Source organism: Cydia amplana, chromosome 3 (genome assembly GCF_948474715.1).
Source record: "Cydia amplana chromosome 3, ilCydAmpl1.1, whole genome shotgun sequence".
Classification (NCBI taxonomy): Eukaryota; Metazoa; Arthropoda; class Insecta; order Lepidoptera; family Tortricidae; genus Cydia; species Cydia amplana.
Window position 1 is genome coordinate 12260662 of NC_086071.1, and position 138092 is coordinate 12398753.

Here is a 138092-nt window from a genome sequence, read left to right on the forward strand (position 1 = left end):
TTATAATAGCATTTAGAAAGTCTAATATAAGATCAAATGAACTTTGAGAATGTGGATATAAGACCAGACCTACTCTTAAGTTCAATGAGACTTAGTAAATGTTATTGTAAGACCGAGAGGCTCATAATAGTATTATGCCATGTTGATATTAGTCTTACATTCTTATAATAGCATTTAGAAAGTCTAATATAAGATCATATGAACTTAGAGAATGTGGATATAAGACCAGGTATTCTCAAGTTCACTGAGACTTAGTAAATGTTATTGTAAGAGCGAGAGGCTCATAATAGTATTATGCCATGTTGATATTAGTCTTACATTCTTATAATAGCATTTAGAAAGTCTAATATAAGATCAAATGAACTTAGAGAATGTGGATATAAAACCAGGTACTCTCAAGTTCAATGAGACTTAGTAAATGTTATTGTAAGAGCGACAGGCTTATAATGGTATTATAAAATGCTCTTATATACATATATAAGACTAGGTAATAAGACTAAACTTACTAAAGTGCGTATTAGCTTGTCTAAGACTAATATAAGAGCGATGATATGTTCAAAACAAAAATAAGAGCGCTATAAGCTCACTACTCTTATAAAGTGCGCAATCTGAGACTTTTTTGCTAGTTGGGTAGGTACAGCTCGTCTGATGGTTAGCAGTAGCACTCCGTGGATGCCTGCAACTCCCAGGTGTGTCACATGCGCGTCGCCGACCTTAACCAATGGATCGGACAACACTTTGTGTTCCATTTCTTCTTAGGTCTTCTGCAAGATCATCCTAAACAGTCAAAACCGCTCTTGCCTGGCTTACTACACCCACTATTTAAGTACATATATACATGTAAGTAGGTACCTACATTCTTCTGTTCGTACCTATAAATGAATAAGAGAAAGCATGCTGAAATGCTTTCACTTAGGACTTTTTTCTTAGGCACTGCCGCTTGGCACAATTGTTTCTTGGATCAAACTTGGTGCATTTAGCTGACAACTGCATTTAGCTGGCACGCCAGCTAGGTATAGACAATTTCAAACCAGTAATTACCTAGTAGGTAATTAACACTTTACGATGACGACATTACTTTGGGCCAGCCTGCATGTATACAGGTACCTACGTGATTGTAACCTATTCCGACAACCCAGTTGTTTGATAAAAGGTATACAAGCATTGTTTCGCCTGTATTATTGTTCTAAAGAAGCTTCAACTTGTCGAAGGGGAGGGAGCGCACCCCTCTGTGTGCACCTACTGCGCAGGTCCAAATAACCTCATTCAATCCACGCCTTGGGTCATCCACACGCATTTATGCATTGGACTATTCTCTTTATTACATACCCATTCTGTCCTAGCGCACAAATTTCCAAAATTTAGAATCAAACATTACAACTCCAGTGCCATACAAAAGTGTTTTAAACTTTAATAATGAGTAAGTTACATGTAGAGGTAACAGTAACATTGGCCTATTTTCGAAGAATATGTGAGCTCTGAACAAAAAGTGCATAGAGTGTGAATAAAATGGTAATTGACGCACAAGTACAGTCGCCGCCGAACGTGGATGTGCCTGACGAGAATGACCGCACAAACCACACGTGCAACAAAGTTAGGACTGTTAAGACATTAGACTTGCAGGTGACAAATATTTTAAACCTGGATAATACAGCAAGATTCCAACATTAGACAGTGTTGTATAACTGTGTTGTTTTTTTTAGGGAATTCTTTGGCAATGCGGCCTAAGAGAGATCTGCTTGGCTGCTCTGTGGCTTCCACTTGGTGCTTTAATATTTTGTTATGTGACAGCGTCTATATTCCAAGCAGATGATATTCATGAAACTCACTGTAGGGTAAGTTATACAATAATTACTAGCCCACTTAAGAAATTAGTAACAACTAAAGCTGGGAAATAATTTGGATAAGTCATAAAAGTCATTTGAATAACGTTATGTTTACATATTTTACACATTTATCAACGCTACGGATGATCAGAATAAGTGCTTAGCATGCAGCAGAACTACTTAGGTCTATGCAGCTTATAGAGACAAACCAAAGAAAGTCTGCAGCGCTAGATTAAAAGTAGTTTTTAAAAATCAGTATGCGACAACACCACAGAAAATGGATTAAATAGTCTTGATACTTGTGAAATTTCTACCATATTTACCGTCTATGAAAAAATTAAGCTGTATGCACAGCTTAATTTTTATGGTAAAATAAATTTCATTCCGACAATAGATGTCACTATTAATATGTAGACATATACTAATATTGATAAATAATATTGGGAGAATGTGACATTTGGCTTCATCAAAATTAATAAGCTTTTGTAATATCCGCGACGGCGGTAAATAGGTACAGAGGGCCTACCGCGAACACCGAAGTTCTCAATATGCGAGCATCTTTCTCTTTTACTCCCATTAAGGCGTAATTAGATTGACAGAGAAATTGCCCGCAATTTGCGAACTAAAGTTTTCGGAAAAACGAAATAAACCATTAAAACAATAAACATATATTAAAAATTCATTTTAGCTTTAACTAGTAGGTACCCATGCCGTGGGCCGTGAGCATAAGCATGGAGGTTGTGGGTTCGAGCTCAAAACCCGGCTAGTACCAATGAGTTTCTCGAAATGTTAGAGGAAGTTCATAAGTATGCCTATACCTATTAGGTGTGTTCAATTTGCTGTGAAACCTTAGTCTAAACCAATATTATATTATCTAAGTAGGTACATATGGTGAAGTATTAAGATGTTTAATTCCACTTACCCGTCATCAACTCCAAATTTTGTAAACATTGTCGTTTTTCAGCTTGAATCGCCTCGTGCTGACTTTTTACAAGTGTAAAATTATTCGTCATGCGGAAAAGTAACTCCCGCACGCCGGTTTTGTAAGGTTTCACTATGTTTATTCCGTTCATCACAAAACACAATGAATATTTAAACGATTTTGACAAACACATACCATAGTGCATGACGTTTACTGACTGCTTAAAAAACATTGCCATATGTAGTTTTTTAATTCGATGTCAAATTATTGCGCTGCAGACTTTCTTTGGTTTGTCTCTACCCGTTTTCCAAATGTATTATAGATAAACCAAAGAAAGTCTGCAGCGCTAGATTAAAAGTAGTTTTTAAAAATCAGTATGCGACAACACCACAGAAAATGGATTAAATAGTCTTGATACTTGTGAAATTTCTACCATATTTACCGTCTATGAAAAAATTAAGCTGTATGCACAGCTTAATTTTTATGGTAAAATAAATTTCATTCCAACAATAGATGTCACTATTAATATGTAGACATATACTAATATTGATAAATAATATTGGGAGAATGTGACATTTGGCTTCATCAAAATTAATAAGCTTTTGTAATATCCGCGACGGCGGTAAATAGGCACAGAGGGCCTACCGCGAACACCGAAGTTCTCAATATGCGAGCATCTTTCTCTTTTACTCCCATTAAGGCGTAATTAGATTGACAGAGAAATTGCCCGCAATTTGCGAACTGAAGTTTTCGGAAAAACGAAATAAACCATTAAAACAATAAACATATATTAAAAATTAATTTTAGCTTTAACTAGTAGGTACCCATGCCGTGAGCATAAGAATGGAGGTTGTGGGTTCGAGCTCAAAACCCGGCTAGTACCAATGAGTTTCTCGAAATGTTAGAGGAAATTCATAAGTATGCCTATACCTATTAGGTGTGTTCAATTTGCTGTGAAACCTTAGTCTAAACCAATATTATATTATCTAAGTAGGTACATATGGTGAAGTATTAAGATGTTTCATTCCACTTACCAGTCATCAACTCCAAATTTTGTAAACATTGTCGTTTTTCAGCTTGAATCGCCTCGTGCTGACTTTTTACAAGTGTAAAATTATTCGTCATGCGGAAAAGTAACTCCCGCACGCCGGTTTTGTAAGGTTTCACCATGTTTATTCCGTTCATCACAAAACACAATGAATATTTAAACGATTTTGACAAACAGATACCATAGTGCATGACGTTTACTGACTGCTTAAAAAACATTGCCATATGTAGTTTTTTAATTCGATGTCAAATTATTGCGCTGCAGACTTTCTTTGGTTTGTCTCTATAACCTGACACTTGCACATGTTACGTTATTATAAGTAACGTAAATAAATCAATTTTTATCACTTTTGGAGGATTATATAAGAAAATTCAAATAAACAAGCAACAACAGTTGCACTCCGGGAGTGCCGATAGAAGTGAAAACTCACCTCACTATGTTACCGACGCCCGGTAACACGATACATACGTTTAGCGGAGGTATTCTATTTATTTACATATTATATATTATTATCATTCTCAAATAAGATCACACTATTTCATTGACATGTTTATTTACATACTGCCATGACAACGTCAAATTGAATGAGTTGAGTTTTTTCTTTATTGATTTAAATGCCATTTAAATTATGAGTGGCTACCTTACGGGGCTTACGGTCACGTGATCGCCTTACGCCCCTTACGGTCACGTGATCGCCTTACGCTGTCTCGAGTTTATCATTTTTTCCCCACCTCAAAAAGTCCCCAGCGCCGCTATAGATGTTTTCACTTCAAAAACTATGTCGTGTTCTATTTTCTGATTTCTAGAATCTAATTTATCTTTTTTTATAAATTTCCAGGTTTACAACATAGTACCCTCAATAAGTGCCATTACCGGCATCAGCCCCCAGCGGTACGTGTGGAGGATATGTATAGCCTTCCACCTCGGGCCGAGGCTGCTCATCGGCTCCCTCTACTATAACTACCATAAGCAGCGGAACGCGCATATTATTGAAGATAAGGTGAGCACAAGCACTAACTGCTGTACTTACAGTCGTCCGAAATATTATAATTCCACTGTTTCATTCATCGGATGTGTATTCCACTCTTTAGCAATCCGGATTAAGACGAAGCAAATCGCTTCGTGCCTCTCAGAGCACTTTCAAATCAATTTTTACTAAACATCGGATAAGATGGTGTTGGAAATTTTGGATAAATTAATAAGTGTTAAACAACACACAATCAAAGTATACTGTAAATAGACGAAGTTACCTTTTGTTTTCAAGCCATCAAGCGCATGATAGTTTATGGTTGGGTGTCTAAATATACGTAGGTACCTACCATACCTATCTATAAAATGTTTTATAATCTTCCCATCTTGTGAAACGCTAGCTAAAATTTAGTACCTACCTACCAAGTTAGGAAACATATAAGATTAGGTACATTTTGTTTATGGGGATATAACATTTTGAGCTCATATAACCCGGCAACCTTCAAATCAAGGGTGAACAGGCACCTTCTGGGCAGGCTCGCTCCATCGTAGGCCACGTCTTCGCCTCGGCTAGTCTGTGGCCATGAGTAAGCCCATTTATAATATAAAAAAAAAACAACCAAACCAAACCAAATAGTAAAATAAATTGATGTCTACTTGTCTTATCCGATAACACTAAATTAGATATTGATGTGTTAAACCTATTTACCACAATCTTCTACGTACCTACTCTCTATATAACTTCACACAATACTGTTTGTTTTGAAGACTGGTAAATATAATTTAAGTGTATGGCTCATAATTTCAATTTTCTTTTTCTTTCTGCGGTTATTACGTATGTTAACATTATGTACTCATTAATGAACCTCCAGGTCTGTTTCTTAAGTATGTTAAGTACACTACATTGTACTAAAAATCTATTTGCATTATGTGACTGTTTGTGTTCTAAATACCTAAATAAAAAAACTAAAAAAGATGTCTTCGAATTAGTGCCGCGCCTAAACGTTTTACTGACAACTTCCACAGGTTAGATTACAAGCGACGCAATTAGGAGAAGCCTGCTACTGGCTCAACTTGGTAGAGCTGTGCGCCCTCACCGGAGTCACTTATGTTTCCAATAGGGAAAATTACTGTAAGTATATACGTAAGTACTTATTCTAAGATCGACCCGTGTCATAAATAGGCCAATTCTCGTCGGGGATCGCTCACGCTGATTGCTGTGCCATTAGACGAAATTAATTTTAATAAATTAATTTAATCCTCATGGAAGTCCTGGGTTCAAATCCCTTGTGAGTTTAACAGTTTAACACATACATTTATTCCCGAGTTATGGAAGTTTTCTATACTGTTTTCAAAACGCCGCGACGACGACTAATTATGTATGTCATTATTTCTTTCATAAAGTACTTACATACCTATCTACTTTACAATATATGTATATTCTTAATAAACCATTTTCATGCAAAATGAGGCCCGCTTAGGGCTTGCTATCCGGATATCCGGATAACCGTTTTATCCGGATATCCGTCCTTTTTACTTCCGCATTTAGATGAAGTTGATATCCGGATAAAACGAATAATTCGAATACTAAAAAGTTAACTATTTTAAAAACGTTGAAAGTTATAATGGTAATCACGTTGTCGGTTGATTTTATTTATTAAAAAGTAAAAGTAAGTATTCGAATTATCCGTTTTATCCCGATATCCGGATAGTAAAATAATAAATATTCGAAATATCCGGATACGAAAATGGGCGGATATTGCAAGCCGTCTCGACGGGCAATCATAGCATAGACCTAACGATAATGGGAAAAGTTAGCCAAAAAAGTCGGAATAAGGCTATAGAAGAAGTTCATTAAATAAACTGTGATTTACTAATAATAATACTTGTATAAATATCACACAGTTTATTTATCACTGACTTTGTGTTAGGGTGGTCCAAAAATATAGAGTTATGAATAATCCTTCTCCACAAGGCTCATTTTTAACCAAGACGCGGGTCTTCAGAATTTGCGACATCTTAGCAACACCATATATTAATATCTAGACGACTTCAGTGTTTTGAGTACAGGTATCTATATTATTATTATATATACATGGAAGACTAGGCTCCTTTGACCACCATACTCTAAGAGCGACGACTTATACAATGTTATTATATTCAGTTGTACACGAGAAGATATTCATAGTGTTCATGGTAGCCGCGCTCCTACACATGCTGTGCCGCGCGCGCGTCGGCAGCATAGCCAGCGACACCGTGGAGTCGCTACGGACCAACAAGCTTGTGTGGACACTGTTCTACGTGGCCATAGCTGCCACCGTGGGCCTGATCGTGTTCTTCCTGAGGCACCGACTTCTGTGCAGGCCTTTAGGTATGACGCTTCACTTAAACATAGGAGCATGAAACTAGGTCGCTCGTGTTGACTGCATCCTATGTAAACGGTGCATATTAACAAGTTTGTATGGATACTGTTCTACATGGCTACAGCCGCTAACGAGGGCGTTACACCAACGTGTTTTTCTGAGGCACCTCTCTGTTCTGTGCAGAGCTGTGTGTAAGTATGTCGCTTTACTTAAACACCGAAAATTTGAGGTGAGCGTCGGTAATATTTATAGCCAATGACACCGTAAAAAGTCAGATTGTCAGAGTGTCAGATCAATTATTTCGTATGTCCGAAGCTAATAAATACAGTCGCGCAAACCTGAACAAAATTTTTGAGATATTGTGGGATGAAGTTTCTCATTATACGTATAATTATTTTTATTTTTATTCATTAGTCATTTGTAAGCTAAACAGGTTCATCAAATTGAATACAAACTATTTACAGACTACCATAAAAAAACAATTATGACTGAGTAGGTATACAATACCTATTATAATATTCCTTTAGGGCACTTTCAAGTAGCAATTTAGGTTAAAGAATCGTTATTTATGGAATAGCAATTGTACAAGAAATCTATTTAAAACCAAATTATATTTTTTATCGTAAAAAAATAATAATATATAAACTTAAAAGGTAAAACGCCCTAGAGCAGAAAAGTATCACCTTATGCACACTTAAAGATCATCAATGACCCACAGAGCATGAGAAATGAAAATACGATTTTCCCAACCCAACGCTACCCAAAAAGCTAATAAAACTTTAACTGAATGTTTATTTCCAGCTTTCACGTATTTCTCAGTCTGCGAGTACATCCTTGCAACAGCCAACATGGCCTTCCACGCTTTAGTGGTGAGAGATTTGCCTCTTCACGAGGTTCACGTGGTTTGGCCCACCAACCGGAAAGCAGACTAACAGAACAGTGCACCGCAAATCCACGTTGGGTGCCAAATGCATAGCACCAGAACTCATCATGTGTGTTCAGTTGCTTGTACACCAAGTGTATACTCGTATTAATAGGTATGATAGCACTGTTGTTGTATGATGTCATGCTTGGCGGGGAAATGCTTACGTTTACATGACTGCGTATGGAAAATTTTAGTGTAATTTTTATTTATTTATGACTGAATACTTTTGTGATGCAATCAGCTTGTATTGCAGAGATATCTCTTCCAATATCTTTTTTTTTACTTACTATTTTTGTAGTAAGCCCCGTGTGTACGCAAGTACCTATATGTAGGTACCTACAATTCCTTTATAAGGTTTAAAAAAAAAGAGCTCTGCAGAGTACGCATGAGGTTATAAATTTGGCATTTTATGCGGTAAAACTTTGAAGCTAGCAACATTAACTAGGTACCCGTAATTTTTACCGTTTCGACATCATTGTAACTTCCGAGATGTTAAACATGTTATGTGTTTAAGTAAAAAAACCTTAGGTAAGCTACCTACATTTAGGAGCCAAATTACTAGTTATGAAGTAAACGATCTCATATTCACAAGAAGGACTACGGGCATACTCGTATTCTCTATTTAAAATACCTATACTTGGTCAACCAGATCTTGACAGTAGAAAAAGGCGGCAAATTTGAAAAATGTAGGTGCGAAGAGATATCGTCCCATAGAAAATTTGAATTTCGCGCCTTTTTTTACTGACAAGTTTTGGTTGACCAGCTATACTATCTACTTTACTGTTTTTTCACTAAGAACCTATCTTAGCCAAGTCTTTTAATATATATATGTGGCAGATAGGTAGGTAGGTACATTTAGGTGTATTTCGTCAGTCCTCATCTATGGCTTGCAGTGGCAGTTTTTGTTAAATAATTCAAGCACTAAAATATTGAATAACATTATGTATGTACACTTAAAACGAACCAAAGGTATTAATGACTTGCCATCTAAGATATTGTTTAAGGTTGAAAATTACAATGTAAATTAAAATTAGTACTTAAGTCGTTAGAATACTTAGAATGTAATTAATTTATTAAATTATGTGAGTTTGCAGCGAAAAAAAATGTAACTATATTTCGTTTTGTTACTGGGATTAAGTTGTTATTTATTTAGTAAGGATTATATGTTAAGAAAATGAGTGATATTAACAGCTAATGAAATTTCATTTACAAAAAGTTTACACGAAAGCTGAATTCAATTCTATTGTTGAATTCAGCTAAGTATATTGAGAAACGCATTTCGTATGGTGCCTGCAATACGGCCACTTGGGCACCAAAATTAAATTAAATCGACATCTTATGAAAAACTCACATACAAAGTAATAGTTATTGGTTTTACAAGGCGACAAAGTTGTCGTTCGACAAAACTGTGCTTCAACATATAAAATTATTTGTCGATTATACATAAAAAAAATAACAGAAGGAATCGAATAATTACATAGTCCCGGGGAAATTTATGTTCGACTTCATATAACTGTGATAAAAATTGCGGTTTATTCTAAGCGATTTCTAACTCCATAAAAATCCGTTTTCAGTAAGAAAAGATAATAAAAAAAACTATTTGCATTCGTTTTTTTTTTTATTTCATGGTCATAATTAGGATTGAAATATCCTTCACATTGGTATAAATAATATTGTAATTGCATGAGTAGAGCCGGAGCAGATAAAGACTTTCAATCCAGCACTCGTAGTTCTGAAAAGTTTTATAAACAAGATTATAGAAAAGCTTTCTATAACAAAATCTTCTCTTCATTAGCGCTATTCAACTGTATGCGCCAACCCAACGCCAACATGCTTGCCAAATTAACACACATACCTATTTAATATAACTAACTATTACGGCTCAGCGACCCAAAGAGGATCTTGGCCTCCGAAACGAGAGCACACCACTTTTCCCGATCCTGCGCCGTTTACCTGCCAATTATCGGCTTGAAGCTGACGCAGATCCGCTTCCACACTGTCTCCCCAGCGGTATCTGGGCCGACCTACCGGGCGGCCACCAGTCGGTCTTCCCAAGTACGCCCTCTTGGCAGCCCGGTCCTCTCCCATTCTCAATAGGTGACCGAACCAGCGAAGTCTGTGGGATTTCGTTTCGCCGATGATATTGGGTCCGGCCAACTCCTCGATTTCGGCATTCCTCCGTATCCTCCACGTGCCGTTGTCTCTCTTGATAGGTCCCAGGATCTTACGAAAGATTTTCCTTTCCGCTACCAGGAGCTGACTTTCCTCTTTTTGACCTATTTAATATAGCATCTAATTATTTTATTGGTATTTTATTTAAAAAATGTTATTGGACCAAAAAACGTCTCGACCTTACTTATTCAGATTGATACATATCCAAAATAAAAATAATTACGATTACTTACATCATAACTTGATTTTTAAGCTCTTCCAATGCTCTAAAATACATGTTTATACCTACGCATAGATATCATGGACTTATACAAATGGCGTACCTAAGTACTTAATGCCTCATGGCATTCTCTACCAGTCAACCATGGGGCCACAGATATTCATACTTATTAAAGACTAGCGAGGTGCCCCGGCTTCGCACGGGTTACACAAAACCTTAACAAGTTATACACCTAAGCCTTCCTCAAAGATCGCACTATTAATAGGTGAAAACCGCATGAAAATCCGTTTTAGAGTTTATCGCGAACATACATACATACAAACAGACAGACGCGGTGGGGACTTTGTTTTTATAAGGTGTAGTGATCTGCTTTGTTGTATCAAAAATTACAATACAATACTCTTTACTGCATACCTCACGCGTTCATGTTGTTTTCAATAAATGCACAGAATCAAATAAAGAAAACTGGAACTTATTATTTAGGGTGGGTTAAGATACGTAATTTGGTGCAGAGTGTAACTTTATTTTTAATCTTTAGAAATAAATAATTACTAACATATTACAATATTTTCAAACAAAGCTTGCACTTAATAAATAATTATTTGAAGTCAATGTGTTATTTATAAGCAAACTCAAAAATCTTCGTATACACCGGGTTGTAATTTTAATGATTGTAAGAGACAAAAACTTTTGTATTATAGGTTTAGTGTTGGTTATATGTACTAAAATTACAAAACCGCAATATAACATCAGCACATCAACTAGACTGTCACTACCTACTCGTACTATTATCGACTAGTAAAGTAAATATGGTTCCAATCATAAAATGTGTAGAAGATAGGATGAAACGAACGCTAATGATAAAGGACCTAAATAAGAGCTATCGATTTTACTCCCATGTACAGTAAGCTGCGGAAATATCTGACCTCCCCTGCATATAAACTTGTAACATGTAAACACTTTGAACCCGTACGAACGTATTTTTTGTAAGTTGGTTACATATTTCAAAAAGTATGAATAAAAGTCGAATATGCTCTTACAAAATAAACATGAAATAAATTTCACTGAAAACTGTGTATATGTTATATGTATAGTATGGAGCGATATTTCGGTGATTTTTCCGAAACCGTTAATTTCCCTGAGGTCTAAATCAGCTCTTAAGGTCCTCTATCATTGGTTAGTTGGTTGGCCTTCGTTTGGTCCATATTTCATTACTGAAAATAAAACCCTGCAAACATACCTAGTACGTACGCCATATATTATAGGCTTTAAGCGTATTTTTTTTAAACGATTATAAAATTGCCTTATCAGTACCTTATGTAATCAGTATAAATGAAGATAAATATTTATAACACACATAGATTAGGATAATTAAAATAACAATTCGTCTTGAGCGCAAATCCGTTTAATTTAATATTTTTATCAACGTTTAATCACAACTAGCGAAAAAAATTGGAAGAAATCAAAAATATTCAAGTACTTGCCTAGGTACCTACTTAAGATAGTTAGTTGCTTTTTAACTGATAATTAGGGGCAATGTCCAATAACACTTACTTAAAAGTTAAAATTATGTATTGACTCAAGTTAATTTTCTATGTAGTTAAAAATAAACATAACTTTGTTATTTTAACCAAAACTGTATTCAAAATAATCAAATTAAGGGCATACAATATCTGCACATAATAAATATACGAACATCAACTAGTTTTTTGTTATTATTCTGTCCCGTTAGCTAAAAAACAGCAAAATAATTTGTAATTTTTTTTGTAATGTTTTTCTAATATAATGCTTAGTCCTGGTTGGTCTTAATAGTATTACTATAGATGGCGTAATAGATACCTAGCAGCCTAGCAAGTCACCTAGTATCCATGATAGAAATGAATAAACTGCCACATAAATTATATATTCAGCAAATGTAATTTATGTAAGTCCAACCATGGCAACCAGTGACAAGAAAATGTTAATATTTTTACCGAGACCATTCTCAGTCAACTTAACGATCATTAGCAGTTCACAGTTGGCATACCGGTTAAAACCAATTAAGGTAGGTATATTGAAATACAACACCGCATAATGTTGACAAGATGCACTTGATTATAGTGTCATTTCGGAAGTTAGGTATATTTGGTAATTAAACAATTTTTATTATTATACCTAATTATTAAAAAGTTACAAAGAATGTTTACCGTTATATTGATTAACATTGTTATTATTAGATAAGTAGTGTCACGACTGAATACATAATTATTATTTAATAAGTATTGTATCGAAGTATAAGTAAATCATATTATAAGATTTCATTCATTAAATTATTATTAATCACGAGGATTTCATCTTTTATCTCAGTATACCTAATAAATGACTAACTACCTACTAATAACGTATCCCTCTTATTTATATTACATAATTGACGTTTTATTTCCATAATAGAACCTCAGAATAATTAGCCCAGAAAATATATGGGGCGAAATGGAGATGAGTCACGACGCGGAATATGTAGAAACTAGTTTAACATTTCTACAACTTACACCATTTGAGAGCTTATTTATTATACATAAGGCCATCTGTCTTTTCTAGTCATGCCTGTCGAAATGTTTAGTAACATTAGAAAAATCATCGAACTAAAGTGACAACATAAAACTAACAAAGGAGCTAATAACTAATTTGTTTTTAATACGAAAGTTGCTAATTTGACAAGACTATCAGCGCCACCTTGCGTTAGCATTCGTAAATAAACCTCTACCGCTAGATGGCATACGGTGGCTTGTTAAAGCGAAATGGAGAGACCCTCGCTCTCCGTCGTAACAAAGATGGCGGCGATCGGGAGCTAGAGCTAGGCAGCAGCAGGTATAAACTTCGTGTGTGTTAGTGTATACATGAACAAAATTTCACGTTTGGCCACTCTGGACACGCACACAGGCGCAGAGATCGGGTGTGCGCGGGGCAAGGGGAGTAACGTCCGTGAAGTTGTGTCAGCATATGCGCAAACGAGGTGCGCATTCGTCGCGTGCGTTGTCGGGATTCTTTGTGCCATTCTTCGCATACCAATAAGAGTATATTCTTTAAATTTACTCTGAAATCGACATCTAATCAAAATTCGGCCCTTCAACTCATCTTCGCACACCATAATAGGTAAGTAAAAATTATATTCAAGGTGGTGTTCATACAATTAACTCGATATTTTGGTGATTTTTATTCGGGAATGTCAACAATGCGATCGCGATCCTGCAATATTTTACATAGTTGTCGCGTTTGCTTCGCTTCGACTTCCGGCCGTTCGGGTGTCAGCATTTCGCGATGTAAACATTATCTAGGCTAGGTTCGGCTGCATTAGGCGCGTTCTCGGGAATGAAGTGTGCTCAAGGTGCTTTTGTGTTGTTAATTTCGCTTGAGTGTGCTTACTCGGATGGCGCAATTTTCGAAAGACGCGGTATGGTATCGTTCGCCTGCCGTACAGTTCAGTCGCGTTGGTGGCTGCATGCGATTTGACGTATTCCAATCTGCGCGTAGTGATGTCACTTGTGCTCTTATTTAATGAAATCTCAGGTGTTCATCGCGTAATGTGCGAGTGAATTGTAAACATTGACAGTGATATTGTAACCCATGCAGTGATTTTTTCCAAAAGTGTAATGGACTGTTACTATTCGAAATTTTTCCCGAGGCGTGAGTATCCATTTCAATCTGTGAAAACAAACAAACAAAATTCCTTAAATATTTGAATAAATTCCTAGCATTGCCGGCGTGTTTGCCGATTCTTACCCAAAAAATAAGTCACAAAATTATCGTAGGGACAATATTTGATTAAGTTCCGTCAATATATTGAGTAGATTTAAGTATATAAATATATTGCAGGTTCCTTTATTAATAAATTAATCAAAAACTCATAAAAAATATAGTAGGTAAATAAATGATAATGTAGCTATTCACAAAATTGATTTACAATTAAGTGTGACTCGTAAATTATTAGAATTTGGGTCGAAACTGATTCGATATTTTAGGTAGGTAATAAAAATTAATTAAATAATTAAAACAATTTTTATTTTTAAACATTGTGAATAACTATAGTAGATACTGTTACTAAAGTAAACATTAATAACCTGCCAGTGACCCAGGTACTCAATAAATTTAGTTTAATTTGTGAATTAGAACACAATAATAAAATCATTGTTGATTCAATTTTAGTTTTAAATAAGAACATTTATATAAAATTACCCTCGTATTTAAATAACACGTATATATTTGATTCAATTAGTAAATATAAAAAATATTACTTCAATGAATATTACATAAATAATTGAACATTATTTATAGGTAAATTACCTGGTCAAAAAGTCTTAAAATGCCTTTAACCGATTTGACTATTTATTAAAGGTAAAGCAAAAGGTAATAATATTATTATCAAATCGGTTATAGGTATTTTAAGACTCATTGACCATTACCTACAACTAACTAAATGTTGAATTATATATGTAATATTCATTGAAGTAATATTTCTTATATTTACGAATTAAAGCATACGTGTTATTTTAATCCGAGGATAATTTTCTATAAATGTGTTCTTAATTTCTTAAGTTACGTTCTAGATAGCGTTTATGTCAGTGCTAAACTGGTGGTAGCCACACAGGTTATTATTTGACCGCGAGTGTAATTTGTCAATTACAAGTACCTATTACTACCTATGTCAAATATAAAAACTTTTAAAATTATATTAGTAATGGGCAATATATAAGTAATATTTACACATTTTGATTTCTTATTAGACATTCTATTTTTTATCTTACATACTCTATTGATCGCATTACAAAAATATACAAATGGCGGACCTAATGCCAAATAAATGGCATACTTGTATCAAATGATTTTACAGTATTTATCCTTTATAGTATTTATATTGTTACATCATACGGGGTGATGTTTATGTCGAAAATAAAAATCAAAGATTTATAAAACTACACGGAGCTGACGGAACATTAGTACAAATCACAATTATTTAACTCCTCAATTCATTAAACTCGTAATACCTATACAAAAATAATTAGACCCCGGTTAACACTAAGTATCTTATTATTTTGTCCTAGATTAGGCTAGTCATATCGTATAATTCCAAAGGAGCTTCACTTACAGGTACCTAAGTTCATTTAATTTTATAATTTTATTGAGATTCAATGCCAAAATCATAAATCTAACTAGTACCTAACAAAATATTTAAGTTTAATTTTTAATTTTATTGCAATGTATTATTTAAAGTTTTAAACCAAAAGATAACAAAATGAGAATCAAATAAAACTAGCTAAAAACTACCTACAAAACTAAAGCTAATAGAAATCATTTTCACTTTCTTCTCTCTTTATTCTTCAAAAACTGATGAGATAGTTGCAATTTATCCACAAGAGTGGTAAAGTAATTTAATGCACATTTTGAGTCAATTCCCTGATGTTGACTGGTAGAATTGACTTTTAAGTGATGATTTTGAAAAATAATAATACATATTATAATAGCGTTCATTTATAGGATTTGATTTGTAGTAAAATAAATATATAAATTTATTTCAAACATCAGTCCATAATTAAATGGAATAAATTAAATTAAACTAAATCTACTACATAAATAACAAAATTAGCCCAACAACCCCTAGTCCATGTGCATGGCGTTCCATTTCATAACAATTGAATTGAACAATCTAAACTGTCAATAACAGTATGCAGACGGTTGTTGGGGCTGTCCATCTGTGGAGGTCACTTTCTTGCGCATTATTTAAAATTAAATATGGAGGTCTGTTCAGATAGATTATTTTTAATAGATACGTTCTGTAAGCTATCAAAAGTGACAGATCACATCCATTACAAATTGATATCAAGAAATTACTATCGGAATAGTTCTACAGACTGTTGTTGTTGTCCTATGGCACTCCAGAGATGCAGAGGGTATTCACAAGCTCGCACCACGCCTTCCTATTTCCTACAGCACCTTACCTTAGTAGACCTCATGACTATTCTGGTTAAGTATATTAAAATGTAAATTTTACATATAAATTCATGCGTTAAGATAGAATACAATGCGTATAATAAAAATAAGACAATATTTTGTATCGCTTTACACTTGCATCTTTATGTATATCATTGCAATATTTGCAATGTAATTGTGAATAGGAACCAAACCGCGTTTTACCTGACATCAATCAATCAATCAATCGTTTATTTGCAGATAAAACATAGTACAATGCATGCAAATACATTTATATAAAACATTACACCACCGGTAATGTCAAAATTAATTACACAAATCAAAAGAATAAGAATCCATTACAATTAACAATATAGTAAAAACAAATGTGTATAGATGTAGTGCCGCTTACAAACCATAATAACATTCTCATTATATACAATGCAATATTTTTGCTTATCACCTCTTTGATTTTAATTGAAATACCTACCTATATACATATTTAACACCTGTAGTATTTTTTTGGGTCCTCGGGGGCAATTTTAGTTAGTACTTCTTCAATCCCACTAGACAGTTTTATTACTTTATTCACAACCAAGAGTGAAAAAAAGGAATACTTATTCAGAAGCAACCTTAATTATATGACAAACGAAAGAACCGTAAAAACTTTTATAATCCACCTAGCTAGACGCATTCATTTTATTGGCTAGTGAAGTTTCTATTCAAAACAAAACTTACCTTATTTTACATTCTTAAGTGTATTCGCATAACCTTAGAAACCCGGTCTCTTAGACCGGCAAGATTACTGTGTAATATAAATAGGTTAATAAGAGCCTTATTTTGCCTTATTGACTGGCTTATTCAAACAATTATCGCTATTACAACAGGGGGCCTAGCCAAGATTAGAATCGTTTGCAGAAAACGAAACGAAACGCTGAGATAATCGTAAATAATAAATTGTAACGTTACGTTTCATTTTCTGTAACCAGTTGTCGTCTTGGCTTCTTCAGTTACCGCTATAATCGAAGGGCTTTCGAAACTACTTCATTTTGAAAGATCATAATCTATAGCTAGTCAAGAGTTGCCTGTCAGTGGAGCATAGAAAAAAACAGTAAAATTATCTTTACTGTTTTTTTCTAATGCTTATATTACAACTACAAAAAAAGATAATTACTATAGTTTTTCTTTATCTACTGTTACTGACAAAACTAGTTTGCCAAACTATAACAAAACAGAAGTAAATTGCTTATTAAATTTAGTTTAGTTCCAATGGTATCGCTATCGATGCGCTCAGTTCTTTAGAGTTGCGGAGAGCTTCAATTACAGTATCAGTCTGAGTTTCGTATAGGTGCCAAGAGTTATTTTGGTCAATACGGTTGATGTTTTTATTGCGGAGACGCCGGCGACTCGCAGCGACAAGCAATAAGACGTGTTAACTGCTGACGCTTCAGGCCCTCACGCAGCGTCGTACCTAATGGCCGATTCTGAACGATTTATCACGTATTCTGTCTTAGGGAAATTGAATTTAACGCCATTTGCCACTTCACTTTGTTCCTTAATTAAACTCTTCTGTTACGTACACTCCTTTAGCTCTTAAAAAAACACGCCGTTCGTTCCTCTTTATATGCCTGTGTATTTTTAGTGCTTGTACCAGTGTACTGTCTTCATAGCGAAGTTTTTTTTAAATCATTTCGTTAATTAATAACCTGAACTAATGAATAATCAAATCAAATAAATCCGAAGTTTTTTTTAAATCATTTCGTTAATTAATAACCTGAACTAATGAATAATCAAATCAAATAAATCCTAAGGGCCAGTTGCACGAAACCATCTGTCACCGTTAAAGCGTTCGCTATAGTTATTTACGATACAAGTGCGGAAAAGAGGAAATTCGAAACGAGTGGTGATAAATTAAAACACGACCGAAGGGAGTGTTTTAAATCGACACGAGTTACGAATTACCTATTCGCACGTGTATCGTACAACGTTTTACAGTACATATGGCCCTTTAAACTTTCGTCATACGCACGGAAAGTGCTCATTCCCGCACTAGTTCGGGAAAGTACCACCATAAATGTACCTACTGTAAAATTTTATTGTCGGTATGGCAAGTTTCATAGATCTCTGCTGCGTAACGTTGATCAGTTTGTTAACTGTGGTTGGTGCAACTGGCCCTTATTGTGTATAATTTTATTGTAGGTTTATGAGTAGAAACTTTAATTAATTCAGATCAACGATATGGCATTTTAAATCTTCATTTAATAGTGTTTTATTGTTAATACGAGTAATTAACTCGGTAAGTTTAAACCTGACCACCAGTTAAAGAGCAGCAATAAATTATCTTATTCAGATAATTCGCAGTGCTGGGGTTTTATTGACGAACTGTTGATGGCACTCCGGATGCTGTAATCGTAGAACTCTGCCCATTCGCTTACTCGACCGGCTCGTGTGACCGAGCTCAGCAAGAAACGACCATTCTATAATAAACGTGCGACGCTATTCACTCCATATCATCTTTCACAATAAGAGATTCAAAGAAATGTCCATTGATATTGCTGACAATAATGCAGTCATATTTTTGTACTAAGGTAAGCGACTATTAATGATAGCAAATTATGAATCAGCTAGAGTAGCTCTAGACACTGCTCATTACGGTATAATAAGACAAAATAATCTTTCATAATTGCTGTAGGTAGTGGAGGGGCTACACTAAGAGATTATTCAAATAAGAAGTGTATGGGTTTTAAAGGTACGGCAACGCGCATGTGATACCCCTTCGGTTGCAACCGTCTATAGGCTTAATTTCTATAGCTTAGTTTCTATAGAAGAGGTGTATATCAATGTTTGTTTGCCATCAAAAAAACCTTCACCCGCTCTCTTCATTATCTTGATTCTTGGCATTTGTTCCGGTTGCATTTATGAGATAATGCTTTTTGTGACCGGGGTCTCCGCTTCGGAACTCCTATTTTCATTTGAATTCAAATTATTTTTTGCAATGAAACTCTTGAAAATCAAACTATGTATTAAATGACTGTCAAATAATAAAATAACATTCACGACCTGTTATTAATATTATGTAGATAGTTGAATACACTAATAATATTCGAAATTAGTTATAATAATCTTATTTTGATAGAAATATAATGGGTAAATCTCAGCTTGCCCTAACGAGCGAGGTATTGACGACCACCGTGCGCGCGGTTACGCTACCTGCTCCCTGCTCTTATTGACCTGCGGAAGGTTCACTCCCACTAATCCCTCGAACAACCTTCCCGACCACGAATCAGAGATACTCCGACTCCGAGTGTTACACTTTGCGGGATGCCTTTGATACCTACCTAACAGTACTATGCAAGTAGATTGAGAAAATTGTTTCATATTTATTTATGCAATTACTATACATTCATTCAAAATTACAATGTCTATTTTAACAGTTTGAGTACAGGAGGAAGAAGATACATAATTATGTAATTAAACATATTTATAACCGTTCAACAAAAGATAATATACATATGTAAATCTATTCTTAAAACACCCAAAGATCTAATTACAAGGGTAGTTCATTCACTGGCGCCAACCTGTTTATTTACCTACTAGAAAATGTGGGTTCATTCACTGGTGATTTCCCATTTTTCTACATTTAAATTTATATAATGATAAATAACGGGATATTACTAATAAACTGTATTAACCAAAACAATCTAGCATACTTGTTTGAGCTACTTATTAAAACTCTTCCCACCTCACCCCAATCACACCCACATAAGATAAAATGCTAAATTACAAAGAATATTTTATAGTCTTAAATTTCCTTAAGGTTTCATTCACTGGTACACTCACCCTATAATTATATCCCTTAAATTTTAATATTAAAAAAATTCAATATTATGCAATACAATCGATCAAAATTAATTAAAATCAATTTCTTTATTAAAGTCATCATAAAAAAATTGCAGCTCTGGAGATGTTTGCGCCGTCTGTCCAGTAGCCTCGCTCTATTCTCGGATACCTATTTGTGGATTACCTCTGGTGTGGAACCCTCGATATTATCTCGGTGAAATGAACCATACTTTCAATGCTATAAAGCTTAAATTTAATTATGCACGTACGTTACTTTCGTCCTTCTAATGTCTGGAAGAGATGAATGAGAAAAGACCCTCTCGCCTCTTATTTATCTTAATTTTTCCCTCAAGAGAAGTGACAAACGGGGATTACGGCTGTGTGAAATCGGTTGTCATAATTATTGTCATCCGTGCCATGGTTCGACAATACATAGTAGCGATTAGGCTTGCTTTAAACTACATTGAAGTAAACATTATTTTCTCGTTTGCAATTTAGAGAACAATACGAAAATGTTAAGCGCAGTTTCCAGTGAAAAATTTACAACGAGACTGAGTCTCTCCGTCGGCTAGCCAGCCGAGCGCTTGTAGTTCAATCAGTGTCCAATTGATTGCCTATCCTATCGTTATTTGATATTTTGCGGCACACAAATGAAAATGTTTTTCTTTCATTTACAGTGCAATCCCGTGAAGATGAAAACCAGCGGGCTCAGCACGGTTCCATTTTTTATCCACTATCACTAAGCCCGTCACTTTCGCACTTACATACTTGTTAGAACGTGACAGGCATGGTGATAAATGATAAAAATGCGACCGTGCTACTAGAGCAGGAAGGTTTAAAGAACCATTATCATAACATTAAGTTAAACGACTTTAGAAGATTATAAGTAGGTACGTCTATTTCGCCGTTGCCTAACTTTTATCAATAAATATTTTTGTTATTCTTTATTCTTTAAATAAATACAGGTATAAGTTTGCAGCTCTAGATATGCCAAAACACTTATACTGTTAATACATAAATAAACGTAATAATTACTTGTTAGTTAGACTTGATTTTGGACTTGATCCATAGCTATTTTACTACCAAGTCAAATCACTGTCTTTATGAAACGTCGATACGTCTCCAGAGTTATGAAACGTCGATACGTCTCCAGAGTTATGAAAACTGTTTAAAAAAACCTTTTTTTCGTGTATTTTCGTAAAACATATTTCATGGCTGATGTAAAACGATATTTCTTTTTTATCAAAAAAGTGTAGACTTCAAGATTCGAGTACTTAAAAATTTATTTGCACCAAGTTTAAGTGTCGTTTATTTATTTAATATTAGGAAATGGTCGTACATATTGCTTGCACTACTTAATTTAAGCTCACTCCGATTATTGAATAGGTACGTACCTACCTAGATATCACACGCTCAATTCCGTGCGAGTGAAATGCGAATTGACTGGCTTCGAGTTGGTAGGATAGCAATATATCGCAATCCTGAATACACCTAGGAATAATTTTCTCGATTGACTGCACTGTAGATACGTGTGTTGCAGACAACATTCGATATGAAGCTCACTTTGAGTTCACTTGTTAAACTATCGTTATAGTTGCAATCGAATAGTTCCCGTATCCGCGCGGACGGTCTTGGCGATTTAATTAAACTTGTTATTTGTACGTTTTATTTCGCAATCGCTCGTGCTCGCTTTGATTGTCTACCTATCGGCTTGTAAAAGCACCTACGCTCCGCTTCATACCTGCTAAACTGCGCTGTTCGTAGTTTCCAACTCGCTCCGACTTTTGCACTGTCGACGTCAAAAATATGTTTAGGTACATTGTTCGCCCTAATACAAAGCAGTAAGGTCCAAAAGTGTAAACATATATTTAAGGTCGACTGTACAATAAAGTTATCAAACGTTACAAATGTAACAGCGTCGGCAGTAGTCGGTACCTTTCCAGTTGCAAAATAATTTAGTTGCTAATAATGTTTATTAGCAATATTTATGCGCGGCGCGGTAGATTTCCTCGAATCATTCTCTAAAATAAAGTAAAATAAAATAGGTGGGTATTATAAAATGTTTAGCAAAAATAGATACTTGGCGTAGTTTTTGTTAGATGTATTCCGTAGTAGCATAGGTAACGTAGGTAGTCTGCCTAACTAGGTACGTAATGTCTGACAAAAATATAGAGGTCCAGAAAAAAAAATCGTATCTATGTAACTATTTTACGGAACAAAGCTAGTCAACAGCGAAAGTTCGCGGAGAACAAAGTGTCCGTTTGCGAATTGCACTTTTAATAGAAACATCGGATTTAGTACGGCAGATGTCGAAGCGAACAATTAGAAGTTTTTGTCGCTCTTCATTAGTTTAACAGCGGACAGCAAAATAACGATAGAAAAAGACCCGAGGTTTAATTAGATCGATGTCAGGCGTGTCTCACTCCGCGATTTCGTCGCTTTGCTACAGGTAGCTAAAAGTACATCCGTTCGGCCCCACTTTTGGGCAAAGCCATAAGCCGCGCGTGGCGCTGTCGCCACCTAGCGGCCATATCTGTGCTGATCGTAACAGACGCATTTTGTTAGAGAGTGAGTCTTCTGTACTTAGTACTATTATTTATTCTGTGTCGATGTTAAGAAGAGAAAATCTTAGATTTAATTAAGTCAATTTTTTAACAGAGTGACTATTTAATTACAACAGTCTGTTGTTCTTTGTCAGTTTATTAAAGATCCTGGCCCAAAAACAATGTTTTTATATCTTACAAAATGCGAAAGATGTGGAATGCGATAATCTTGTTAGGTATAAATAAGCAATTTGAGAAAAGATTAATAAGTACCTATAGGCACCTAAATTGAATTAGATGGATGACCAATAAATAAATTATGAGATTATGAAGATGAAACATTAAAAAGGTTCAATATTTTAGGACCTAATTTTCTAATAATAGCATACCAACATGAGAATATTTTAATATAAAATAAATTGATTTCTCAATAATCACAAGTAAAAAAGCGTCCAATTTTACTATTATAATTATAATGGACAAAGCACGTTTGTTTTGACGCCCTTTAGGTAGCCGTAAATTGATATTTCACAATAATAATTATATTTTACTAGCGACCCACCCCGGCTTCACACGGGTAGTTCAACGAATTAAGACAAAACCATTACAAATTATACACCAAAACCTTCCTCAACAATCACTCTATTAATAAGTGAAAACCGCATGAAAATCCGTACAGTAGTTTTTGAGTTTATGGCGAACATACAGACAGACAAGACGAGGCAGGGGACTTTGTTTTATAATAAGTATGTATTGATTCAAGTCACCAAGAACGTAGATCAAATTTTAATTTATGTTTCTAAATGTAGGTACAGCTGCTTGGGTAAATTAACTACAATACCATGAAGCAGATCAAAATGATTTTACTAACTCGACACGTGCGTGCATTTCAATTGATTTATTTGAAAATAGAGGTTTATTTTATTAAAAAAAGAACTACCAACTACCTGTATTGACTTGAGCCACGTGGACAAAACGAGTAGGTAAAAATTCATTAAAACGTTATTTTTTATCGCGTCTGTATAAGTCTAACACAATATGTTAACGATTTTCCATCAAAGAGTTCCTTTGGCTACCATCCGACTTGCTTCATCACTTTCATCAGACCAGTTCTATGTTAGTATGTTATTGCATTGTCATTGAGTTCTGTCAAAGCGTCCAAAAATCTTAAGGTAATTGAATTAAATATTTTTCGCAAACCCAACATATTTTAATGCAATCTAGACTTTAAAAAAACAGTTCGCATTGATAATTGGAACAAACGTGTATCGTAACCACAACAAGAAACCTATCGATGTCTCGATTGTTTAACTTTCCGATTTTGATGTTAATTTTTAAAATGTACATTATTTTCCAACAGATTATAATTATATTTGTAAAATCAGGTTAGATCTGTTTTGTAAAATTGAGTTTCTCGTAGTAAAAGATTAGACTAAAATTACGTACTTACATATATATATTTCTAATCATATCGTAGCACAACATGGGCATATAAGGAAACCGACATGTTACCTATTCATAGATATTGACTATATCCCATAGTACATAGAGTCAGAAGTCGGCTGTATAATTATATTGATTTTCAAGTGCCGCCAATACGTGTCCCTTATTTAGCTGCTTTATTAAGGGTTACATGTATTAACATCAATTTATTTGCTTTGCTATACCTAAAGTGTCTGAAATAACTACGAAAAACCCATAAACAAAACACCCATTTGATTTAGAAAATTATTTAGGCAATTTCAAACGTTGGTGATAAATTAATATTTCTCGACTAATTATAGCATTAGTTGTCAATGTTTGAATATTCGAATTAACGATCTCCATACAATATTATTTAAGACTTGTTACATCTATCTTCTTTATCCTAACTTCGTTATTAGACTTAAGACGGGAAGCGAGTAATAAAGGAGCAGGAGCAACTTCGCTCGTGAAACATGCTCTTACAAAACAGCGCGATGTTTTAGCCTTCTCCATTCTCAGCTCCAAAGATTGATGAGGCGTCCTGGTTGCTGCGACGAGCCCGCGCGGCTGTCGCACTATAAATTAAAACCAACTCAAATTAGAAGCCGCATTATAAAATCTACAAGCGTCTTACTCGTTCGTTCGCAGGGATCCTGTGCGAGACAAGGATACAAGTAGTGGCAATACGACAGGACTGCTTTTTGTTATTCCACGACGAGACTTACCGTTAAGTTCAGATACATTTCGCTGACGGAGACATCAAGATAGGACACGAACTCGAATAGAGTTGCAAGCTGACTTAGGCGCATAATGTGTATTTAGATATGACTTTACTTAGTACTGTCTAGTGATAAAGTTACGCATATTTTCATTTAAATATATAAAACAGTCGCGTTGTATTACCGTATCTTTACTTTCATAAAAACCGTATAGGTATGCTTGTTTGCCACCGTCCTGGTATACTTAAAAGAGTTATATTTATCTTTGCAGAGCAGACTGTTATTTTAATAAAGAGATAGGAACATAAATCATTTAATATGCAAGCTAAAATTAAAATCCTAAAAATAACTAATTAATAGCAAGTAGGTAATAGAAAATCGAAACCTATGATTCCTGAATAATCCTGTTTACTTATTCTAGTTTTGTAAGGCAAACATAGATACTTAAACAAATACCTTTAATGAATAACAGGGCAAGCTGCCTCGAAACCTCGTTAACGCACCATGAAAAGAAGTATTCCTTACTTATTTAGGTTAAAAATTATACGTCGCACCAACTATGCGACCGAAGCGATCTGACCAGATTACTTCGTCGGCCATGGAGTATCTGCAATCAGTAAATGGTTAGTTTAAAGTCTCGATATGCGAGGCATTCCCGTGGAATGCAACCAACGCTATGCTGTACTTATATGTGCTCGGCGGACTGAATTTTTTCTTATCGTCGATGCATTTTCTGCAAGTTTTCAATGCGAGCGACATGGACGCGCTGTTACGCAGTAATGTCTAGTCCCGCCGTCCGATTTTATATTTTTTTCACGGTGCCTCCTCCTACTGGCCAGTTAGCTACAGCATGTTCTGTGTAAGCCACTCCACTTTTTGACTTTTTATTTGCCTGAATGTAGCTTTATTGTTTTAGGTTAGCCGGTTATCTAGTTACTTAACCGTTTAGACTGATTAGACGATCGAAGTCGTTTTAAATTGGTTGAACTACTTACGTTGCCATTTGCGAAAGGCACTTGTAAGAAAGGGTTGGATTATGGTAGTTGTTAAATCATTTCAATCAATCAGGTTTACCGATGCTGAACCTACTGAATAACTCTGCACACTGAACAGTTGTAGTACGGTTCTTCTAGAAATGCGTTATCAAGTGGGATCGTTCTGGACTCAGAATTGATAATAGGTTACGGTGTCGATTGGTTTGGTTTTCAGTGAGCGGTGGAGTATTAGCCGGTAATAACCCCCGTCATCCATCACGGGCTGCAATCGTCCCGCTGTCAGTTCTATTCCGGGCTCCGTTTTCGCTAATGATTCGCCGCCGTGAGATAGCGCGACATTTACAAAGGCCGGTTGTGCCGACGATTTGCATGTACAAATCGTTTCTTGATCTCCTTGCATCGACGTATTTATATTGGAGTTGGCACGGCTCAGTGTTATTGTTAGTTTTTCATTGATATCAAATGCGATCGTATTTTTCTTGATCTTACTCGTAGTTTCTTCGCACGTAAACCTATTCAGAAATGAATCGGTAAGTACGTTTTGTACTTAAATACGATACATTGTTCGCTTATGTAAAAATCCACCTCGCAACTCCATATTAAAGCATCAACCATGCTCGTTTTCAACTTATTTCATAGGAATAAATCGTTGTGTACTGCGTTCCACATGCGAGAGTTTATAATTTATTTGCGTGGCAGTTTTCTGGCGACAATTTTCCCACAGGGGCGGCGTCTCAAACGAGCCGCTCCCGCCCTTTATGTGGTTTTTTGTGGCGGCACAAAATGCCCCGGTGAAAAACATTCAGTGATAACTGGCAACAATCGCAGCCGCCCGGATGCTCTCTCCCATTCCGCGCATACCACGCTGGACCCAACCATACTTTTTCATCCGATGCACCAGCGACTAAGCGCTCTTGAGCCTCGTAACTGGATAAGTCATTAGAATTGTTAATAAGAGTTATTAACCAGAAAGTATTCTTAAAATAAGAAAAAGTACTTAGGTAGGCACATTTTATCTGAATCGGAAATCTTTGTTTATTTAGGTACCGATTAAAATCACAACTGCTTTCAATAACACATTTATTAAATGGTCTTAATCCTCGTGCCATTTGAGGACGAGGACGAGAAGGATGATACAAAAACAGCAGAATTCGAGACGAAAAAAATGTATTTTTATAAGTACTTTGAGAATAATAAAGCAAAGACACACCAGGGTTTAAGTAGTTGCCAGAACTATTAAAGAAAACCCGCAATTTCAATGTCAAGTACAGTTTTCCATAATTTGTACATTAACTAATGGCTGCTCTAATACCAAGAGCGTTTGGTGTCGGCGTGGCAGTTCATTAGCGGAGCGCGCTTCAGTCCAACGTATTTCATTGTTCTATTGTTTTATTTGCCCCTGTCCGGGACTCAGTGCTTACTGAGAGATATACAGCTCTTATGTAAGTTTTACATCGCTGGACAACTTGAAAAATCACAGTACTTCAGTAAAAAAAACTTATGTCTCTGAAAGAACAGCACAACACACTGCACTTAACATTAACGAAACAACGCGTGAGCTCTTAGAAACCGTATTTTGTCTCGCAATAGTAAAAGAAACGTTTTATTAATATTCCATTGTTTCTTAATCGTCGGTCTAGATTTGATACGGCGATAAGTCTCCATTAAAACATGAAGTTTACGCGGTAACTCCCTGCCGGTAGTGTTTCTCTACCAAAACGCGTAGCCGCTAGATCTGAAGCCCGATTCGTGTTATCTTTTCGGTGGATCGCGATCCAACTGACATTACTTCGCCGTTGAGAGTCTAAGATGTCGATTTTTCGACTCGTAAACCAGGCGTTCCTGACAAGTGACGGTAAATAAAATACCGAATAACGCTCGGTAACGGCCGTTCTAAAATTCAGTTCTGTGTTCAGCAGTCAGATGGTTGAGTGAATAAGTAAGAGTACCTACAAACACATCGGCGAATAATTTGAAAGTAAATCTTTTGAATGAGCAGATGCAGATGATCATTATTTTTGATGCAAGAAAGATAAATGTAAGTCTTAACTTTTCAATGTTTTAAGCCATTCATTGCGTGGTGACATGCTGCCGTACAAATCTCACGCTAGCTAGATGTATCACCGTTCCAGTTTGCTGACAATAAATCGTATGTTTAGCGACTCGGTGACTTGTATAATTAACAATAGCGGCATTATACGAGATTTCCAAACTAAGCGGCGGCGCAACGCGGATCGTTTGTCACGACGCAAATTGCTATTTATGAGGATTATCTATTCTTGAATGGCGTAAATCTTTTTGTAACTCAACATTAGCTTTCTTGCAAGCGAATTTGCGGTAACAGCCCTAACCTAGTTCCGCCTGATAAGGAATAAACCTCCATACACCTATTTACTATTTATTCTTATAAATAAAAATTCCATCCCCATAGTTCAGTTCTTATTCCATACCGCAAACGGTACCGTCAACCGGGGTGAATAGGGATGAAAATCGAGGACGACATTTACCCAATAATTTCTTAAAAATATATTTAGTTTTTAATATAGCTAATCAATTTCAGTCTGCGCTCGAACTCAAATAGTCTTTGTTAGTTCGTCCTCGGTTGACGGTATACCTCATAAATAAAGCAATGCTATTTAGCTAACAATCGAGCTCCGATGGGCATTTGGTCAGATTCCTAGGCAGGCAGCCGTGGCAGCCACGTGTGCTCGCCTCCGCATGCCTCGGGCCGAATATGCAACCCTTGCACCGTGAATTTTGCCCCTATGTCGAATATTCCATGCACATCGGCGCTGATAATGTAGGCGAATAATGCAACATGGCGGGATGCGGATTACCATTTCACGCAGTCGCAACATCGGATAACGTAAATGCCACTTATGCGGTATATTATTGCTAGTAATTAATAACGAGCTACTGTAAACATAATTATTGCTTTACCGGCGAATACTACCAACTAATATAACATAGTATGTAGTATTATGCGGTTATGACAATTCATTTCATTAATTTATATTATCGATCAGCAAATAATTAATGTTGTTTTGTGTATATAATTATTTTTTATTTGTTTGGCTGCAATTGTAAGTACCTACTACATTATGTTTTGTCCGTTTTAGGTAAGTGACAAATGGGATCGTATGTGCGGTGATTGGGTACAATCATGATGCATCCTGCTGGATACTACGCTAATCTTGGTAAGACACATTTTCTTACATCACCCCTTACATAATAGCCGGCGATTGTCGTTCAATAAAACTTTAAAAAGTTCATATTTTATTAGGGCGTTTTTAGGGTTCCGTACCCAAAGGGTAAAAACGGGACCCTATTACTAAGACTCCGCTGTCCGTCCGTCCATCTGTCCGTCCGTCTGTCACCAGGCTGTATCTCACGAACCGTGATAGCTAGACAGTTGAAATTTTTTTTTTGTTGTCCCCTACACTTTTTTTTTTCAAATTTGGGATTTTTTATGTTATTTCTACTCAGAATCACGAGCTCTTTCTATCCTAATAGGAGAAAAAAAGTGTCCTAAGGTTTTTATTTCCATTACGTCACCATTTTTCATAGACTTTGTATGGCGGTCGCGGAATGGAAAGATCTAAAAATGTATGGAAATTTCAGGACACTTTTTTTCTCCTATTAGGATAGAAAGAGCTCGTGATTCTGAGTTGAAATAACATAAAAAATCCCAAATTTAAAAAAAAAGTGTAGGGGACAACAAAAAAAAACGCCCATTAACATTAAATTTGATCGATTAAAAATCAATGAGCATAATAAATCATCCATGGGTAAAGTAGACCTAGGTATAATATAAACTTACAGAAAATATACCTAACTGAACTTTATGAATTATCAATTCATAAATTCAAGAATTATTATGGATTAATTGTGATATTTTAATAATAATATAATAACAGTGAGATTTATAATTTTCGTAGTGATTTTCTTTTTGTCGCTTAGATTTAGGTTTTTGTTTAGAAACGTTCCTGTAGGAATTATTATTGATATAATGTGACTTCGTTACAACAATTTATAATTATAAAAAAATTGTATTCATAAATTCCTGAGAATCACTTTAACCTCTAGCTGTCCACTACTAAAAACTTGCCAAGGCAAGTCCAACTCTGACCTGTCAAAATACAAGCTCAAACTAAATTAAGCTATATCATACATTAATTAAAATAATAATGATTTAATAATTATTGTTTAAATTAATAATAGCTACGCGTATTATACGGTGTCCGCATATTACCTAAATATGTCTCACACTTTTGGAGCTCTTCTCAGTAGTAACACCCAAGTAACACCTTTCGCATACATTTTGGCCTTACCTACTCATACTCATATATTTTATTGCATTTCATGTGTACAGAGGATCTAAGTACAGTTTCAACATGAACCCTGCAAGGGTATAGCAACATAACAGACTAACTTAAACTAAACACCTAGATCTCACTTAAAAAATCTTAGATACAATATTTAGGTAATATGCTTTGCTAATTAGATATCGCTTAAATCTATTTATGTTTGTTTCCACCTGTATTGACTTTGGAATTTTATTATAAATATTGACTGACATGGCAAATGGATCAGAGTGGATCATTTTCATGTTTGAGTTAGGGCGGGCTAATCTAGTATTGGGTCGTTAGATGGACGAGAGTACTGTGGGAAAAGGGAAATGTTGTTTTTAATGAAAGTGCTTACTTCTAAAATGTACAACGACGGCAGAGTTAAGATATGTTGAATGAAGTACTCCTTGCAGCTTGTCATAATACCTATGTTTGTAATAATTCGAAGGCACCGTTTTTGAAGTAAAAATAATTTTGTTGCATCGGAACTATTCCCCCATATGATTATGCCATACTGTAGTAATGCGTGTGCATATGCGTAATAGGCACACAGGGCTGTCTTTTCGTTATCAATTGTAACGAGTAATGACCATCTTGCAACAAGTTACTCTAAGTAATTAAATATTACATATAATTACATGAGTTACTAATATGTTGCAGAAAGTTTTTTGACATATATTTGTATTGCATAATGTTACTTGGCAGAAATGTCGTTTGGCAGAATTACCTTTCGCATAGTATCATTTAGCATACAATCACTTCGCAAAGTTTTATAATCCAGAACCATATTTTGGCATATTGTTGATGATCATAATAGTATTTTAAACGAATATTGATTTCGCAGATAAATGTATTGCATACTATTTTGGTGACATAATTGGCATAAAGCTATCAAGTTTAATTAAAGGTGATGTTATAAATGTTTTTAATTGACTTATTAATGTGCTGCAGTACCTAGTATGCTCTAACATAATCTGTTTTTATGGCAGTTGATCTTACTTTTCTGGTAGCCGTTCGTTTTTGTAGGAGATCGCAGCTCTAACCTAACCTAACCTATTTTTCTGGCAGCCATTTGTTTTTGTAGGAGGTCGCAGCTCTAACCTATCCTAACCTATTTTTCTGACAGCCATTCGTTTTTGTAGGAAGTAACCTAACCTAACCTAACCTAACCTAATCTATTTTTCTGACATCCATTCGTTTTTGTAGGAGGTCGCAATTCTAACATAACCTAACCTTGTTTTCTGGCACACGTCCAATATTGTTGGGGTCGCAGTTCTTACTTAACTTAACCCACTTTTCTGCTAGCAGAAAAAAACATGCCATAATAAGAGTATGCTGCAGGATGGTTATGGTACATAAAATTTTGCTAAACGAAAATCGGCAACAGTAATCATCTGCTTAATGATATGCTGCAAAATGTATTGTATGCGTAGTAAATAGTAATGCCAAGTAATAGTTATGCAAAATTATCATTCGACTAAAAGTGTTTCTGCGATACATGTTATGCGAAATGTATTTCTGACAAACAATATTATGCCAGATGAGGGGAACCCAATTACATTTATGATGCCAAGACAAATTTAAGAATATTTTGCATAAAAGCGATATCCAGAGAGGAAAATGGGGACTACGTTTGTATGAAAGCGGTCGTCCACTTTCCTCTTAAAAATGATTCATTATTAATGTTTTCAGCTCAGCAGCACTACTAGACTAGTTTGAACTTTTATTTTATTGCACAAAAATATAGTAAACAACCAAAGACAACATACGATTGTTACCAGGGCTGCCAGATCGTAGAATTGGCTACGAAATTCGTATAATGGAATTTTTTTCGTATCCATTAAGTATAGGTGGTCAATCGGTATAATTGGATACGAAAAAAAACACCGATGTCAAACTACTGACAATACTTCTAAAACTAAGTGCGAGTCGGACTCGCGCACGGAGGGTTCCGCACCATCAACAAAAAATAGAGCAAAACAAGCAAAAAAAACCGGCCAAGTGCGAGTCGGACTCGCGCACGGAGGATTCCGCGCCATCAACAAAAAATATAGCAGAACAAGCAAAAAAAAAACAAGCAAAAAAACGGTCACCCATGCAAGTACTGACCCCGCCCGACGTTGCTTAACTTCGGTCAAAAATCACGTTTGTTGTATGGGAGCCCCACTTAAATCTTTATTTTATTCTGTTTTTAGTATTTGGTATTTGTTGTTATAGCGGCAACAGAAATACATCATTTGTAAAAAATTTCAACTCTCTAGCTATCACGGTTCGTGAGATACAACTAGGGCTTGCAATTCGAATATTCGAATATTCGAATTTGTCGAATATTCGACCTGTTTTGATATTCGAATATTCGGCCGCTCAGGTTTCGAATATTCGAATATTTTTTATTACTATAAAAAATCTATGTCATCCGCTGTAGTTACAGTTTCTGTGTGTTTTACGGGTATTTACAGTGAATGAGGAACGGTAGGTACCCAAATACGAAGGAAATAATATTTTTACTGTATTCTTCTCGATAGACTTCGTGAATACAGTGAAACCTAACTCAATTTAAAAGAAAACGAAATCAAAAAGTATGTTATTTTTACGGTGCGTAAGTTTTAAGTTAAAGGGTCATTCTGTATATTCAGTACAAGCGTACGTTAAGCGAATTTTTGAAGTCTAAACCTTGCCACTTATCGCAATTCTCAAATTTAATCATACCAAACCTGCCTAACTTGGTAATCTAACCATGCACCTTTAGCTGACGAATAATCCACCCAGTACTCACTCAACTAACTTTTCCCCTTAAATATTCCAATATTATTATAATTAGCTGGCCATTAGGAATAATAACTTGCCAAAACAAATAAAGTCAATAAAGATTCAAAATACAATGAAATTAAAGGCCTTTTTACAGGCTCTGAGTGACAAGTTAATTTAAATCGGAAAATAATTACCTACTAAAAAAATATCTTACATACCCAGGTGTTTGGACGGTTAAAGTTATATTATTTCACGCAACGATGCATTTATAATAAGTTTTATCAAGAAATATTAAATACGTCTAATTTTGGCGTTTTACTTGTTTTTATAAATGTGAGCATCTTATAAATAGTAGGATGATAAAATCTAGTCAATTAAGTGGATTTCTGCCAAATATCCTTAGTTTTAGCAATATGTGAAAAAAGCTTTTGAATAAAACGATAATAAACCGATTTCTCGTTCCTTTTCTTATTTTTTATAATATTCGAATAATTATTCGAATATTCGAATACGTCGTCAGAAAAAGTCGAATATTCGAATATCTGAAAGTTTCGAATATTTGCAAGCCCTAGATACAACCTGGTGACAGACGGACGAACGGACGGACAGCGGAGTCTTAGTAATAGGGTCCCGTTTTTACCCTTTGGGTACGGAACCCTAAAAACAGTGTGTCAATACTGTTACAAATATATACAATTTAATGGAACCGTACGTCAACGTCAGGGCTAATTGCGAAAATCGAAGATCGCAAATTGCGGGCGCCCCTCTCTGTCACTCTTATTACGCCTTCATAGGAGTAAAAAAGAATGACCCCCGCAATTTGCGAATTTCGGTCTTCGCGGTAAGTCCCCAGCTTTTATTAAAATATCGATTTAATATTAATCGATTTTTTAAAACTTGTGTTCTCGTATAATGCAATCGAATTTCGTATAATTGCAGGCACTGGATCGTATAAAAAAAATGTACTGGCAGCCCTGATTGTTACACGTGGTGTGGCAGAGCTGTTTTCTATTTTAATCAAGTTTTTCTTGCCAATTCTTTATCACGAGGCAGGCTTTATCAAACATCGGTTCCGCAAAATCATTGTTAATCTTAGTCAAGCGTTTGTGACGTCATGCTACTGATAATGCCAACAGGAATTATAGACGCGATTCGTCTAGCTCCGGGGTTCCCAAACTGTGCGCCGTGGCCGTGGTGCCGCGGGGCGCCGTGAGGCAATCCTTCCAATTTTGAATATCCTATTAGCTAGGTTATGGCGCGATTATATTTTAAACTTGCAAGTGCGCCGCGGACTGGCAAAGATTGGGAGCCCCTGATCTAGATATATGTACTTAGTTCATTACCTACTTCTTACCGAAAAGTTATACCAAAGCCAAAGATATATTATTATATAGAATAGGCATGTCAGAAGTAGGTATATACAATTCAAGTCAGGTTATCATTGCTAAATATTATTAAAAATTATTTATTTTATTTTATTCTAAGTGGGTTCCTTCACGTGCCTCATCTGTTGATGTTTGAAGTCGTTCTAATCCTTACAAATCTGGATACTAAAATAACCAGGCTCGAAGAGACTTTACCCTTGCGAGTAACTAATACAAATAGCGGCAATTCAGTACATTTGCACTTGGCTTAATGGCTTCACTCAGTTTGTAGTGAACTCGGTTCTAATTGATTGGCCAATTAGATACCACTAATGCGCTCCCCATTCCCGAAACCATTTGGGAGAACGCGATCAATCCTTTGGGAAAAAAGGTTGGATATTTGAGGAGGTAGATCGAAATGTCTATTATCTTTTAATTTATTGTATACCTGTCGTATTTGAACTTATTATTTTACGAGAAGAATTGAAAGCCGGCAAAGAAGTGATGTTTTTATTAAAAAAAATTACGTGGGTACATAAATTATCAACAAAGTTTGTAATAAGTGTAATAACTAATAAAACGTCGAACCCATACACCAGTTGCCATGAGCTATATTCGCGTCAACGTTGGGTTAGAACCGTCTACTATCGCAAGGAATAACCATAAAATTATGATTTATAAACGTCGACTCACCATTGCCTGGTGTAATAAAATCGGCGCCATAGGCATGTGCGACTAAGTCGTGCCATTTCTTTATTATGCCATACGATACCTAGTTACAAACATTTATTTCATATTCCATAACGCACAATGCTATTATTATAGATCTTTTCAGTACTTTTGAGGACAATTTCTCCCAATACATAGGTTGAGATTGGGCAGGTAAAAAAAATATGTGTCTGTTATTTTAGACTACTCTCTTATATGTATGTAAATATCAAAATAAATACAATTGGAGCCGGTCAGTTGGTTACCTTTCGTTGACTGTGTTTTCCCGCGAGTGACCTTAAGCCTTTAAACAAGCGTTGATAATGAAGAGTCGGAAAGTGCAGATGCAGTGAGCGCAGCATGCAAGCGGGGCACTTTGGACGCCTCCACCGCCAACGTGACATAACACCGCTCGCCCCGCCCACGCGCTCTCGCTCCCTCGCCCTGCGTGCGAGCGAGACGCCTACACTCCCTCCGCCAAAGCCTCCGCGCTCTACTGTTTCTAAGAAAAGCCAACTGTTATTATCCGCCGCGGATTGTTTTCGACCTCTCGCAGCTCCCATGAATGAACGCGGCGCCCGCAGGTGTGCACCCCCCAGCGTTGAATTTCGCCAGCAATTACCCACTTCTAAATTCGTATAGTTGCAAGCCAATCTTGAGCACGCAACACGATAATTTTCAGTGGCCAGAGCGTTACGCTTTCGGTTAATCGCGGGGCTCCACAGGAAGTTGCGGTCCGAAAACAGTTTGGCGTTTTACTTTGATTTGCATTGATAATCTTCATTGATCGTGCTCCTTTCACGAAGAGCCATCATTCTACCCCTTCAGCAGCTATCAATCACACTCCTATTGGCACTAATACGTGTGATAATTTAGTCATGTGTGGGAAGATTTGGTCGTCGTTGCCAATGATTGGATAATCACATTAATTCAGTCGCATTAGGTATTGACTCATTCATGGGGATATGGTAGATGCGCGTGAATGAGTAACATGTAATTAACGTAAGATAACTAGAGCAGAAACAATTTAATATGGGTTTTATACTCATCGTCACTGCAGTAACGATAATGTGAATTAATGAATACAAAATCGAAAATTATTGCATCTTTGTTTAATTAAATTTAATTAAAAGGCAATTTATGGAACTCGCATGAATATAAATAGAATAATGGTGGCCCCACACTGGCTGTTATATAACATCGTGTGACAAGGACGACATGATTGTACATATTGATAGTGTTTTATTATGTTGTTCCTATAACATTATATAACATTTTTACTGCATAATAGCCAGTGTGGAACGACCTTAATTCTATGAAAAATGTTAATAGGTACTATAATTATGTTTAGGCTAATATAATGATGTAGATTGTAACAATATTTTGTCACATGATCTCAAAATGCACAAAATCAATAATAATATGCAGATTAACTATATGCAGATTGTAACAATATTTTATCAAATGATCTTAAAATGCAAAAATCAATAAATAATAAGTAATAAAACTTGACATTAATTCAACATAACAAAAAACCGTTGTTTCAATTTATATTATGTTATAAGATTTCAATTATGATAAAAGGGATAATTGATTTTTAGTAACAGTAAATAGCGCGTCCGGCTCCCAAATCAAGGGTTCCATAGAACTAACATTCACTGCCGGTCCAGAAATAAACTATGAAAATATGTATCGAAAATATAAAATGGATTGAGGTCCTACAAACTTAGCCGTTGGAAAACTTGTCCCCAACTGCAAATAAGGTGCATGGTTTCCAAACTTTACTTTGTTTTATAATATAACACATGCCACAAGTTTCTAGGTCAACGAAAAGTACCCTATAGGTTTTTAGATTAGATTATTAGATTTTATATGAAACATGCGACGTAAACGGACGTTTTGATTGTATTGAATAGCATAGACTTAAAAGAGTTAGATTTTTTCACAAGTTCAGGGCACAGAATGAGAAAAAGGGTCATGACCGCGACAAACTGACAAATATGGACTCCTTTCATTCAAGTATGGAACCCTAAAGAAAATCTTATACTTTGTTCTCGGTTCTGAAAAAAGATATGTAAATGTAGTTCAACAGAACTATTAATAAGCCGATAAGATATTTAAGTTATTCTGTGATCACAAATCCAATATATTTCTTTCAGAGTATTTGGACGCGTGACAAATAAGTAACATAGTAATAATAAATAGTTTAGACAATAAACATATGATATACGAGTGTGTATGATCACGTAAATAGATTTCCTGGCCTGTCACATTAGCTAAATGATTGTGGTTGAAACGTTAAAGTGGCTAAGCCAAGTCGTATGCGGCATCGGCACCAGCATCGCTAAAAATCTTGATGTAATTAATAAAATGCTTCGTATTTCTCAATTCCTTTGCTCATTAATAAAATTGGTCAACTTTAGAAATATGTATAAAACCGGCCAAGTGCGAGTTTGACTCGCATCCCAAGGGTTAGGGCATTTATTTTTATTTTTCTTAAGGGGTATATGGCACGCCGCGCGTGTTTTGCGGCTGAAGATAGGGATATCGCGCGGATATAACCTTTTACCTTAATTACTCGTTTCGTGAATTCAAACACACTCGATGATCGTACTAATTTATTTTCATTAAATATGATTACATTCAAGTACTCTGGTCTTTACAATACTTGTGCACTCTTCAACTGCTATCCACAGAATGCGCGCCCTCAATCATCAACATGGCGCCTAAAACCGGACCGGAAACGAGTCGGATTGGCGTTTCGTAATACTCGCCTGTGATTGGCTGGTTAGAAGCGGGCTGTCAAAACTGACTAATAGTGTTGCTAGCCGCAATAATTGTGACCAGAAGGTTGCTAAATATTTAATTGTCATTAAAAATCATACCAAAATTACATTATTAATTAAAAATCATAACACTCGGCCATCCGACTCGTACACCGTCCCGGTGTACACTCATTACACATTCTAAAATTACATACTCTTATTAAGATTCCAAGATCCAAAGAACACATTAACGACTCTACATATAACCGCAATCTAAATCTATATTAACTAAGCCAGATTCTAACTTTAATTTATTTATTACATATTTTCAATAGGTACCGCTTTTATGACAATGAACTATTTACTATGATTATATTAATCTTATAACTACTATATATGTTTATACTAATCTCATAACATTGGCTTGCACCATCATGAAATACTAGATCATAACACTCGTGTCATTTAGCAAACACACTGATAAGTACTTAATAACGATTACATTAGGAATCAATCATAGTATTCTCTAAATCTTTTGAAATCGCCTTTTTTTTTTTTAATTCTGACAAGGGAATGTTATCGTCGGTTTCATAATCTGAGGTTTCACTAGAACTACTACTAGATAAAGACTTATTTGAATCGGGTTTGAGTGAATTGATCTTAATCCAAGGTCTTAACCTATCGGCTGCAACGACACTCTTAAATAGCCTTTTCTTTTTGCCGAATCCGGGAATGTCGGCTATTTGGTACCTATCGTTGCCCAAAATTTTTACGACTTTATAGGGACCAATGAATTTAGACAACAGTTTTGTGCTATTTCCCTTGTTGTAAAAATTAGTGCGAGTTAATTTTACCAAATCGCCTTCCTTAAAAACTGCAGCGGGAACTCTTCCAAGATCGAATCTTTGTTTCTGTTTTGTCTGGCTCATCTGAATATTGTCATCGACTTCTCTCCTCAAATCAGTCATGGATTTGCGAGCGACGTCGGTTTCAACACCCAACTTGTTTGAGAGACCGTCTTGAGATTTAATACCAAAAAGAGTCTCCGATGCAGTCCTCTGGGTGGTGGCATTTATGGTGTTATTTATGCCCCACTGAATTTTTTTCAGACACATGTCCCAACTACGTTCGTCCTGACCTGAATTATGCCTCATCATGGAATTTAATATGGTCTGGTTAAATCGTTCGGCTTGGCCGTTTGCCCTAGGGCAAGCCACTGCGTTTAGGATGTGTTTGATACCATTAGAATCGCAAAATCTTTTGAAAGCCGCTGATGTAAACGAGGTACCTCGGTCGGAAATGATTCGAGAGGGATAAATGAAATCATGAAAAACCTCCTCTAATACTTTCACTGTGGTTTTTGTCTTAGTATTCTTTACCGGTTTCACAAAAACATATTTAGTGAATCCGTCTACAATCGTCAAAATATACGTATTACCACTAACACTCTTTACAAATGGACCTAAGTGGTCCACGTGAATCGTGTGAAACGGTTTGTCGCCTTTTGGTATGGGGTACAACTGACCTTGCTTTCGTCTAGCAGAGCTATCCTTATTATACGCGCAAGATATACAGTTACCCACATATTTTTTTATAAAACGACGAAGTTTGGGGAACCAGTATTGCCCTTGAATCCTCTCAATAGTTTTGGTTACGCCTAGGTGCCCGATATCGTCATGGTTCGCGTGACAAATTTGAAAACGCGCGCTTCGGGGCACTACCAAACGCAATTTATCGTCTACTCTTCTATAAAGCTTATGATCTTTAAATACATAGTTTTTCTTAATGTCCCTAACCTCCTCGTCATTTCCCGGCTTAAGAATCTTTACGATACGTGCTAAATCAGGGTCGGACAGCTGTAAGGTCAAAAGCCAATCATCTTTTTCTATGTTATAAACAGTGTAAGTATGTGAGTCGTTGTCGTTATCTGTCAATCTAGTATTACGACTAAGAGCGTCAGCATGGGTCATTTGTGTACCAGGCCTATACTCTATATCGAAGGTGAACTCGCTAATTTGGAGCCACCACCTGGCAATTCGAGGTACTAAGTCGCGCTTGGTCAACGTTGTCCTGATAGCATTACAGTCTGTCACGACCTTAAAATTAATTCCTAATAGGTACACTCTAAACTTTTTTAGAGAGTTCACTATCGCCAAAGTTTCTAGCTCATACGAATGCAAGTGACGCTCTTCCGGAGTGGTCTGCCTACTAAAATAGGCTACTGGTTTCAACACACGGGGATTCTCCTGCCACTGTAGCAGTATCCCAGCCACTCCAAGAGAGCTTGCATCCGTATGAAGCTCAGTGTCAAGTTTAGGGTCGTATAAAGCTAATATTGGACGATCGATCAACATACTTTTCAAATTGGTGAACGCATGAAGCTCTACTTCAGACCATCTAAATGCCACATCTTTCTTCAGTAGATTTGTGAGTGGTCTAGCAATCTCGCCAAAACCTTTCACAAATCTCCTGAAATACCCAGCCAGGCCTAAAAACTGCCTAACCTCGTGCACTGTCTGAGGGATAGGAAATGTCTTGACTGCCAATATTTTATCTTCGTTGGGCCGAATCCCATCAGCCGAGATTTCATAGCCAAGGTAATTAATCGTGTTGTCAAAGAAGCGACATTTTGACAGTTTAAGTGTAAGACCATTCTCCCTGATGAGTTTCAAGACATCTTCTAATCTCTCAATACCTTGCTCTAAATCACCAGATGGCACAAGGATGTCGTCCAGATATGCCAATGCAGATTCAAATCGCTTCGAGCCAAGCATTCGGTTAATAAGTCTCTGAAAGACTGCCGGCGCATTAGCAAGGCCGAACGGCATCCTCTTAAATTCATAGTGCCCATCTGGTGTTACAAAACCTGTGAGACGTCGACTATCTTCCGCCATGGGCACCTGGTAATAACCAGACGCGAGATCTAGAGTGGTGAAAAAGCGGTTACCACTTAAGTTTGACAACTGGTCTTCGATCAGAGGGAGCGGGAAGCAATCTTTTTTAGTTTTATTGTTCAAAGCCCGGAAGTCGACACATAATCGTTGTTCACCCGTTTTTTTTTTTACCATTAGAATGGGACTGGCATAGTCCGAGTTCGACTCTTGAATAATATCATTGCTCAAAAGTTCTTCAATTGTGTTGCGCACCTGCTCCCTCTCAACATGCGACAGTCTATAAGGCCTGTAGACTACTGGCCGGTCATCTAATAAGTCTATTGTCATCTCAACATCTTTAGCCGACCCGATTTCGCTCAGATTTAACGCAAAACAATCACGGTAGGACTGAAGAAGCGTATGTAACCTATCGACAACCTCTGTACTGACGTCCTTTCCTACCTTGATATCGTTCTTTTCAATTGGCTCTAATGACGAGATGTCGCAGGAAATCCGATTTACATGGTGAACTTTCTTTTCTACAAATGGTGAAGCCCTGGCCAAAAGAACCTTGGAGTCCAATGTCAACACATCTTTAGCTAAATTGGTCAACACTAAATGACCCCTCCCATCCTTGATACTATAAACACCCTGATGTAGATGATATTCCTTTCCAGGTTCACCGCAACTATGCCCTTCAACATAAACATCACCGGAAAAAGAGGAATCTTCTGAATACACTTCGACAAGGTTCACCCCCTGTATCTTGGTAGAGTTAAGAGTCAACAACTTCACAGAATTATCCTGTTGCATATCATTTATCGGGCTTTTATAAAAGAACAACTTACAGCTGTCTTTCAAAACCGTTACGAAAGGTAACTCTGTGAAATTCTGACCAATCAGTAAGGGCGCCTGTAATAACTCATCACTAACCACTAGTACTTCAATGGAAGCTTCAACTTCGTCAATTTTTACAGTCACAAAGCTCTTATAGACAGGAAACACCAACGACTCTCCAAATCCTTTTATTGCAGGTAGTTCCGAATAACATTTTGCCAAATTAATTTTTTCACCCTCGGATTCCCGTATCAAGCTACACTCACTACCAAAGTCTACGTACGCTACATAATCGCCGCCATTGACACCAATTTTTCTAAAAAACTTATCATTGGTATTGCGGAATGTGTAGATCCTAAGAACTTTGCGCTCTTCACCAACCGTGCTCTTTCTGCTATCATTCCTAAGTTGTAAAGGACTAAGCTTGCAAGATGCAGAATCGTGACCTACCCGTTGGCATTTCTGACATTTTACTATGGGTTGAGGACATTTACTAAAAGAATGCCCCTTTCCGCGACAATTGAAGCAAGTCATAGAGGTTTCGCCTGAAGGACCCGAAGAGTTCTGTTTGGGCCCGGCTTCACTACGTTTCCTATTAAAAGACACGTCAGGAGGTCGTTGCGAATTGAGATAATCCAATAAGTCTTCTGGTTCCTCACAATTTAAAGTTTGGGCACCGTTCCTAACGGACTTATCTAATATGCCGTGTACTATACACTGTACCGCTTTCTTTGCTCGGATCTCACATCTGTTTAGTAAAGTTAGCTTATCGTAGAAATACTCGCGATAATGCTCACCGGCACGCGTGGTCCGAGCTAGCATTTCTTCGAGAAGCCGACCATAATTTTGCTCGTTTGGGAAGGCTTTTTTAAGTTTCGTTTGCCACTCCTCCCAGCTATATACTACGGACGGTAAGGACTCGAACCATTTTTTAGCAAGTCCCGCGAGTTTTTGAAGTGCGAAATGTATGGTCTGCTTCTCGTTCCACTCATATATTTTTACACATTCGTTGACTTTATGAATCCAGCTATCTATGCTTTGTGCTTTACTGGAGGGATCAAATTCTGGCACCACATTATTTAATTGACTGTTATTCAAGTGATGTGCCTTGTCTTTGTTCCCTCCTTGCAAAGAACTGATAAGCTGTAGTACCTCATTGAATGTGACTCCTTGTGGCGGGGCTGCCTCGACTGGTGGAGCAGGCTGTCCTTCTGGCGCGTTGGTAGGCTGTTCAAGTACCGGCGTGGCAGCATCTGCTGGGGCAACATCCTCGACAGTCCAATTTGCCGATGGAACAGTTCTGCGGGTCTTCTTCGTTGATCCTTGGCACGAAGACAGCATCTCTCGTCTCCGCTTCTTCCGTGTAACTGGGGTGTGCTCGCGTCGTGGGCCGTCCGATGTCTCATCTTCGATATCGGACGCCATAACCTCGGGATAAAATTTGAAATAAGTCACAGTTCAATTTCCAGCTCGCAAAACTCAAGCTTATTTGGTTTAAAACTAAAGACTCGAAGCGCAGTCTCGCACCATCGAGTCTACCATCGAGTCTACCATGGAGTCTACCATCGAGTCTACCATCGAGTCTACCATCGAGTCTACCATCGAGTCTATCATCGAGTCTACCATCGAGTCTACCATCGAGTCTACCATCGAGTCTACCATCGAGTCTACCATCGAGTCTACCATCGAGTCTACCATCGAGTCTACCATCGAGTCTACCATCGAGTCTACCATCGAGTCTACCATCGAGTCTACCATCGAGTCTACCATCGAGTCTACCATCGAGTCTACCATCGAGTCTACCATCGAGTCTACCATCGAGTCTACCATCGAGTCTACCATCGAGTCTACCATCGAGTCTACCATCGAGTCTACCATCGAGTCTACCATCGAGTCTACCATCGAGTCTACCATCGAGTCTACCATCGAGTCTACCATCGAGTCTACCATCGAGTCTACCATCGAGTCTACCATCGAGTCTACCATCGAGTCTACCATCGAGTCTACCATCGAGTCTACCATCGAGTCTACCATCGAGTCTAAACTGGAAAAACTCCAACTAACTTTATTTGCTACCCACGTGGCCTTCTGTTACACAACCTCTCTAGCTAATAGCAACACACGTGGTCGCGTAGCTGACTATCCAAATAATCGATGTTACGCGCACAAAGCCTACTAGCAGCTACCCACACGTGGTCACATGCTACTCGTAAATACCTATTTATTGAAACATCACAGGCCCATATGGCTCTTGAGCGGCAACGCACATAGTCACGTACTAGCTAATTATTCGGCGATATACTACAGGCACACATGGCCTCCTAGCAGCAACACACATGGTCGCATACTAGCCAACTATTCAGTTTTACTACAGGCACACATGGCCTTCTAGCAACAACACACATGGTCGCGTACTAGCAAACTATTCTTTGTTTTACTACAGGCACACATGGCCTCCTAGCAGCAACACACATGGCCGCGTACTAGCCAACTATTCCTTGTTTTACTACAGGCACACATGGCCTTCTAGCAGCAACACACATGGTCGCATACTAGCCAACTATTCTGTTTTACTACAGGCACACATGGCCTCCTAGCAGCAACACACATGGTCGCGTACTAGCAAACTATTCCTTGTTTTACTACAGGCACACATGGCCTTCTAGCAGCAACACACATGGTCGCATACTAGCCAACTATTCCTTGTTTTACTACAGGCACACATGGCCTTCTAGCAGCAACACACATGGTTACTGATTAGCTACTACTCAACCAACCCACTAAACTTTCAAAAGACACACGTGGCCTCCTAACTGCATTGCGCTCTCTTGTTCACATGTTAGCTATTCAATAGTATTCATCCGAATAAATTTTACATTATCGTTAGGCACTTACTATACATAATATATCGTCTTGTTTTAAAATTGCAGCAAGGTTCACTTTCACAATTTAAAGATAAAACAGCATAAGATTTCAAAATAACATACCTTGCTTACTTGATGTTCATCCCACTTCTGAGATTTCGTGAATTCAAACACACTCGATGATCGTACTAATTTATTTTCATTAAATATGATTACATTCAAGTACTCTGGTCTTTACAATACTTGTGCACTCTTCAACTGCTATCCACAGAATGCGCGCCCTCAATCATCAACATGGCGCCTAAAACCGGACCGGAAACGAGTCGGATTGGCGTTTCGTAATACTCGCCTGTGATTGGCTGGTTAGAAGCGGGCTGTCAAAACTGACTAATAGTGTTGCTAGCCGCAATAATTGTGACCAGAAGGTTGCTAAATATTTAATTGTCATTAAAAATCATACCAAAATTACATTATTAATTAAAAATCATAACACTCGTATTCTAAAAATATAGGTATTTTTTTAAATTTTGCTCATGACGTCGCTCGGCTATATTAATAGCTATTTTATACCACCTACTTGGTATGCAACGATATATTCAGGTACAACTGAAATGTAATGAAAAGCAGACATTTTATCGGTAACGGTAACATCGGTACCTAACAATTCAATATAAAAACTACAATTTTGCGTTAGCGTTCGTAACTCACGAATATTCTATTGAAGAACTTTAGTTCCGAAATTGCTGGTCAGTGAGCTTGTTTAAAATTCTCAACCGTGCATCGAAAAATAACAGGATCTTAGAAAGGTGGCAGTGGCTAGCCCCGGAAACAAACAGTAGTGATTTTCGGATATATGTTTCTTGACTATATGATAAGAGATTTCGTAGTAGTCGAAACACGAATGCTTAAAATTTTCTCGATAGAAAATAAATCCAAACTTACGTGTTCATTTTTCGGTTTTAGCTTCGTGCAACTAGAAAACACATCCATATCCAGCACAACCCACCTTACAGCAAAGGTTTTCATCTCGTCTTAACTTTCAAAGAACTAAATATTAACTTATTATCCTTTACCGATGGATTTATTATCGATTTTTGATTTTATGAATTCAACAGCAAACGCCCATTTTACGCAGTTCGGTTTCTCTTTCTGTCATGCGTCAAAGTCATAAATGCATCCTTTTATGCCAGTAATGTTAGATGGCCGTCGTGCCTCAAAGAGGTAAGACCTATGTCACTTCGCGCAGCGCTCCGAATTACGTAAAATTTTAATATCCAATAAACGTTGAGTTGTAACTCCATTGAGTAGTAACGAAATCGAAGGTAAACCTATGATGGTGCCTTCTTACAGGCCTATACGTTACGCATGTGTGCGTGTTTGCTAGGCTACGTCATGCTACGTCGAAATCTATACTCTTTGTCAGTTACAACGGGTTAGGAAATTTCGACAGATATTGAAATGTATCGGTAGCTGTTTGGTATTTAGCCATCAGAATCTAACCGTAACTTTTTGCTTTATTTTTGTTTGAAAATAAAATATCTATAAGAATATATTTTTTGCTTTTTTTCTATTGTAATGATAAAAATAAATCTAGTATGTTTCATGCTCAAATAATTTAAAATAATTGAATAAATATTAAAAACTAATTGATATTATTCGTTTTAATTATTATATTATTAAGTTTGTTTGAATAAAATATTTTATTTCAATAATACGAAAAGTTATTATATTTAAGTACCACTAAAAAAAGGTCCCTATTTACAAAAACTCACTTGCACGGGCCGGGGTTCGAACCCGTGACCTCCGGTTTGAAAGTCGCACGCCACTACAATTTCACATAAGTAATTTACAATGACATGATACCGTGGAAAAAGTGGATATTACAATGTACTGTGTTACTATCATTTTATAGTTTATTTTGGCTTGACAAGGAGGAATGAGAAAAACGTGCAGAGCGAGAGGATTAAATCTCTCTGTCCCTTTCTTAAAGTAGCCAATCCTAATTATGACATCTGTTTTGATATTAATTCTTTGAACATAATTTGTCGATGTTCTTTTTTATATCATCGAGAAAGATTTTTATTAAAAAAATGTGTTGAATTTATATGTTTTATTTATGTTTTTTTTGGCATAAATTTCATTACTTTTGACAAATTTTGATTGTGATGACAAACGATTTGATGTGATGTGTGAAACGAACCATGTGATCAACGATTTATCTAATAAAACTTCATTTAGTCGAAAAAAATAGTTGTCTACTACCGGGTGGAAAAAAATTATGGGCCCTGGAGGGAAAGTGCCTTAAAACCTTAAGTGTGCTCATTTTACTTAAATGAAACATTATTGTTTTTTAAAGAAACAACTGCATTCAAAGATTTTTGAAGTGAAAACTTCTTTAGCGGCGCTAGGCACTTTTTGAGGTGGGGAAAAAATGATAAACTCGAGACACCGTAAGGCGATCATGTGACCGTAAGTTAGTTAGTTAGTTAGTGTTTCTGGGCATTTTCCGCAAATCGACAACCATTGTGCCTATTTTGCGTGAAACGAGGTAGCGCTACTCTAACCACCCCAGCTCCTCCATGAAACCTAGCAGTGTTTTCAGGTTGCTGACTGCCTCTTTTAGTGTGCTCGGAGTTCCTAGGTATTTGTTCCTGTATGTTTCTACCTGTTTGCAGTCTAGGAGTATGTGTTTTGTTGTTTCCTCTTCTTCCATGCATGCTCTGCACAAGGGGCTGTCCGTTTTACCCATATTGTGTAGGTGTTTGTTTAGTGTGTTATGTCCTGTGATAAGTCCTATTATTTTACGTAGTTGTTGCCTAGGTGTTTTCAGTAGTATTTTGGTGAGCTTGTAGTTCAGTTCCGGTAAAATATCTTTAGTCTGCCGTGTGACCGTAAGGTTTAGATGGCCAATCATTTAGATGGCTATTAAATCAATAAAGAAAAACTCAATGACATTACATGTACGGGCTGAAATACGAGGATCTCACAGTATTATAACTTTATATCACTCAAATATAATTCAATAAAGCTACATCTTGATGAAATCGCTAATAAAAGTGAACTCTAGTACTGGTGAATAAAACTCAAAATATCATGACCAAATATATTTAGATGCGAGGTCTGCAAGGTAACTTTACAATTTCTATTCGAATTTTAAACAATTAACGCTATAAATTTGAATTTCGAATTTTAAACAAGCTCACTGACCAGCAATTTCGGTACCAAAAGTTTTCAATAGAAAGGAGGATGGGTCAATTATACATAGTGCTGCAGACATTTTGGACTAGTCATTGAGTTTTCACTTCTGTCGGCACTCCCGGAATGCAACACGTTGTTTTTTTTAAATTTGCTTAGTCGCGCCCGGGAATCGAACCTACTTTTCCACACTGTATAAAAGAACACAAATGCTTTTCTTCTGGTAACTTAAATGTTCTATCTATCTTGGTGATATGTCAATGCAATCAAATAATCTGAAAAAATAATAATAACCCAATTTATGAATTCCGTTCCTTCAGAAAAATGCGAAATGTACGTAAAATTTTTAGGGATATCGTACTTTTCCCAGAGACAAATTTAGTTGGCTAAGAGACATTTTCACTGATTTGGGGTCTGTACTAAAAATCTAACATAATATGATAAGGACTTAATCGTTTTAAGATCAAGAGTGACTTTTCCTAAAGCTTTTTCTAAAAATTATGTCTTTATTAACGTTAGGAGTGCACTGCAGCATGTCAAATGTATGCCAAAATGTCAAGGGAGAGAACAATAAATTAAGTTTCAATTCCACTTCCACTCATCAGCAAAGTGATATAAGTATATCAGCAGTTTAAAGTTATTTTAGATTACAAAATTAGCGCATCAAAAAAATCAAAGTGCATAGAAAAAAAGTCTCCTGAGTCATAATAAAATTGATGTCTCTTGGGTCACCAGAAAAGTCACCAGGGAGAACGATGACCCAAATCACATTTAAAAGAAAATGTAAATTTTGTGTACTACCTACGAACATTTTACAAAAAACTATGTTTTTATAACATATTAGACCCAGGATAGATCTAATACCTCTTTTCGTACCCCGGATAAAATGGTCGGCGACTAAAAAAGTAACTGAAACGTTACGTTATTAGGTTCACGATGCCGCGTTGTACCCTTGCCTTCGTTGCGATATGTTTGGTAAGTCAGGAGACTTAAAAAATGAGCCATGATTTTGGGACATATTAACAAATATTTTTTTGAATAGGTATATATTAATTTTAGCGGACTTTAATAATTTACCAGTTAAATTAGATGTAAATACCTTTTTAGTTAATCGTTAATATGATATATTAGTAGCAGTAAAACACTTTATTGTACAAAAAGACACATAAAACATGAAAAAACACACATCCTTCGTATATGGTAGAATATATTTTTCACACTTATAAGTAAAAACCAAAACAGATACGCGATTGGGATACGCTCTTTTTGTATGGGATACAAAAAAAAGTTCTCCTGGGTCACCAAGAAAAATCGACATATTAAAATAATTCAGTTCGTTTTTAAGTTCTAGTAGTCTAGTAGATTGACTTTTTGGTTATTTGAGATAAATTACAATAACGCTTAGATTTGAAAAACATGATTTTCTATTTTGTTGCGATCGACCCGGGTAATAAAAATACGGCGAATTTGAACTTTTGTTTGTTGTCGTTGTAAAATGTATTAAAAAATAATGTAGGCACCCCTGACAATTGAAATTCAAAATTATCCAGAAAAAGCGGCCAAGTGCGAGTCGGACTCGCCCATGAAGGGTTCCGTATTTAGGGGATTTATGACGTATTAAAAAAAACTACTTACTAGATCTTGTTCAAACCAATTTTCGGTGGAAGTTTGCATGGTAATGTACATCATATATTTTTTTTTAGTTTTATCATTCTCTTATTTTAGAAGTTACAGGGGGGGGGGACACACATTTTACCACTTTGGAAGTGTCTCTCGCGCAAACTATTCAGTTTAGAAAAAAATGATGTTAGAAACCTCAATATCATTTTTGAAGACCTATCCCTATATACCCCACACGTATGGGTTTGATGAAAAAAATGAGTTTCAGTTCTAAGTATGGGGAACCCCCAAAAAAAATTTTTTTTTTCTATTTTTGTGTGAAAATCTTAATGCGGTTCACAGAATACATCTACTTACCAAGTTTTAACAGTATAGTTCTTATAGTTTCGGAAAAAAGTGGCTGTGACATACGGACGGACAGACGGACAGACAGACAGACAGACATGACGAATCTATAAGGGTTCCGTTTTTTGCCATTTGGCTACGGAACCCTAAAAATGAGTGTTTCAAAAAGGCACCCTGTATTCATTACATACCTAAATAATCTCTTATTCAATAAAACATATAATTATTAAACACTGTGATTTATTTCAAATAAATGCAAATCGATCGGATAAAAGATATTAATACCTACCTATACAACAATGAATACGAGTACAGTCAGCTGCAATAATATGTTACACACCGAAGGCCATTTTGCGGTAGATCATGTTAGATCTTATTTGTAGAGCCATAAGAGCGTGTCACATATTTTTGCGGCCGTCGAAGAGTAAGAGTAAGTTAAAAAGCATTTACAGTACATATGGGGCTACTTTTCCGCACTAGTGCGTAAAATAGCACTTTTCGTGCGATGTCGAAACTTTAAAGTGCCATATGTACTGTAAAACGTTGTTCGATACACGTGCGAATAGGTAATTCGCAACTCGTGTCGATTTAAAACACTCCCTTCGGTCGTGTTTTAATTTATCGCCACTCGTTTCGAATTTCCTCTTTTTCGCACTTGTATCGAAAATAGCTATTCAACCAAAGCATTTATAATAATAACGACTATGGACGCCTGCAACCCCAGGGGTATTGTAACCCCATAACAATAAGGTTGAAATTTGCATTTAGTGACCGCAAAGTCAGGTGAGCGTAATCAAGTAAATCTGTTTTCATCATATTTTATCAAAAATAATCTCTTTTCTGTTCTTGTGCTATTTTCTTATTATCAATACTCTTAACTTATATGCTATATACGCTGCTGCTTCTATGCTGTTAACATCTTCCAAAACAACAATAAATATGCAGGTTTATGAATTAATTATTTTATTGTTTGCTATTATGAACAAGTAACAACGCCATCTGTTTCAATTTTTTCCGAATTTAAGTTTCTGCCCGACCGCAGCGACCGCGTATAATGGTAGTTAACTTCTGTAACGTTAGATGGTGCTAAAAGGTCACACAAACTTCACGTGCGGCGCGAAGCGTTTCCATGTGTGTGTGTTAGCGGGGAGGGAAGAACTAGCGGGCGTGGTTTACGAAGCGCCAGACGCGGCTGCAGTAGGCCCTTAACTTTATAGTATAGTATTAGCGATTTCATCAAGATGTAGTTATATTGAATTATATTTGAGTGATATAAAGTTAGAATGTAACTGTGAGATCCTCGTATTTCAGCCCGTACAAGATTAGAACATTGAGCTTTATTGCTTAATATAAAAGTCCAGTATTAAATAATTGACCTGATTATGATACGTTATGACTAAAGTTCTTTGGTGAATAAAAACGAAACAGCAGGCTCAGGCATACATTTTCGCCGCGCGGTAGAAAGAGAGGGTTACGCCTTACGGTCACGTGTCACCTGTTACGAGTTTAACATTTTTTCCCAATCACAAAAAGTTCACAGCGCCGCTAAAGAAGTTTTCACTTCAAAAATCTTTCGGGCGCAAAGAGGAGTATGTATAAAATAGTTAAAAAATGCATAAAATATGTATTGAATGTTGGTAAAATATTCTTTATATAATCTTAGCATTATTAGCAAAATAAATATAAACATTACATAAAAATACTCGTACGAATAGAATAGATGGGATAGAAAGTTTATTTATATAACATAAATCTTTTATCTCAACATGCGATCGTTTTGCAAAGTGATATCAGTTACTAGCGATGAAAGATATGAATCCAATTAATTACTAAACACCGATAAGGAGAGAAAGCAAACTGATACGATAGCCATTCATAGTCTGCAGCTAGCTACTTTGATTGAAACCGATCCTCCGCATCCCGCATCTCTTGTAAAGGCGCGTTAGGCGCCGTTTCGGCAGTGGAAGTGGTCGGACCGGTCCCGGCGCTGTCGTAATAACAGTAGCCTTAACGATTGTTGGCTCACGATAAATATATACCTTGTTCCGCCGTTATACAGCGCCCGCGGCTGGTTGTCTTTAACAGCTCTCATACAAACTAGACTAAAATCGATTTTGATTACCAGCCCGACGTTACTATTACTAATTTGATCTAATTATGTGTCAAGACGTCTTTTAATTTTGAATATAGACGCAGAGTCTTATGCCTATTAATTAGCTTACGAAGTGAGTAGCGATAGCGATATACGTACTTTATTATTGTCATGTAAACATGTGAGTTTTCTCCGCGCTTGAGATAAAAACACGTAATGATTCACTACCGAGGCGCGATGGTTTCCACCGAGTCGGAAAATTCCTGTTATCGTGCGGAGACTTTCTTTAGCGATCAGTGCACCGGACCAGTCAAATAATAGACACGCGACAACGACAAGTGTCGATGCCTGCGTCTAATGCTTGTTGTTTTTGCTCGGTTTAAAATTTGTATCGGCGAATTTCAGCAATGTTTAGAAATTGAACAGAATTCTAACGTGCCGCTGCGCTGTCGTCAATACTTTTAACCATAATAATTAAATGTTTTAATATACAGATGTGAGCAATTCTAGCAAACTTTGGATTCGAAACCACATTTGTGCATTGCCGGTCGCTATACAATTTTTGGATTGTAATGTGGTGCATCCCACACTTGTAATGTGTGTGCATAAAGAAGGAAAACTCAATATGTTTATTTTATTATATACTTACATTAAGAGGATAGTGGACGACCGCTTATCCATAGAAACCTAGTCCCCATTTTCCTCTCCGGAAACTTAACTTTATATTTCTTCTGAATTTTAAAGAAAATATGAGTGTTTAGTAAGTATATTTTACGCAATTTGATGTATATATTTAAACCACAGCTATGCCATGCCCCTTTCGTTTGATTTTTTTCGATTTTTTAATTGTTCTAAGAGTTAGGAGCTTTTAATAGAAAACTTTTAATAGGTACTTTTCATGGAATTTGTTTTTCACTCCTAACTCTTATAATCATCATAAATGAAAAAGTCAAACAAACGGGCATAACTATGGTTAATACATAATTTTTTAATCTTAAAAGAACTGTAGAACATTCCTAACTAAGCTGTGTTTTATCAACCAGCGTCAAGATAAGAGAACCGAAGCAGTGGTGACATCACCCTGACACAGACCTTGCTTTGATAAAGAAAGTGGTGATGGTAAAGTATTACCCTGATAATAATATCTTTGACTATCAAGCCATTAGCAATCTAAAATAAGTGATAGCAACCAATTCGTACTTGTGAGTAAACACTAAACACGCTAATGACCGTTTATTGGAAGCGCGACAGAAGACGGCAGCTCCAACCGGCAGAGCCAAAAAAATCAATCTTAATTTAAGTGTCCAGCGAAATAAAATAAAAAATAATGATCTACAACTTCCCCGAGATTCGTGAGCGCCTGCTCCACTCAAGCAAAGTTGACTTGGCACAGACAGGAGCATATCGGATCGAAACTCGAAATCTTAAACCGGTTCCTGATAATTGCGTCCCTTTCGGTTGCACGGCGGTGTGTATATTGAGATCTCTTCTGTGAGTCACCGTTTCTACGTATTACGCCCGCCGCTCTACGCACTTCATGGTCACCCGTTCAACTCTGTCACGCTTTGGTTGCAATGACTGGACGTTTATGCGACAATACAATTAAAGTGTAAAGTAATATTTTGATTTAATTAATATGAACTACATATGTATGATGTATGTATGTGTAATTGTGTACCACAGTTATAACATAACTATTGAAACTCTTTGTTGTGTTCATCTTCTTTTTTTTTATTTCATTGAGTTAGTCAACTTTAAGCATACGACGCCAAGATTTTATAATATCTAATGTCTATCTAATAGAGAAATCTTCCAAGAAGCAACATAAAAAAAATTCAGGAGTGTCACAGTTTTGTTGCAACAGTTTGACTTTAGGAATGACTTTATTTTATGTTATTTATTTGGTCCAAATGCGGCTCCCAGGTGAAAGAACGCTTTATTTGTCACCGTGCCGTCGGAATTAAGAGGAAAAATTACGATGTGTTAAACGTTTATTTGACATGTTCATGTACAAACATTGGAGTTTCCGAGTAGGCAAGTCTTGGCATTGCTGATTCTTCAAATTGAATGCGTATCTCAAGACGTAACTCAATTAAAAGAATTTTTAATTGTTACATAACAATAAGTATAAATAGTAAACCGTCAACAAGTTATGACATTGACTTTGGAATCAGCGGTAACGATTCATTTATTATTCTTCAAGTTGTAACGCATGACGCTGAACGCGGTGCACTTGGAAGTGTAGAAAGAGAAAGGAAACTTGTCCAAAAGTGGGTAATGTTTTTGCTGTTCTCAGTGTTAGTGTTCTCGTTGTATAGACCGGCGCGCGCGCATGATTCACCGTGCGCGTGGGCCGAAGCTTATTGTATTCGCTCGTCTACACTAGATAACATTGACGTTTTTTTTCTTTATCTACAACATAACGTAAGGAGTCTATGATTCATTGCACCTGTAGCTAATTTTAAAGTATATTCAAACTTTCTTTTTCATTAGCACGATGCTGTAACTACATTCAGTGTGCTTTAAAAGACAGAGAGCCTTATAGCAAACGTTATTAACATTAATTACAATGAACTGACTGAATCCTTCATTAAGTTCTTTATTGTTATCATTATACTGTTATTTACCTTCCACCTTCCACTTTAATTGAAAAAAAAGCTTGTTCAACTTTTTGACTTATTCTGACATTGTGTGTAGAGTGTAGAGGTGTTTTATCAAGTGGTTCGAGTTGATTGTCGGCTTATAAAGAGTCGTATGATACAAACTTTTCATTTGTAACACGTTAGAACAACGTTGTATTCTCAGGAATATATAGTCATTTACATTTTAATCAAATTTAAAACTGTCGTAAATCACTCGCGTACTCGCGTATTTTTAGTCACTCGCGCGACATATTTCGGAGTCAATATGGGTTATTCCCACTAGTTACCACCAAGTTCTTACCAGTGGTAACTACTGGGAATTTTTTTCCCACCTTTTACCACTGGTAACTACTGGGAAAAATAATTCCCAGTAGTTACCACCAACTCGGTTTGGTTTGGTCGGTTTTTGTATTTAACTCTAACAAAATTTTGGTGGTAACTACTGGGAATAAAAATTCCCAGTAGTTACCACCAAACCGAGTTAGTGGTAACTACTGGGAATAATTTTTCCCAGTAGTTACCAGTGGTAAAAGGTGGGAAAAAAATTCCCAGTAGTTACCACTGGTAACAACTTGGTGGTAACTAGTGGCAATAACCCGTCAATATAGGTACGTACCCGTTACATAGTTAGTTGCTCGGATCGGAACTTATTTTAAATAATCAGTTTATCATCGATCGGTTGTGGGATAGAAGGTCAGATGGTAATTACAAACGCTTTTTAAAAATCTAGTTTCTATGATATCTTAGAACTAGTTTGCCACGTGAGCGTTAATTCTGTGGTTGAGGAGGAAGAACAAGATAATCTTTTTCACTTCTAGTCAAGATATCTGACACTGGATTCCAATGAAAATCCTTCTGCTTCTTGAGTCCTTAAAGTTCATAGCTGCTTTAAATGCTGGTATTTAGCTTTTGACCTTTAGGAGATCGATACACATTGAGCCGACGAAGGCGATGTCGCAAACATGAGCATTGTGCCGGCGCAGCGCAGATCGAGCTTTCTCACCGTGGCATTGTAATATCCATTCACCTCGCCGCGACGCTCAACCGAGCAAATATAACACTGTTTAAACAATATAACGGGCCGATGCTAATTTATTATAAACAACAAATTATTTTATGATATAATTATCATAAAGTAATAATTTTCTGGTGTCATAATTTCACACAACGGCGGTGACAAACAAACCAATTTATGATAAACTTAAGTGTTTGATGGCTATAGAAAAAACTTGTACAATCATACATTTGTTAAGATAGATACGTGACACTAACTTGCATGCTCACTGCATTTAACTCATACATTAACCTGTATCGTAAAAGCTTAGGCCTTTGCCTATCGCATGCTGAAGTGGGGTCAATATTCCGTTATGCAACAAGCACGATGCATTGGGAAGCTTCCACGAAATAGGCATTAAAAAACTACTCATTTGACCTAGTTTATTGACATAAGCAAGTACTAATCCATCTCGGGTCTTGTTTACCAGGCTAATCAATGCAAGACCGATATCAGCAGGGGGAGTCCGGGAGACTTGCCCAAGTAGGAGACTCAAACCATTTTAATATAAAAAGTGCCAAAATCGATTTATTTTTTCGTGCATGATACGACGTCAAAAATAGTCACGATTTACATTATATTTAGGGCTATTTCTACACTTGTTTTGATTACACACATATTATTCCGATACCCATATTATTTATGTACCTAATTCATTCTTATTATGTACCTAATTCTTCATACCCTACTTATTACAAAATGCTAAAATTAGCGGTAGATCAAGTTTCAAGATCAACAGATAAAACACGCAGGAAGTAAAACTAGCCCGGTAGCGCGACTGGGTGGTTTCACGCGTATAAACCTACGCTTTTACTTCATAAAATTTTGCTGCAATATTCATTATAATACCTTCATTAATATTTAGGGCAATAAACAACTTCCTAGTCGGCAAATATTTTCTAATTACATTAAGTTCAAGGGACGTTATTCATCGTCTTTCTCCTTGGCCTACATAAAAGTAAATAAAACGAAGTTAAAACAAAAAGGCGCAAACGTAATCAATAACAAATTCATCCAATCCTAATGTTAAGTAACTTACGAGCTATTTCCATCACATGTGAAACATTGGTCGCCGCTGTTTCGTAGCAAGGGGGTTAGGCTGGCACACATGCATTATTCAAGACTCATTCCTATTCAACGCCGACAGGCCACCCGATAAAAACTTCTCGTTTGACAAGCCAACGCCAGCACCCTTTGTACTTACGTCATGTCCTTTATGTCTTCTACGCTAAACTAACTGTTGTAGAACAACTAAAACGCGTGACAATTACGTCTCAGAATTATTTATGAGCTGCTAAACATAACTTTTTCCATTATTCCTGTAGCTTTTTGGAGTTTCCATTTAATTTACAAACGGCTTTGTATGAAGATTAGAAGAGGTCAAGTAGGTACGTTTGCACATATAGAGAAGGAAGGATACAGTTGTTTTGTTTTAATGTGGAAATGTTTTCCGCGGTACACAATTTCTCTAACATAAAAATAGAAAAATATACTATCCAGAAATCATTCTTGTCTTGTCAAAACAACATTTCTAGAAACGATAGAATAATCTTTACTGTTGTAAAATAGCTAGTGATATAGCCGATGGATCTGATGAGCAACATTTTAAACAGAATTATATTTTCAGATTTATTGAGGTAAAACATTAAAACCCGCGCGATCCCCATATCTTCCGTCGCGGTCGCGCCGTGCGCTGTATATCTTTTCTTCCCTAATAACTTCCTGGCTTTAATCTTTTTTTAAGAAATAGTAGTCAATAATATGTAGAATAGTGCGATGGGTTATGAATGACGCATCAGATCAGAGGTTAAAGATCAAATAGTTTTAACAATCCTTTGACAAGGCGGCACAGACGAAGCGGAGCATTAAGCTCAACACTTCCAATCGGCTTGTGATCGATTCGGCCTACTTACACTCAACAAGTTAGTTTCGACTTAATGACTCTATTTTAACATTACATGTTCAATTAGGTATATTTATCTCACATAGAACAACCGTATTCTTGAATCTTGTCAGTCCTAAACTAGTAAAAGGCTATAAAATATTGTTGGCGTAGCGAATACGAATATTCGTATTCGCCGAACATTATAAAGGCGGTCGTACTTTTTTTTTTATCAAAACCAAATTAATGCTTTTACGTATGTTTCATTCAAAAAAATTAAGTGAACACACAAAAATCCAATCTATCGGCTAGCATGGAAAAAAAATCGGTGTGTTGTGCGTTGAAAACCTGTGCCACTCTAGCCTTCAGTGGGCTGAATTCCAAGAATTAAGAAAATATTTCCGAGCCAGTGCACTGAAAATAAGACTTTCAGGGAACATAAGATTTTCCTTTATTTAATGCTATTTAAACCTGTACGGATATGATGGTCGTTCTTGTCTACGTGACAGCGTGATAAAACGGTGTCCGTCACTTTCTTTCCCACGGTGTTAAACAGTGACAGTTATTTTATCACGTGGATAAAGATGGATAAAGCTATCCATAATAGGCTGGCTGATTAAGTCCTGTAACTATTATTTAGTCCTGTAACTATGATAAAACATTTTGTTTTGAAAATTGGATTTGTAGATAGTAGTCATTATTAGTGTACGTCAGCAGCAGAAGTTGCTAAGCGGGCCAGGTGTTAAAAATGATCTTTACGCGACTTTATTGTTAAGAGAATAAGAGCGTGTCAAGGTAATTTTGAACACCCCGCCCGCTTAGCAACTTCTGCTGCTGACTGTACGGGGATAGGGGACATGCGTATTCATAGAAGTAAATACTTACTATATAATTGTCACTAGTTACTATATGTACATACTGAATTATGTGCTTTTCATTTTGAATTTAAGAGTTGATGTTTGTCCATGTTGTTTTCGATTATTTAGGTAGATTGGTATTTTTTCAAAACTTAAAACAAAGTTCAAAATGATTTATATCGAATAGCCTACTTGACAATAATACAGGTAAATAGGTATATCCACTTAATGTCGCGTTATCGACGGCATCGATTACTACCAGAATGAATATGGAACAGGCTAATTATTGGTTGTAGAATAAAATCGTCGGAAGTTGTGGGAATGGTGACCGCTGCTGGCACAGTGCCCGCAAACTGCTGACGCCTTTACTGTTACGCGATGACTGTCCACAGTTAGAGCGGTTTCGCACTACGTCCGATCCGAATCCGATCCGAACCCGTGAAAATATGGGTCTAGAAAACTCGGACCGAATTCGGATATTCGCTTACGCACTAGTCCTATCCGAACCCGTGAAAATATGGGTCTAACTCGGACCGAATTCGGATATTCGCATACGCACTATTCCTATCCGAACCCGTGAAAATATGTCTAATTCGGACCGAATTCGTATATTGGCTTACGCACTAGTCCAATCCGAATACCCGGCCCGCCCCGCTGCCTCTCTGCTCGTACGCAGCTCGGCTTTAACTCGGACATAGTGCGCGAGCGTTCATACAAATAATACTAAGGCTACTTCGGTCTGTCAAACATCTTCTCCGGAATGGAGATTCTAGAATGACGGAAAGAAATCGGACGACGGAGATCGGATGTAGTGCGTAACTTACCATAGAAATAGTTCTACGGCTACAACGGACCATATTTTCACGGGTTCGGATCTGATTCGGATCGGACGTAGTGCGTAACCGCCCTTAGGGATTTAATTCTAATTTATTGCTGTTTACTTCATGCGATCGACGGCAAAGACACCATCCAATGTCCTTTACCCATTAAATTTCTACATAGGTAGGTTGATTGATTTTGCTATGTTAATAGGGCTTGCAATTCGAATATTCGAATTTGTCGAATATTCGACCTGTTTTGATATTCGAATATTCGGCCGCTCAGGTTTCGAATATTTTTAATTACTATAAAAAAATCTATGTCATCCGCTGTAGTTACAGTTTCTGTGTGTTTTACGGATATTTACAGTGAATGAGGAAGGGTAGGTACCCAAATACGAAGGAAATAATATTTTTACTGTATTCCTCTCGATAGACTTCGTGAATACAGTGAAACCTAACTCAATTTAAAAGAAGACGAAATCAAAAAGTATGTTATTTTTACGGTGCGTAAGTTTTAAGTTAAAGGGTCATTCTGTTTATTCAGTATAAGCGTACGTTAAGCGAATTTTTGAAGTCTAAACCTTGCCACTTATCGCAATTCTCAAATTTAATCATACCAAACCTGCCCAACTTGGTAATCTAACCATGCACCTTTAGCTGACGAATAATCCACCCAGTACTCAACTAACTTTTTCCTTTAAATATTCCAATATTATATAATTAGCCGACCATTAGGAATAATAACTTGCCAAAACAAATAAAGTCAATAAAGATTCAAAATACAATGAAATTAAAGGCCTTTTTACAGGCCTCTGAGTGATTACAAGTTAATTTAAATCGGAAAATAATTAGGTACCTACTAAAAAAAAATATCTTACATTCCTAGGTGTTTGGATGGTTAAAGTTATATTATTTCACACAAAGACGCATTTATAATAAGTTTTATCTAGAAATATTAAATACGTCTAATTTTGGCGTTTTACTTGTTTTTAGAAATGTGGGCATCTTATAAATAGTAGGATGATAAAATCTAGTCAATTAAGTGGATTTCTGCCAAATATCCTTAGTTTTAGCAATATGTGAAAAAAGCTTTTGAATAAAACGATAATAAACCGATTTCTCGTTCCTTTTCTTATTTTTTATAATATTCGAATAATTATTCGAATATTCGAATACGTCGTCAGAAAAAGTCGAATATTAATATCTGAAAGTTTCGAATATTTGCAAGCCCTATATGTTAATAGTTTATATTTGAAGATCATTCACAATGTAATTCCCCTTGACCGAACTATAGTAAATACAAAAATAAATAGAAAGAGTAAAAAGCAATACTACATAGAAATAAACTAGATGGATTATTACTTACTTATTTAAAAAAAAAACAGCCCGATTTTGATGTTTCTAATTCGGTTAAGCTGGTCATTCTGTATTTACAAACTCTTGAGCTCTGTCTACAATTTATTATAAATATTATAATAAAAGTTTTTCACCTACGCAATTAATTGTATAACATAGTTGAGAATATTGCGACCGACTTTTCAACTTAGTTAATATTGCACCAACTAGTGACTATACATACGACGATAGTAGGTACATATGTTGATGTTTAACCTTTTGTGCAGCGGAAAATGGTAACGTTAATATCGTTAATAAACTCTCTCTTGTTATGCAAATAGTTTATAGTGGTAACAATTCTTCATGAATGCAACTGCGCCTTATAATGACCCGCATAGTAAATGCTACCGGTGATTGTTGGTGTTGCAACTTACAACCCTGCGTGGATCGTGCCGCGGGCGGCGGCGGTCTCACAGCCACTCATTTTCTAATTATCTACCACTAGCAATTCCATTAGCTAATTCATTGCGCGATAAAGTACCTAGCAGAAGTCATTAGATTCTACCTGGTACATAGTACATTTCGTTACATTCATACAATGTGTTGTATACAATTATGCAGAGCAATATATAAAATCATGAATTAAGATAACGAAATATGTGAAATAAAATAAAATATACGTATTGCTGAACAAGGGATCTGGTCTACACCTTTATCTGACTAAGCGGTAATGCGTCACACCGGAGAAAAAGAAACTTAAATGGCAAATCAACAGAACAGCACGCATCTAGGCACTCATAAATATGGACATGTGTCGCAAGAACCTTGTTTTTTAGCATTTGTACGTATGTTGCGAGGTAGGAATTCTGCTAATCGTCGCTGGCAACATTTTGCGCATGCCATGGATGTTGTTGCTGCGGTAAATGAGTATAATTTAACCGCAAGCAGCCTCCTTCACTCGGCTAACAGAAGGGCCTACTGAGACGGTAATAGGTATCAATTAATTATCAACCTAGTACCGTAAACGGCTATGAACCTTATGTTAAAATTAAAAACCATTTAGTAATGAATAAAATAAAGTAAAGCCTCCTTAATGCAAAAAATGTAATTGCAGTGAAGTAGTGTTTCATTGTTAAGGTCTCATCCTAATAGCGGTGCAGGTGTTATCGGCCCGCGCGTCGCCCACGCGCCCGCTCGAGTAAATCACCAAACACGCGCTCGCGCCGACGCCGCGCCGCCGCCACAATCTATGCAAATCGCGGGCTCAAACTTATTGCTCTCGCCTCGACTCCTTTCCAAATGCATACTAAATAGCTCACCAACCACGCCAGCCTTTGTTCCAAGTTTTTCACTTAACCTCCTATGCCTCATTTGTTTATGGAGAAAATGTTAAACACCTACTTACACACTATACATATTAATAGTTTAAATATAATTTATGTTATGATTGTTATTTTCAATTATGGTAGGTATTTAACATCATTAGTAGCTCAGTTATAGGTTTGCTCTGAGTAGCATGAATACATTCCCATGGCGTTCTTGGAATAAGACACAGAATGTAACAAGAGCTGCTGCTCCCGTTCTTCCGCATAGATGCTACTCGCATTGCGATCCAATTATACCTGATACCTACTGAAGATAAATATTATTGCACTGATTTACTATCATGGCGAGAAGTAATTAATAGTATAGTTAATTGGTAGTATCTCGGAGTTAGTCGTGATCATTAATTAAAGTTTTTTATTAATCGTATGGCATATATACATGTCACAGTTGTATTTTTTTTTTACTTATTTTCTCGTAATGCATGTTAATTATAAGATGATTTTTTTTAAAGATGTGTCTTGCCGAGTTTGTTGCCGGTCCCATATTGGGATACCCTCCTCCAATTGAGGGGGGACTTAAATCTTCTCGGGACAGAGGTGTAGGGTTGGAGCCGGTCTACCTAGCTTTATTTGACGTTCATAAGCGCATTATAATTATGCTTGCTTGAATAAACTATCTTTTATCGTTATCTTTATCTTTACAGGATTACATTAAAAAATGTATAGCTAGAATTAATAAAACCATAAGGATAGTTTAATCTTTGTTAACAGGTAGTAGGTACTTCAGTTTATGAAAATCAATTCCTGCGAATCAGTATTCTGAATGTTATTTCTGACAAATATTATATTATATCTATTATATTACATATATTGTTTAATACACTAGCAGCTGAAAGCTGATGCGTGTATATCACTGCACTTGTTTTTTTTAACGATTAATGCTCATTTTGTTAGTTATTTTAAGTGTCACTGAAGGAGCACAAAAGCTGAAGGAGGAAATATGTATAGAAACGTTTATTAAATAATACCTTTTGCAATATTTAGCTTAGCGAAGCATATGAAACTCTTGAAACTGTTCTTGAGCTGTTCTATATGGCTTAACTGATTTCAAAGCACTCAAGATGTTCTCAACAAACTTGTTGCATGCTAAGAGCGTACCCAACATAGTCATAAACTTAGTTAATCCCTCTGTCGGCAACATCTCCGAGGCCGCCTTCAGTGCAGTTCAAATTGATTCAATTATCAATGCACCTTGATCTTGCTTGTGCTCGAAGATTTCCTTAACACAACACATACCTCCATGGAGATTGTCTAACTTAGCAGCATATGCACTCAGCCTTCAATCGCTTTAAGGTTATTTAATAAACCACTATCCATTATATACTTACCTACTTAAAAGTATCTCCAAGTTGGAATTTTTCATGTCTGAACTCAGTAAATACTAAATATATGATTTGAATTAACATTACGTAATGAACTCACGCCACACTCACGCATTGTGCTTTGAAGTTGTCGTGAATTCATTGTTTAACGCACTAGTATTTGTATTGAACCACCATAGGAAATACCCGAGCACACGTCCAGACAAAGTAAGCGACCGTTGAATATTAATATAATTTTGTGTGGGAATTTTTTGAGTGATATAATGTAGTATAGCTGGTCAACCAAATCTTGTCAGTAAAAAAAGGCGCGAAATTCAAATTTTCTATGGGACGATATCCCTTCGCGCCTACATTTTTCAAATTTGCCGCCTTTTTCTACTGTCAAGATCTGGTTGACCAAGTTTAGTTAAAATATCATCAACCTATGTATAATTTGTGAATTGGAAATACGCGTATTGACGACGGTCTTAATACACGTTTAGTGTTACTTCTGCAACGTACATGTGTTACCTCGTTTGATAATAGTGTTTATATCGATTAAAAGTGAGACATGAATGGGTACAAGGGACCTACATAGTCAGCGTAGTGTATCTGCTCGGCTATCGTATCTGTTACGTCAGTTCTTTTTTGCAATGTGATTTCTGATTTGTGACCGTACTTATGGCCTGTCAATTTATTTCTAACTGCACTGGATTCGTTCTGTGTTATTTCCTTTCTGATTCGGAAATCCGATTTCCAAAAAAAGTTGGTAACTACGTATTTATATCCAATCCAGGTAAAGTGAATCACCATAAGTTTACTAATTTAGCTTAATAATTATTTGTTCTTACCGGGATTCGAACCCGGGATCTCCAGCTTAGTAGACAGGTTAAGTTATATAGGCTATATCAATATAATTATGTCAGTTGCCGATCTTAATTGTCGATGTTTCCAAACAGAATGAAATTGGAGTTCATTTGCCGCCATTTCTTATCTGATATCTCTTTAAGTTGCATCGACGCGATGCGGCCAGTGCAACAGTTCCGCGCTAACGCCTTCGTTTACGCCATAGGTGCAATCTAGCCACGCCACGTTTTATGAAATGAGTTAGGTTATGGCTTGAGTATACTCACAAGCGTACATAAGTTGTATACAAGTTTTTGTTTCAAATTTTATACCCCCTTCCCGCGTTTCCGATTGAGCTGAAATTTTGCATACCTACTTATCGTACAATGTAACAATGCAATGTAAGGAGCTGGTTGTACGATGGAGCCCGAAGGGGATGGTCATAGAAATTCTACAAACTAATTACAACACTGCAATCTAATTGAATTTGGGCTCGTTAGAATCGTCTTAATGAGTGGTAAATGACTGTTTAAAAAATATAGTAGTTAGTTTTAAAAATGATTAATGTTGGCTTAGGCCTCGATTAAGTTAGGTATACATATTATGTTATATCAAATATCAGACTCCTACAGATTTATTTTCCTGTTAATTTAAATAACCCTAATGAGAATTAATTTTGTAGAAGTTAAGTATTAAAGCAATCGCAACAAACGGTTGTTTTAACCATCTTAATATTAATATATGGAATAAATTCCACAAAAAATGCGACACATTTAACATATGTATTTGCATTCGATCACTTGACAAGTAATGTCCTGTGACATATTACTTTATATTCAAGCACGCGGGTGTACGGGCGTCGGCATACGACATTATTTACATATACGCCGTTGTTCCGGGGCTCATTCATGGCCCGGCTCGCTCAGAGCGCGCTGATTTATCGCCTTAATTTCATAAGTATCTCTTTGTTACCATGGCGTCTATATTATATTTGAGTAATATTGCGCCTATAACTCAGACCCAACTAAAGGAGGATACGCCGGAACACTCCCGCCAACGCGGTACTTACCTCCCTTATTAAGAAAGCTAGTTGAATCTTAGTGGAAAAACAATTGGCTATCCGCTACCCGTAAACAGTTACCCGTTAATGATACCGACGTATTTAAATTCGGGGAAATTGTTATTTAATTCAAGTAAATAACTAAACGCTGTGGTAAATCGTCTGATTCATCTGGTACTAATTCGTGGCTTTGTATATTATATTTTGTGTATTTACATTTGCAAAGTAAAATGTTTTGTTCAGATCACTTAAACACGTGCATTGATTAGGTAGATAAAAGTTATGCCGTTTAATTCATTGCCTCTAGGTACTTTTAAGGTCTTAGGTAATATTCGTATAAATAAAGCCAATTAGGTAGTAGGCATAGTAATCACTTAATTGTAGGTACACAACACAGGTTTACATAAAATTTCAGAAATTAAGGTACAAAGGCGAACTATTCCTTATCTCTTCCACCTAACCTTTGAGTATCTATGAGTGGAAAACTCGTAATTAGATAGACAAACTTTCTAAATGTACAGTAATATTTGAAAAAGTAACCTAACATATTGTCCATAAATAAAAAAAACATAAATTATAACATTATAGGATAAAATACATACTAGCATAGGTACATAAATACAGTGTAAACTCCTTATAACGGCACTCGATATAACGTTTCACTCCCTATAACGTCGACATGTTTGCCTCTAGTTGGTTTACTTTAACATTAATTTCTCTCTATTTAACGAAAACTCTCTATAACGTCAAAAAGTGTCCGGTCTCTTGAGTGTCGCTATATAGAGTTTACACTGTACCTCTATATTATAATATAAATATCACAGCACAAAAATAAAAAAGGTACAAAAAAAGTAGGTAAGGTAGGTAATAAAAATAAAGCTAATTAAGCATTATAATTATTTTAATACGTATTTATAAAGTAATTTTAAGCGAATGCATCCAATGGTTTATATTCTTATATATGCTATCAACACAATAAAGTTTTAATCGCGCGTAATATTGTAAGATTTGTAAGTCGAGCTACATTCACCAAGAATATTGCAATCGGAGTCTTAATTCGCAGCTGGCGAAGCGACCGCGATGATTCATTTACTAACTTTAGAGAATATGTCTTTGAACTCTATTGTTACGTTATAAAGTTGAGAACTGCGTGACAATAATAACGTTACGTCTTCACGATCGGTATTATAAATGAAGTTGGCAGAATTCTCTTCGTGACTCGGTGAGTGCTTATGTTTATTTTTCACGTGTGGTTTCTACAAATCTAAGAAACACTGACATCATTGACAGTGTAACAACTTAAAAGTTAATCGTAGGTAATATTTTTTTATCGTTTATTAGATTATATAGTTATCCATGCCGTAATCGGCAACGGCGACCCTAGCTAATTACGAGCGTGAGCTCTGATATGGCTGGCAAAGCCGAACTTACTTTTAAAAACTCTATCGCAGGTGGGGCAGTAAAGTTGACCAGAATTATTGTACGTATAATTATAGGAGGGTTTTGGCCGGGATTTACGTATCTGACGTTTCGCATCAAGATCACTGAGACGAGCGTCTTCAAAGTTCTTTACGCTCAACTTAACGCGAGAACGCCATTCTGGCCGCTGAGAAGCAAGCTCCTCCCATTTGTCAGGTGGTATACCGCAGGCAGTTAGGTGGCGCTTAAGCACATCCTTGTAACGTAGGTGCTGCCCACCTTGCTTCCGTTTACCAGCTGATAGCTGGGAGTAGAAAACGGCTTTCGGTAGTCTGCAATCACTCATACGCCAAACATGCCCACACCATCTTAGCTGACCCTTCATCAAGAGCGCCTCCATGCCAGGCATCTTGCAGCGACGAAGTACTTCAGTGTTGGGAACGCGATCTTGCCATTTTATACGCAGAATGGAACGTAGACAACGTAAGTGGAACGTGTCTAGCAAGCGAATGTCGCCTTTGTACAAACACCATGTTTCCGAAGCATACAAAAGAATCGGAAGAACCATGGCTCTGTACACCGACAACTTCGTCCGCAGCTTTAGATCATGCGATCCCCAGACACGATGCGTTAACCGACCGAAAGTGGACGCAGCCTTAGCAATCCTAGATGGGATCTCGGAGGCTAGTCTGTTATCCTTTCTGATCTGGCTCCCAAGATACTTGAAAGAGGACACTTCGGTTAGGGGTTTCCTTTCTATAGTTAGGTCGGAAGTGTCCGCTTCGCAATTACGGGCTAGTTGTTTAAGCACTTATTAGATTACACTATACGTAGGTAGCTAGGCATACTTTTTAGGTGTATAATTATGAAAGTATAATTATTGTGATTTATCTATGTACTTTTGAATTTATTTTATGAAAATAACTATTTAATTAAACATCAACCTTAATTTACTTTAAATACTTACACATCCGACAATAGGATGACATATGCCGTTCTCTAACGCAAAGGTTGTAATACTTGTAAGTCTCATAACTCTGGCATCAACCTGCCACTGGTCTTTATTACTACTACTAGCAGGGCTGCCAGATCGTAGACTTGGATACGAAATTCGTATAATGGAAATTTTTTCGTATCCATTACGTATAGGTGGTCACTCGGTATAATTGGATACGAAAAAAAACACCGATGTTAAACTACTGACAATAACTTCAAAAAACAGTCTGTCAATAGTGTTATACAATTTAATGGAACCGTACGTCAACGTCAGGGCTATAATTGCGAAAATCGGAGATCGCAAATTGCGGGCGTCCCTCTCTGTCACTCTTATTACGCCTTCATAGGAGTAAAGGATAAAGACCCCCGTAATTTGCGAATTTCAGTTTTGGCGGCAAAACCCCACTTTTTAAAATATCGATTTAATATTAATCGTTTTTTTTTTAAATTGTGTTCTCGTATAATGCAATCGAATTTCGTATAATTGCAGGCACTGGATCGTATAATAAAAAAATATGGACTGGCAGCCCTGACTACTAGTCTACTATTATTAAACATTCAAAAAAGTTCGCGCTATCACTTAAAATCATTTACAGCAACACTACTCCGGTTAATAAACATAAAATACCTAGAGACAAACCAAAGAAAGTCTGCAGCGCTAGATTAAAAGTAGTTTTTAAAAATCAGTATGCGACAACACCACAGAAAATGGATTAAATAGTCTTGATACTTGTGAAATTTCTACCATATTTACCGTCTATGAAAAAATTAAGCTGTATGCACAGCTTAATTTTTATGGTAAAATAAATTTCATTCCAACAATAGATGTCACTATTAATATGTAGACATATACTAATATTGATAAATAATATTGGGAGAATGTGACATTTGGCTTCATCAAAATTAATAAGCTTTTGTAATATCCGCGACGGCGGTAAATAGGTACAGAGGGCCTACCGCGAACACCGAAGTTCTCAATATGCGAGCATCTTTCTCTTTTACTCCCATTAAGGCGTAATTAGATTGACAGAGAAATTGCCCGCAATTTGCGAACTAGTTTTCGGAAAAACGAAATAAACCATTAAAACAATAAACATATATTAAAAATTAATTTTAGCTTTAACTAGTAGGTACCCATGCCGTGAGCATAAGCATGGAGGTTGTGGGTTCGAGCTCAAAACCCGGCTAGTACCAATGAGTTTCTCGAAATGTTAGAGGAAGTTCATAAGTATGCCTATACCTATTAGGTGTGTTCAATTTGCTGTGAAACCTTAGTCTAAACCAATATTATATTATCTAAGTAGGTACATATGGTGAAGTATTAAGAGGTTTCATTCCACTTACCCGTCATCAACTCCAAATTTTGTAAACATTGTCGTTTTTCAGCTTGAATCGCCTCGTGCTGACTTTTTACAAGTGTAAAATTATTCGTCATGCGGAAAAGTAACTCCCGCACGCCGGTTTTGTAAGGTTTCACCATGTTTATTCCGTTCATCACAAAACACAATGAATATTTAAACGATTTTGACAAACACATACCATAGTGCATGACGTTTACTGACTGCTTAAAAAACATTGCCATATGTAGTTTTTTAATTCGATGTCAAATTATTGCGCTGCAGACTTTCTTTGGTTTGTCTCTATAAAGTTTCTATGTCATTATTTATTTCTCTATCAGATAAATATTCAGTCAGCGAATTAATAAAACTCCTCGCCATATTTTCTGGCACATGAATGGTGAGTTGCGTCTATTGAATAATTAATAGAAAAGGGGCGACCAAATTTGTGGAGCCTGATCGAGTATTAAGTACATATCTGTCAAGCGAATAAAATAGGTATTCGTCAACCGTTTAAAAAAAACTTATAAAACAAAGTCCCCCACCGCGTCTGTCTGTCTGTATGTTCGCAATAAACTCAAAAACGACTGACCGGTTTTTATGCGGTTTTCACCTATCAATAGAGTGATTCTTGGGGAAGGTTTAAGTGTATATAAGTTGTTAAGGTTTACCCGTGCGAAGCCGGAGCGGGTCGCTAGTTAAATCATAATTTGAGTTGAGAAACAAAGTTATAAACATTGCAGGACCGGCTGATTTGAGCAAAGCGAGTACTGAACGGTCAACCAAAAATTAATTAACATACTTTGGCGCGCAACCCTCGACCGTTGCCCGGACGAGGTGCGGTGGCGCCGCGAGCTCACAGGTGGCCCGGCCCACCCCGCCTGCATAGGCCGGAGGGGTGCCAATATTAACTGGAACCAAAATTATTTTTCCTTCATCCCGTTATACCTATAACCTCTCTTCGCTCAACTAAGTATATTCCTGAAGGGAAATTATTCCAATTGCAGATTCGTAAATCGCAGGAAGGGTTCTAATCGTAAACTCATAAAAATTCATGTTCCTGTGAAAACACGCTATTTTTTTATTATAGATTCTAAAAGGGACACGCGATATCAAGGGGCCTACAGTATTAAATTGCCGGAATTATTCTGTTGTTGATATTAAATGCATTCCTATTTTAGAAGTCTCTGATCGCGTGCAACTGCGCCAGGCGCTACTTAAACAGAGGACGGCATAATATTAATTTTTTGGCCGTTTTCAAGGAATATTGTGCATTTTATTTGCAAATTGGGAGCCTTATTCTGCATGGATTATGGCAACTGATTATTGCAGTTAAGTTATTATTTTTGTACAACTAATTGGTTATTTAATTTTCTCAATAATCTAAGATTGCGCTTACATTTTATATTACTTCATTTTTCCACAGCTTTGGATTAGCTTTGCTTAATTTGAACCTGATATCACCACTAATAAAAACGGTCACGATAGACGAACAACGAAGTGATCCTGAAAAAGATACTTGTAACCTTTTGAGGACCGAAACATTAGAAAGTGAAATGCACATGAACCTTATGATATGAGGTTATATATTAATCCTAATCCTAATAAAGAACGTTTATTTACTTATAAATTGTTACAATCAGTACAATTGAGACGTCTATCATATAAAATGTTAGAGATTATAGACCCTACAGTACAGATGTAGTGCAGAATTGTTTTTCATCATATTTTCTCGAAAACGTTCGTATTTGTCATGCTACTTCAGATTCAGACAACCTCAGTACCTTTTGTACCGAGACTGACTGAAATAGCACGTTTTTTCAGGGAAACGTTCGTACGTTTTCGTGAAAAAACGATGAAAATAATTATGCACTACATTTCTGTCCGCAAGGTCTAAATACTATTCTCCTATCTGTGTAGAATTGTTTGATCATAACGAGACCCAGCGCGTTGATACGAGGGTCCCGGTTATTGCGGACACTTGTCATATAAACACAATGCGAGTGGGGGCACCAACGATGCTTTATTATTTTAATTATTGCACGTTCACGATGCGCTCTTTGTTAGACAACCGCGTCAGAGAGATTGCTTTAATGCGAAGTTGAATTAGTCACTCGCATGTGTTTGTTTTCATTCAACTGTAAAACAAAATAAAGTTCCTACACTGTAATCGAGTGTAGTGTTGTTAATTTTAGAAAGTTACGCAAGAACATCACGAATGCCTATTACCTAGAATTAGAAATTTGTTAAACAGTTAAGTTACAAGTTTTGTTTCAACTTTTAATCTGTTTTTGTACTTGCATACATGATTACTAGTAGTACTTAATTAGTTATACATTCAGCGCCTAATTAATTTGGGTCCCTACGTATGGAAGTATGAATGTAATAATAAATAAGTCGTACCTACATCAGTGCACCGGAAAGCTTTTGAACATAGATTTTCCCAAAAACTTTTTTGACAAAAACGAGTACTTAAAAAAATGAAACATCGATAAACCTATTACCAATCCGCGTCTTAAAGTCATTAATAAATAAATAAATAAATTATAATATGCAACAAAAAAGCAAATCAAATGCAAATCGACATGTAGGTATACTCTATTGTGTTTACTTTTATATTACGACCAAACAATAGCTATATACATAGTATATAGCTATACTCTTACGTCGTTGAAAACTGTGAAAATTATAGTGAAATTCCCAAAGGATTTCACGAGATTTTTTGCATGTTACCTAAGTAGTATAAATAAGTAAATACAGGACGTCTAGGTCGTGCAGCTTAGCTGCAGTATTATAACTGATAAGAAATATAAATATTGTACTGCAGCTGTCTTTCCTATTTTGCCATTAAAACAGACTAAAAGTTAAAAAAATTAAAATAACAACCCGGTCTTAACATTACATTGCGCACCAATCTCGTTATTAAAATAATCTAATATTCAACAAGTTTTGTTCGCAATGTAATGCTGCTGTTATACTAAAACGCATATAAGTAAATGCGTTTTAGTATAACAGCACAATGCACGAGGCGAGTTTGCTTTTAAGTTTTAACGATATGTTTTGTCAACAGCTGCGGTATGTTGACGCGACATGGGATTACTTGTAAATCAACGTAGATCGGGGTTAACTAAAGTTAGAAATGAAACTCTTCGTAGGCAAATCGTTCGTAGTGTAAGTAACCAAATGAGTAGGATACTTACAGAAAATCATGGAAATTTGACAACATAGATGCAGTAAAACAATTGAGCAAATAACTAGTCACAGGTGTTAAAATTACTAAACTAAACAATATTAGGTACGAGTACATAATACTTTCCTACTATTATTAACTATATAATGTAATATGCATATAAGCATAGATCATATATTATTTACTTATTTGCGAATACTTTCACTATCAGCGTGTCAGCGTCTTTCATGGATTTTCACCTTAACGCAACGCGGAGGGCGGGCGGCCGCATACTTTACTCGCTCGACTCCCGTTCTTCATAACGAAATTCTCCATTTTGATATTTTTATATTATATTTATAAACATCTCGTACCTGCATATTTCTAGCAGTAAATATGAAAATTTTTCGAATGTCTACGAGCATGGCTCTTGGATCTTGAGGGAACAAAGCTTCTTCGGTATTGAGATATTTCGGAGTTCGGAACGCTTCGAATTCACTTTTATATATTTTATTGTGTAAAATATTTTCGGATTTATCTTCGACCCTTGCGATTTGCGAGATTATTTACGTTTTTAACCATTCACTTATAAACTAAACAAACAGGAAAGTAAATGATTAAATTGTTGTCAATTGACGTACCTACTTTACCAATGCAAAGTAACCACAATAGGTACAAAATGGAAGTTTACAGTGTGAGCATCCGAAACGGTAAACAAACAAATCGTCTGACGTAAGAGGCTCAAGAGACGCTAGCACAAGCCATTATACGTCGGCCCTTGATGATTCAAGAATAATATGTGTTGGGATTATTACGTAAAACTAGAAATTATGAAATTAAAAAAAAAAGCTTTATAATTAGCACACAAGCTTTATTATTAGGTACGTGTATGTAAGTTAAGAGTATTTTTGGAAATCAGTACTAGTTTCGAACAGTACTTTTATAAAGGGTTTATCAATTTATATGTATAGCTAATAAAATATATGACATGAGTAATTCCTAACTTTGGACTTTCGAGTCCAATTACAATTTCCAGTTTCTTAGGGTAACTATTTAATAAAATATAACTTAGGTACGTTCAAATATGTGCACATAATAATGATGTAATCATACCTACCTATATTTACTCGAGTTTAGTTTTTATTAATTAAGGATAAAATGCATTCCGCATGTGCCATTTCATGTAGCTTATAAATATTTATAATTTTTATAAGCTAAACGATATACCTAAGGTATTATTTATACTTACAGCAAAACCTTGTGGGTTTTTAGGGTTCCGTAGCCAAATGGCAAAAAACGGAACCCTTATAGATTCGTCATGTCTGTCTGTCTGTCTGTCTGTCTGTCTGTCCGTCTGTCTGTCCGTCCGTATGTCACAGCCACTTTTCTCCGAAACTATAAGAACTATACTGTTGAAACTTGGTAAGTAGATGTATTCTGTGAACCGTATTAAGATTTTCACACAAAAATAGAAAAAAAAAACAATAAATTTTTGGGCTTCCCCATACTTCGAACTGAAACTCAAACATTTTTTTTTTCATCAAACCCATACGTGTGGGGTATCTATGGCTATTAGGTCTTCAAAAATGATATTGAGGTTTCTAATATCATTTTTTTTCTAAACTGAATAGTTTGCGCGAGAGACACTTCCAAAGTGGTAAAATGTGTGTCCCCCCCACCCCTGTAACTTCTAAAATAAGAGAATGATAAAACTAAAAAAAATATACGATGTACATTACCATGTAAACTTCCACCGAAAATTGGTTTGAACGAGATCTAGTAAGTAGTTTTTTTTTATACGTCTTAAATCGCCTAAATACGGAACCCTTCATGGGCGAGTCCGACTCGCACTTAGCCGCTTTTTTTTTCAATTAGGTATAAGGAACTTATTGTAGGTTTTCAATAAAGCGTCACTGCCATAAAGATCGCCCATATACTTAACAACAACTGTTAAATACCTTCTTTTTGGTAAAAAAAATCGTTTTAAAAATATCGTGTACTTTGTTTCAGCGAGCGGCGCGCTCGCAGCCGGCACCATTGCGTCTCCGTGGAGCACGCCGGCCGGCGCGCCCGACACCAACGGATCGGGCGGCGCCGATGCCAAGCACCTCGACGTTGGCGACGCGAGCGACGATGAAAAGGTAGGTACACATCCAGTGTATCAGCGAGCGCCATGAGCTCTATTTTTAACCTACTTCCTAATCTCAAAAGGAGGAGGTTATCAATTCGGTTGTGTTTTTTAATGTTTGTTAGGTACTCGATATTTCCGTTATTACGGTCCACTAAATTTTGAAAATTCTTTGTTTGTTTGTATGTATATGCATACAGATTGGTCCCGTTTTTTTCAAAACCCAGTTCGAATGATGGCATCCATGAGGAATATAGTGATTTTTGTGTTTTTATCAACAAATCAAGTATATACATTCAAAAAAGTGACATTTGCGGAAGTGGAACTGCTGATTATGATAAGAACGAAACTCTTCAACGACGCATAGATCACGTTTGGCGATTTGTCCTCTTCGTTATGTTTGTTAAGCATGTTAAGTTTTTAAGCCAAATTTTTGTCAAGCTTGAGTTCTGATGATAGTAGTTAGAGAAGTTGGATTTTTCCTTTTAATGATTATATTATCATTTAAAGGCCACACTATCTAATGCCGCGAACTGGACCCGTTCGAACGCAATGTATGCTTGCGTCCATGCCGCGGCCTAAGAGGCTTACAATTTTTTAAACGTGATATACGTACCAGTGATATGTATAAAATTTTCAGAATTGTGTTTTTATAAAACAAATTACCAAATTACTTTTTGGTACGGAAGACTGAAAATAGCGGCCGTTAAATCGATAATGGTAATAGTGTAGGAAATAATTCGCGCGTACAATATATTGTGGGATTTGTGGGGTCTCGAATGCCAACATCATCGCGGCATAGAATATATAAAGTCAATATTACGTTTCTTTGACCAAAGTACATATTAGTAATAAATAATAAAAGCTGTAAATTATCTGCGAAAGTTAGAGAGCCTGCAACTTCCAGCCAGCCTTGATTTTTTTATTTTATTTGACAAGATTAACCTCAGTAGTCTCACTCAATACCTAACTTACAGCTAACTTTTAATCGTTATTTTATTGCCTTAAGTATGTAATTAATTATGTAAACCTGTGTTGTGTACAATTAAGTGATTACTACTACTACTACTACTACTACTACTACTACTACTATTAATTATTAAATGTAACCAGTTAAATCAAATTGAATAAGCAATTCTAGGTAATAACGAAGCATCGTAAAATGATAGGCCAATATTAACTCGCCGTTTATAACAAACCAGAAACTACGTTTCGAGTGGTTTCAAGGAACCATGATTCACGATGTTTTCGTTGGTTGGGCCGAGTCGAAGGCGAAATGTTATTTTTATTTTCTTTTGAGAATAGAAGCATGCCATTAATTACAATGACGCACTCTTTGCCTTGCCGCTGCCGCGCGTCTGAATCAGTAAGCAATATCGACAGACATACAGTCGTACGTCTGGTCAATATATTAAAGCCGATTTCGTAATATCACGATAGGACATATTTTTTACAAACCTTCTAAACCAACATTGTTTATACTCTGTCAAGCAATTTCCGTCAGTAGAAAAGAGCGGCAAATTAAAAATGTAGGCGCAAAGAGTTATGGTCCCATAGAAAATTTAAATTTCGCGCTTTAATTTTTTACTGACAAACTTGTTTGACCGTCTATATATTTTTTACCCAGGACTTGTCAGCAGCTGATGCGGAGGGTGTATGGAGTCCCGACATCGAACAAAGTTTTCAAGAGGCACTCGCCATTTACCCCCCATGTGGAAGACGGAAGATTATTCTCTCGGATGAGGGCAAGATGTACGGTGAGTCCGGACATGCTAGAGGATTTTAGCAATTTTAATGGTGTATCTGAACCGTAGAGTTATTTCATACCTAAGTATCATCCCTTCCTCGCTTCTCATTCGTAATAGAGGTGTCGCAATACATTAAACGCTTCACATAGCCAATATGCCATTATTATAATGCGATATCAAGGCCGTTTCGCCCAAAGTGAACAATGGATATGGCACGAGACAAAAGCTAAGGTATTGATGTCAGCCGACAAAGCGGTTTGCGCAAAAAGATTCCGCGGAAAGACGTGCACAGACAATTATTATCTCTTTGATTGGACCACGTCTTCAATTCGAGGAAGCTGAATGTCGAAGTCAGATGGCCTCCATCATTTCCAACGATTCCGATTAGGAAGAAATTTTCAATTAATATTTCAGGTGATAACAACGTGCAAAATATTTAAACAATATGTGTAAAATGTAGATACATACCTAATTACATATTTCGATTTAAAATCGAATGAATTTAACAAAACTGTACCAATCACCAAATCATCATAATATTCAATCTTAAAAACAGATGCTCTCCTCTCAAATTGCAAAGACTAGGGTGAATTTTTTCACGTTACAATGTTAACTTAGGAAGCTCGTTAACAAGACGTGACGATCGCTACTTAAAACCTTTTCTCCCTTCATTAAATTAACTGTTAAAGGAAGTCTACTTTGAATGTACGTAAGATATCAGTTATTTACATAAATACATTTAACGGTTTTCTGAATACATCTCAAAACAGAATAGTAGATTTCAAGTTGCAAGAGAGTAGCGCAGGCTACTATTTCTTTGACAACACAGTGTCACGAACAATATAGAACGCAATTGACGTAGAACAATTAAAGGCAGCCACTGCCATTACACCGCCGGACGCACATTAAGTTCGCGCCAACATTACGTCCTGGTTTTAATTAAAGGACTGCCCGCTCAGTGCCGTCGCGGGGCCAAATGGAATTGCTAAACAAATTTGCCACAGAGACGATGTGTCCACCTTAAGTGATTTAATAGACGGAATGAAATGCAATGTTTATCACTAAACTCCGGAATAAAGTGTTTTATTATGGCCGGTTTGGTTTGTCTATTGCTCCTTTGATAATGTGAAGGTAAATGACGGCTTATTTATTTAGAAATGTATGGTCAGTAGGTAATATAAATAATAATAATTAACTCTTGAGGGTTCGCGCATATTACATAGCAAATTAAATAAATGTAATTTGGACTAGTCCCTAGTAATTTGAAAGAGCGTGTTGTATAATAATTGCGGACGCGCGTCGTCCGGACGATATATGACCACATTACTCGTGGACGTGTCCGCCCGAGCTTAATCTAGCGCTCTAAAAGAGCGTCACCCTTGTCCGGGCTTGTCTCTGCACTAGTGTTGAGTCGCTCACTCGTGAGGCACCTCATTTGTACCACTCATTTTGTTAATTTGTCGCAGTACTTCGTACCGCAAAAATGTCTTACTTCACTCCTCTATTCATTTTACTCATTTACTCGCGCGCATCACAAACACCTCTTGCCACACAAATCATTAACACACTTCAAATTTCAAAAAACGCTTATCCGTTCAAATTCACTCGCGAGTCTCGCGACCCTCAAAACTCATACACTCCTCAAAACTCGCAAGAGAGTCCCTGCCAGTCCCTGGATCGCGCGAGGCTTTAGGTGCTCGCCTGCTCGCCGACACTCAAAACTCAAATGTCTCAAATGAAGAAACGAGTAATGGTTCACACTGTCAACTGCCGAACTACAAACCTTATTGCAACGACAATAGGTCCACCGAGAAATGCGTTGAGTTTGTACCACTCACCGCCTCTCTGTGACATGAACCCCTCAAAAATCCTTTCAAAATAAAACAATGAATTAGAAATACCCAAAGAGGGAGTGAGACAGACACGCGACGTACTTCAATATCGCTTCGCGTCACCACCGAAAATACGTTAACAATTAAACACGAAAGACAACAAGCGTAAGCGCTGCAAGCTTTCATATATCTTACGCCTTTTTGATCCTAACTTACTTGTCAAAATGGCGCGAGAAATCAGTCACTAAAAGGAAGTTCGATGTGTTGCTTCTCTGTCGCACTTGTAAATTCGTAGGTAAGTGTGACAGGGACGCCACATGACGAACTTGGTTCGCGGTACGCGCTCTCAGACAGGCATTTACGAAGCTTGCTTAGAAACAGTAATCCTTTACCTCATCTCATTTGAAGTAAGACATTGTAACACCTCATTTTAGAAAATGAGATACTCATACAAACTCATTTTAAATTGATGTCCTACCCATCACTACTCTGCACCCACACCCTCGCACTTATTCTCATCGATGTAGGAACAAATCTTATCATCTATTCACTAAGATATACGAAAACGAGTTTTATTTTGTACAAGCGAGACACGTTTGACGTTCTATGCTACTAGATTATATTTGTACTTAAATATAAAAGTTGACAACTGTATAACACAAACTTACTTTCTGAGTCAAGTTACTCTTAGTAGAAAAGTTACGTTATGGATCAACATAACATACTTATACGGACTCGCTGCTTGTTGGGGTAAGTCAGGCGAAGCTCAGATAGTGCGTTATGTAGTCAGGAACAGTTTGCGTACTACGCCAGTACTCTGGCATCACTGCTTGCACGTTCGTGAGTTAAGACATTCAAAACCGCTCAATATCCTGGGAGTATGAAAGTTTCGTCGGCGCACGGTTTCACGTGGTCCGGGGGGCGGAGGACGAGGGGTTAGCCGGGAGGGCTAAACTATGCGAAGAATGCGCAATTAGTGAGCGAGCGAGCGTGTAAGGGGCCCGGCCGCGCCGCTAGGCGGCGAACGCAGTAAGAAAATATAAAGAAGGGGCGGGCCGCCCGCGCCCGTTGTTTAGCGCCCCGCCCGCCTTTGGGCATAACTCCCGATTGTCTCTTGAGAAATCCTCCTTAGACCCATCGCAACTCAACCCTTCCCGCGAGGATTTGCTTCGCATAGCTTCTGTTTGGGTCAGCGTGAAATTTTACCTCGACGCCCGTATTTCAGTACAAACTCTCAATACTTATTTTTCCTATTAAATATTTTATTGAAGGAAAGCTCATGCTGAAAACAATCGCGAAACCACTTTTTAAATACGACGTTAATGTGTTTCTGATGGATCTCCAATATCTCTTACGGAATAAATTACAGCTATAAAAGTTGATCGATACGGATTAGAAAAAAAAGAGAGCTTAAATTGTCAAATGACTTATGACTCAATTAGAAACGCGGTAGAAGACACGATTATTATTGGGAAACAGTACATTTTCTCAGAGAATACTTAATATTCATAGGTGCAGAGCGCACACGCACGATTTCATCCGCGCGAAGTGCGCGAGAGCGTGGCCGCGTCGCGCTGGCAATGGACCAAATTAGCCAACTAACGAAGTAATAAATAATGATCTCTTGTTTTTTCTATTCACTGTGGAATAGAAACGTTTCGAGTTGATCCTTCTGCACGGGGGTATTTATAGAGGGATGCACACGACGTTTCGGGTGAAAGCACTCTTAATGCCCGATTCGCGGGCAGGGATCTCACTAAGTGGAAGTTACACTTACAACGAATAACATACGGCGTGTTTATTCTCCTTACTAATTCGTGTTAATAGCAATTTGTTAGAGTAGCCCTGCATACTAATTTTAGCTTAACACCCGCCGTGAACATTTTATGATGGTGCCATAATTTCGTAGTAATTTCAAGAATGTTTGCTTTAATAGACATTCTAAAACTTTGTTTACTTCTATAAATGGGCCTGAGGTTGTGATGCTTAATTAATAAAATAGTGTTTTACATATTTAACAACATTAAATGGTGTTGTCTCTGATTATTCAAAACCTACATGAATCTATAATCATGGTTTCTAAATGATGTAAATAATTAAAACTACTTATAAATAGGTAAGGTATTATTTCTTACTTCAAAACATATAGAAAAGTATTTCAGAATATTTTTACTCTTACTACTATAAAGAAAGACGACAAAATGTATTTTGTAACTTTACGCGTTATACTCGTAAGGTTAATCGAACAGAGAGTAGTTTTGTAATGACAAAACGGAATAATATTTTACACAGTGTCAATACGTGCATATTGTTAGTAATAATTCAACTCGATATTTTTCATAACTGACCGTCATAGTTAACCGCACCAATTTCGGCACATATGTATTCCGTGTTCTATTCGCCTCAACGAGCCAGCAAGGGGTTAATTAAATTCGCACCAGCCGCCTCTCGTCGCCGTCGCATTCCCCGAATTCAATGAGATTTCAATTTACTTTGGCCCGTGCGAGTCTGCCTTTATATTGTCCATGAATTAATACACTATTGTCCAAATTAAAACTGTGACCCGAGGTTACATGTCAGATTTCAGTGTCAATTGTTTGAATGTGGATTAATGAGTTCGTTATTATTTTCCTAACTTGTGATATTAGGAATAAATCTTTAGATATATATCTATAGAAATTAAAAAGTGGCAATATTGTAGTGTCATACCGTTTTCTTAGATTGATTTGAAAGGGACCACACAGTTGCCACTTTTTAATTTCTACAATTTCTTGTCGGACTGTACAAGTTGTTTTTATTAAATTAATATTAATGAACATATATTTTAACTAATACTGGATAAAAGATTTAAGTATATAAACTATTGATGAAATCAATCATGATTTTGCTTAAAAAGTACGAGATTACCTTATTGGCAATTTTTATTGAACTCCAACTTTAGGCAATGATACTAATGAATCATTTAAATTATTCAATGAAGTTAATCGCTAATAGTTAACTATCTCAGTGTTATCGTTTGTATTAGACAGTAGATTGTTTATGATAAAATTAATATGAACATATTAACCGTTTTAAGAATTCCGTGCCCAGGAAATTGCACGTCGGTCTCTCTGTTTCTGTTTAGCCGTCTGTCAACGAGATGTATCTCAAAAATCTCTTTAGGTAGACATTAATTGATATTTTCATAGGTACTTTATTATACCGCTATGACATCAAAAAATTAAATAATAAATATAAACTGAACCTCATCAAAAAAACGTGATAAGTACCTAATTCGGTTTTGAGGCCTGTCGGTCAGCCAGCTTTATGTCATATCATAACTCGTAGAAGTCGTAGATAGCTAAAATGTAAAGTGACTTTTAGGGTTTTATTCTTAACAACAAATAAAAATAAAATAATATAAAATATCAAAGGGGAGTAGAGAGAAACGTATTGTTTGTTGTAAAAACATTAATGAAGAAACTTGTCAAATAATTAAAGTTAACGGTGTATAATGTATAAGATAACCTGATTAAAACTATTCTGCATATGTGGAAAAATTACAAAAAAAACCAATTGAAGCATGGGTCGGCCCTAAGTTTTAGTTTTAATGTTCTCCAATAAAATAGGGAGTCCTCTTACTCTAACACAATTTAAATTGTTATATAAACCCTTAATTAAAATAAACGAATTCCGTGGCCTCGCTTTTAGTCAAACCTCCCTGCATTCCAGCCCGACTACAGTTTCAATGATTGAAAATAGCTATTCAAAATATTTTGAAAATTGTTTCATAACGGATCGACTGCGAGGCTGCGCCGGCATTGCATTGTACAGTATGCGTTTTAACTGTTCAGCTATGCGAGATATTTCACGGGTTATTTCAATTGGCGTAACTTGTATTTATAACAAATGGAATATAAAAACCTTGCTAATTCCGATATTTCATTGATATATTTTGTCCAATACAATATTTATTTTAGTATAAGTAGGCAATTAGAATGATTTATAAAACTACAGAAAATAAATGCAAATTTTAATTGGTTTTCAGGCCGAAATGAGCTGATAGCGAGATATATAAAATTAAGAACAGGAAAAACACGCACAAGAAAGCAGGTGTCATCACATATACAGGTGCTAGCTAGGCGGAAACTTCGTGAAATACAGGCTAAACTTAAAGTGGTAAGTAGTACCTATGTTTTAAAATATAAAATGTATTTGTGACCATTAAGTCTGATGACTATTTTAATGGAATATAACGACGTCCAGGATGGTGGTATGATGAAAGAAAAGGCCATGCAGTCAATGAGCACCCTCTCTAGCGCACAGATCGTGGCGGGTCTGCCACATCCAGCGTACCATCATACGGTACTGGGCTTCAAAAGGCATGCCATGCCTGTTGTGTTATACGGCAAATTTAATGAGCATTTTAGAGCGGGTTGCACCACGCCAATCAAAGATCTGATTAACGTTAGCAGCTGTCATCTCGTATAGTCTGTTCGGAAAGAAAACTCTTGGAATGTATTGGGCCCCACACATTCCACGACTCTTCTCTTTCCGCACACTCTATAAAGCAACAAAACTATAATAAAAATAGATTAAAAACTACGATTACAAACGGTTTGGTGCAACTGGCCCTTAAACATGATGCTTTTTAAATTCGGAATATTAATCCAATGTGCACGTGTTTCGAATATGATTACGTATTTGGTATATTGAAAGTTAATACTTATAACAATAATGCTTTTCGCCGTCATTATTAAAACGTATAATATAGGTAATTGAGTACGTAATAATAATCATACCACAATATAATCAATTCGTATTTAAAGCTACTAATAAAATAATAGACTTTAATATTTTGTCACTCTCTGTCCCTCTCCTTCTTACTTGCGTTGTCCCAGCATTTTGCCACGGGCACACATTTTACTAAAGAAGCTAGGGGTAAAAATCTGCCACTGTGTGAAGGAGAAAACATGACGCTTAGCAGTGTGTAGTTTTTGTTGCTATTAAGTGTCCACTAACAATACTTAATAATATTCCAAAACGAAATTGAAAATTATTTTACATATCTATACCTACCTACATATTTACTAGTCATAGTTCGGCCCAATACTTAGTAATAAATTTTAATTAATAACTGGTCCATTATCTACGTATTTTTACATTAATTTTGTATTCTAATTAGCCAACGATTGTAGGCTTTATTTGAAATAACATGTTCGGCTGAACATAACATAGATTAGAAAGCTTTCGTTTTATTTAACAAAAGTATCAAGAAGAAATACTTAAAATATAAATTTGTTTTATGTTTCAGCAATTTTGGCAACCAGGTTTACAAGCTGGAACTTCACAAGAGTAAGTATTGAAATTTAAATTTATAACAACTATAATATATTGGCATTTTTAAAGTTGTACCCCAACAAATGTTCATAAGTTATAGCCCATATCTTTGATGAATTAACAAAGCTACGATATAAAGCATCTTAGGTTACTTAACTCTCGATTTTCGTCTCGTCTTTTATTAAGAATATATCCATTAAAATCCAAAGCGTCGGCTACCTCATGCATCACGGTAAAGGTATAGCTCAACAAGTATAGTATACTATATACCCTTAGATATTTGTAAAAGCATGGCTAGCTAGCCCTACCTTTCTAATATGTAATATAACTTGAAAATAATACCTGACGAACGTCCATTTCAGCGTGAAGCCGTTCCCGGGTGCTGGCTACAAGGGCGTGCCCGGTGTCGGCAGCGTCGGCGTGCCGGGCGGCACCGACGTCGCACCGCCGCCGCCCTGGGAGGGTCGCGCCATCGCCACGCACAAGCTGCGGCTCGTGGAGTTCTCGGCCTTCGTGGAACACCCGAGGGACCCGGATACGGTTGGTTACTAATTAAAATACAAATACAAATGCGAAGCTACTACACTAAGCGAAGCACTGAGCCAAATAGCTACCACTTAACCCGGTGAGATACTTTTGTGGTGGTTTTCTACCTCTAGTAAGAGGTGGCTAATTTACGGCTAAGTATAACTTCATTTTTTACTTACATAGTTTAAGTCGCACATGTTAAATATTGAAACCTTACCATAGCCGTTATTCAACCACAATAACTAGTCACAAAATGTCTCGGTTAAGTGGTAGAACTTTAGCTAAGAATTTTTAAAGCTTGGAACTGAAAAAGTTGGGATTTCGTGCAAAACCCAACAATCACGTTGGAAAGCGAAGCGGTAAGCCGACTAAATATGTAATTGCAAGGTTTTTAAATCGTTGACTGCCACAGAGACAACATAATTTACAAAACTACAAAATGTGCTTCATTCAAGTTGACCTAGCAACAAGCTCTTTCGAATATATTATCAGAAGTTTGGCCAGCGTAGAACACTTAAGGAATCCAAACTCCGTTAATGATATATGCAAATTTATGTACTAACTACATACTTAATTCAATCAAATAACTAACTAAGCTAACTAATTAGAAACTTCTCAAGCCGACTATTTCCGTTTAAATGCGCCTTCAGACTAAAAAGTAGAACAGCGCTTGATCAAAATACAAATGCGAGCGAGATGCATACTGAAATACTATGAAATCAAGATCCTATTTTTAATTCGGATTTCTCTCTTGAAAGTCCAATACGATCTATAGCTGTAGATCGATTACATGCAATAATTAGAATTAATCAAAAAACTTCGTAAAGGGGCCCGCTGATTACCAGTCCGCCGGACGATATCGGCCTGTCAGTTGTTCGGAACTGTCAACTTTTTGTTCTAACTGACAGGCCGATATCGTCAGGCGGACTGTTAATCAGTGGGCCCCTTTAGTATATCTTCTTCGAGAAGATAACTAAAGCAGTTTTATGAAATATATAGGAATTATTTTAGTTAATGGTCACTCAAAATAAGCACAAAATAATTTTTTTTTTTTCTTCCTGGCGTTGTCCCGGCATTTTGCCTCGGCTCATGGGAGCCTGGGGTCCGCTTGGCAACTAACCCCAGTAATTGGCGTGGGCACTAGTTTTACGAAAGCGACTGCCATCTGACCTTCCAACCCAGAGGGTAAACTAGACCCATATTGGGATTAGTCCGGTTTCCTCACGATGTTTTCCTTCACCGAAAAGCGACTGGTAAATATCAAATGATATTTCGTACGTAAGTTCCGAAAAACTCATTGGTACGAGCCGGGGTTCGAACCCGCGACCTCCGGATTGCAAGTCGCACGCTCTTACCGCTAGGCCACCAGCGCTTAAACAAAATAAATTAACATGCGATTTTTTTTATCCTTTTACAGTATCCGCCGAGTACAACGCTATCACAACATCTATTCGTTCACATAGGTGGTTCAGTTACATACGCCGATCCACTATTAGAGGTAAGGAATCCTAATTACATTATACATATATTGTTGTTCTATTGTTTACGCCCATTTTTATACAGATTTTGATAGAATAATTTACTGAGCGAGCGAAGCGAATTGAAGGTCTTATTATGGGGCACGCCTGTCAGCTAGCTAGCTAACAATAAAATTCGTTTGTTCCACAATATCCTTAATCATTTATTTCTGATTTTTATGAAATTTGGTACGGTTATAGTTAAGATAAATAAAGCTTTTTACATAAGCACTCTTCACTCCACATATAACTAAAAGGGAAAAAATGATGTAAAATTCAACGTGTGGCACATCATTCAATAGGTAATTAGAAATAATATTAGGGTTTAGTAAACAATTTTGGAAACAATCATTCCGAAAGTCCAAAATTATGTTTTGTATCGTATGAAGGTACGGGACCCTGTATTATGTCCTTCGCCGCCTTTTTTTAAATGGGGAATGTTCGGGGTGTTCTACTGGTATAAATAAATGTATCGTAATGGATACTAATAAGTAAAATTTGTTTTCAGTCGGTAGATGTGCAACAAATAAATGATAAGTTCCCTGAGAAGAAAGGCGGCTTGAAAGAACTCTACGAGAAGGGACCTCGGAACGCTTTCTTCTTGGTCAAGTTCTGGGCGGATCTAAACACAAATAACTTAGACGATCCCGGAGCGTTTTATGGCGTAACTAGTGTGTAAGTATATCAACTCCAAATTTATATCTGAAATTTGTGATGATATCGAAACGTGATTAAATTAAGCATAAAGGTACTTACAATTAACTCTAACCATTTACTCGGGTTTATCTTTTGTATGTACGATCGATTTACATTACCTACATACGATCTACGATGGTAATATTTACAGTGACAATTTTAAGGCAATTCGTATTTGATATTTGTAAAATAACGTACGATTAGGAAACCCATATTTAAGAACCTTAATAACCCATACCTAAGAGAAGATAAAATATAATTCGATTAATACGTACTTAATAATGACCATAAGTATACTAAATATTAAATAATGTATACCTACGCCAATGCGTTTTAGTAACTTGTACAAACAAGAAGTGTTTTACCTGCAGATTCATGTAAAATAGCAACTATAATTCATCAGTTCATGTATAATTCCAGGTATGAAAGCAACGAAAACATGACCATCACGTGTAGCACAAAAGTGTGTTCATTCGGGAAGCAAGTAGTCGAAAAAGTGGAGACGGAGTACGCGCGGTTCGAGGGGGGGAGGTTCGTGTACCGCATCCACCGCTCGCCGATGTGCGAGTACATGGTCAACTTCATACACAAGCTCAAGCATCTACCTGAAAAATACATGATGAATAGCGTGTTAGAGAACTTCACTATTCTTCAGGTAACAATTTAAATTATTCTAGAATAAGCTTTTATCGCTGATTGTATTTTTCTTTCAATACTCATTGAGACAATTCTAACAGACCTAAACACAATGAGGTTGCGTTGTTTTATCGCAGAGTCCCATAGTATTGCATTATCACCCAACTTACATTCAAGAAACAATGTTGCCAGGCTGAAAAGTGGTGCCGTTTCCACCACCAGCCTCTTAAATTTTCCTCTTCCAATTGTCATACATTCTTACGTCGAAAAAAGTAAGCCCTTTCCACAAATCGGACTTATTTGAGTCTATAGTTCCTGGTCTATTTGAACCACTTACTTTGTCCTAACAATTTGCCTACATCACATTTTTCTGTTGTCCACAGGTGGTGTCAAATAGAGATACTCAAGAGACATTGTTATGTGCCGCGTTTGTGTTTGAAGTGTCGAACAGTGAACACGGAGCGCAGCACCACATCTACAGGCTCGTGAAAGACTGAACCACGCACCCATCCCTCCTTCCCTCCGCCTGTCCGTAGCTATCATTCCCTCGGCACACCAACTTCTAAATATGGACCTCACAAATCTTCACCCATACAAAGGTCCAAGTGCTTACTTATCTCCGACAAAACCTTATATCCGTTTGTTACATAAAACATAACGTCTGCTACGAAACTGTAGTCATTAACTAGAGTGATAAAATAGAAAAACTATGTAGCCCGAGCTGACTTGAACCCGAAGCCCATTAATTGAAATTCGCTCTTTTTATACTACGCCTAGTCCGTACTAAAATCGTTTATTAATATATAGGTTCTCGTAACAGAAACATCTGCTACTCTAACTCTATTTTTATTAAGGGTAAATAAAACTAAGCCTTTGGTGAATTACTTCCACAAGAAAAGCTCAGGAGTAGACAAGAACCAGATCAATAATAAATTTCTTCATATCGCTGTATGCACTGCTTTCAAAGGGTTTTATGACCCAACTGGGACTTGAACCCGCAACATTGGCTCTACTGGAACTAAATGCTCTTAACAAATATTCGACCTATCAGGCGCACTGCAATGGCTACGGAACCTGAAATTCAGTGGTGATAGCAGAGAACTCAATAGCTCATTAATTAGTAAAGATCAATGGTGACAAAGTCTGACTCTCGGGCCACATAGTAATTATTATTTTCCAGTTTTATTAAAAACTTTATACTTACCTATGATTTGACAGATCTAGAAGAAAATATATCTGTAATTTGATAGTGTTGCAATCGTAACATAGTAAATTGTGATCTGAAAATAACGCTACAATATTTTTGTAACTAAATGTTTATTGTATAGCTCAATTTAAATAGTTATATTTTAATGTTTCGGTACCTAATCTCTTTGTTCATTTAGGTAGTCGCAACATGACGTTTGGCGTCTTATTCAGATTATCTTTTCAAGTTTTAATTGTAAATAGTGTTAGAGTGGCTATTCCCACAGATTCGGTAAAACTTTATATTACAATTGCGACATTACAGCTCATACTATATACAAAAAAAACTAGAATTGACTCGTCAAGCGTTATAATAAAACACTGACATTTTTCCTACAAATCAAAATAATTGCAACAAAAGGTAGTCAAATACTTAATTTCCCTTGGGTCTCAAAACTATATGTCAAGAGTTACATTATATTATAACTATTTTACATAATTCTTAAAATTTAAAACAATATCGTTCAGTAGACGCGTGTAAAATAATATCAAATAAGAAGATAGAATTGAATACACACAGTGCCTCTATAATTATGTTACATTAACATAAATTACTTGAGCATATTTAGTCTTTTCACTGTGTTTAATAAACGTATTGCAAAAATTTATGGAAAATATATTAGAACAGTGGAAAGATTAAAACTTAGTGTAGGATACCATGAATCATTCATAGGTTTCATATGTAAGAATTATTAAGAAGTGTCTAGTAAATTAAAGACAAAAAGTTTTAACCAGTTGTTAAGCACTGTTGTGGTACAATGTTGTGTTGATTAAAATAACCGATAGGTTAAATCAACCTAAATGTGGCGAATGGTTCTATTTATCTTTTTTTTCACTAACCTGATGAATATTCTGTTATTTAGTTTCTTAAGCAAATGCCTTTTCAAACGAGAGAAATCACTTTTACCCCTTCCCATTTTTTTCCGAACATAGGTTGTTCATAGTATGAATGTATGAACTTCATACAATATGAACGTCTGTTTTCTATAATTCCTACACTTTTCATGGTTTTCCTTTTTTCAGTAAGTGAACTCAGATTTGTGCATTGTTTTTTGCTTGCCACACTGAATCTTTACCGGAGCGATAAATTACACACACTCAATATATTCGTGATTTACATTGAAAGACGCGTCATCAACTTGTATTATATATTTTTTGAAATACCTGAGATCTATACTTATATACTTATGTCTAACTTTATCTTTCCGTGCATGATCACTTTGGATACTTTGATATAGGAGCACGAATCCCTTGGCAGCTAGGTTGAAAGCAATACTATATCATATTAGCACCCACTTCCAGTGACATCATGTCTTTAATCAATTATTATCTGTCTAATTTACCGCAGCAACCTAGGCATCTCGCTTTCAACTCTCAAAGTACAAATAAGTGTTGACACGTTACTCGAAACAACCTGCCGATTATACAATAAGTATTTACGTGGCAATGATTTGATCTCTCTTTTAGTCAAATATTTTAAGGGTCCTCCAACAGCGCAACGGCGTGCGCACATTTAAGTTTAAACTGCGTTAAGGTTTATGTGCATTAAATAGTTTTAGTTTCAAGACATGAGGTAGGCAAATATTATCTTAGATAATAACAATAAGAGATTTTTGTATTTATTTGATATAGTTATATTAGATAATTGTAAAGTGAATAGTTTTAAGTTTTTTTTTATATGGCGATGGTCGTTTCCGATTGTAAAACTAATGTCATATTTGGTACTTAAAAAAATATCTTAATTTTGGTTGCAATTTCGACTTGATTTCATTAATGTAGGTATCAAGAAATCGGCCTTTTATTGGCGTGTGAAAAACAGATCTAATTTGTTGTGATATTATACATTTCTATGGTTCATTTTACTCAAATGAGATTAAATGCTGTGTAAACAAAATTGTCATTGGTAGTTTACATTTTTTAATTTACTTTATAGATGGAAATAATGTGTAAATTCATTATGTAAATAGGTATACCTTTAGTGCATTTCGTTCCGCTAGTGTTCTAAGCGATCTTCGCTTTTAAAAGTCTTTCATATCGACAATCTGCCATATCAAACTAAAAATATAAAAGATTTAGTCGGCAGCGTTGCAGACAATCATTTGCTTTTCGTTATAAGATTATGCAATAGTATTTTTCTTGAGAAATAATATTTTCTTTTGATATGTTTAGTAGTAGGTAAATGATTTTCTACAAGACCAGCCGACTTTGTGTACAGTATTTTAAAGATAATATTACGTTAAAGATTTGTATGAAAATTTAATTATATTGTCTTCATAAAAGCGGAGTTTTTATTTCATAATTCCAAATGGATAGTGCTATGGTTATTGATAACCGAAGCAGTTGAAAACTTTCGGAAGAGTTCTTATATTTTACCAGACTTGTATCTACTAGTAAAATTGGCTATACATACAAATAAATCACGCAATTGATAAATGGTTTGAAAAAAATATTGGATATCAGGACATAATGGTGATCATGTGGAGTAATTCGAGAAATAAAGTTCAGCTCGATGTACTTACATACTGAAACGTATGTACTTACTTCTGAAGATCATAAGGATCCTAAAAACGGCATAATTTTTTTAGTACGCTATTTCATAATCTGTAGAGTGGCTCGAAAGATAGTACAATACTGGAAACTAGAGCTCTCTCTGTAACACCCTGAATAGAATGTTCAGATGTCTGAAAATAATGGCGACAGGAGTAAAAATATAATAATTTTCTATTTTATTTGGCTGCCTAGACATACATAATTTTATGCGCTCAAAATCTGCGACAACTAACCCTAGTTATGCAGGCATAATTATTTAATATTTATTTTACATGCATCTGAATGACAAATACCTAGATGTAGAAATTCATAGTGATATACGATTGATATAATGCAGCGGGCTCAGCACGGTTCCATTTTTATCGACTATTACTATGCTCGTCACTTTCGCACTTACATACTTGTTAGAACGTGACAGGCATGGTGATAAACGATAAAAATGCGACCGTGCTACTAGGGCAGGTGTGCACATTTGCGAAGGCTTTATCAGATAAAAAAATATTGATTATCATCGAAATATTTAGCTACTTCAGCTTAGGAATGATACAATAGAGTTAAAAAAAAAAACACATTTTTGGACAAGACACATGGAAATGGAAATACTATGCAAATACTTGTGAGTATCGTTTATTGATTAATAAATAACACTAATCAATTAATTTGAAAAGATAATTAGGTTTTAATCATCTGGTATCACTAGATATTTAATCTACAGATAATTTTGATCTCCCATTGCGTGGGTAGCGGCGTGGAAGGTAAGTTAGTATTTTTGTAATATTTTGAGTGAAGTTTAATTGTCCTTATCTCCAAGCTAGTAAAAAAAAGCGAGGATGCGTACATATTTAAAAAAAATTTGATCTGAAAGAACTAAGGTCAGGATATACAAGTTGTTGAACATCGGAGTTGGTTACAGACTAAGTAGTTTAGGGATAGTGTGGGAAGTTATTAAAACAAATCGCTCGCACCAACGCAAGTTAATCTAGTATATCACACCTAAGTACAAAGGATTAAAGTGTGTCGGACGAGTTTTTGATTTCTTTAGTGTCCGTCATAAATAAGATAAAAATCATATACACTATAAAATGTAGAGCACATTTGACACCGGACAGGTTTAAAAATACATACATATGTGATAGATTTGCAAATGTTAATGCCATGTAGGTATATAAACTGATCTACATATAGCAAAAACATGCCAATTATGTCGCATTTAATAAATTAATACTCTGGCAAATCCTACACTGATCTTATAGGCATCATAAAGTGAGCCAGTCTACTGTCATCTCATAACAGAACCGATTAAAATTAAACCATAATAATCGAAATTAAACTTTCTTGAGACATGTTTTTAAATATGTTTTTTAAACATGTCGCCAATAATGACTTATAAATACAAGTGAGTGTAACCGTTGTGTTCTAAATATTTTAAATCATAATACCTAATTTGTCAAACATTGTCATAGATGCGCGGGTCACGCTTGGGTCTTGCAACACTCCTTATAAGTGCAGTTATAGCACTAGGGGACACCGGTAAGTACACTAGAGATATATTATATAATACCTAAAGCAAAAGTGTAAGGGCTTAAAACATTGTTGGCCTGTTTATTCAGCCTGTACAACGAGTCCCAACTTTCTGGCTCAGCCTTAATTTAGTTTATCTATTGCTACTTTTCCGAGTGGCCTGTTAATGGATTTTTTCCCAGTTAACGCATACACTCTACGAGCGTAGCCAATTATTCGCTTTGTAGCGAAAAGCAGCTACGAACAGTGAACCCACCTAACGGGTCGCTGGCAGTGCCACTTTGCTACATATTTAAATTGTACCTATAAACGTTTGCTGATTTTGTACAGAGGACCTGCCATGTCGCGCCCGAGACGTTGGCATTGAGGGCCGCTCTATAGTCTGCGTATGCGACGCTACGTACTGTGATACCATAACGAGAGAGGACCCAGCACCTGGCACATTTGTCGCCTACACGTCGAGCGATGTAAGAAAAATTTAGTTAAGCATTTTACATACATATATATCTCCGTAGAACTAAACTAAAGAGATTCGCGCCATATAGTCTCCGCAATGTGAAGCATAGCAATATACGATTTACGGTCACCAGAGTCACCACATACAAGAGCTGTGACACTTACCACTTAGTTGCATCCATTTTATTTTACAATCCATTTGTGCGCACACAGTTCGTATATGTACATATATGTATACCGAAATATAACATAACATATAACTAAAGTAAGCTCAGAAATACTTCATACATATTGATGCGCCAATATGCGTAGTGAACGCTAGTGGTATTTAGAATTGGTTAGACGTACTTGATACCTAAAACGTTAACCTACTTACTGGCAGCAGTTTGAAGAAATAAATTCTGATACAGGTTTTTTTTTGCCAAAATATAAGAATGATTGGGTTAGGTAATTCATAAAAATTATATGTATTATATTGTACTATTGGTTTCAAATCTTTTTGATCCGAGGGCCATACTTAAACTCCGTTAAATTCCTACGGGCAAAAACTTGACGGGTTCAGGCCTTAGGGCAGCTCCTCCGCCTCTTGCCTCTACTATAGTTCGTTATTTTAGCATTAGAAAGAACTTGAAAGAAGGTAAGCGATCTTGACATGTCTTTTATTTGAAAAACGCTTTTTAAAAATCAGTTACTATTACTTATGAAAGCAGAAGAATATAAATGATCGTATTAGATTCATAATTGTTACATATTTGAAGTAACTTATTTTTAAAATGTGTTTTTCAATTAAAAGACACATCAAGATTGTTTACCCTATTTCTAATGCTAAAAAAATGGAGTATAGTGGTTTGATTTAAGTAGTGACCACTTGATCAAAAACATAGCAAACTATTATTTCAGGCTGGACAACGATTCGAAAAAAACTTCGGCGTGATCGAGACAGTCTCGAATAGCGAAGAAAGTGTACCCGAGGTAGAAAGTCAGGAACAGTCAGAGGATGAGGATGAAGATGAGGATGAGGAAGGTAATAGTCACATATTATCATGTACTAGCGACCCGCCCCGGCTTCGCACGGGTTAACAAATTATACATAAACCTTCCTCTTGAATCACTCTATCTATTTAAAAAAAGTGGCCAAGTGCGAGTCGGACTCGCCCATGAAGGGTTCCGTATTTAGGCGATTTATGACGTATAAAAAAAACTACTTACTAGATCTCGTTCAAACCAATTTTCGGTGGAAGTTTACATGGTAATGTACATCATATATTTTTTTTAGTTTTATCATTCTCTTATTTTAGAAGTTACAGGGGGGGGGACACACATTTTACCACTTTGGAAGTGTCTCTCGCGCAAACTATTCAGTTTAGAAAAAAATGATATTAGAAACCTCAATATCATTTTTGAAGACCTATCCCTAGATACCCCACATGTATGGGTTTGATGAAAAAAAAATTTTTGAGTTTCAGTTCGAAGTATGGGGAACCCCAAAAATTTATTGTTTTTTTTCTATTTTTGTGTGAAAATCTTAATGCGGTTTACAGAATACATCTACTTACCAAGTTTCAACAGTATAGTTCTTATAGTTTCGGAGTAGTTATAGACGGACAGACAGACGGACAGACAGACAGACAGACAGACATGACGAATCTATAAGGGTTCCGTTTTTTGCCATTTGGCTACGGAACCCTAAAAACCGCATCAAAATCCGTTGCGTAGTTTTAAAGATCTAAGCATACATACAGACAGACAGACAGCGGGAAGCAACTTTGTTTTATACTATGTAGTGATAAAATGGAACTTAAAATATCTACTACATAAGTGTCAATCGTGTTTTGAAAAATGTAATGGTTGTCATAGGAACTCTGTAATAGTATTTTATGCAACCGTTGTTTAAAAGGGGTCAAAAAAGGCGAGTGGCGTGAGTATTTTGGCGTGAGACGCCACGAGTATTTTTTGACTCAGTTAAACAACGTTGCATACAATACTTTTTCTACGACCAAGCACTTACTTTGAAATGCAATGAAATAATAATAAAAATGGATGATGATGATTGTTTAATTTCCTAATATGATAGGTTGTTCAGTGCGTGTGATTCTTAAGGGGAACGAAAATTTTATTATTTTTGCGCTACGACGCACGGTTTAGGAGATACAGCCCTATATATATATTTTTTTAATATCAATTAGGGGTTTCTTACAGAGGAATGAACATCTTATTATTTTTGCGCTACGACGCACGGTTTAGGAGATACAACCCATAAACATTTATCTTTATTTTTTTAATTTTTTTTTTGTTTTTCGTGTTTTTTAAATATTACTTACAGGTTTCAAAGGGAAACGAAAATTTGATTATTTTTGCGCTACGACGCACGGTTTAGGAGATACAACCCATAAACATTTTTCTTTCTTTTTTTTCTTTTTTTTTTGTTTTTCGTGTTTTTTAAATATTACTTACGGGTTTCAAAGGGGAACGAAAATTTGATTATTTTTGCGCTACGACGCACGGTTTAGGAGATACAGCCCTATAAAGATGAAAATTGATGATGATGATGATGATTAACCCCTATAGATAAATATTTTATTTTTATTTTAAATATCAATTAGGGGTTTCTTACAGAGGAATGAACATTTTAATATTTTTAATATTTTTGCGCTACGACGCACGGTTTAGGAGATACAACCCATAAACATTTTTCTTTATTTTTTTAAATTTTTTTTTTGTTTTTCGTGTTTTTAAATATTACTTCCTGGATCCAAAGGGGAACGAAAATTTGATTATTTTTGCGCTACGACGCACGGTTTAGGAGATACAGCATTATAAAGTTTTTTTTTTGTTTTTTTTTTATTTCTTTTTTGTTTTTGTTTTTTTAAATATTAATTAGGGGTTTCTTACAGAGGAATGAACATTTTATTATTTTTGCGCTACGACGCACGGTTTAGGAGATACAATCTATAAACATTTTTCTTTCTTTTTTTAAATTTTTTTTTAGTTTTTTGTGTTTTTTTAATATTACTTACGGGTTTCACAGGGGAACGAAAATTTGATTATTTTTGCGCTACGACGCACGGTTTAGGAGATACAGCCCTATAAAGATGAAAACTGATGATGATGATGATGATTAACCAAAACAATACATGTCTATGGTTCACTCATCTGTCAGAAATGACAATTAAAATTAGGTTGGCAACAATGTATTCAATACAATATTTTTTAAGTGGTGATTACACGAAGTATCGTAAAAGTGCCAAAAAGATACTGCGTGTATGCACAAATACTTTTTTGGGGAATAGACTAAAGACTTGTCTTGACAACTATAAGAGAGGGGTTTAAAGGTGTGTGCACGACCCTTTAAATGACAAATAAAAGTACGGGAGTAGAAAATATTTAATAAAACAACGCAAGATCATTGTGTCTGGGCTCCTTAAAATCATCTATATGAATTATTCCCACCTTTACCAATAATTTGTTACAAAAATTGAAATTGTTTCATTCCCACCTGACAAAAGAGAAGAAAAACGAAAAAAAACTTTATGAATTTAACGATTACTTTTTGCAGAGGACACCTTAAGACGAGTTGTATTTAGACTTTACACGATTCTTCGATATCAGTATATAGAAGGATTTGGAGGGTCCATCACTGACGCTGCAGCTATCAACTGGCGAAAACTATCAGATGCAGCTCAAATTAACTTTATTAAGTAAGTTACATATTTAAGCAAGAAGCATGTTGAATATACTTGAAAATCGGCTCCGACGTTTCGAGTGCGCCATTTTTTAGTCATTACACTCGTGGTCCCGGAAACATACCGGGTAAAGTAGGCAGATATCACAACTTCTAGCATCGCAAGTTTTTCGAACTTACCGGATCGACTTTTTTACCTAGTTGAACGTCTAAAACAAATGGGTTATCGCTCGTTCGACGCACAACCCTCACAACGTCAGGATTTTAACCCTGTGATGCCATGCCCGAATCTAAAAACTGAATCGACAGCTAAAATATATTTAGTAATCGAACCTGCTCACAAAATATATTTATATTCATATATCACAAGAGTCGGTTGAGATTTCCGACCTGTAAAGGAAAACATCCGGACATAATAAAAGCATTTTTGCCCAAACTGAAACGGAGACATTCCCTAACGCTCGTCAATAAACTCGGGGTCCCAAATATCGCGTGTTTTGTTCAGATTTGTTACTGGAGATCACTTCATGTTGCTGAACTGTGGATATATGAGATTAATAATGATAAAGGAATTAAGAAGATTTTCCTAATGAAGAAGACAGCTTAAAAGGTCTTCAACAGCTAAACAAAGTTTTTTTTTATATTATTTTTTGTTATTATTAATACATGAAATAAACTTATAATCTAATACAGTTTCCTGCAAAACTGTTTGCACAGTTTGACTGCAGGCGCGAGTCTCTGTTGTAAGTAGGTACTTACCTACATAATCAACGTAACATCTTGTCAATATATTTAAAACTTAATTAATTTTTTCAGCTCATACTTCTCAAGTACCGGTTTGGAATACAACTTGTTACGAGTGCCTATAGGAGGTGCTGATTTCTCGACACATCCCTACACTTACAACGAAGAACCTTGGTACGACCATGCGTTGTCCAATTTTACTTTGTCATCCGAAGACTACTTTTACAAGGTAATTTACTTCACTGACCCTTTTATTTTTTACTAGCGACCCGCCCCGGCTTCGCACGGGTTAACAAATTATACAAACCTTCCTCTTGAATCACTTTATTTAAATTTAAAAAAACCGCATCAAAATCCGTTGCGTAGTTTTATAGATCTAAGCATAGGTACATAGGGACAGACAGCGGGAAGCGACTTTGTTTTATATTATGTAGTGATTGAATATAAAAGGATAGACCGTCAACATGACTAGTTAGGTGTGACTGTTAGTTAGCATAGTTCATAACAGGTCTTTAAATTTTAGTTGCCTATGATCAAGAGAAGTCTAGCGGTTGCGACCGACGAGGTCAAGATAACGGCGAGCACCTGGTCCCCGCCGGTTTGGATGAAGACCAACGAGAGGATCACTGGTTTTGGAACTGTTAAACCCGAATACTACCAGGCATACGCAGACTACCATATACGGTGCGTTCATTGTTTACCATTCAGACGTGAATAACAAGCATAAGGCCCCCTTGACGGTAGTAATTTAAACAATATCTGGGAGACCGAGCAAAGATCGAAAAACATATAAAAACTCAAAAATGAGCGTTTTCCCAGAGATAAGACCTAGCTAGATCGATTCTTCGCCCCCGAAAACCGCCATAGGTACATCAAATTTAAACGAAGTCGTTAGAGCCGTTTACCCAGATCCCCGAAATATATATATATAAATAAATAAACAAGAATTGCTCGTTTATAATTTAAACATATAATTAATGTTAATTCATGAACTGGAGATAAACGTAGAGGCCGCGTAGATTACTGTGAGCAATTTCTGGCTAGGAAATATTCCTTGAAATTTATATTCTCGCCTTAATGTTACTAGCTTTTGCAGCCCGTATTATTTTTAAAGGACATCAATTTCAAGGAGAAGGATTAAAATGCCTAAATGTTTACTACTCTCTCTGATCTAAATACCTACATAAGGTACGTTAGATATATTTATATGTTAGGCAAGGCAACAAGGCATGGAGTATAATGTAAGTAATTTTTATATTTAAACATGTTTAATGACCAATTGGTACAGTTTCATGGAAGAATACGAAAAAGCTGATGTGAAGATATGGGCCATCACCACATCGAACGAGCCTATCAACGGATTCCTTGGTGCATTCTTTGTCAGCTTCAACTCCGTGGGATGGTCACCACGGAACCTGGTAAATATTTTGTACACTTAACACGTTTCATCATTTCAGCGATTTAAGTACAAACTAACGTGCAGCAGCGTTGAACAAAACTAAACAATCCTTCAATTCCTTCACAAACAAAATTGGCTGGTTTAACAGGTCATAATTTTATGGTCTTCATCAACAGTTGCACTTTGCACTTTATCAAATTGTGCAGAGCTAATACACGAGTTACCTACCTACTATAAAGAAATTCGTTGGGTGGATGACATTCGAAAAATCGCGGGACACTTCTGAATGAGACTATCCCAGGACTGGCTTAAGTGGCGTACACGAAGAGAGCCCTGTGCTCAGCAGTGGGCGACTAGAGACTAAAATAATGATGATATAAAGAAATATGTACCAAAATCACTTAGAAAATTTGAAGTTCGTTCGATTTCTCAAATACTACCTTTCTATGATAATGATAAGACAGGAAAAGCGCAAAAAAAATCATAAAAAATAAAGTTTTGCTATGTTTCAGGGTAGTTGGGTGGCGAACAATCTCGGACCGACAGTGCGTAACTCTCGCTTCAACAACACGTTAATTTTGGCAGTAGATGATCAACGATATAATCTGCCTTATTACTTACTCGGGGTATGTACTGATTACTGATAGGTACTACTAATGAGTGACGACTACTTATGAGGTGTTCAAACGTGGTGCATTCAAAGAGTAAATGCATACTATTAAATAACATTCAATTTTTACAACGCGGTAATTTTACCATGTTTTGTGGTTAAGCAGTTATGACAGGCACTATTTACGTTTGTTGTTTAAGTGGATTATGTTAATGCGCCACAGCTGCAAACAGCAGGCACCCGGTATTCCGATGCTCGCAAATCCGGTAATCCAACAATTAGCGACTCAGGCTCGGGTGACACGACCCGAGGCAGTTTTTACAGCCGATCGCCGGATTACAGATCGGTTGGATTCGATATGTAGAATTTATTTTCTATATAAAGCTTTTATTTCCCATACAAGTCCAGTAATTCGATAGTTCCTACAATCCGGCAAAATAAGGAAAAATTTCAGGAGCCGGATTACCGAGCGCCTACTGTGTGTAGTATTAACGAGAGACCTACGCAGTTTAAGTACCTATCACTTTCGGAATTATTGACAATACATTTTTTTAGATGGAAGCGGAAGATCCTAAATCTATTGAATACATTGATGGCGCAGCAATACATTATTATGGAAACTTCATACCTCCGATTATTATGACTGCTATACAAAACCGGTATCCTAACAAAATTTTGCTTTCTACGGAAGCTTGTGAAGGTAGGCAAATTTTCCAATTAGCAATACAAAAATCTAATTAGAGTCAGGCCTCTCATGCTGACTTTGCTGCGATCTTGGTAGCACAAACTGTGAAAATGAAAAATTTACAAATACAAATGCATTTATTTCATTGTTTTTTACAGTTGCTCTTCAATTTTGAAAAAAAAATGCTTTCTAGTTATTATGATTATGACAGCTGTTTAGAAAGAAAACAGAAGAGAATTTATGTATGTACATATTAAGATTAAATACAGATTGAAAACAAAAGTAGGCACCTATGTAAAAGAAAAAGCATGATGATTATGTTCTATTAATAAGAACCTAACTAGTTGATTGCTTACTTTGGTTCGGTAGAATGACCGATCTGTGATTTTCCGAAGTACGACCTACTCTAATTTAACCACATCTACAAAGGATAGTTTTTTTTTTCAACTTACGATATTTATAAAATGTTCAACAGGTCCAATGCCTTGGGACAGGGAACAGGTTCAAATAGGCTCATGGGACAGGGCCCGCAAATACACAAAGAGTATTTTACAGGTACGGAAAAAGAACTAAGTAGTAGTAAAGTGGGGTTCCTCCAATTTTTGTTCAATAGATGACGTTACGGTATGGTTTTTAGACCTCGCTTGTGTATGTGAACTACATACATATATCAGTATACCTACGCATTATCTCCTAATTCTCCCATAATGCCATAATCTAATTTTGTCATAATGTCGATATCCAAAACAACATAATAAAAGCTTTTTTATATGAAAGCTTACTATGATTACGTTTTTTTGGTAACATATATTGTTAACAATGTTTCACTACCTATTCTAGGATCTCAACAATTATGTGGTCGGTTGGATCGACTGGAACCTTTGCTTGGATCCAGAAGGCGGGCCAAATTGGGCCCATAACTACGTCGACGCACCCATCCTGGTATACGGGGACCAGGACGAGTTCATAAAGCAACCTATGTTTTACGCGATGGGTCACTTCTCAAAATTCATCCCAAGAGGCTCAAGGAGAATTCAGTCTTCGCGGAGAACTTTAGTTACACTAGAGAATGCAGCTTTTTTGAAGCCTGATGGAAATATCGTGATGGTGCTACAGAATACGTAAGTTGCACATCCTGTCCCACCGTGGCAGGCGTGTGTCACTCCGCGTTGCGGGGCCTGTACTAGATCTGGTGTCACAACAAGATATGTCTAAAGCAAGCACACTGCATCGCAGCTGGTTGCAGCAACAATGACAGGCATGCTGATGAAAACGGAACCCTCATGAGTCGTCGGTCGGAGTTTCGTCATGTCCGTCTGTCTATCCGTATGTCACATTACTCGTTTTACCTACACGGAAACTATTAAATATATTTTAATGAAATTTGGAGCGTAGGTATATTTTTGAACGTAGCCGCTGATTATTGTAGGAATTAAAATTGATAAACATATATTTTAGGGAGGGGGAAGGGGGCATTAAAATTCTCTAACTTTGAACCAGGCGTGGAAAGAAATCACAAAATAAAGCTTAATAAATACTTTCCTGGTATTTTTTATAGTTTTGAGCTACGAGCTTTTTCAACTTATCTTATTAAAACGACGTAGGTTAAGTGCCGTGCCGCGAAGATACGCCCTTTAGCTTGTAGGTTTTTTTGTATTGCATGAAGGTACGGAACCCTCCATTATGCGTGTTCCACACACTTGCGGTTTTTCCCTTTTAAAAAAACTTACCTTAAAAATGACCTAGCTAGCTAAAAACTCACTAAGCTTGAGAGTGATCAAGATAAAAAAATGAACTAACCAAATGTGAAAAAATTCTTTGGAGATAATTTTCTGTCCTTCTTCATACAGGAGAAACAGTGCAGTGGACCTTCGCGTCGAGGTCAGCAACACCCGATACATAGAACTCCACATGGAAGCCCGTTCCATAAAAACTATAGAAATCAACCAAAATTAGAACATACCACATACTGTAAAAACATTGTTTTATTTCAATACACTTGTAAGTAATTGCTTCAACAATAAAGCGTGCGTGCGGTTGTTTTATGCGGTAAACGAAGCGGTAAGGTTGACGGTGACACATGCATCCAACACTGCGTTTAACGTACAAAACTACCGCATGCTTAACTATAACAGATAATCTGAAAACCCTACTGGGTAAAATAACAAATCTTTATAGATTCTTTAATTGCAAAAATTATTTACCTCAATTAATCAAGTTGATTTCCACAGTGCAGTAATAAATCCAACTTGGAGCATACTTGTCTGCTATTTATTTACAAATACAATTTGAGATAAGTATGGTAAAACAGTTAAACATCAGTCAACGATGAGATTTTGTCTAAAGGCCAAACTCGGCATAGTACTCTACTCCTGATCAAGCCCTGAGGCACTGGTCCATAGAGCCGAGAGTCAGATGAGTTGCTTGCATTATCTCCTTCTAACCATACATGCCCTCTTGGCACCACTTGGCTTCTTCTTGGAAATTGACCCCTCATTTTGTCTCCAGGGAGGCCTATTACTCTTTTACAGATGTTCTGCCTAGGATTGTTAGGACTTTTCGCAATGACAATATCACCTCGACGTAGCCTTTGAAACCTCGGAGTTATGTGCTCTGTGAGTAAAATATTATTTGTTTCTAAAGTAGGCTCCATTGATGGGCCTGAACACTGCAACAATGCAAAAAGCAATTATGTATGTTGTTTTTATTTGCCGACTGCCGTATATACTCCGGAAGTCAACACTGTCAGTAGAAAAATATGCGAAATTCAAAATTTGTATCCTCCGCGCCTACATTTTTAAAATTTGCCGCCTTTTTCTACTGACAAAGCTGGACACTTCAATCTACCACCCAATCTAGGTTTAACAAGATAGGTATAGATTAGGGCAATCAAACTCTCACTTTAGTATTTAGGATAAAAATGAAAACAAAGTTTACATGAAAACTATAGGAGAAATCAAATAATATATTAGGTATAATTTTAACTTACCATCACAAAATCTCCTATATATTCAAACGTGCAATGCGTAATACAAGCGTATTGGAAAACATAGCCTATAAAACCACAAGTTTTGCCAACAACTTTAAAGAACGGCATTGCTTTGTAGGGACTTACAAGTTGTAACTTTCATAACCTGCACATTATCAGCTGATGCCTATTTTCAGGCGTATTATCTTACAAAATTGTAAAATGAGAATATTAATATACAAGTCTTACGAGTTACCTAAAACTGGACAGTCAGTTGAATCAATATTAACAATATTTCTTATATTTTATCATATAAATAAATTATCCCACACATTCGTATTTAAAAGACATCATAGACAATCAAATTGACACTTGACAGTTGACAGTTGCCTTCCCCATTGAGGCCTCTACAGACCTTAATAATATATCCTCCTCGGGGCTCAGTCCAACGGTCCAACAGAGTGAGATCAGTGTTGCCAGATCGTACCTTTTAGTACGGTTTTACGTACTATTTTTTGACCTTGCGTACCTTTTTTGTACGCAGCGTACATCGTACTAAAACCGTACCTTTTGATGGACGGTTGTTTATCAACTTTTTTTTTCGTTATATTGGTTCAGGATGGTTTGTTCAGGGCAAAATATCTAATCTGACAACAATAGCCACCATAAAAAAGTACCATGTACTATAGAAAATACACGTTTCTTTAGTTGCAGTCGGCAGTTGTGTCTTTCTTACCTGTGCTTTGCTAATAGTAATAGTAATATCGTTTATTGCAAACCAATACAATACAATGGAAAAAGATGACATGGCACCCTGATAGGTTATTGGCAATTATCCATAAAACTACATTAAATAATTTATGTGTAATATTATTAATATTGCTTTGTGATTGCTTCTAATGCAGTTGCTCGAGGAATAATAAAAACGCTAAAAGAAGTTAAAAAAATGATAAAGAATTTGTTCTCGGGCTGTCAGGTACCTAAGTCATGTCATGTCCATAAATCCTACTTTTATTATTAAAAAGGGAAGTTACATAATTATTGTTACTTATCTGCTAACTTGTTTATCTTACCAATCTTATTCAAATGCATTTCTTTTTCATTTATAGACTTATGTACATTTGCATATCCAGTAGAAAGTTACTTATACTCGGTCAAGCAGATCTTGTCAGTAGAAAAAGGCGGCAAATTTGAAAAATGTAGGCGCGAATGGATATCGTCTCATAGAAAATTTGAATTGCGCGCCTTTTTTTACTGACAAGATTTGCTTGACCAGCTATAGTCATCTGAGTGTATTTCGTTTTATTTGGCATTATTATCCAGATAACAAAACTCAGGTAGTCAAAATTCAGCCAGCCATTTATAGCCGGTCAAACAACTTAGTCAGTATAAAATGGCGCGAAATTTAAGTTTTCTATTGGACCATAACCCTTCGCACCATTTTTTTTAGATTTGCCGCTTTTTTCAACTGACGGAAATGGCTTGACGAATTTTATTTTTCATGTACCTATATCAATGCAAACAAAATTGGTTAACTATGACGTGTACTATACACTTATAGTTGGTCAAACCAATTTGTCAGTCAGTAACAATCAGGAAAACTTTACTCATCCACCCACCATACCCCCCACCCACATAGAAATATTGTTTCTGTAAGAAAATTTTACTAATAAAAAAAGCGGCCAAGTGCGAGTCGGACTCGCCCATGAAGGGTTCCGTATTTAGGCGATTTATGACGTATAAAAAAAAAACTACTTACTAGATCTCGTTCAAACCAATTTTCGGTGGAAGTTTACATGGTAATGTACATCATATATTTTTTTTAGTTTTATCATTCTCTTATTTTAGAAGTTACAGGGGGGGGGGGGGGGGGGACACACATTTTACCACTTTGGAAGTGTCTCTCGCGCAAACTATTCAGTTTAGAAAAAAATGATATTAGAAACCTCAATATCATTTTTGAAGACCTATCCATAGATACCCCACACGTATGGGTTTGATGAAAAAACATTTTTTGAGTTTCAGTTCGAAGTATGGGGAACCCCAAAAATTTATTGTTTTTTTTCTATTTTTGTGTGAAAATCTTAATGCGGTTCACAGAATACATCTACTTACCAAGTTTCAACAGTATAGTTCTTATAGTTTCGGAGAAAAGTGGCTGTGACATACGGACGGACAGACAGACGGACAGACAGACAGGCAGACAGACATGACGAATCTATAAGGGTTCCGTTTTTTGCCATTTGGCTACGGAACCCTAAAAAACCGTACCTTTTTTATCAAAATCGTACCTTTTTTGACGTACGACTGTACATAAGCTGGAAGCGCTCTGGCAACACTGAGTGAGATAGGGCGACAGTTAGAATGAGAAAACGTATAGCAGCCATGGCCATGTCAAAAGAAAAATTATCAAAAACAAACGCACAAACAGACACCACCGCACACACACTACCGCACCGCACCAAGATCGCGGTGCGGTTTAGTAGTGTGTTAAGGATATAAGGGAACCCATACATTCTACGACTCTTTTCTTTACGCACAGATGTAAATATTGCCATTCTATTTTTTTTATTCACAAAAGAATATTAAGTAATTTAAATAGAGTTAGACATAAGTCTGCAACGATTTTGGTAGCACACGCAGTGCAAGTGTTATTCATACGTCACAATTTCATAGAAGTTTGACTTTTAAAGTAACAATTTACTGTGTGTGCTATCAAAATCGTTGCAGACTTATCTTAGTCTAACGCTAGCAGTTGGCATTCGTTGGTCGCCACGCAGTGAATTGCTGGCACACGCTAACGAATAAAAAATAAAACGGTCTTTGGCGTTTGATGAGTCGTCCAGACCAGACTCCAGACAGGGCCAATGAAGGCTGGCAAACCTTGGAGGATATAACCAAATGGAGTAGCCATTAACTGGCGTTCCCCTCTGTCGAAACTCTATGACCAATGGTATGATAATACTATTACTTATTCTGTGCCAATGGTCATACACATTGTATGGACGGACGTTTATCTGACATGGCTATTTTTACGTCACGTATACATTTAACATGTCCCACCCCCGCAAAAATTGGCAGACTGTTTTGTACAGAAAATTATAGACAAAGCGTCTTCATTTGGTTGTATTCCCCAAGGCCCCCAAGCAGCAAACCCATTCGTAGGCGTTAGTTTGCTTGGTGTGTATGCACCATAAAACAAATTGTTACAGCTGTAGAGCCCTTCGACAGACAGTATTGACTGTTGAATTCGTTTCCTTTGCCCGTTTGATAAAAAAATAATGAAGTTTAACCTCTATGGTTTACTTAGACAGCTCGCAACGCTCGGCTCGACTCGAGAGAGCTCGAGCGAGATCCAAAATCATTTAATTTTGTTGAAATCTGACTTGTGCTCGTCATTCAGTGATTTTAGGCGGCTGAGAAATTATTAAAGTGAAAAGTCTTCGGCGGCTTAAAGCTTAATATCTAAGCTTATTTATTTAAAACAATTGTATCCTAGACAAGTGGCTTTACTTTCACAGCACAAAATAAATCTAAATTTATTTTTATAATATTTTCATTTTAAAGGTTTTCAATTTCATTGTAACGTGAAAGATTTCTGTTTTATTATTTCTTAAACATAAGTGATTCTGTTTGTGTCTGTTGTGTTGAATCGATATTGTATCAGTGCAATAACCCTAATTGTTGTGAAATGAGTGTGCGTATTCTGTATTCCTTATGAGAATGACACATTCGCTTTTATTATAATGGGCTTAGTTATCTGATAAACTTTAGAAGATTTATTTAGTTACTGTAAATCAATTGGTAAGTAACATTCAGTTTTCTATATAATGTATGTCAATGTTTATTGTTTTTATGAGATATGACTTGTTCTTATTGTGTTTTAGTCCTTTATCAGTTTATGTATTATCATTCATTACAAAATATCATGGTCTGAGTGTCAGTACTTCAGTATTTAATACATATATGTGTTTATGGTTCATTGAATTAGTAATGCTCTGATCCTTGAACAAAGCAACAAGACAAGTCCTCTTAAAAATCAAGAGATATATTGTTATTTAAAGACATTCAGTTCAGTTGTTACAAAGTTATAAAAACGAATTTGGCCGAAATCCGAGACCCATTCTTTCACTCATCATGCACATGATATAGTATTTTTATCCCCATTCGATAATTAAAAGTTTTTATATTCTCGTATCATTATCAGTATTTGCACCAGGGATGTTGCGAACATCCGTATCCGCATCCGCAACCGCGGAACATCCGCATTATTTTCAACATCCGCATCTGCATCCGCATCCGCATAAAATCGATGCGGAGCTTATGCGGATGCGGATGTCGAACAAGTCGGTACAGGAACGTCTTAGCGGCGGCGTAAGTGCTAGGTAATTTCGTCATTACCTATAACAAAATCGTCTAGATCCAGAAAAGTCGGCGAAGTTACTGTTTATTAAATATAACGCACCTATATTATTATTATTATTATATAATTATAGGCGAGCAGCTATTGAGCTGATGAGCCTATGTCACACAGTGTCCAGTGTTATATAGTTCAAAGTTTGTATAGTCATATCACTTCACTAGTAATCATCAGTCTAACTTATTGCTTAAAAGCCAATTGTCCAATCTGTTTTTAAACACATTGACCGAGGGGGCAGTCACAACACTATCCGGTAAACGGTTCCAAGCCGCCACGACACGGTTGGACAAGGAATGATATGCAGCTTTAGTAGTAGTGGGAGTGCGAACAATTCGTAGGCTGTGACCTCGGGTCTCGCGGCTGACAGTTCTCTTATTGATTATTTTGTGGATGTCAGGGAGGTTGTAACAGTGGGTGATAATCTTAAAACACTCTATGAGGTCTCCTCTCACTCTCCTAGCTTTGAGTGTGGGCAGCTTCAGTACCTTTAGCCTTTCTTCATAAGGCAAGCGTTTCAGCTTAAAAGGAATCTTGGTGGCTCTTCGCTGCGCACTTTCTAGAAGGTCAATGTCTTTGACGAAATAAGGATTCCATACTTGAAAAGCATATTCTAGCAAGGGCCGGACATATGTTTTATAAATTTTGATAAAAGCTTCAACAGATATGCATTGAAATATTCATATTCTTGCTCAAATACTAAACGTTTGGTTTTTTTTAATAAAAAAAATGCTAAAAATGTAATATTTGACGTTTTTCTAAGTACCTAATCTTGACATCCGCATCCGCATCCGCATCCGCGGATGTCAAAAAATCTGCATCCGCAACATCCCTGATTTGCACATTGTAAGTGCTTTTATATAACAATTGTTGGTATAGTTCCATGTGACTGCATCTTATTAATACAATCAAATTTGATGTACTTAAATCTTGTATAAAACTTTAATATTTGGGAAACTGACCTTTCTTGGAAAACATATAAAAACTCAAAATTGTGCGTTTTCCCAGAGATAACACCTAGCTAGATCGATTTTTCGCCCCTGAAAACCCCCATATAGCAAATTCTACGAAATTGTTTGAACCGTTTCAGAGATCGCCAAAAAAAATATATATATAATATATATATATACAAGAATTTCTCGTTTCAATGTATAAGATTTGGAAACAATATAAATAATACTGACATAATCTAGATTATTTCCACTACTGATTATGTTCTATCTTAATCCTTAATATACTAATAACTTTTATTACTTAATAATCTCTCAGGGGGATAAGTTTAATTGCCTTTGTACTTACCTTTTCCTAATTGTAAGTTACTTTTGTACGATAAAGAGTTTACTATTATTTACACAGTATACTTCAGAAACAGTCACGAAACTTGCATGTATATTGATGATATAGATAGGGTTATCATGAACAAGTGTTGAATATGTTTGGGGTTAAGTAAAAGCACAAAAATATTGGTATTACATTCTTTTTCGTTCTTTGGTTTATTATTTCATTATTAATGAGACAATCTAATAATACAAAGTTGTTACCTGAATAAATGATTCTGTCCTACGTAAAGAGCATAAAATAATTCAAAATATTTGGCTATATTGGGGTTTTTTTTTTAAATACCGGTTCCGAGCCCTGAGTAAAAGTACTTGAAATGAAATGAAAGTTTATTCACAAAAACATATGGTACAGTGGGTACCTAATGATTCTCCGAGAAACTTTTAGCAGATTATCGATTCGCCGACTAAATAATTTAAATGGTGTAGCTGCCATATATGCAAAAAATTTACAATAGCCAGTTTTGGCTGTTTGATGTCAGGCATGAAATTCAGCAAATTATTAATAAATTTAATTATACTGGTTCGGAACATGCTTAACCGTTAAGTATGGCAACAATTTTATACATTACTAGCGACCCGCCCCGGCTTCGCACGGCTTAACAAAAATTATGCATAAACCTTCCTCTTGAGTCAATCTATCTATTAAAAAAAAACCGCATCAAAATCCGTTGTGTAGTTTTAAATATCTAAGCATACAGACAGACGGCGGGAAGCGACTTTGTTTTATACTATGTAGTGATTTTTTTTACACAGCAACAATGGGCAAGTTCTCCGGTAAGAAATGTCGGCTGCTCTCCATGCTGTGGCTGACATGCAGCTTCTTCTTTGTGGAGCTGATTGTCGGCTACGTCACCAATTCCATGGCTCTGGTGGCTGACTCTTTTCACATGCTGAGCGACGTTGCCGCGCTTGTCATCGCCTTCTTGTCAGTTAAAGTGAGTACAGATAGTGTTATTTATACAGCAGTTGTTATTTCTTACAATTAGGCCTGAGTGGACGCTCGAAGCGGAGCGTTTGGCGGGGCGTGCAGCGTGGCGTCGGGCTCACAAGTAATTTGAGCTCCTATATGCTTGCATTTGTTTAACATGCACGCCGCACGCCCCGCTCCGCTGCACGCCCAACTCGAGCGTCCACTCAGGCCTTACACTTACAGTCAAGCTGTTTAGAAATTATGTTTTTTTATTATATAATCAATATCTGCGTAGCTACGTGAACATACTTGAGGGCATTAATAGATATTTCATTGTACGATCTTTATGATTTTTTCTGAATTTGACTACAGGCTATAAATCTGGGTCATTCTAATTCTTTCCACCAAATATGAATTAAACGTTTTTAACAGAATTAATACCGTGATAAATATTAAATACAATTCGGGCAATTATTTGTGTGTTTATACAAATAATTTTTTAGCCTAGCTTACAAAAATTAACGGAAGTACGAAAAGTAAACTAATAAATTATACCGGTTTCTGTGAAACTGGTTATGATAACTCTACGGTATCAATAGTAAGGTTGTATTCTGGCTTCGCAGCAGCTAACATCGGAAATCGAAATTTCGTTATCTTCCTCTCTACCGCTCGAATAGAGAGATAGATAACGAAATTTCGATTTCGATGTTCGGGTGAGGTCCTAATAGTTCTCTCGATAAACTAGTGCCGGTTAGAAACTGGATAAAACATTCTTATCTGGGCTAAGACGAGCCAAGCGAAGCGCAAGGGCACTACTTACCTTTTCTTGAAGTGCTTAGTCGTTTTTTGGATCCTCATAACTTAATTGGAGTTGGAACTTGGAGTTGGAACTTGGATTATACCAAGTACACAGAATTCTCTGGATATGATGTCAATAGTGGACTTATTAAACATATAATTTATCCCCGCAAATTATAGTTTCTGTATTAGCGGACGTCTCTCTGGGAATTCCCGGGTCTGGGATACCTACATAATTACTTATACAACATCAGCCGTATGATATTTACAATGTATAGGTATTTGAATCACCACCAGCTCCCTACCCGACAGCCAACCGAAAATTCTCGACTTTTTACTCGGCTTCCTAAACGAGCCGGTCCTCTAGTCCACACCTAATCCCAAGAACCAGCACGGGCACTAATTTTTAAATAACCTAGTAATATCATGGTTTCTGAATTAACTGTCTCTCCACAGATGTCACCAAAGAAATGGTCAAAGAACACCTTCGGCTGGGCCCGCGCTGAAGTCCTGGGGGCTCTCGTGAACGCCGTGTTCCTCGTGGCGCTGTGCTTCAGCATCACGGTTGAAGCCGTCAAGCGCTTCTTCGACAATGACTACAGGATACACAATGAGAAGCTGCTGGTCGCAGTCGGCACATTGGGCTTGGTGCTTAATGTTATAGGGCTATTCTTGTTCCATGGTGAGTGATTTTTTTATATTTAATTTTCAGGCAAGAGATACGTTGTTAATGCAGTGTAAAATCTTCTTTTCTCAAAAATGGACGGCAAAGTCGACGTTGCCGGTTAAAAAATAGGTCGCGAAGTGCGTAGTTTATGGTCATTCAAAAAATTAAAAAGTTAAAAACATTGCAGTCTCGATTTCGGGACTGCAATGTCGCATACAAATTCCATTATTTAACGAGTTCCAAACTTTTTAAAACTTCAAATGGCCATATCAAATGAAGGCATAGGTCCCTTAAACAGCCAAACAGATGATCAGCACTTATTATTATAAAGCCTATAACAGACTATCGCACCGCACCGCGACCTTGGAGCGTCGCACCCATAAGTGAGAGCGAGAAACAGATATCTCTTTCTCGCTCTCACTTATGGGTGCGACGCTCCAAGGTCGCGGTGCGGTGCGATAGTCAGTTACAGGCTTAATGTTGGTACCGCGACTATTTAGGTGTCTCAAATAGGTTGGCGTATTTTCAGCAAAAAAATACACTTCTTTTTTTTTTAAAGGCGGCAAGCTAATTTTTTTAATGGTTGTATTTTTTTCTGTGAAAATTAATGGAAAATTAGAACGTTGCTTCTGTAAGTTCTGTAAAATATTTCTATTTCTTGCACCATTTTTGAGAAAAGCACTATATATGACTCGGCTGGAAGGCTACTTGCTGGCTTCGGATTCAATTAAACGGACTCCCAAGGTCGTCCGTTTAAAACGAATCCTCAGCCTGCAAGTAGCTACTTCCGAACCTCGACAATAATGTACTATTATTGACAACCGACTGCCTACCTTCTGCTCGAAACGTTACAAATGTCACAATAAAGGCTCATTTAGAGTATTTAGACGATGCGAGTTTCATTACATTGCGGGTTTTGATCGGTTGGTTGAATTGGACGTAATCGCAATGTAACTAAAATCGCATGCGAGTTCGCGCGCCGTCTAAATCAGCCCTTACTTATAGAGATTTTTGTGTTCTGTTACTTTTGCGCAAACGTTTGAAAGACCGGCTAATTAACTGATGCTGTTTTGGTCCACGTGTTGTGTGTTGTACACCCAGCTGCAAAAGTGCATGGACATTATTTGAATGAGTTCCTTTCATTAAAGTATCCATACACTTTTGCAGCTCGCTGTAGGTACATACACGAGTACCTACAAACATAATATCTGTATTGTTTAGATTCCATACACGATATGTACCTATTCATAATCTATTTACATCACCTGTACCTGTTACTCGTACGGTTCTACCGCAAATCCGCGAATCATTGAAAATATCAGTGACGTCATTTTCTTAATAGATTCATTTAAACGATTGATGCAAATATATGAGTCATCCTTATCGTACTCAAATACTTAGTTACTGTGTTTTCCTTGTAACGGTGCCTAATATCCAATAAGTGGAACGGTAACATAATATTCTTATACCTACCTATAACATTTTATATATCTAACAAATTTTAAACCTATGGTCCCATCAGACAGAAAATATCAAACTTGCTATACATGTAGCTTATTGAAGTCAAGTAAAAAAATACTAAAACAAATGCAGAATTTGCAGAAAAGGGACTAATCTAGTAGATACCTACCTATATTGTTTATACATACATATATAAAGTATTGCTGCACTGTTATGAATGCCTATTCTCACCACAAGTTACACGAGTAGGCACGGAAAACCCATAAGAAAGATATCCAGTGTCGGTTTAGAAACGACACCGAAGATTTCCCTATATGTTTCACCGTACTACACCGTAAGCCTAACCACAACAAGCAATCTAACCAGTCTGTTAGTAAACGTTGCTGTTAACGAAATAGTGCCATTGTTCTTATCAGTGTGTTGTGTACATTTGCCGAGTATCTAGGAAACTATAATGAGGTACATTGTTAAAATGACCATTGTTATCAGGATTCCGTTTTCTTGTTTTATTTTGGATACGGGCTGGTGCATAGACTAGGAATCCTCTAGACGGAGTTTAGAGCAATTATTTCATGAAACCGATGCTGCCAAAAATACTGGGGTGCGGGGGACGAGGTGAGCGCGTCCTGTGCCGTGATTGGTCCGTTCAAAGACACGGACACGTCACACAAAGACACTGACTCGAAAATGGAGTAAAACTACCGTATATTTGTGGCAGAGGGGGTAGCGCTACTATGCTGTCTGGAGGATGTCTTGTCTGTGGGCTGGTGTAACGCTGCAAGTACCTTATTTTGTGGCTATAGTTATTGGCCACTACCACAAAAGTAATAGTATTATCACTACATAGTAACTGGCCGCTCTTAACAATAAGGTTGAAATTGGCTTGTTTCTTTCTGATTTGTTAGGAAAAGCCAATTACTATATGTGTAGTGGCCCTGTTATATATAGTGGCTCACTTCAATTTTCATTAGTTTTAGCCAACTAATCACTTGGTAGTGTATCGATCGATTAAATTAAACTTTTGTCGTTGTATAGATATCTGTATCGAAATGTGGATATGGGAGTTATCATTTCGTATCGTCTATGGAATAAGGCTCAATTGAGTCTGAAATAAAACGAAAGCGAAAACGACAATGATAATTCTACTGAAAGCAATTCCGTGCTATTGACACTCTAATTTAGGCATAATATTAATATAGTAGGAGTTATTAATGATCGTAATAAGTTATACGATCATCACGTTTAATACGATTTTTTGCGTAGTACGTGTACGTACGCTAGTTTACACTGGTCCTTCAACTTGTTTTTATACACTTTTTCACGGTTAATACGCATTCCTGCTTAAGATACGTGTTTTACGTGGTCTCTTCAGACTATTCTTAATCAGGTTTTATTGTAATAGACAGTTAATTTCACGAATTCGGCATTTGACAGTAACAGTGAGGTCCCAATGCGTAATTCGCGTTCTCATTCGGCTAGGGTTGTTAAATATCCGTCATACGCCGAGAAATACTACGCTCTGCAACCTAAAAGTATGAGAACTGCAGTGAATGGTAAATAAATGCAGGGATGCTCCGAACATCCCAAATGTAGACATGAGATCATGAGATTAATTTCAGCACACTTAAACTAGTAGTTCGCCCCGAACTGAGAACTCGCGGTTCGCCAAAAATATCATTTGAATGCAGTCGTCAAAGGATCGAAAACCGCGTATGATTTATTGCAAGGTCTGTGGAGCCCTTAACTGATACTGTATCTGTGGTAAGCCGAAATATTTCCTGTCAAATGTCAAATACCTATATTATGTTTATTTTATTTTATTTTTATCTTGCTAATTATTTCAAAATGGTAAATTTAAAAACGATATTATACAAGTGTAAGCCGAGCACTTTCATATGATACCAAACTCGACCATACTTTCTTGCAAATAAAATGACCAGAATAGCAAGACACCTCACAAACAGCTTTTTGGCCTTCTAAGCTCTTCTAGCTCAATAACCCCTTGATCGAGCCTGCTCATAATTTAATGACTAAAATATAATGCCCTCGACTACACGTTTACCCAATTTTATTTAAATTAGAACAAATTTACTTAAGTTATTGTGTATCAAACTATCTTCTGGCAGTTCAGCTTAAAAACATCGAAATGCCGGGACGTGCCGCTAGCCAGCCGCGTGTTCAAAGTTGAATGTAAGAACTTCGCTTCGCTTCGCTCGCTCGTTCGATAAAGATACAAGTAAATTACTAAATTACCTACTGAAAGGATCCATCGTTTTGCATTTATATCCAAAACTAGACAAAACAATTTGAAAAAGTATAAACAAGGAGACGTAGAGTCGTAGAACCAAAAGAACGTAAGCGTAACTTCAATTCATACAATGCATACGATTTATATCATACTCGTAACACGGTAATCTCATTAAAATACACAAATTACACAATCACCGACGTCAGTTTGCTCATTGAAATTCAGGAGCCGTATCGTGTTTAAAAAGTAAACTGTTTTAAATGTAGGTGGGTACCTACTAGGTACTTGTGATAAGATCACTGATGATAGGCTAGTTAGATAGAAGTACTTTAGATAAACTAACTCGAAGCCAGGTACATTAGTGTCGATAATTTAATCGATCGATATCTTATTAGGTCGAATGGTTAGTAACAACAGAATCTGGTAAATAAAGACTGGACGACAGGAGTATTGCACCGGAAATGTTAGTCTCGAAAATCCCGGGAGTACCGGGATTTTAATTTTGAAATCCCGGTTCTTTGCTTAGCTCTAAATCCCGGGAATTCCCGGTACTTTCGGTACCGGTATTTCCCGGTACTTTCGATACCGGTATTTCCCGGGAGCAAACCCTAGACAGGACCATACAACACGGCGAGAATCGTCAATGTCTCTTGCTAATTATAATTTCAAAACGTAAAATTGGACTTGACTGTAGATTTAAAGCGTAAATAAAGCATTTTGAGCCCTTAGAAATGGTTTAAACGTCTTAAAACTAGATGGCGCCATTAAATAAAAACATGTCTAAGATTCTTTTATTATGATTTAATTGTACTGTTGTGCATAGGACAGCGGCCAGGAAAGTCGGAATTTGCGTTTAAAAGGAGTAGGTGACAGATTTAATACCTATATAGCTAAAAATGAGAAATTAGTAAAAAGGCTCGCGAGGAACGCGGTATTGTATGATTTGTATGGAGGTTTGTTCGTCTTGAATACTTATTTACTAGTCTCTGGTAACAATTATATCTAAATAACTGTACAACCAGCAATAAGCGTCTATTTAATACATACCTACTAATGTTATTAGCTATTGAAAACAACGATGGTAATACCTCATAACAGCTGATGTTTAAACCCTCGGTCGAGGCTCGGGACGGTAAAGTTTTAACAAATAAGGTTAAGTTTTACAGTCGTATTTAATTATAAATTGACCACGAGAGTTCTAATCAGAAAAATAAACCATTTGCACCTAGTTACAGGTTATTCATCACTTAAACAATTATTTTTTAATACAATTGCTCAAAAAGTTTAGTTTATGTAGCTGCAAATCGTGCGTAAAGTTTGTTTTTTCACACTAGTGCTAAAAAGTAATCTAATTCATACTTTTTAAATAAATGAGTATTATTCGAGACCCGCTTATAAATGACCCACCTGAACAACGCGCGATTGGGCATAAACGACACACGTGCGGAAGTGTCATTTTCACTCGTCCCGAGTCTTGACCCTCGCCTCTCGGCTCGGGTCAAGAAACCTCGGTACTCGTGCTATATGACATACTTCTCGCACTTGTATCGAAAACTACTATTTCTGCACGTGAATGCTATAGTCTAAACTCTCGTTTTCTTTGTAGAACACGGCAGCAGCCACGGGCACTCTCACGGTGGCGTGCCGCCGCCGGCCAACGTGCGGCACCTGACCGAGATCGTGAACAGCAACGCCGACATGGCGCTCGGCCACAACGCCGCGGACGAGGAGACGGACGAGATGGTCGCCCGCACCGCAGCGCCCAACAACAACAAGCCGCCCTGTCGTCAGGCCACGGACCCCGGACATATGAACATGAAGGGGGTGTTCCTGCATTTATTGTCCGACGCGTTAGGTGAGTGCTAGGCTAACTTACCGTAGAGTATATTGGCGTTATTCATAAACGGCTGCTAACTTATGCTCTATGGCATAACGACAGATAGGGACAAACGACGATCATCAGCTGATTAACTTAGCAGACGTTTATGAACAACGCCGTATGTGTTTAGTTCACGTCACATGACGACCCTGCCAGTAAAACAAGAGGGTCAGAGAGCGGAGGAATTCACAACAGAGAAAATTGTTTCTCTGTCGAATATACTGATATTTATTTATTGTAGTTTTATAGTATGTAACAAAGTTTTTCCTGTGTGTGTGATTCCTTACACAGTTATTACTAAAAACTAGTCAACATTTACAAACTTATAACAATGTATTTCCTTATTTATATTCGGCATTGAGGAGAAAAGTTTAGAGGCTAGGGTACCTCATCGTCGGTAGCTTATGACTGATAATTAGATACTTTGTACTTTTAGATATTTAAATTAATATAAACTTGAAAACATGAAATCCGAACAAATTAACATGTCCTTTCTTAGTCCGCTTCTTCTTCGGAGAAGGAAATGTATTTACCTAAGCAACGAAATAGCCCGATTAGTTCTCGGCTCGCAATCTCCCATGTCTTCGTAAGACATACAGCTCGGTAGCAAAAAAACAAAAACAAAGTTCAACAAAAATATAACAGACAACCAAATTAACAAAGCGTAACAACAAATGAAGGCTCGAAAACACCTCAAGTATCGCACTCTTGCTCGCGTCACATGACAATTAATGGCAAAAGTCAATCCGACAAAGTTAAAAAGGACTTAAGGTACCTATTTGTATTTGTTGCCACATTAATTATGGTACTTTCTATTTTAGCCGCGGTACATCCTGATTCAATGAAAGCTTGTGTTTTAAACATTTGAAAGATGAGTATTTTTTTGTGATAATTTGTGAAAAATTCAATGTTAATTTAATAATATTAAAATATTTTTGTAGTCGTAAATGAGTACCTATGTGAATATATTATGTATAAAAGTAAGCGTAATTACATGTTATTAGAATGGACGGACTGAAGTACCTAACTCGCTCAATTATTTTAAAATACTAAATTGAACAGGTACCAAACATTTTCTCAGAAAATCCCCTTTAATGGTTTGTTTTCATTAATTTAATAAGTAGGTACCTAAAAGTGCAAACTTTCACGTTAAACTTTGGGCTTGTTATTTTTCGAGATGTGGTTTTATTTGAGATGATAGTCATATCATATCAACGTCCCTATAATATAACCTACATTCTTGGTAAGGTTAAATCAGACTGTCGGTATCAGTCTCGAGACTCGACATGCGGCTAACCACAACACCGTGGCCTTTCCTAGAATAATCCATCCATGACTCATGAGCACCGTGTTTTGATAACACTCCCATATTCTGATACTGATGTTAAATTAAAAAATCTTAATTTCTAAGGAAAACTGGATATGTAGGTACCTATAATTACCTATTGCAACTTGGCGTTTTACATATAATAGTATTTTATACAACCGCTGTTTAAGAGAGGTCAAAAAAGGCGAGTGGCGTGAGTAACAATTTGAGGCGAAGCCAAAGACGCCATGAGTATTTTTTGACTCAGTTAAACAACGTTGCGTACAATACTTTTTCTACGACCAAGAAAAAGTATTGTATGCAACTTGAAATAAAATTGCAAATTTAACAAATATTTTTCATGTCATCAAGTAGACTTCTAGCTAAGGTATCTACCTATTTAACCTATTTTTCTTCTTCTTCGACTTCTTGCGCTATCACTGATATTTCTTCAGGCGTAGGCACAAAGCACACGACTTCATCCATTTTAACTTGAATTGAAAGATTTGAAAAATACAACGTTTTTAACACAAAAGTTAAGTTTTTATTCGACAACCACAGTACTTAACCACATTCAAAAAGTAGCAAAGAATGGAGGGTACGGGCGGGAAAAGAATGAATGAATGAAATAAAATAAAAAACATGTCTATGGTTCACTTATTTGTCAGAGATGACATTTAAAATAAGGTTGGCAACAATGTATTTCATACAACACTTTTTAAGTGGTCATTACACGAAGTATCGAAAAAGTGCCAAAAAGATACTGCGTGTATGCACAAATGCTTTTTTGGGAAATATACTAAAGACTTGTCTTGACAACTATAAGATAGGGTTTTAAAGATGTGTGCACGACCATTTAAATGACAAATTAAAAGTACGTGAGTAGAAAAAAATATTTACCACAGGATATTGAGGTTCTGTGATAATAAATAAATTGATTCAGATCAGAATTTGTTCCGTATTTTTTTGCACGGGAAATCGTAGAATCGGAGTTAATCGTGTATTCAAATGGCAATGGCATGTTCAATGCTAAATCACAATCGATACCTACACGTGGCGTATTTTTATTATTTAATACGTGCTTGAGTACCTTACCAGGTTATTTACTGGCAATAACAAAATACTTGTTGCATTGCAAATCACCTTTGTCTAAGTACAATGCGCTTATAAGTCTTGTTATGTCTATTCTGCAAGTATGTTTGCCTACAGTTATATCACCTTGATCAAAAAGGCCTCGACATTGTATATACTTTCAACTCGATAATTGGACAATTAGTAACAGTTATCTACCAGTAAAAAGCTACTGTTTTAGTTTGAACAAAAACACACAAATAATTAGACGTTAATTAATACGGAAATTACGAAGCGTCATTGTTGACTATAATTTCCCTTGTTTTGATAATTTCACTAAGATTGTCAAGAGCAGAATTAAATATGCTATACACAACTAATAAGGAAGTACGTGGACTGACTCACACATTTTCGCGAAATTATCTGAATTATGGATGGACCATGGACCCCTTAGCACTGACGTCATTCATCTCATATTGGCAATTTGTTCTTGAAAATGTTAGGTCCGGTGTCCGGTATCGTAAAGAAAATCTCACGTAATACTGAACATAATTATATATAATTATATATATATATATATATATACGCGACCCGCCTCGGCTTCGCACGGGATAACAAATTATACATAAACCTTCCTCTTGAATCACTCTATCTATTAAAAAAACCGCATCAAAATCCGTTGCGTAGTTTTAAAGATCTAAGCATACATAGGGACAAAGGGACATACAGACAGCGGGAAGCGACTTTGTTTTATACTATGTAGTGATTCTGTTGTTTTGTCAAGATACTTACGGTTGCAATAACGTACGGGATTTGAGCTTTAATGCGAAAGCAGAAAACACTTTCTAATTCACTTATAGGGCTAATTTAGACGGCGCGCTAACTCGTATACGATTTTAGTTACATTGCGGATCATTGAGGTTATCAATTCAGCCGACCGATCAAATGACGCAATGTAATGAAACTTGCATGCAACTTCTCGCACCGTCTAAATGAGCCCATAACCTTTGTCACTCAATTTTACAATATCAGCGGGGACTGCTTTTCTCATCCACGTGTAGGAATGAGTCACTAGTTAGTTGTTATTCAACAGTGTAACGACCTCCGAATTGTACAGCTAGAGAGAGAGGTTATGATTATAAACAATCGTCTCTTCGGACCGAGAGCTTTCATCGTTTATTATAAGAATTGTTACGAAAATAGAACAGTATGTAGTTGTCAGAGAAATCTTTCCTCGCATAATATTTTAACCTGTACTTAATTGTTCATTTAAATATTGCGACCTCGAGAGTGTTTACGTTAAAATGAAATAACTTAATTTAAAGTCAATTTTATGCTTGATCTAAATTAGCGTGTTTTGTTGTGTTAATACGTCACATGTCTGCTATTTTGTTATGTTATCTCATTAAATATCAATATATTATTTTAAATTAAACGGCCAGGTCATTTGTATTCCTTAACATCAATTTGTTTATCAACTGTAAGACACTTTTTAAAAAGGCATACGCATAATTTTTAGGGAAATAATACATTTTATGAAATATAAATTTTGTCCAAAAATGTCTGCAGTTAACGTTTTATCAATATTTTCAAATAATTATTTGAGCTGTCTGCCCAATGTATTCCAAGAATTGGCACAGACACTAGGTTTTACGAAGTATCGAAAAAAATCTTAACTTTTTCCTCCAAAATTAAATCGAGTAACTATGCACAGAATTATAGTGTTGTTTTCATATGGTTACCATATATGTACATAGCCACGCATACATATACCATAGGAACCCTTCGGAATAAAAAGTTAATTACCACTACTTTTGAGGTACAAAAATTCTAAACCTAAAAAACGGGGTGTAGGCTACCAACGTGCAACGCCCTGTTTATTTGTTACACGGTGTGAAATTAGTTGGAACTGTCTACTCATTTTAACTACAGTTAACATCCCTATTGTGTATGTAACTGTACTCCGTAGTAACCTTGCTCTACATTTCTAAAAAACCTTATCGCGTTCGGATTTAGTTAATGGCATTGCTTTTTGTAAAATTCCCAAGGCTATTAAGAGGTGTGGAGGATTATTGCCGAAATACGAAACCGGTTATCTTATCATTTTGATCGTGAACTATTTGATTGATATATTTAAAAACAACTTTAATTTTAGACGTGGATATTTTTAGAATGATTTAGCTGTAAATTCTAAATATGATTAAAATTGACGGGAAAATGTTGCCTGCTGCGGCGTGTATGCGAGGTTTCAATAAAGGTACGTATAAATAGTTACGCGCTATTAGGGTTTTACTCGATTACCTATCATGCCGCCTACTGAATCTATTTTCGAATGACTTTTAGCAGTTATAGGGCAAACTCTACTAATACATAAATACCGACCCCTATTATACAACCTTCTTTTTATGGTTTCCTCCAAAAAAAAGTGGCAAGAATAAAAGGGCAAATAAAAAATATACGACTCCTTCTAAATTTAGGTACATGTCACGTAATGGCTTTCGTTTAAAATATATCACGGGCATTTCGTGAGCAAAACATTGTTTCTGCAATTTTATGGAAACATGGCACGTGCAAAACATGTTCTATAATTAATGAACCACGGCCTGCCGCTGACCTATTTCTGTTCGATCTCGGCGCAAACTTTCATGTCCTATAACCCGCGACTCAAATAAAATCCAGAAAGGAATTCGATATCACTACGGCTGGCTGCACTACGGCAGTTTCTACGAAACACATAACGCCATCTAATTCAGCTGTCAAATTTGGGGTACTTTTGAAGTGAAAACTTCATTAGCGGCGCTGTGCACTTTTTGAGGTGGGGAAAAATGTTAAACTCGAAACAGCGTAAGACGATCACGTGACCGTAAGATTTAGATGGCATTTAATTTTAATAAAGAAAAACTCAATGACATTACATGAAAAACTGGTACATGTAATGTCATTGAGTTTTTCTTTATTGATTTAAATGCCATCTAAGTTTCGCTCTAACTGGTATTAATATAACTAGATGGCGTTAACCTCAATTATACATAGGTAGTGCATTTTGCACTAGTCATTGAGTTTTCACTTCTGCCGGCACTCCCTGAGTGCAACCCGTTGTTTTTTTTTTAAGCTTCCTACATCCAGTCACGAACATTACTTAAACCTAAGACTCCAATACAACCTAACGCTTTGTTTTCGCCCCAAGCGACAGAAAACTAAACTGCAAGGTTCACTGGAAACCGCGCGACTATTCCATTCGCTTTCGTTACGTTTTCGACTCAGTATCGAAATAACAGTCTTGCAACAACAATGAAAGAACTCAGTCCAAGTAAACGTGTGCTAGTATTAATGAACTACCAACGACAAGTGACCTATTTCTGTTCGATCGGACTCAATGAGCCCTCATTCATGACCGAACAAAGCGTTATGCATGTGCGATAAATTGTATAGGGCAAGATAGGGTGCCGTGCCGGCTCCTATCCCACGGCAAATATCGTTTGTTTGGTTAGATAGACTGTGTAGACAACTAAATTTTTAACGTAGCCTTTCAAAATGAAACAGATGTCATACCTATACAAAAAAAAGTGACCAAGGCCTTCTCGGCAGACGCCTTAACCACTAGTCGACCTGAGTCACGTCACGGCGGTATTGGTCGAATTTTCTCGAGTATATGCAATGTCTTAAAGGCTTACAGCGCCCTTTGGCCAACTATGTACATTCAACAAGGTAAAACAGTACGGGCGTAGCACCTATCCAGAAATATTAAAATTGCATAAATAAAGAAATTCACCGCAACATCACGCAACACGAGCTTAATAGATGCTCGAATCGTTTATTTTCTAAAATATAAATAACTCTATTGATCACTTAAAACCGGAAACATATTAACATACGTTTTTTTTATTTAATGTCTATGAAGTCCTTTAAAAACAAAAGTGCATGAGTAGAAAATACTAAATTGAATAAGTAAGTACTCCATATCATACATTGCCGACATACGTACTGTATTATTATTGAAACTAATCTATCACGATTACGTCATTCAGTTACAGTAGTAACAATACAATTTAAATTAAATCTTGTAATGTGAAGATCCGTAAAATCAATTGTTGTATTTGATTATCGGATACGCTGAGTGAACAATACGAAAGGTTAACTTTTTACCTATTTTACAAGTTTTTATTTAACTTGCAATGTATGTATGTTCGGGCATAGAGAAAAAAAATACATAGAGTGCTCACTCCATACATCAGTTTTAGTACCAAAAAGACTATTAACATCTAGCATCCAGTAGCGGAACTATCAGTACTGCTACTTGACAATAGATGTAGCCACCGACCGGAAAGTCTTATGCTCTTGAGATAAGACTTTCCGGTCGGTGCTACATCTATTGTCAAGTAGCAGTACTGATAGTTCCGCTACTCGATGCTAGATGTAGACACTGAAATTAATAGTCTGAACTGATGTATGGAGTGAGCACTCTATGTATTTTTTCTCTATGGTTCGGGTCAAATCAATCGGGTGATTTGCAATCTAAATTAGATCCACTTCCCATTATTCGATTGAGTTATTGCATATACATATAAGCAACGCAATATTAGGTATAGTACTATCAATCTGATCTGATGATGAACACAGGAGGTGGCCATAGATAGGAACTCTGGGAAAAAACAGCGGAACCTAATTGTGTTTGGGTTGACGATATACAGCGCCATAATGTTTTTATGGTAACTGATTGTCAAACTTCAACTTTTGACAAACAGAATTACTGCATAATGTCCGATGGCCGTAAAGCTTCGTCTAATTTAGATGTTACATTAGAGACACGAATTTTCATGGACTCTATACCCATTTTACTGTTAATCACTTTGTTAATATCATACGTAAGTAACAGTGAAATGTTTTGTTCCAGGTTCCCTCATAGTAGTCGCATCGGCATTAGTAGTATGGCTCACCAGGTGGCCCTACAGATACTACCTCGACCCCGCGCTTAGTTTAGTCTTAGTTATCCTGATTCTCTTGTCTGTGTGGCCTCTGCTCAGAGAATCCGCTTTAATTCTTCTGCAAACTGTACCTACACATATTCAGGTGAGTTTTAGTACATTAATATTTTTTAAATGTTTACTTACTTAACCTTTTGTATTAATAATGACGCGTTCACGCGTCTCGAGTCTACACCTACATAATTGGAAACTTTAAAATAAAGACTACTTATTACAGTAAAGCCTAGATTTATTTATAGTTCTACATCGGATGTCCTATGTACAGTCAGCATCAGAAGTTGCTAAGCGGGCGAGGTGTTCAATATTACCTTGACACGCTCTTATTCTCTTAACAATAAAGTCTCGTCGATATCATTTTGAACACCTCGATCGCTTAGCAACTTCTGCTGATGACTGTACTTAGATTGCACATTTTTGGTGACTTAACTATAACTACTACATGCATGCATACATAATTATAACATTCGACAATTTTAACCAACATATCTATAGTGTTGCAAATGGTTCAATCAAAACTTCTTATTCATAATAATGTTGCCAGGTGTACCATTGAAATCTCATTTAAGCTCATTGAAAATATGTGAATTTGATATGCATTGCGTACATACAAAATATTAAATAATCATATTTAACCGTAAGTCTTGGCTCGGTCTGCGTGTTTTTAATAACGGATTCTGTCTTGTACGTCAGACACGTTCAGTTTTCTTATCTTATCATAATCGCTTGTATTTGCCCGATATCAATATGGACTGGTCCCGTTGTTGTTTGATAAAAATATAGTAGCGCATTTTAGTAATCACCATATTCAAATTCAGGTCAAGTATGTCTATATTTTCGCGATGCTCATATTTTAATTAAGTATAATATCTAAACAGTAAACGGTGACGGAATTTTTTGCGGAATGTAGGTACATATAAAGAAGGACTGACACCCAGTACTCATTTGAAAATAAATCTAATAGTATAAATTTAATGTTCACAGTACCAGATATTAGTAATTATTATTTACCTACTAGACTCTGATAACACTTGCCCATTGTAGCAATAAATAAATATTGTGACTGCAAATTGTTTATAGAACCGTATTCGCTGTGCGCGAACGCTGATATCTTCAGTATCGTTCGAATATAAACTTTATTGCCTAGACATTAAGGTACAGTGTGATATTTTATTTGTTCAGGTGGACGCGATACAGCGCCGCCTTCTGGAGAAAGTGGACGGCGTTTTGGCTGTACATGAGTTCCACGTATGGCAGCTGGCCGGTGATAGAATTATTGCCAGTGCCCATATACGGTAAGATCACGTCACTATCATTGTTATCATTCAAATAGGAATTCTACGCATGTCACATGATAGTTCTAATTTCAAAAACCCTCTTACTCGACTTATCGGGTTTGACCACTCACCCCTGGAAGCCCAAAACCTCTATAACTCGAAATATTTAACTTCATTAAGACGAAGTCATTCTAATTCCTAAGGACGGGCCTTACGGGCAATAAGAATGGGGCCAGTGAGCCACTCGTGCAATCTAACGCCACAACGCGATTGGTAAATGAGTTCGCATCACGCGCGCGATTGGTCGCAACTAGTTGTATTAGACTGCACGATTGGCTCGTATTCGTGAGTGACACCGCTGAACTAGCACCATTCTTAGTGTCCGTAAGGCCCGTCCTTAGGAATTAGGATGACTTCGTCTTAATGAAGTTAAATATTTCGAGTTATAGAGGTTTTGGGCTTTGAAGGGAAGGGAATGGCATGTTATTTCGTGTTAACGAGGATTTCGCCTTATCAAGGTTCGAGTTATATTTCGAGGTGTATTTGTCGTTAAATAAAAGGCGGGTGACATAAAACATAAGATAGGTACGGAATATGAATTATTTGCACGAGGACCGAATGTTACATCTATAAATATAATAATAAAATTAAGCGACAAAGTCCATCTGGTACGAGTATAAAGTGTAAAAGAGCTACTTATGCCTTGATGCGAACCCCAAGCCACTCACGTATCTCGTAGATAAATAATATAACACCTAATAAAATAATATGGCAAACTTTAGTGACGCTGGTTCATACCGAAGAGTCATTTATTGTAGAAGAGATTTAATGTCTTAACAATAATCGTAACTCATAATTTGACAATATATTTTGTGGTCACTGGATTGTCAAACGTCAACTTTTGACAACCAAAGTTACCGCATAATATATGGAGCTGTAGAGTGCCATCTAAGTTAGCTGACAGATTCAAAAAGCACGAATTTGTCTTAGACTTTACAAAACCTATAGGTCCAGTCAACGTACATATATTGGTTCATATTGTTTAAGTATAACAGAATAGGATAAATCAAGAATTTGTAATATAAAATTGATTTTATAGTTTATAGTATTGCTCTTTTTCTAATACCTAATTAATAGAATAAGCCGTTACTTGCCGGAAATTCGTTTTTTTGCCTTTTTTCTAATTGTAATATTATGTTAACAATGCACTGTTTTTAAAAAGTTTATGAATATTATATTTCTTATCTCCCATTTTCGCTCGAGGGCTGAAATTTGCTCATATTTTCCATACTAACAAGTTTATTCACTCACGAATGAAATCAACTTTTCTTACTTTTCCATTTCCTAGGCGGGTTGCTATTTAGGTCGCGCGACAACGTCAACGCTTTATTACATTTATCTATGAGATATATATTTTTATTTTAAACATTCTATTCATAAACTACTTCAGGTTTTTTTAAAGAAATTCTCATTTCTCAGAGGAAATATCGCCGCTATACTTACTCGACCTCGTATCTGCAACACTCATTTGATGACAAAAACACCCGTATTCCGAATGAAAGAAAGGCGACATTTCCATCAAATGATTGTTGCAGATATGAGGTTGAGTAAGTATAGCGACGATATGCAAATTCCACGGACCCTGATGCCTATATATGTATATTAATTACACTGATGCATTTAGATTCCTTTGTTTTTAAGTGTTTCTAAAATAAATTACCTTTGGCACCGATCCAATCCAGAAATGTGTTGATTGTGTTGTTCTGACCCAGAATTAGGTTCAATGAACTGATTATTTTTCTTCACGTGGAATCGTGGATAAGTAGGTACCTACATTTTAACAAGGTGAGTCTACTTTGTTTTTAAGTCTAATTTATAACTGTCATCACTTATCCTTATCTGATATCATTCAAGTGTAATGACTAGTTACCGAAGTCGTTTTAATATCGCCGTGCGTTGTCAAAGTGATAGGTCTGGGCCATTTTATTTAAAGTTGTCCCCTACACCTTTTTTTCAAAATTGGGATTTTTTATGTTATTTCTACCTGAGTAAAAATGATATAAAAAATCCCAATTTTGAAACAAAGTGTAGGGGAAAAATGTATGGAAATCCTGGGACACTTTTTCTCCTATTAGGATCAAAAGAGCTCATGATTTCAGAATCCCAAGATTTCCATACATTTTTCTATCTTTCCATTCCGAAACCGCCATACAAAGTCTATGGAAAAATGGTAACGAAATGGGAAAAAACCTTGGGACACTTTTTTTCTCCTATTAGGATAGAAAGAGCTCGTGATTCTGAGTAGAAATAACATATAAATTCACAAATTAAAAAAAAGTGTAGGAGACAACTTTAAATAAAATGGCCCGTCTAAACCAGCCGAACTGCATCTCTGGTTAGGCGGTTATTACGCAGGCGCAGCATACGGTTGCGTCTCTAAATGTTGTATAGTAAGTGCGTATAGTTGAGGCGCACTTGCCGTCAAAGAGTGTATTCACTTGAACTTGTACATAAGGAGCAAAATGAATTTTAATTTATAATGGCGGACAACGTACATAGATATTACTGAATCGCGATTAGAAAGGGATTGAGATAGCTGTCAATCCATATTGATTTTGACGTAAGTGTATGGAAATCTGTTATTTCTAATCCCTTTCTGATCGCGGCATGATAATACCATAAACAATCTAGGTCTGTGATTTAACCAGTATTTGTTGGTCGGGCAGGTTGGCCACCAAACTTAATCTTAATTCTAATCGACAAGTAAAACACAGTTTTTTTGCAAAATAATTTGAATCTGCCGCGTTGTGGGTGTCAAGCACAGCTCAAGCGATTTTCCTTAGTCGTAAATTTAACTAATAATATGAGTTGAATAACGTCGCATATTCCTTTCATAAACATATCCATTGTTTAATATAAAATTAAACAGCATGGTACGCCATTTCAATAACATACCGTGAACGTGCTAATCTCTTTGTTTAATATCTGAGGTGTCATGGTCATAACATCTTAAAACGCGAAGCAGACTCGCAAGTGAATGCATTTGACAACCGAAAATAATTTAATTGTCGCCTGCATCAATAGAAACGTATGAAACTACGCACCAAGATATATCGACAATATTGACAATTCGCTTTCAAAAGTATCTGCAACAGTTCAAAATAAATTATAACAAAACTTTATTCAGTCAAAGCAAATTACAAACGGCTGGAAACCTTCGTGTTCTTGTAAGCGTTGATTTGTTCCTTATTATCATCAAAGAACTTGTTCAATTCGTCAATGTTCTTACTAGAAAGTAGGGTAACCAGGTTGTACAGGTAAATCTTATGCTTGTACGCATAGTATTGGTACAGAATGGCGTCCGGGGCATACGCGGTCGGTAGAGCCTGGAACTTAATTGGCTCCTTCTCACTGGTACCGTTCACATTCAGCTCATAAAGACGGTCATCAATAACAGCGAACATCTGGTTGACCAAAACTGGAACCCTGATGAGTGCTACTTTAGTGGGATGAGCGGGGAGACCCTCGATTTTAAGGACACGCTCGCCGTTGTAAGTGTATAATTGGTGGTTGCCGTCGTAGAAGAACATGATACCGTCGTAATCGAAAACGATGTCTCTAGCGTCTTTAACTGCTTCAACTTTTGTGGCCACCTTTTCATCTTCATCAAATTTGTAAAGAACGTAGTCTGAAGTTAAGTAGTATACGTGAGCGTGTTCAGTATCAACAGACATTCTGATAACGCTGTCAGAAACGGTACCATATTTAGTCGCAGTCTGGTCTTGTTCGTTGTACTTGTAGATGCCATCGCTAGCGCCGAAGTAAACGATCTTGTTCTTAGCGTAAGTTGAGCACTGTCCGTTCTCAAGCACCTTCTTGGCTACACCATTTTTATAGACATACAATCCTTTATAGTCGTTAGTTCCATCGTCTTTGACATCAGCTTCAACGAAGAAGATAGTGAGCTTGGTCTCGTCAGTGTCTTATTTGCTGTCCTCGGAGTAGTTGATCTGGTTGAGGGGCACGACGATGTCGACGATGTCGTGGTGGCCTGTGTAGATGGCGAAGGAGTCGGGGTAGAACTTGTTGTTGACGATGAGCTGCTCGTCGGCGCTGGGAGGCGCGGCGACGGCCAGGGCGACAAGGGTAGCCAGAATAGTGAACTTCATCTGGACTCCTGAAAAAAAAAGGGTTGAATTTGAGTAAGAAATCGTGAACGCCTATTGTATCTGCAAAAGAAGAAATCTCGCAAAATTAAAAAAAAAAGAGTGCATTTTATTCTTGATTTTATATTATAAAGGTTTTTCAGTCTTCAGCATTTGAATACGAAGAAATTTCGTACGAGTTTTTCATAACATAACAGCGTCTAAGTATTACCCGTCCCACATAAAATTATAATAAAACTAAATTAAAATGGGTAAAAAATATTTTGTTCCTAGAAAAATATAAATGTTTTCTTACTTACCAGTTCCGTTGAATTGCCGAAACAAACTAACTACATGTGTCAGCTAAATTCGCTTATATTCTCCTATAATATGACCTAGCTTGATAGCCTAACCTTTATCTTATACATTTTTAAACAAAATTGGTCACAAGATACATAATACATACCTAGTCAGATTTAATAAATAAAGCAACGGTAACATTCATATTACTAGGTCTTAATAATATGGATATAAGGTTGAATATCAGACATTTCCAGAGATGATGCAAGTGATAATATTTTCTTGCAACAACAAAGGAATAACAGCAATTCCGACCGCAAGCGCATACGAGGGGCGTTCAATAAAAAGTGAGAATGAGTATGTTATATACAACTTTTATTAAATGTTATTTTATTTTTCGACATAGTCACCTTTTAGCATAATACACTTAGTATATCTTTTTTCTAAACTTAATATTCCATTTCTAAAAAAGGTTTTATCTTGAGTACTTAAAAAATCTTGTACTGCAGCGACTACCGCGTCGTCATCTTCAAATTTCTTGCCTCTTAGGTATTTCTTCAATCTCGGAAATAGGTAGAAATCACTAGGGGCGAGGTCTGGTGAATACGGAGGATGCTTAAGGATATCGAACCCAGCATCACGTATTGCAGCCATTGCAACGGCGGACTTGTGTGCCGGTGCATTGTCCTGATGGAACAACACAATTTTCGAGAGTTTACCTCGCCGTTTTTCACGGATCTCATTGCGCAATGTTGCTATTTGTTTGGCATATAAAGAGCCCGTAATAGTGGCTCCATGCTCGAGATACTCAATCACTACGACCCCTTTACCATCCCAAAAAACAGAGCCCATGACCTTATCGGCAGATGGGCCCACCTTGAATTTCTTCGGAGTTGGAGATGATGGCCTTTTCCATGTCATAGACTGCAGTTTCGTTTCAGGGTCGTAATGATGGAGCCATGTTTCGTCCATTGTTATAAATCGCGCCAAAAAAAGTTCCCGGTCTTGCTGTATCAGGTCCAAAGCTTCTTGACAAATCTCGACTCTAGTTTGTTTTTGCGTGTCAGTAAGCATTCTGGGTACCCAACGCGCTGATACCTTTTTCATACCCAAGCGTTCATGTAAAATATTATGCACGCTCCCCGTTGAAATCTTTACATTTTCAGCAATAAAACGAACCGTGACACGACGATCCGCCAAAACTAAGTTTTCGACTTTTTTCACAATTTCTTCAGTTACTGCTGTAGTAGGGCGTCCGGAGCGGGGGTCATCCATGGTCGATGTTCTTCCACGTCTAAATTCGGCGCACCAACGTGTAACTGTCGAATACAGAGGAGCATTAGACCTTAAAGTGTCCCGTAAATCTAAATTGACTTGCTCCGTAGAAAAATTTTTCAAACACAAGTATTTAATAACGGCGCGCAGTTCAATTTTCTCCATTTTCGCTAACGTACTCAACAGCATCGCAAAGAAATCGCCGTATTTTTTTTTTAAACAAAAAACAGTTAGTTTTTTTTTCATGGCAATCAGCTAGGTAGATTAGCTTTACCGGCCAGTATTTACTTTCCTAATATTTAAAGAGTTTGCATCTCATTCTCATTATATATTGAACGCCCCTCGTATGTGAAATTGAACTATAGGTAATGACAAGGATAAACTGTTCAATTTGATGTGTTATCCTATAACATTACAGTCCAATCCAGAGTGCGACGATACGTACTGCTGCGTGTGGTTGGAACTAGAATACTTATATGTATACCTTGAATTAAAGACTAGGCTAAAAACCGCCGTGGAAAGCCTAAATAGGGTAAATGAAAACAAAATTGACAAATAAATGATCAATCAATCAATCAATGGATATTTTATAATTTGTTTTTCTTGTTACCACAGGTGTAGAAATTTGTCAGAGTACATGAAGATAGCGGAGAAGGTGAAGGAGTTCTTCCACAATGAGGGAATCCACTCCACCACTATACAGCCCGAGTTCGTCGAGATACCCATAGACGGGAATGAGGTAAGATTATATTGCATCATCATCATTATCATAATTTAAGAGCGCGGCTCTTGTCGGTGGAGTATGCGCATATACTTACAAGAAGTGCATATACTTGGAAAAATTGGACCTATGCTGCTGTGGCTCGGTGGCCGAATGGCAACAGTCACCTGCCGCGATAGCAGAGGACGCTGGTTCGATTCCAGCCTGGGGCACTGGAGGCCTGGGTCACTTTTTCTTAGTATATGACATTAGTTAACATTCTCAAATAGCACAAATATAGGTCAGACACTGTCAAATAGCAAAAACCCTTAACCATTGATGTTAGGATCTTGAAATTTAAAAAATGTGCGTATGGATGACCTTGTCGCACACTCGAGCACGCCATTTTTTGAACCCCTGAGGGGATGAAAATGAGGTTACAAGTTTTTAACAACTTCGAAGTCGCCGGCCTCCCGCCCGAATTAACATACAAGCCTCTTCTAACTGACACCGTTACTTTAATACTCAAAAGTTGTAAATAAGGTACACAGTAAGCGACACATTTATTTCGAAGTTGAATACACGACAAAGATCCGACCGACGCTAAGTTTGGCGCAAGGAGCTGTCTTGGTAGCCTCCAATGACAACTGCGCTGTCAGCTAGGCTACGTTTAGAAACCTGCCTTCCTGCCTAACACTACTTATACATTTGTTAAGAAAGGGCAACGATCAACGTGATATAAAAACGCATTAAATCCACCTGATTAAGGCTAGTTAAAATGGACTCGATAAGAACTGTTGTTAAGGGCTGATTTAGACGGCGCGAACTCGCATACGATTTTAGTTACATTGCAGGCCGTTGGTTACGTCCAATTCAACCGACCAATCAAAACCCGCAATGTAATGAAACTCGCATGCGAGTTTTCGCATCGTCTAAATAAGCCCTAATTGTTGTTGCAGGTGATGACCGGTAACGCGGGCGAGGCGCCGTGCGCGCTGCACTGCCCCGCTGATGACCTCTGCCACAACGCCACCTGCTGCGGACCCAACCAGCAGGTAACTTACTACTACTGCAACTTAGTAGGTACTTAAGTAAGTCGTAGGACTCAAGCTGACTCATTTTAAATCGAGCCGATGGACCTGTTAGATCCAGACCCTGATCACTTATGTTAACTTCCAATTTATCCTCCTAAAGGTCTGCCCACTACACCGTATCATACCATGACCGTGCTATGAACGTGTCAGGCAAAAAAATATTCTTTGTATTAAAAAGTATGAGACTATGCCCACTAGCCCGTTCCGTCACCGACCGTACCCGTAGCGTGCCATGCACGGACCGTCAAAAATTGTAGGCGAGGACATTTTGTCGGTGCCGAAACGCTGCGTGCACGGCACGCAACGTTGCCATAACGGTGCGTGCAGGCGGCGAAACGGTGAGCATACGGGTTATAACCGCGTATGGTGACCGTTCTAAGCCCGTTATAAACGCGTTGCCGTATCTGTTGCTCGCTCTTGCCAGTATGACAACCATTCGCTCGCTCTTTCTGACGAGTCTGGCTCTCGCGAATAAAACGCGGGTACTAAGGGGATGAAACGCGGATGTTACGGGGATTATAGGCGGATGCTATAGAGATGATACGCAGTTACTACGGGCACTAAACCCGTTATGTACGGATATGAAACAATGTGGACACGGTGTAGCGGCATAGTAGTCCGTGTCGCGTTACATTCCGTGCTTGATACGTTCATGGCACGGTCATGGTATGATACGGTGTAGTGGGCAGAGACCTTAAGGCCCAAGGTCCTACCTATAGTACCTATTCAGTTCGATGTAATTTAAACCATGTTCAATTGGAACAGAGTCACTTTTGCTTTGTTTCGTTCAATTTTCAAACAACGCAAAATCAACTCTATTTCCTGCAGTTTAGGTTCAAATCTCAGTGGCAAATTTTGGATGTTTCGTTTGTATGGCCGGGCCTTAGGAGGATAATACTTTTTTTATTGCAAACTGACTAGACCTCGTCTGGTGTTGAATGCTTACTGATTCAGTAATAGCCTTTTTTCTCTTTTGCTTTGAAAATATACTAATGTGTTAATGTTCGTATTCATATTTCCATCTTCATATCTTTCTGGCTTGTATTTGGCATTCAAAGTAATATTTGTAATTTCAGTTTATACAAAGAATAAAATAAGAATTCGATTTTTTTAAGGAAATACGATCATTGAAATGGGAGCAGATGATCAAGTCACCAAACCCGAAAGACCCCGACCCCGAAGGGGTCAAAATTATATAATAAACATCCAGCCGGGCTAACGAAATTTTAACCCTCTGTCTACAATGGGACAGGAGCACTATAAGTTATAAGAATAAAGTTTCAGCATTACTGTTGCCGCCTATTTAAATCGAATGGGTTCAAGATTCGTTAACCAGTGGTCATTTTGTGATTATTATAAATGTGATATTACGACATACAATATTTTGTGATGACTGTGCCAAAATTAGGTTTATTACATTGAATATTATTGTACCGTAACTTAGAATGAGTAAAATAACATGTTGTTCAAACTGATTTTCATTTACTTAGCCTAGAAGATCGTAAGTAGATATTGATGAACTTCGGCATTTTATTATGAAATAAAACTATTAAAACGGATTATATCGTGTATATTGAATTTATACTACATCCCGATGTTTCGTTCGACGTTTTACGCTGTAAAGGGTTCGAAACGTCGGGATGTAGTATAAATTCAATATACGCGATATAATCCGTTTTAATAGTTTTATTTCATAAGTATCTATCGCATTAACCGAAGACAATATTATTAGACATTTTACTTATACAAAATTTCAGATGTTAGAATTGAGATGCAAACGTCCGTCTTATTCTGCCAATGAACATTAAGCGGTTGATCCTACACGGAAATGGATCCTTATAGGGTCGGTGATAGCAATGTTTCAGCTAATATAGATGTCGCTACACTCGCTACAGTACGTCAATAGTTTGGCTGTGAAAGTAGAGGGCAGTTTGTTTTCTTAGACTTTAAATCTCTATTCAAATCAATAACTCTTTCTTATTACCTAATATCTGAATGCTAAAAGCTACATTTCATGTATTTGCAGTAAATATTCAGGCCATATAGGTACAGTCACCTGCAACAATATGACACAACGAAGGCCGCAAATATATCTGACACGAACTAATTTGTAGAGCCATAAGAGCGTGTTACATATTTTTGCGGCCTTCGAAGAGACATATCATTGCAGGTGACTGTACAGTCAGCAGCAGAAGTTGCTAAGCAGGCGAGGTGTTCAAAATGATCTTGACGCGACTTTATTGTTAAGAGAATAAGAGCGTGTCAAGGTAATTTTGAACACCTCGCCCGCTTAGCAACTTTTGCTGCTGACTGTACCTACACTAAGTCAGTCTGTGTTCGATGCTTTTCGCGTGTACTTTTATTAAAAAGAAAAATTACATTTGATATTTCCATCAAAGACCGTCAGAGTTAATGATTCGTTGTTTATCATTATTACAATCTAAACAATGTTCGGACGTCACACGCGACCAATTTCTCTAATACGGCTGTTACGCCGCGCCGAGGTAATGTCAAGTCTTTATCTACTTTAGTGATCGATATTAGTGCAGTTTTTATGAGGGATCGACTTAAATTGGCATGCCCTTTAGAAAATCGATGGCATATACTATGCAGATTGTCTGATGGCGGTCACTGTAATTTAAAAATGTAACCTTGTTCAAACAAATGTCAAGAGTTACATGAAATACGAAGACACACATATCGTATTATATTCGTACCGTTTTTCAGCGACGTTTACTAGATATTTGTTATGCAAGGGTAACAAACGAATGATGAAGTTGAAATCTTGTACGTTGTGACGGTATCAAGTCGCGAGATGAAAACATGCTGCCGAGCGAAAAAGATATTATTCATATTATATATGCTGTGATATTATAATTGCAAAGAGCGGACTTGATGATTGTAGTTGGCCGTAAGAACTAGGTGATAAAACAACGCAAGCTCATTGAGTTTGGTAGCATCGTCTCCATGAGTACCTATTAGCAGATAAGAGACAACTATTGAAAGAAAATGACGGTCGGAATAAAAGTTCATATCAAAAATGAACTTACATATTTTAATAACAGTTTTGAAGTTATGAGTAGTTAACAGAATAATCATTTATTAGGATTCCAGGACATAAAAAATGCACTTCTATTTTTCTAAACACAATTTAATGAAATTACCTAATTAAACGGAATGGCCTGCCCCATTAGTAAGTCTAATATATCAATAAACTATAATAGACAATAGATTATAAATTCTCGGTAGAAACGATTTATTTACGAAGTATCTTAGCAAGTATGTATCTAATACACTACCTATATGTTATTCCGTCATTCATACATTTGCACGTATTTTGTTATTAATACCATGTGACATCTATATACTCGAGAGCAATGAGAATGGGTAACTTTGTACGGAGATAACAAATTATCAAATTACTGTCTTTACATTGCTATTGAGAATATTATCATGATATCATAATTAATGTTTTAAATGCTATTGGCGCTTTAATAACAAGAACATATTATTTACTGCTATAAGGCCTATGCCACAGTGTAGTGTTGGGAGGAACTCGTATTTTTTGAGTCTAAATTTGAAGATCTCGACTCGTTTTTACGAGACTCGGTGCTTAAAGAGCTTCCGAGTCTTTTAAGCCCTGAGTCGAGTCGTTAGGGTCTTTTAAGCTCAGGTCAAAAGGAACTCCGAAGATTCCGTCAACAATGTACTAAACTCTATTTTTATTTGGTAGACTAAAATGACATTTCATAGTATGAAATGACGTTTTATGTTCATACTATGAACTGTCATTTCAGTCTACCGAATAAAAAAATAGACTTTAGATGTTATCTAAATTAACAGTAAAGAAAACAGGCGTTATTGTATGTCATGTGTACCTAACTTACCTATTCATTGTATGATTTGTATGTGAAGACAATGCGATTTGTATAATTTTGTAAAGACTCTAGTCTCTAACAAATTAAAAAGAACTCAAATTTCCACTTAATTATTAGACTCTGGAAAGTGAGCAGTCTTAAAGCAGAAGACTCAAAGGACTCGAGTCTTAACCAACAACTACCACAGTGTAAACACCACATAGGTAGGTACTTAGTGTACCGCGCCGTATGCCGATATTGAATTCGTTACTATACTTATATCTTATCGTGACCATTATAAATTGAGTCTGTTTTGTAATGTTTTCAAACGTCGACGTGTCATTGTTCGCTATAATTGCTTTATAAAGTCATCTACAGACCTGTTAACTGTGTCAGTCTAAACTCTTAAAGGGAAACAATCTGACCTTGCAACAAATTGCATACGATTTGCGATACATTGTGGCATTTGATCTGTCGATTTAATTACCTACTCGGCAAGATTTGTTGCAGAGTATCAGTACGCAGAATAAAGGGGCCCACTGATCAACAGTCCGCCGGACGGTATCGGTCTGTCAGTTAGAACAAAAAGTTGACAATTCCATGTTAATCAGTGGGCCCTTTACGGCGTGTTTCGCGCAGGTCTATACGCGGCGTACCGTATTAGGCAAGCAGTTTTACTAGTTTTCTATTGCAGGAGCGAACGACACCGTCCCCTGCAGTGACGCCGTATCTTTGTAGGCAGAGGAACATGGGGTCCCGAACAGAGTCCTTGAACTCCACATTGGCGGCGGGGGCGCCTGGCGCGAACTCGACTAGGCATTTAGACGCTTTGGAGTGCGGGTAAGTGTACTTTTATTGAACTCTGTTTTAATACCTGTAGGGCTAAGATGGCCGGCTCTTTATCATTTGTCACCATGGCTGTCACGTTCTAACAAATATGTAAGTGCGAAAGTGACGCATGGCATGAGATGTGATAAAAATTCGACCATGATAGCTGGTCTGGCCTTTATATTGTATGATGAATTTGCTTAGACTAGTTAAAGTGTATATTTCGTATTGGTGACGCTAATTATATCAAGCCATGGAATCGTTTGGATTGGGACGGCCGTCGGCTTGCGGCGTATGATTTTAAGTGATATTTAAAAATGAAACTTACCTACCATCCTAGTCACAAGTCAATGATAGCGACAATGTTAAGAATATCTGTATACCACGGTATTAATCCCGTTTAGAGCACTGGCTATAATACCGTTCCGAAAACGGATGTTTTTAATACTAAAATGAATATTATAGTTGCCTAAACAGTATCGAAATGAATATTATAGTTGAGTTGGGGTCCCATAGTGAAAAAAGTATGCGATTTCACTTTGGTATACGAAGTCTTAATTCAAGCATTGCAGTCGACGAGTAGAAAACAGTGTTTTTCAATATGTTTATTTTTCTCAGCACACAGAGTGTATGGGTTTGTGTAACTCAGCGGTTCTCAATCTTTTTTTTTGGCGGAACCCTTTTGTAAAGCGAAATACTTGATGGAACCCTACAATAAAACAATAGTTTTTAGAAGTGTATTTTTTATTAATAAGCATAATTCTAAATTCTCGCGGAACCCCTGCAGGGGTGTCGCGGGACCCTAGGGTTCCGCGGAACACACTTTGAGTATGGCTGAACTGTAACTCATGTGCTAATATTTCTTGTCATATTTAATCGTAAGCCCCATATTAAACGTAGTTTATCCCAAATATGTCTGCATATACTCAAGTAAGTATTAGCCTAGTACATACAACTGTATTAATAGTCCCTGTTATTTTTCTAGTTCTCTGCTGCCGACCCCGGCAGTCCAAGATGGCCGCCTGGCCGTCTGACAGCCGCTGCGCATCGCCGCGATATCCTAAGTTCACTGAATCAAGTGCCGCGGTAACACAACCATTAAACTGAACCGTTTACAGCTGGAAAAGACTACATGTGAAAATCTGTGGGCGGTGGGATAACGTTCGGCACTGTGATCCTTGCGGCACCATTGTAGTACAAACTAAGGAAAACCACGTGTGCCGAGCTCGATATGTAAAGGTTTTCAATCCGATTTTCTGTCGAGCGAATTATGTTATCCTGTAATATCACTAGTTAACTATACGCTGACATATCAGCCTTTCAGACCTAATCCTATTCACAATCAAATAAGAATGACTTTATCTAATCCTCGTAAATGAGTATTAGTTTTTCAAATACATGTTCAGCTGAACTTGGATCAGTTTTAGCCTGCACTTTAGCAGCTAATAACGAAAGTG

At 36.6% G+C, this 138092-nt stretch overlaps 5 protein-coding genes across 8 annotated transcripts; 4 read left to right on the top strand and 1 right to left on the bottom strand.

Annotated features, from left to right (window-relative positions):
* The first annotated feature begins 1139 nt into the window (after positions 1 to 1139).
* LOC134662949 (post-GPI attachment to proteins factor 2-like) lies at positions 1140 to 8121 on the top strand. The gene is made up of 6 exons (XM_063519252.1): positions 1140 to 1623; positions 1704 to 1835; positions 4635 to 4796; positions 5792 to 5897; positions 6930 to 7136; positions 7930 to 8121. Exons 1-6 carry the CDS (start codon positions 1510 to 1512, stop codon positions 8058 to 8060), a joined length of 852 nt encoding a protein of 283 aa, XP_063375322.1. The 5' UTR covers positions 1140 to 1509; the 3' UTR covers positions 8061 to 8121.
* A 5659-nt stretch (positions 8122 to 13780) lies between these two features.
* On the top strand, positions 13781 to 86972 carry LOC134662788 (protein scalloped). Of its 2 annotated transcripts, XM_063519089.1 has the most exons (12): positions 13781 to 14108; positions 29069 to 29146; positions 73827 to 73957; positions 75572 to 75701; positions 81552 to 81682; positions 81770 to 81868; positions 82818 to 82858; positions 83206 to 83383; positions 84789 to 84869; positions 85397 to 85563; positions 86005 to 86239; positions 86604 to 86972. In XM_063519089.1, the coding sequence occupies exons 2-12, from the start codon at positions 29113 to 29115 to the stop codon at positions 86715 to 86717; spliced, it is 1341 nt and encodes a 446-aa protein (XP_063375159.1). In that variant the 5' UTR covers positions 13781 to 14108; positions 29069 to 29112; the 3' UTR covers positions 86718 to 86972. The 2 variants fall into 2 exon arrangements, with proteins under 2 accessions (XP_063375159.1, XP_063375160.1); XM_063519090.1 differs by lacking the exon at positions 81770 to 81868 and having other exon boundaries at positions 13786 to 14108; positions 86604 to 86971.
* A 4497-nt stretch (positions 86973 to 91469) lies between these two features.
* On the top strand, positions 91470 to 101090 carry LOC134662766 (lysosomal acid glucosylceramidase-like). Its single transcript, XM_063519056.1, has 12 exons — positions 91470 to 91545; positions 91867 to 92003; positions 92893 to 93016; positions 95549 to 95690; positions 96491 to 96647; positions 96942 to 97102; positions 97707 to 97836; positions 98330 to 98443; positions 98983 to 99127; positions 99588 to 99667; positions 99953 to 100233; positions 100963 to 101090. The coding sequence occupies exons 1-12, from the start codon at positions 91479 to 91481 to the stop codon at positions 101066 to 101068; spliced, it is 1644 nt and encodes a 547-aa protein (XP_063375126.1). The 5' UTR covers positions 91470 to 91478; the 3' UTR covers positions 101069 to 101090.
* Positions 101091 to 101361: 271 nt separating this feature from the next.
* On the bottom strand, positions 101362 to 102318 carry LOC134662950 (mitochondrial inner membrane protease subunit 1). Its single transcript, XM_063519253.1, has 2 exons — positions 102102 to 102318; positions 101362 to 101780 (listed from the first exon to the last, which is right to left on the bottom strand). The coding sequence occupies exons 1-2, from the start codon at positions 102207 to 102209 to the stop codon at positions 101424 to 101426; spliced, it is 465 nt and encodes a 154-aa protein (XP_063375323.1). The 5' UTR covers positions 102210 to 102318; the 3' UTR covers positions 101362 to 101423.
* Positions 102319 to 105408: 3090 nt separating this feature from the next.
* Positions 105409 to 137746, top strand: LOC134662784 (proton-coupled zinc antiporter SLC30A1). Of its 3 annotated transcripts, XM_063519081.1 has the most exons (10): positions 105409 to 105884; positions 108591 to 108772; positions 110002 to 110227; positions 115528 to 115776; positions 123072 to 123247; positions 124342 to 124454; positions 130772 to 130895; positions 131816 to 131911; positions 136502 to 136647; positions 137621 to 137746. In XM_063519081.1, the coding sequence occupies exons 2-10, from the start codon at positions 108596 to 108598 to the stop codon at positions 137667 to 137669; spliced, it is 1356 nt and encodes a 451-aa protein (XP_063375151.1). In that variant the 5' UTR covers positions 105409 to 105884; positions 108591 to 108595; the 3' UTR covers positions 137670 to 137746. The 3 variants fall into 3 exon arrangements, with proteins under 3 accessions (XP_063375151.1, XP_063375153.1, XP_063375152.1); XM_063519083.1 differs by lacking the exons at positions 136502 to 136647; positions 137621 to 137746 and adding an exon at positions 133066 to 133421; XM_063519082.1 differs by lacking the exon at positions 105409 to 105884 and having other exon boundaries at positions 108573 to 108772.
* The last annotated feature ends 346 nt before the right edge of the window (positions 137747 to 138092 follow it).

Coding starts and splice junctions, on each gene's coding strand:
- LOC134662949 (XM_063519252.1), top strand. CDS start 1,510: ATGGTAATTGACGCACAAGTACAGTCGCCGCCGAACGTGGATGTGCCT. Junction 1,836..4,634: donor TTCATGAAACTCACTGTAGG/GTAAGTTATACA, acceptor ATAAATTTCCAG/GTTTACAACATAGTACCCTC. Junction 7,137..7,929: donor ACTTCTGTGCAGGCCTTTAG/GTATGACGCTTC, acceptor GTTTATTTCCAG/CTTTCACGTATTTCTCAGTC.
- LOC134662788 (XM_063519089.1), top strand. CDS start 29,113: ATGATGCATCCTGCTGGATACTACGCTAATCTTG. Junction 82,859..83,205: donor CAAGCTGGAACTTCACAAGA/GTAAGTATTGAA, acceptor CGTCCATTTCAG/CGTGAAGCCGTTCCCGGGTG. Junction 85,564..86,004: donor TTTTATGGCGTAACTAGTGT/GTAAGTATATCA, acceptor GTATAATTCCAG/GTATGAAAGCAACGAAAACA.
- LOC134662766 (XM_063519056.1), top strand. CDS start 91,479: ATGCGCGGGTCACGCTTGGGTCTTGCAACACTCCTTATAAGTGCAGTT. Junction 93,017..95,548: donor TGAAGATGAGGATGAGGAAG/GTAATAGTCACA, acceptor TACTTTTTGCAG/AGGACACCTTAAGACGAGTT. Junction 97,837..98,329: donor GATGGTCACCACGGAACCTG/GTAAATATTTTG, acceptor GCTATGTTTCAG/GGTAGTTGGGTGGCGAACAA.
- LOC134662950 (XM_063519253.1), bottom strand. CDS start 102,209: ATGCCGTTCTTTAAAGTTGTTGGCAAAACTTGTGGTTTTATAGGCTAT. Junction 101,781..102,101: donor ATATAGGAGATTTTGTGATG/GTAAGTTAAAAT, acceptor GCATTGTTGCAG/TGTTCAGGCCCATCAATGGA.
- LOC134662784 (XM_063519081.1), top strand. CDS start 108,596: ATGGGCAAGTTCTCCGGTAAGAAATGTCGGCTGCTCTCCATGCTGTGG. Junction 108,773..110,001: donor TCGCCTTCTTGTCAGTTAAA/GTGAGTACAGAT, acceptor GTCTCTCCACAG/ATGTCACCAAAGAAATGGTC. Junction 115,777..123,071: donor TTTATTGTCCGACGCGTTAG/GTGAGTGCTAGG, acceptor GTTTTGTTCCAG/GTTCCCTCATAGTAGTCGCA.